The sequence below is a fragment of the Balearica regulorum genome, chromosome 2 (assembly GCF_011004875.1).
Source record: "Balearica regulorum gibbericeps isolate bBalReg1 chromosome 2, bBalReg1.pri, whole genome shotgun sequence".
NCBI classification, from domain to species: Eukaryota; Metazoa; Chordata; class Aves; order Gruiformes; family Gruidae; genus Balearica; species Balearica regulorum.
The window spans coordinates 63,968,595-64,112,773 of NC_046185.1; the positions used below are offsets into that span (position 1 = coordinate 63,968,595).

Consider the following 144,179-nt stretch of genomic DNA (forward strand, 5'->3'; position numbering starts at 1 on the left):
AGCCCCACCCGCAGTTTTTCCATTAACTTAGCTAATCTAAATCTCCTGGGAATCAGATTCATACAGGTTTACCTAAACTGAAAAGCTCAACTCATGACCAGATTTCTCACCTGGGTTTCTTCCTTAGTGTAACATGGCAGATAGCAAGCATAACCTTGTGTATTAATAGTCAGACTCAGTCATGCCCATCTGTCAAGTAGCACCAACCAAAAAATTTCAAGCTTTAGCTTCTTACATTTAACCACTTGCTTAAGCACCAGCTAATGCATTTTTCTGTAGTTACCTACCATATGTTATGAGCTTTTTAGTTCACTAGTTAATTATCCCTACGTTAAACACACACTGGTGTTAGGTTATCAGCCCTTATTACAAGTTCATTTAATGGTACATTTGGACTATTCTAAGGTTCATGCAATATTGCCTCACACAATGCCACAAATATAGTTATTACCTTTAGTAATACTTTACTGGACTTTAGCCATCCTGTTCATCTGCCTTCTAGTAATCTCATTTGCATAGTCATAACAACTAAACATAATACTTTGTTAGACCTGGATAACTTTGCTTTATGTTAAGCACTGCAAGCTTGACTTCAGTCAGATCCCCATATTGTTTGAAAGTATGCAATGAAGAGGAATCACGCATTCATCACAGTTTGTGAGCAGAGCAGAGTAACCACACCTTACGGCAGAGCAGCCCCCGATGTCAGTCTGTTAAACTACAAGGCATTTTGGAGTTTCTGAACTGTATACAGTATAACTGACTTCTACTGTGCAGGCCAAAGGGATTTTTAGAAAACTTTGAAGAGCAGTTGAGATTGCCTGAAGTGATTTCATATGCATTAGTTTCAGCACAGTTATAAATTTGTCTGCCTTCTTTCGTCTCTCGATGGATGCTTGTCAAGACTAACAAGCCCGCAGTTTTACACATAGTCGAAAGCTATGGAAGTACGTGTTGGTGGCTCCCTATTTCAAGTATGAGAAATGGTCATGGTGCTTGATACAGCGCAATGAAGTAACTTTGATAAACTTTTATTTTTACCTACAGTTATTGACAGCATTAATGTCCATCTGGAAAGATGTCTTTAAATAATGAAAGCAACTGACTCCTGTTGTTCTTTGTGTTATTTTCTTGAAAGCAGTAGAGTCAATAACACCTTCTGACTTATGCTTATGACTCTTCCCAATTCTCAGCGTTACACTTGATAAAACTTTTGTTTCAGAAGAAATTTTCAAACCAACCTAATTGATTTATAACCCAGTAAAAAAAGAAAAGAAAAAAAAAAGAAGAAAATACCTGAGGCCCTCGTTTCATTGCAGCCTGCCACAGTGCTGACTGATAGCATTACATACCATGTTTACCCGCCAGCACTTATGTCCAGTTGCTATAAGCATGTGTCATACTACGGCAGTTGCTGAAAACCACCTCTGCAAGAGTTTTGTCATGAATGCAAGATGGAGTGTGTTTGTCAGAGCACATCAGAAATACTGCAAGCTATGTAAGTTTATAATATAATAATAAGATTACTAGCCTTAAGCCCATACTATTTCTTGATAAAAATGTAATCATTCTTCACCTTTTACAAAGCAAGGCTATATAAAAATACACAGTTTAAACTAGAAAATGTAATACTATTTTTTGCCCTTCCTTTATGAGTTTCTACCATATCAAGCTGCCTGAAAGCCATTGTAAACCTCCATGTCAGCAACAGAACTGACAGGCTAGGGTTTTTTCCTGTAAACCTGCATCCCAACTTTGCTTTATTATTAATCCAGCTGTGGCTTGTTTTCAGTGGGCTTCACTGCTGGAGAAAGGAGTACTTCCTAAAGCAAGATGTAAACCCCATTTTTTTATATAGTAAATAGTATAGTTACAGCAAAGATAGGTCAGCCATTAGATTTACTTTTGTCTTGTTTTAGAGCCTTTTTGCACTGAAAAAACTGTCAGGACTAGAAACTTTCTGGGAAGGAAAAGATGCTGACCTCACATAATGATGTTTTTTCAACAGTGCAGGTACATGAAATTCTATGTCAGGCTTGTGGTAAAACAGCAAGAATTGGCCAGTGGCGTTAATGTGTATGTTTGGCTTCAGCTTGAGAAAACAGACTAAGAATGTGGTATTTGCAACCAGATTTATTTACAGGTTTTTTTCAGTACCCAGGACTTCCTCCCGTAGACAGAAATATGATTTCGAGGGTTGTGTGAAAGAACCGCATTTGGAAATCAGATGTCTGGTTGTTTGGTCCCTTTGAGACATCAGAACAGAAATTTTTTAAGTTGTCTGTAAAGCTGTCAGTACCATAGTTCTTGCACTAAGTGCCCGTGTCATACTTTGGCAGTTGTGTCAGGCCTCAATATCGTGCTCCCTGGCTCAGAATAAATGCTACAATTACAGGTGTCAGAAGAAGTCTTAGCAAAGTCAGCGTAATGATTCTGTCTGGCCCTTTGGCAACCATTCCAGACCTGTATGAGAAAAACGGAGACAGACCAAAACTGGCAATAAGGGAGAGACACGAGTATAATTTAAAAGACACAGATGGATGTGGAGTTGTCCACAGTGCCGCTGACCTTCACAATTTCTCCGTGATGCTATGACTGTCTCAAAGCAAAGTACAAACCTCTGGTTTATGCATTGCATTTCAAGAAACTGGAGAATCCAGAGAAGCAAGTCAGGGGATTACTTTCAAGCTTATTTTTGGTTAGGGTAGCATCAATATGACAGAGTTATAAATAAAATGTTTCTCATCCTGTGCTTACACGGAGTGCGCCGTTGTCATTTTCACAACTTGTCTTTCTCCTGCGGAGTTGCAAGAAAGCAGGTGGGTGAGCACACCTGCTGAAAGCAGCAGGATACACAGCCGTAGTGGCACCCTCCACGTACTTCATAGCAAACAAAACATCTCACAGGCTGGAAAGAAGCTGCAGCGGAGGAGTATATCGTATGTAAATCATCTTTGTATATCATCCTGCTTCGTAAATAGCAGAATAGGTAGGATAATATTTTGCTTCTAAAACGTGGAAAAATAAATTTCCATTATAAATGTAAAATTATAATTACCTCTAGGAACTGCTAATTGCTCTTTCCTAACTAAAGCTTAACCCGCTTTCATTTTGTTGGAGTCCAAGGAACATAGCAAGTCATCCATCTCCCCATCCAGTGGGAAGGGGTACAGAGCACTTTCAGGGTGCTTTCAGTCATCTGCTTTCAGAAGCTGCATTACACACTCTGTTATGATTAGGTCTAAAAGATATTCACAGACTAGGGGAGCTGTAACACTTGCAGCCCTACATCCGACAATTTCCTTTCGTCTTGGCCACCTCCCTCAACTTCATCACCCCCACAGAGAAAAGGGAGAAAGAACTTGGTATCTGTTATTACCTTCTGACATTCACGTATTTATTAACATGTATGTATAATCAAATTTATAACCTGGTCTAGTGGAGGGTGTCCCTGCCCATGGCAGGGGGGTTGGAATTAGATGATCTCTGAGGTCCCTTCCAACCCAAACCATTCTGTGATTCTATGATAGAGGCTGTGTCCCTGGATGAATTGTGTAACAGGTGTTCTAGCATGCAGTGCTGTTTACTCTCCCATTTGCAAAAGGCCACATAAATGGGATTTTTAGCTCTAGAAATGTTCTCCTGTCAGGAGAACATTTGGTATTCCTTTAAAGCTATTGTTTCTGTATAACTAAAGCACCCCATAAGTAATGTACTTCATCAGGCTTTCTAGTCCTGTTACCAAAACGCTAGCTAAATGCAACAGTGAGAAAGATGGGCATACGCACACAAAATGTTCAGGAAGCCAAATGGTAGTGAGATCTTCACTGGTGTCTTTTTAAGAAAACTATCCAGCCTTGAATATTGTTACCTTCAAAACATACTGAAAAATGCAGTATTCCATTTAAACTTCTCTCCTTCCCATCTTGTCTGTCTAGAAGTAGTATTTATCAGTGGCCTCAGTCCATAAAGTGCTCCTCATGATTTATTTTTTTACTGCCTGCATCACCTCGCTATCTAAACAGATATACAAGGGTATTTTTCTTTATATTTCTGGAATGGGGGTACAAAACTCTAAAGGAAGCCACTTTTCCTGCTTCGTGAAAAAGCTGACAATACACCTGAAAAAATGAAGGCAAAGTAAAAGAAATAGTAGAAGAAATCCACCTTTAGATACATTACCATTCTTATGGCCAAATGACAAATACAAAGTTCAAATGCTTTCAAGTCTCAGTGGAGGAAAGCTTTTGGGAATCCTTTTTCTAGTAAAATCTCTTCAGTGAAGAAAAAAAAGAGGAACTTCATAGCTTGATTTGTCATCCTCCTCCTAGCTAGATACATATCACCAGTGAGACTATTTAAGCCTCATGAGATTTCAAGAGTATTAAAGTTTTATATCTATGTAGTCTGGCTGCCAAAAAAAAAAAAAAAAAAGTTAGACTCTTGCTAACATGGAAGTCTTGTAAGAACTAGTTACTTCTTTCCATATTCCTTGTGAGGCTGAAGTTCTGTTGGTCCCTATGGACCAAGCTGGGATCCATGTTTAAAAAAATTATTTTCTCAAATCCTGTTTAAAGCAAGCAAACCTGTTGTAATTTTGCAGACTGTTAGCCTAGATTGTTCCTTAAAACGCTGTCCCAGCCTCACCGGATCATTGTGCTACCAGTAAGCCACGCAGAGTTCCTTCTGCGTGGCAAGCAGCTCAGAGGGCTCCGTCCTTTCCCTGGATGATGCTCAGCTGGGGAGAAAGCAAAGTAACTGAAAGGTTCAGTTTTACTTTTTGGTAAATATAAGCAATAAACATTTCAGTGTTTCCTTTTTAAAGCTGCTTTCTCTTTTTCTCTGGGAAAGCACAAAATTCTAGCGTCTGCCAGTAACTTCCGGATGTGAAACTGTCATTTTATTGTTACTAAAGCTGTGGGGGAAAAAAAGAAGTCAGAGCCAAAGCAATGACATTTTCATGGAAATTAAACACATTTTCCAGAGTTAAGTTTTGAGCATTGCAGAATTAATAAATATATATATGCTCAAACTCTGATTCTTTAGAAAATGAAAATATGTCAGTCATCAGAGAAACACTGTTTTGCCAGAAACATTGTATGGCAGACTACTCAAAATCTATTTGAAGCAGGTGTGCAACTGGTCTTAACTTTACCATCTCTGCCCTCTTTTTGGTGGATGCCAAAACTTGTGTATATAGTTTAGGCAGCCAAGGTCCTTAGAGTTGGTTTGTGGGAATAATAATGTTACTCTGTCATGTACATGACCTCTATTTGAGTCTAGGTCCTGTGTATTCTTGGTGGGTCATCACAAATTAATTTTGTGAAAACTTTAAAATACAAAAAAATGACTACTCTTTTACTAAGCTTCAGTAAACAGAAGGTCATTGCAAAGAAAATAGGATTTTAGAGTGGGAAAGAAAAATGTTGCTGTGCATGACTGATTGAGTTTAAAAATGACCTTGATGATACATAAATAATTCCAGCATGGAAATCAAGTTTCAACAACTGATTTAGGCAATGGAGTCATGATCTGGGGAATGGCTGCAAATAAATGCATGTCTGATACAAGAAACTTCAACAAACTCACTTAACAAGCAGAGAAGACAGGAATGTGAATAAGACAATTATTGTATCACATGCCCACTGTAGAAATAAAAAGACAAAGAAGATGTGCTGGGTTTTTTCACAATTAATTTCAGTTCACTTTGTTCTCAGTCTCATCTCACTATCACAAGGGGTGCCATCCATCCTAATACTCATGGGATTATTCCAATGTGTAAATTATCAGCAACCTAACCTGTTAAAGATTAGGTCCAAAAAACATTGGGGGCACATTTTGAGTCAAAGCCCACTTTTAGGATTCATTACAGCCTGTAAGCTGATGGAAACACAGAAGGAAAGCACAAAGATTTAAAAAAAAAAAAAAAAAAAAAAGAAAAGAAAAGAAAAAAAGAAAAAGAAAAAAGATTAAAGGATAAAGGATAAAAAGTTTCAAAGATCAAGCTTAAAGACAACAGTAAAAGCTCATAACTGACCTCTGTATATGGGGTTGTGAAGTCTGCTTGCAGCTCTAGAATACAGTTAGCATTGGAAAAATGGAGGAATTTTTTTCCCCTCTTTTTTTTGGGAGGGAAAAAAAAAAAAGGCCTAGTCCCTAGAGAGATGTTCACTTGCTCAGAACAGAGAATAATAAAACTCCAGTGCACAAAGTCCTTAGGTAGCTGGGAATATATATCATTATGATATAGTATACCAAGGATTATGAAACAATGATTCCAAGCCATACTGTAAATAATTGAACAGCAGAAGTATTTGATAGTTTTTCTTTGTAAGTTCTCAGGGGTTTTTTTATTCTGTATGTGTTACGTAAAATAATTACAGGAATTATAGAAGAATGTGAATTAATACCATCCTGTATTCAAATTCAGTATATTTAGATTTTCTTCATAATGATTTATAGTTAAAAGTAGAAAATGTAGCAAAAATACATTGCAAGTAAAAGGAAAGTTAAGGAAAAAAAAATAAAAGCTTGTTTGGAAGTCTTGTAGTTGTCGTAGGAAGAATAAATTTGATTCCTTTCATCTCATACAAGTCATCAAGGAACATTTGTAACTTGACATAAATAAGCACAAGTACCCCTTTCAGTAAAGGAATTCAGTTTGGAAAGCCCCTGTTTGCTGTGGATCAGAGAAAAGTTTATATCCTCTCAGTGTTCAGTATCAAACTACTGCATTTCATTTTAAATATCCACATTAAAAATAATATCGGTTATGGAAAAAACGTAGTAAGTAAGCTTATAATTATCTGCATAAAGGAGATGACACGGTACGTCTAAAAGACAGTACCAGGGATTTTAAACGAATGGAAAACGTCAGGTCTAGTTGTCATATATGGCAAGTACAAATATTGACCCATCTATATAAAAGTTTGTTGTATAGACTTTGGCACAGGCTTTTGCCTGAGGTGTCGGTGTGGGGAGAGCACATGGGCCCTGTCCCTCTGGCTGGGGTGGGATGCCCTCACCTTCTCCGTCCCGGAGCCATGCCGTGGCAGGTTAGCCTTGGCCAGCACCCAGACTCCCACACCGCTGCTCCCCTGCAGCGAGATGGAGGTGCAAACAGGCAACAGCAGGAACAAGTCTTGTGGTTTGAGATGAACACAGGGAGATCACTTGCCAAGTAGAGTCGCAGGCAAAACAGACTTCAAAATTAACTCCGTTTATTGCCAGTTATTGCCATTGTGGCCCGTGTTGCCGCACGGGACGGCAGCGTGGGCATCCTGCCACCGCGGTGGAGCACCCAGGGAGGCCGGTGGCAGTGGCGTCTCTACTTTCAGATCACGTATGCACGTCTGCCTCTGCATCTTAAAACCTCCCGCTACTGTGGTGGGAAACCTTTCCAGGATAATCATGTTTATCCAACCCCCATTTAATTACAATTCCCCTTTATCTGAATCACAATTATGTTTTCTAGCATGAATTGCCTTCTTGTATTACTTGCCACAATTAACTCTATTAACCTTCATTTATCCAAGCACATTTTCACTTTTTATAGGAAGGGGGTTGGTTCGCAATTTCAATCCTAATTTTTTTTTTTTTCACTAAAAACATAACAATCTCAGCCATAACAATGTCTTATTACAGCTCTTTTAAACACATACTAAATACGTGGCTGAGATCTGATTTGCTTCATTAGTGCTACAGCATCCATAGACAAGCTGGAAGAGAATTGCTGTTTTGTATGCTCCCTGGGATCATGCATTACCCTGTGTTTAATAACATAAAGCCAAATCCCAATGGCATAGCACAGATTTTCAGAAAGCCACTAGTTGCTATTTGGCATGATACCTGGCAAGGTCCAGGCATCCTCTCCTCCTCCGTGTGGCTGCAAAGCCACCATATTCAGGTGTGTAACACTGGTAAGGATGAAAGTGGTGGAGAAAAATAGCTGAGATGATACCTCAAGATTTAAAACAGAAAGCAGCTTTCTGTCAAGCATCTTGGGCATAAAAGTCTCATGATAAATCATGACTATTTTCCCTGAAAACATCCGTGAAAGATGTCCTACTTTACTAATTTTTTTTTTTTGTATTCTTCCCACTTCTTTTCCCTGAATTTCTCTTTTAACACTTTTTTTGGGAATCTTGCCAGCCTCTACATATATTTCTCTTTTCCTTCAAAATATTATGCCTAACTTCCATGTCTGCATTTCTCTTCTTTACCTATATTTAATTTAGCAGAATGAAAGCTGAGGAAGAAATATTACACTTCCAGTTTCCAAGGTTTCTAGAACTGGTGGCTTTTCTCCTGTGGTGCTCCAACTTTTCCATCATGCTGACTCACTTGAAAGATAGTATGAAGTCAATGTTTACAGCCTGTAATTCAGCATCATCTGGATAATAAATAATCTTATAGCTACCAAATATTTTACCATATCTTAAGGTAAATAAAGTGAAATGATTTCAGGGAAATAATTTTAATTTCACTGAGTGTCTGATTTCTACATGAAACAATGACAGTCTAAAATTCAATGTATTGCCTTTGAAAATCTGGAGGTATATCAATATACCATATGATACATGATGGTTTATATCCAAAATAAAAGTCAAGGAATTCATCCCTGCCCCATCAAAAATTGAACAATTAATCCCAAAGAACAATGTCATCCGAACCAGCCCTTTGCCACATTCTGCAACTATTTGCACTTTCGTAGAATCATATAGAACCGTAGAATGGTTTGGGTTGGAAGGGACCTCAAAGATCATCTAGTTCCAACCCCCCTGCTGCCATGGGCAGGGACACCCTCCACTAGACCAGGCTGCCCAAAGCCCCATCCAGCCTGGCCTTGAACACTTCCAGGGAGGGGGCAGCCACAGCTTCTCTGGGCAACCTGTTCCAGTGCCTCACCACCCTCACAGTAAAGAATTTCTTCCTTATATCTAATATAAATCTACCTTCCTTCAGCTTAAACCCATTACCCCTTGTCCTATCACTACAAGCCCTTGTAAACAGTCCCTCTCCAGCTTTTCTGTAGGCCCCTTCAGGTACTGGAAGGCTGCTATAAGGTCTCCCTGGAGCCTTCTCTTCTCCAGGCTGAACAACCCCAACTCTCTCAGCCTGTCCTCATAGGAGAGGTGCTCCAGCCCTCTGATCATCTTTGTGGCCCTCCTCTGGACTCACTCCAACAGGTCCATGTCCTTCTTATGTTGGGGGCCCCGGAGCTGGACACAGTACTCCAGGTGGGGTCTCACAACAGCAGAGCAGAGGGAGAGAATCACCTCCTTTGACCTGCTGGTCACGCTTCTTTTGATGCAGCCCAGGACACGGTTGGCTTTCTGGGCTGCAAGCGCACACTGCTGGCTCATGTTGAGCTTCTCATCAATCAACACCCCAATGTCCTTCTCCTCAGGGCTACTCTCAGTCCATTCTCTGCCCAGTCTGTAGCTATGCTTGGGATTGCCTGGACCCACGTGCAGGACCTTGCACTTGGCCTTCTTGAACTTCATGCAGTTCACATGGCCCACCTCTCCAGCCTGTCAAGGTCCCTCTGGATGGCATCCCTTCCCTCCAGCATGTCGACCACACCACACAGCTTGGTGTCATTGGAAAACTCGCTGAGGGTGCACTCAATCCCACTGCCCATGTAACTGACAAAGCTGTTAAACAGTGATGGTCCCAATACTGACCCCTGAGGAACACCACTCATCAATGTTCTCCACTTGGATATCGAGCTGTTGACTACAACTCTTTGAGTGTGACCATCCAGCCAATTCCTTATCCACTGAGTGCTCCATCCATCAAATACATGTCTCTCCAATTTAGAGACAAAGAGGTCATGGGGGACAATGATGTCAAATGCTTTGCACGAGTCCAGGTAGATGACATCATTTGCTCTTCCCTTATCCACCAACGCTGTAACCCCATCACAGAAGGCCACGAAATGTGGCATATGCCTCTACATAAATACATATATATGCATATACATATAAACATATATAAATATATAAGGTAGAGCATATATGTTATATAATGTACATTATGTATAAGTAATAGAAACACCTACCTACCTACATATACATATATATGTATATATGTTCTTGATCTCATCTTGGTAAGCTTTTCATGTAATATCAAAGTAAACCAGGTTCTGAGGCCATTCAAAGCCAGAAACCTACCACTACTGACCAAGTCATGTCAAAGAGCAGGTTTCCATTGATGTTTCTGAGATCACTGTGGTCTGTATAAGCCACATGGAACTCACGAATGGGTGAATTCTGGATGGTTGGTCAGATAGAACCCTTCATTTTTGACCTGATGTCCAGCACCCCATCCAAACCTGCAACCACTGACAGCTACAATAGCTCCAGACTTCAGTTGGTGGCAAATACTTTAAGGGAATTAAAAAGAAGTCAGATAAGGACTACAAGTATGTGAGTTGTGGGAAGATTAGAGGCAGTCTACTCTAATCTTTTCACCTGCACTGAATGAATCATAATGGCAGTTTCTCCTTGATAATGCCTCACTCCATCCTGCGTTGTACTGGTAAAAATACTGCTGCATTTGCTAGCAGTTGCCAGCCTTTGGGATGGAATACCAAAATGAAAGTTTATGGATTTGTTTTTTATGTTTTTTTAAAAAAACATGCTTTTTTTCATGTTGGAAATATTAATTCTAAACCAACTACCAATGTCACAGTCAGCCCCATTTACTCACAGGCTAGCCATCGTGCTGTACCGCCCACATGAGGGATGTGACACAGTGACTTTTTTTTCATGGAGGACTGGCCTTGTGCTAAGTGAAGTGTTCCTACATGATATCTCTGAAATAATTATCAACCACAACATAAATATCAACACATACATGCACAAGATCCAAGAAAAACTAATACTCCAAAAAATTAAACCAGATTAATGTCAAGAAAATGAGTATGTATTCCACAGAGTGAAGTCTAGTGAGCAACCTTGTTGTGTCAGAGCATTAATTACTTTTGCTGTATGCCCATTCTGATGTGGTTACATTGCTGTACCTTGCGACAGAGTTCAACCAGCACATACATATCCATGTTGAGGTCATTGTGATGACTTATAAAGGGCTTTGCTGCTGTGCCCACTAGTGTCATATCTGTGGGAGTCTCCACCTTTCAAATGGCAGGCATTTCATGGCTTTCTAAAACTATATTATATTCACTCTTGGAGCCCCAGGGAAGGTTCCTGTCTCTAATTCAAGAATCATTCATCTCTTCCCTGGAAATAAGAAATGGATTGCTGGAAGCCACCTGCAGGCCCATCCTTCAGACCTCTGCGTACCACGCACGTTCCTCAAGCCATGCTTTCTGCAGCAACTCCGTGCAGACCTCACTGCGATTTTAAAGACAAGAAATAATGTGGATATTTTTGGAACTGCCTATACATCACTGCCGCAATGTACAGAGTTACATGAGGCTTTCACACTGAAATAATTTACTTAGTAGAAATAAGGACTTGTCAGTAACGATACAGATATTTTCTGCATCATGTAAACCAGTAATGAGCACAGGACTGGGACTCAGGAAATACTAATCCTAAACTAAATTCTGTCACTCATCCCTTCTGTGGGCCTAGAGTGAGTATTTTTGTCTTTCTCTCTGCTATAATAATCACCTGTCCCAAATGAGTGTTGTGAGAATCATGTAACGAAGTAAAGCCACAGAAAGCCTGGGCAGGTAGGCAGGACTCTCAGAACAAAGCAATGACTTTGAGAAACCCAGAGGGACGGGTTTTCAGAAGCTCTTGACCACATCTCTTAAACACATGTCAAGTCCGGTACTCTAAAGCATTTTTCCAGGAAGAAGATCTGATCACTTCTGTCTACTAAAGTGATGAGTAAAGAAATTATTACATATTATGTCATGACATTAAAAAAAAATTATGATATCAACCTTTATCTCAGGCCATACCTCAAGAAATCCATGATTATACAGGAAGTTTCACAGGAAAATGATAATATTAATGCTGATAATGAAAGGCTAAAGTGTCCAGTAGCCTAAGCCTGGTATTCCTGGACATCCCATGTCCCTGCACTACATTTAATCTCTGCTTTTAGTGAAAAGCTCTTTGGACTTGAAAAAGAATGTGACAAGAAGCAGAACCTCACTTTTAAGTTCAGATTAAAAAACAGAGCAAACCAAAGATTTTTATGCATAACAGAACAGAACCCATCACTTCAGGACAGTATCAACTTCTTTATGCATCTAAAGAATAAAATACATTTCTCTGAGCTGGATGCAGCTTTTTTCTGATGCGAACAGGAGCCATCACACCACGTGCCGTGAGTGGGAGCACACACGTCGCTCCACGATATAATAGGCTGCATGACTAATAGCAATTAAAAGTCATTGAACTGCCACCCACTGTAAATTACAATGCTGTAATTTCCACAATGTGATTGGAAGATCATCTTAAGCCTAACCGTCACACGGTACTGCGGAGTTTTCTTTTTGCCTCTTTATAGCTTAACCCCTCAGAAAGTTTTCTTTCACTAACCCCATGGGTCTGGCTGGGGAGGAGCAGGCAGGCTGGAGCACAGCTCCTCATCTCCAGGTGCAGGGACAGGGTACAGAGCCTGTGAGCGTGAGTCCCCTGGGAGCACAACTGCCCGAGGTGAGAAAGAAGGAGGAAAAGCAGATCTGGAAACAAGATCCAGCTGAACACGGGTATGTTATCTTACATTGCAAGTGGTCTAACAGGTGGTCTGGTCGAGATTTTGCTCCCTCAGCTGACTTTTAGTGGATATTGTGAAACACATGCAAAGAGAAATTTGCAGGTTTGTGTCTTGGATGTGCATCTCATAGACCTTGATCTACAGCTGCTTCGGCCCCAGAAGGATTACACAGATCATCCCTGTTGAGGAACTGCTGCCAGCAGTCTGTGTGCCCAAACTAGCCAGCTGTGCTGGTTCTGGCTGGGATAGAGTTATTTTTCTTCATAGTAGTTAGTACAGGGCTATGTTTTGGATTTGTGCTGAAAACAGTGTTGATGACACAGGGATGTTTTCGTCAGTGCTGAGCAGTGCTGACACAGAGCCAAGGGCTTTGCTGCTTCTCACACCACCCCACCAGCAAGGAGGCTGGGGGGGGCACAAGAAATTGGGAGGGGACACAGACAGGACAGCTGACCCCAACTGACCAAAGGGATATTCCATACCATATGATGTCACGCTCAGCGTGTAAAGCTGGGAGAAGAAGGAGGAAAGGGAGGACATTTGAAGTGATGGTGTTTGTCTTCCCAAGTCACCATTACATGTGATGGAGCCCTGCTTTCCTGGAGATGGCTGAACTCCTGCCTGCCCATGGGAAGTGGGGAATGAATTCCTTGCTTTGCTTTGCTTCTGCGCGTGGCTTTTGCTAAACTGTCTTTATCTCAGCCCACGAGTTTTCACGCTTTACTCTTCTGATTCTCTCCTCCATCCCACCATGGGGAGAGTGAGAGAGTGGCTGTGTGCAGCTGACCTGCCGGCTGGGGTTAAACCATGACATCAGCACATTGCAGTGAACAGCCAGGGAACAATCCGCAAACCCAAGTGTGTTGGAAATGAGCAAATTATTTGTATTAGTGAACAAATATATGAGTACAACAAAGCAATAATCTGTCTGCCTGTAGTTCACAAGCAAAAAGGAAGGCAATAATTGCTGAATGTCTCTTCGCTGTAAATAGCAGGTCCAGCCGCATCATACTCGGCTTTCACTGAACATTTGCTTAAAAGTTGGTGGAAGTAAGTGGGAACACTTACTTCAAATATCTTTTTAGTCAACACTTGCAAATTTTACATTATTTCATGTCCGTGCACATTAATTAAGATTTCTAGGACATTTCATAATAGATTCTCACCAGCCATGGAAAAAAAACCATAAAGATGAGAGCAGATCTTCATTCTTGTATGACAAAGTAACAGATGCTGCAGAGAGGATTGAGCTTTCCTAACACTGAACTGGAAACTTTATTAGGAGATGATAAATAATATTACCCTAAGCCCATTTACCTCCCCTTTCGACTACCAACAGCATTCCTTCTACATTCTTTCTGGATTCCAAGAAACAGTAATTACCATCGGTAAGTCCCTCTTTATCTGCAAAGAATGCACACTCCCTCAGCTTTTGCCATAATTTGTAGTTTAGCACCACCTTCCTAGACGCCAAAGAATGACAGCTTTGCACTGCCAGATATTTTGCCTTAAAGCCTTTGTACAAAAGCCAAAAAAAAAAAAAAGTACAAAGAAGGGTGGTTATTTCCTGATATGTTTTACTTAATAGAAGTTTTTAGTAATGAGATGGAGTTCCCCATCATCAGCAATTTTTAGACCTCAGCAGTTTTTAGAAACTATCACACAGGCTGGTGCTCCCTGTAGCCCTTCAGTTACAGCAGCTCTATCCACAGCTGTGGATCTCTGCTGTCACGGTTTCAGGGCCCATGGCTTACTGTTCCAAGTCATGAAAACTGAAGTTTCTAATGCAAACTGTAGTTTATGCTGAATAGAGCGTATTTTCATATTATAAAGGAGATTGTGAGTGCTTGATCTGAGCACTGTACATTCGCTCACCATTCTAGGCAATAAATTTCAACATATTTTCTGCACTTCATCATAAACAACTGTTAAGGAAAAAGTTTCAATGATTCCTTGAAAATGAAACAGAATTAACAAATGTATTTTATTGGCAACTTCATGGTCCACAATATAAATATTTTATTCCATAATCCAAGGAGATGATAAGAAAAAAATAAAGGTGGCAGACGTAAGGGTAACTGACCTGCATTAGCATCCAAGATAAGCCTATACGTTAAAGAAAATTCAAGTGAAGCATCTAGATTTTTTTTTTTTTTTTAATGCATCCTTTGGTTTTCCCCTTCCGCATGTCCCCCAGCATGCCCTCACTTGCATGGGGCATGTCCAGGATCAGCTAACCAAGAATAAGCTTAATCACAAAATTACCTTACAGTCACCCTCTGCAAAACCTCCTTCTAGGCTGAGCTCTTTATCTTGTGACCCAGAAGCTACATATACCCCCCATGACATGACCTGTTTTACAGAAGTGTCACATGTTGATACTTCAAAAAAGCAAGAGGTCTGTATACTTTTGCTTGGCTTGGTGCTTCCCATCAGCACTCTAATCAGAGACTCACAGGAGGTGCTCCCCAAGATGTGGTCACAAAGTTCTGGGTGACGTGGCTGTGGCAGTCCTGCCTGTGTTTCTCAGGACAGCCCGGTGGCTAAGCCACTCACTGCCATGTTGGATACTGAAGCTGCATCCCCTCTTAAGCCTTTGCTTCCTTCTCCGGTTGTAAAAATATTCTCCACCTAGAAAACACTTTTAATATGGAGGAAACCTCTTAGGAATTCTATGTCTTAGTTTCTTTGCCTATGCAATTACTCAAGAGTAATCAGACTGTGAATATAAAGCAACCTCTCATTTTTGTCCTTTGGGAGAAGAAAAAAAATTGCATATTAAGCAACCATCACACTTTCCCTTCTAAGTCTCTACCCTTCTATCACATAATAATTATATTCTATCACATAATTAATTTCCCAAAATCAGAATGCCAGTGGCAACTGACAGTGGTTTTAGTTATGGCAGTGAGCTGAGGAATGGACACACATTTACATCTGCTGACTCTGGGCAACAACACAGAGAAAAGACGATAAATGAGAAGAGAGGAGCTGTAGGTGTCAGCCTTTGAAATCTTTCCCAATCTCCACAAGTGAATCAGGTATGGTTTCTGGATGCAGCCTCAAGAAAATGCATGTGAATGAGTCTTCTGAAGTGGATTAGTTTAATTTCTTTACACTTTTGTGTGGATATTCTCATTCAGAATTAAAAAAACCTAAAGTGGTCTTAATTTCATTTACTTGATTTCCAAGGAGAACTAAAGCAGATCAAATTAAGGACACTAATTCTGGCTAACAGTGTACACATAATCTTGCGTAATGCGGTTTAATTCTTACCTTTTCAATTCACATCTTTAGTTTGTTTAGACTGCACTTCTAGCGTGGCCCTGCGAAGGCAAACACCAAATGCATTACTGTTTGAAGAATGTCCTGATAGCTTGCAATGGTAAACATATGTATTATTTTCTTGTCCCAATTAATGGAACATATAAATATTTGCGTAGACATTGCTACTCAATAGAGGCAACTGCATAAACAGATCTGCAGACTCACATGGCACATACTTTTGATGCTTCTGTTAAAATTTTAATATGACTTTAATTGCACCTGGAGTTCGCATAGAAAATTTATAATATCAGAGAGTTCTTTCAACTGCATATAATATTTACACTTGCAGAAATTGCTGTTTTTCACACAGGCAAGCCCAGCGTAAACAGATTAACTCCTACTTAGCAGGAAAACTATTTTTAGATGTCTGTACTTCCCTTGGCTCTCCAGACCTTCTCAAACACCAATTGTTATCTCTAAAACCCCTTTCGGATTCCTCAGTATCAGATCCAGACCAGCCACCGTGTGGGACAGGTGGCTCAGTCAGGAAAGCCTTGGGGGGGACTCAAGCATCATGGCATTTTCCAGTCATAATATTTATACCCCCTGTTCATTAAATTGATTTTGGCAGGTTCTGACTTCTCTTTGTGAAACCTTAGCACTGTAGATGAGCCAGCAGGTATCTCAGGGGTGTTAACACCGAATGGCAAGCCCTTCGCAGCTCTGGCCCATCAAAAGCTGTGGTCCTGGAAAGCGCAGCCCTCTGAGCAGGCGCTGCCCTGGGCTGGTGCTAGTTCTCCAGCTTCCTCTCCATCACCCCCAGCATTGCTGGCAGTGGCAGGGGCCATGGCCTGCCTGTCCGCCCAAAGGGGAAAGCAGCACCCGGGGACTTTTGGGCCTTGTGAAATTGGGGGCTGGAGAAGGGTCTGTGGGATGCCCATGAGCGGGAGTTATGGCATCAGTCATTTTGATTTCACGTTTTTCTTCAGTGTAATCCGTCTTCCCTCATGAACGACTAATAATTAAATCAAACTATTTTGAGCAGTAAGATAGTTCTACCTTGAACGTTCTGGCCCAATGAAGACATTTGTTTGCCAAGTGGTTTTCCATCTTTCAGGTAAGTGAACTTTGCAATTAGTCCCCTGAGCATGGTATTTGCATGAAAATCGTGCCACTAAGGATGCTCTCTTTTTCTTCCAGCTGCTGCACTTCATATTTGACAGCATTGCTGTGCTGTTAAAAATTTCAACTGAATGAACAGCATACAGAGAGAACAGAAGGCACACAGTATTAGCAATTATTGTTTGATGAATACAAAGCAATGGCGCCAACTATATAAGCTAGAAAAGTTCTGTTACAGTTGTTTAACAACTTGGAATTAAATTTTGCACAACGAGCATCTGTTATCAGCCCATTTCCCCCCCACACTCCTTCACCAAAAGCTTCAGTCAAGATAGTTTGCCCGTTTCTGGCTGAACAAAAAACCATCTCCGTTTCTCCACTGTCTGATGCAAAATACCAAGATCCTCTTCTGGCAGCTCCAGCAACCTTTGATTTGAAGTGGGGATTTTGGATTTGCCTGCTGACAACTTCTGCTGCAGAAATGTGGCCTTTTATTCCATGAAAATCCAGGCAAACTTTGCCAATACCACCACAGAGCCTTTCCCCAGCACTTTTCTCCCGTTATTGCAGCAGCCCTGGCAGATGTCCCTGGCAGGGCCTGCACTGGCAGATCTGGTTTAATTAGCACGTCCCACGTCACCCTGGGGATGGGTGGCTCCTTCAGCCACCGTGTCTCGGTTACATGCAGTCATGTCCATAAGCCCTTCGTTTTTTCCTGTCACCATAGAAAAGGTGATAAGCAGAGGCTGGAGCAGAGGTCTATAGCAATGGAAGAGAATGTTTTTCCAAAGGCATTTAGCAACAGCTCTTATCGAATGTTTGCAAACTCCTGTGGCCTGCTAGCAATTGAAAAATGTGAAAAAATTACAAAATTGTCTTCGGTCACTTGTATAAACTGTTTAACTTGCACAAATTGTGCTCTGCAGGTACACTGGGGGAGAGGGTTGCCAGCAGATATCAGTGAGGACCCACCAAGACCATCATCTCTTCCCTTGATACACTTGCCTCAGGAGAGGATTTATTTCCATGGCCTAATGACTGAAACTCCTTAGTTTTAAGCCCAGCTCAGACTCATTAAATCCACTGTGATGCCTTTAACAAGTCTCTTTTTCCACTTCAGAGCTCCCAATGTGGTAACCGGATTAATCGGTGTTTACGCAGAGCTTTCTGATGGAAAGACTTGGTAAAACGTGTTCTGTAGATTTAGAACTGTTAGGAAAACAGATTCAAAAAATTGAAAGGCGCAGTTATTTAAGAATGCTCATTCAGCAAAATACTGAAGAGCGTGTTTAAAATTAAGGATTTGGGTTACAAACTCCACTAATTTCAAGCTAAACTTTTTTAATTTCTTATACAAAATGAGCAGTTTTCCATGTTGGCATGCATGCCAGATTTCAACAATGTTTTATTTAAAGGTGTAAGCAAATTAAATTTTTGTCAGACATCTGTAAATCTTACTGAAAATGTATCTGAGGTATTTTACATAATCTGTAAATGTATATTAGGAAATTTTAAATGTTGGGAGGCAGATGCCTCTTCTACATCCCCAAAGAAAAATTGAGAATAAAAGTGTCTTTAACTGTTTAGAACAGATGGTAGAGCAATAAAAGTGCTGAACAGCTATAAAGCAAGCATCAGAAAATGACATCCATCAGAGAAGAGCCGGTCGCAGTGAGATGCACAAGTACAGATACTAGAGAGAAGTTACTTAAGAGTAAAGAATGACACTTTTTATCCCACATGTTATATTCTGTCAGCCTCTATATCTTTTTGGTCGTCCTGATGCCAGTCTGCGATTGAGCGATGAACCAAAAATACAAATAATTGCTTTAGTGCAAACAGGTCCAGCCATATCCAGCATTTATCCCTGATGAGCAGCAGCGGTTTTATGCTGTTTGTATTACTGATTTCTTCACCTACCAGTGCTGAAAACAGTGCACATTTTTCACTGTAAATTTGAAATATGCTATCGTACAGCCTGAGGAACTGTCTTTCCCACCTTTCTCTGTCTTCTGCTCCAACTTGCCCACCTCCATGCAGAACTGGAAGGAGCCAGGTTTCCCTGCCTGTGTAGTCAATGGCAATATTCCGCACCTGATGTACTCACATGTGTATTCATTAAGGATTTCAGGGATAGAACTGTCTCTGTCTCTGCTACTACCTGAACTTCTGTGGCTTACAGCAACTCATTTTCAAACTTCTGTAAATAATATTTTAGTAGTTACTAAAATTATTAATCATTACATTATTATTTTTTTTACAGTTATCTCTAGCACTCCAGAGCTTAGTGAAGAACTGTAAAACATAACACTTCTAAACTTTTCTGTTATGTCTCTTCTAGTCTGGAAGACCATTAATTAATTAAGTAAGTAGCCTGTTCGAAAAGGTAAATGGTTTCAGGATCTCTCATTACCTGCTATCTTCATACTTTGAAAGTGTCAGCAGAATTCTTAGGTTCAATCTCATCTATTCCAAATATCCATATGTCTCTGTAGGACATTCTTACTTGCTGGTCTTGATGTGTCTTTGGGTTCCTCTTGATTCACATAAGAACTCTTCTTGTCTTCAGCTGTTTGACTGAAAACTTCATAAAAGAAGAATCTCTATAAGGAATAAATGTTATGTTTCACAGGACAGTTATAGATTTTGCAAGTCCAGAATTTAAGACTTTGAAGAAAATAATACTTTTTTAAGAAAACAGAGTTTTATCAACCCTAACACAATTTTGTTTATGTAGTGATTGTTTTAATTTGTCACAAATAAACTGTGATGCTAACACTACCTATTCACAAATTTCTTATCCTTTTATTTTCCTTATTTAGAGTCTTAGGCTTTGAATTAAATTTGAATATGCTCTGATTTTCATCACAGTCACAGAGCCTACAAACCTGTAAACTGAAAATCTTGGATAAATCACTTGACTCCAGAAACAGAAGATTCAGGCACATCTCTTCAAAAAAAGAGTAGCACTTCAACTCTAGTAGCACTGCAGGTAAAAGTCTATAAATAAAAGAGGAAAAAAGTTCATTTTTATTACCCAAGATTAATCAAATTCAAGGAGTAGACAAGAAAATAAAGTAGGAAAAGTAGATTAGATACTTTAAGTCCTTCTTTTTGATATAAGAACTCTTGGTAAACAGGATGAGGATTATTTATAACTGAACGTATAATTTAATTGTTTCATCTTAATTGTTTTGTTTCCAATGAGAGTGCTTAATCACATGTGTTGGCCATGGAATGGGTGTCTTTGAGGCTGCACAGAGCAATGAAAATCATATGGCAACTCCTAAGGAAGTGGAGCTAGACTTCTCGTTTCTTGTAGAAATACAGAAAATATCTAAGTTCATTTCTTCTCCAGAAAAGAAAAAATCTCTTCCCTTTGGTGGTTTGTTTAGAATTTATAACATGCAGAATAAGGCTTGAAGTTTATTGACAGCAGGGGGGTTCACATCAACTGACTCTACACAGTGATGCCTGCTGCCTCAGATCTGCTGATGCTCCATTTGCTTTGGGATTCATCACCACATAAAAATCAGACCTGTGAATTATGTCTTTGCTTTGAAACTGTTTTTTGGTTATCATCTAATGCTTTACACTACATCGAAGTTTTGCAATGATGACAGACATTTTATCCTGAATGAAAAATAGATGAAAGGTAGCTGGAAATGCAGTTTCTTTGTTTTTTTCTGAACAAGACCAATATTTTTTCTCTTTTCATAACCTAACTTGTTCAGCTGATGTTTACAAAAAGCAGGTATAGGATTTCATAGTGCTTTTGTGTACATCATGCATCACTTTTTACATAGCTACAGTTACATACTATAAAATGGGAAAACAGCTTCCAAACAAGGCTGATGAGTTTACAAACTTTTTCTGATGACCAGCAGACTTGGCTAAACTATTTTTCTTTCCATACTGTATGTCAACAAACTATGACTCATACCAAATTCACATGGCCCCTAAGAGGATAATATTAACTCTAGCTAAAGCCAAATAACTCAAAGTTTTTGTGTGTGAACAGGAAACAGATTCAGCACAAATCTTTTGTTATAACTGAGATTAACATAGCGACAAAGGGGACGTAGCAGGCAAAGGAAGGAGCTGTTTAATTGAATATGCCTAACAGTTTCTGAGAAGTGAAGAAATGTCTTTCAGAGTCCATGGGTAGTACCTTAGAGTCAGTAAGTCAATGGAAAAACTCCTACTGACTTGGCTGAACTACCTCTGACTGGATGGATATTTAATTGCACACTTGCCCGGAATTCATCCTGGCAGGTCAGCCTGCAGGAACCAATCCTGAATAACACAGGAAGGAAGAATTTGAAAGAGCTACATTGGCAAAACTGCAACCATACTAATCACAATGTGTTGCATAATACAATAACCGTCAAGAACATACACATGAAAATATAGTAACTATTTAGAGATAATAACTTTTAATCCTTCTCAGATATGCCCCCATTAAAGACTAACTAGTCTATTAGTTCAAAACATTTACCTTTTTTCTAGCGTAGATGCAAAATGTTTTAGCGTATCATGGCAAAATTCAAGAGAAAGTGCACGTTAGTTTACATGACCGTATAGCCAATATGCAACCTATGCAATATTTCTTAAGACAATTCTTAGCCAGTTAGGAGAAAATGTTAAGACTATTAAATGAAATTGCAGTAGCTTTTAGCACTTGTACAGTCCTCTGTAAGTTTCCTGAAATGCAGTCATGCATTTTTCAACCAGCCAGCCCCTCTTCTGTACACCCAAAAGGGGTTAAAAAGAACGCAAGGCACACGTGCTGAAGGCGTATACCTCCAGGAGCATTGTGGCAGCATGTAAAATTAAGGATATGTCTTCACTGTACAGCACAATATTGGGGAGACATCTGCTACAGCTGAGACAGCTGAAGCAGCATGGATGCGTTAGCATCATGCCATGCCAATGTTGCATCATAGCATGGCTCAGGCCATATAGCATACTCTCTCAGCCCAGTACAAACACTTTGTACTGTATAGACAAAACCTCAGATAAAATCAAAATGGACTTCAGTTTAAAAAGTCATCAGCACCCACAGAAACTACTGTCAATAGTTTTCCCCCAGCTTTGCCCAAAAGCCTGTGCAGATGCTGTGTGGGATCTGCTACTTTTGCACAGGGCAAGAAGGACACCAGGCAATGCTGTCTGAATCCACAGACCACACGACCTGCACACCTGTGATTTAAATCCCCCCCCAGCTATGGCTCACCTCTGTTTCATCGAAGACTTTTGCTGCAATCTGCTGTTACATTGCCTTTGACCTTAATTCTTAGACCCCATTTGCTAAACTCATCATTACAGGTTAAGTACTCATAGGACACCACAAGGTCAGTGCAACCAAACTATGTCAGAACAAGGGATGCAAAACCACATGACATGTCTTCACGCCCGCCCGGATGCGTAGCCCCACAACACAATCTGGGAACACATGGGTCCTTCCCGTGCACACGTTAGGTTATCATACACTGCTCAGGGCCCCAGGGAAGGTAACAGTGATGCCCTCACCCCTACGCCCTCGCTGACGCTTCCCCTCTGCTTTGCATGCACCAGCCATGGCCCCTCTCAAGTCTGATTAAGGCAATTACTCAGTCGCTTCTGAGCAGTTGTTCTCAGTGTGTATTTAACTTCACAGGCTGCCAAAATTTTAAAATCCAAAGACCGTTTGCTGTAGTTGCACAATGGAGTGGTTTTTGCAGAAAGCCAGTGCACACACACCCACCATTTCAGGTTCAACTGTATCCCAAAATTGCGAACTGTGCTTTTGGACCTGAGAAATCATGGAAAAGACAGATTACCCTTATGAAAGTAATCTGAAGCTAACACATCCCACACCCAGAGCCAGCACTGCCAATATCCAAACAAATGGTAAATGGAAATAAATTAAATGGAAACTAAGTCAAAAATATGTTCTAACTAAAATATCTGCAGCATGTTTATCAACAACAGCTAGGGACTTTCCAGAAATGTGAAACAGGATCATCTTTTCCCTGAAGAAACTACTAAACAAGGGCAGATAAATGTTAGGGGATTCTTATACCTAAGACACACTAGAAGGTCACCAGAAGTTATTTAATTACAATTTAAAGAAAAATTAATTTTCATATACAGTGGGAAGCAATTCTTTTTCATCCAAAGTTACTCTTACAAAATTTTACATCACATAGCATAGTTTTGAATAAATGGCTGAAGAGTCCTTTCACATGAAAACAATTGCCCTTTGGGATCACAGGATAATTCCGGCTGAATGGGAGCTCAGGGCACCTCGGTCCAACCTCTTGCTCACAGTGTGGCCAGCTCTGAGCTCAGACTGGGTTGCTCAGGGCTTTGTCCACCTCATCCACTTCTTACCACAATGGATTTTTTTTCCCCCTCTAAGTAAGGGAAAGGGAAAAACATGTGAAGAAGCTGTACTGATTCAAACCAAGGACCCACCTAGGCCAGGATCTCATCTCCAGTGGTGCTCCACCAGCGGGGCCATCAAGGGCTGCCTTCATTCCTGTCCTTCACGCTTGGCCCCAGGCAGCCTCACCTGATGCCCCAGAGCATGTTGGTCCCTCTCTAACCTAGTCGTACCAACCATGATTTTATACCCCTGAGAAGCTACAACAACAGAATTTCCTCCTTTCCTTTCCTGGACTGTTCCATTTCTTCTTGTGTTTAATTAACAAATGTACGCTGATGAGTCCATAGACCAACAGTACCCAGTGTCTGAGCTTTCAAATACGACAGGAAGGACATATTCAAACATGATCGGATTAAGAGTAGCCAAATCACTGCCTAACAGAAAATAACACAGGTCTAGCAAAATGCAGGTTCTTGTATGACCTTCTGGAAGAGAAGTTTGCACAAAAGGAACACATTAAATAATATTTTTTCCCTGAAAAAATAGAATTCTAGGAATGAATAAACATTCATACTACAGAAACTTTTCATGGTTTTATACTAAACTGGGTCTTACAGAAAAATCTAAACTGCCATATTGAATAGGAAAAGGGGTCATTTTAGCTTAAAGAGGCTACTAATTTAAAATTTATCACCGGCATAGCAAAGGCCCCTAGCAATGTTGTAAAATAAGTATTTTTGAAGGCCACAAGAGAGGTCCATCCAGAAAGCCGAAGGGAACCAAAACACCTTCACTAGGACATAGAGACATCTCAGAACCCATCTTGTGCAAATGTGAACAAGCTCACTTTGTTTGCTTTACCTTCATGGAGGATATCAACTTCTGATCCAGTAAAAAATGCTTACAAAAATGCTTTTTATTTATGAAAATTAAGTCCCAGTTGTTAGGGTAACTCATTCCGGCTGCAAAATCCATGTATTTGTATTGCCATTACCTCAAATATTTTTCAGCTGCAGGTAAAGACTTTTTTAACCTGGGTTTAAGAGAAAACACTCTCTCAAATTCACCATTAACTCATATTGTTCATCAGCTTATAGATGTGCCACTTGTGAGACTGAACTGCTGCCATATCTACTGCCATATTCCAAACAAGTTTGATAGCATTTATCTATCATCTCGGCCGTGTCCCTTGGAGGTGATGGGTTGCCCTGGTTCACACCTACCTCCCACCAAGGCCCAGGGTAGCAGTTTTCTACTTGCAAATAACGGAAGAGAATAAATCCCAAAGAAAAAGAATTGCTGCCCTGTTTTTATATGTGATTGATTTGGTAGTTCAGAGCACAGAAACATGTTATTCCTTTGTATGCTACTAGCAGAAAATTAATAGCTCCTTTCTTTTGCTAAAAGGGCAACAGCCATAGCTGCTTGGCTAGTGGTGTCTGTCCCGTTTCTCAGATAATTTATCAGGAATGAGTTCAGATGAGGAGCATTTTGGATCCTATTCTTTAGTTGAATAAATCATGAATCATTCTTTGGGACATTTCAGCCCTGTTGTGTTTTACACTCTTCTCCAAAACACATGCACACATGCAGTGACATGCCACTCATCTCTGGGAGCTGCTTATTTTTAGAGTTTTGTATGCCTTCACTTATAGTACTATGACACGTGAATATCCACTGAAATGCATTTAACAGCTTTCTTCTCCTTGTATTTATCTGAAGATTATTTGGTCTGTTCTTGTTGCCTGACATGGGAGTAATCGACACAGTAAGCAAAGCTGCTTTGGCATCTTGCCGCTAAAATGTAAAGCTGTAAAGCATTTAAAAGTTTGAGTTTCCTGATTTAAGGAATGCTACTGCATGCCTTAGGTCAAAATGGTTGTAAGAAAACAATTATTGCCTGAAAGAAACCAAAATCATACAGTATTGTGTAGAAGTACTTGAAGAAAGGTATACAAACAAAACAGGTATTTTGGATACAGTTCAGCAAAACAATTAATTTGATCAAAACCTACTCAAGTATAACCTCTGATACAGGTTTTTAATGAAGGGTTATATAAATCTGAGCTTGTTTTGAATGGATAGGTTTTAAGGAAGTATGGGAACAAGACTGGGTACCTGAACTGTCTCTCAAATAGGTTTTAAATCTGCTGACTTTACAAGGTCGAACAGTTCCTACATAGTCAGCCCTGCAAAGCCTGCCAGAGAGCTGCCAATTTATTTTTTTTTCCTTCATCTTCATTAATGAAGGTCTTGCAGGAGAGAAAGTTTTCATGTTCCAGCCGCACCAACTGTATCCCACTCATCATTAAGCTATTTAAACTACGCTGAAAACTTTGAAGTGGCTTGAGAGATTTTGACTGGCTTCCTGATTGCTATATAACATCAGTTTTGGTCCTGACTGCACTTGCAGAAGAGAAATAATTTGTTCTGAGCTCTTAGCTTATGGGTCTTGCCTACATTAGGGATTTTTTACAGAAAAATGCCCAGTTATTGCAAGTAAAGCCAAGAAGATACACACTTAATATGCTGCTGAAAAAAATGTGAGGTGCCCTGAATTTTTGTATGGTAATATATCCAAAATTAACATTTGAAGATGTGATCTCATCAAAGGGAATGAAAAAGATCTAATTACAGATGGGTCTTTTTACATCAGTATTGCGATGTTAACAACTCTAAAAGACAGAAATAATTTATTTTAATTTCTAAAATATGCATAATAGACTTCATATACAGCCTAGATGCAAATTTACTAACACAGAAGACACCATTCTTGTTGTCATGTGCAAAAGAATAATTGCTTTTTAAGTATAATGAAAATCCTCAGAGTGACTAGTTTAAATATTTAATGATTTTCAGGTCTTGCTAAAGTGATGCTGATTATTTTTCAGATTCTGTACCCTTCCAGCTTTGGGAGATGTTTTTGCTGTGAGTGTTATCTGTTCGCATAAATATTTTATGACCACCGAGACTGAAATTTAAAATTATCAAGGTGGTGGATTTTTTTCTAATTCTAATGACCACAGCACACAGGATGAGCACGGTGTCTGGCAACTATCATGTCCCTCCTTCTCCCACCTCCCCTTCCTGGGTTTGCAGAAAATACTGCTTTTCAAAATTCATAAAAAAATTGATGAAAGCTCTTTAAATATTTGTTATCCTTGTCTTTCTGCACATGCTGAGTATGCTGTGGATAAAAGTACATTAAATAATAGGAGTATAATGGTGGTGAGAGAGGTAAGGGCTGTGGGAGAGGGAGATCACCGAAGGAGCAAGCTGGAAGGAAGAAATGAGATGATGTATCATGGCTGCAGGTAGACAGCTGGTCCCTGGCCCACACTGGCACTATCTCTCTGCAGGACATAGAGAAATTTCTGGAGTGACAGATGACAGCGAGAGAAACTACCAAAAGTTAGGAGGAGCACCGGGAGGGATGGCTGGATTTCAGAGGGCTCTAAGGGGAAGGTGTGGGAGCAAGGGCCAAACATGACAGCTGAAGGTTGCATGGGGGACTTTTGGGTGCATTGTGCCTCGCAAAGCCGACAAGGCCTGGGGATCCACTTCAGCCATGCCCTCCAGGGCTGAGGGCATCACAAATAGCAAAATTGAGGTGAGGTGCAGCAAAACTGGGAGCAGTGAGGAAAAAGTGATTAGGGACAGGTTGTTTATCTGGGTGGAGATAGGGACAGGTGGAGAAAGGAATGTAAAAGGGCAGCTAAAAAGATGATCAAGAAAGGAAAAAGGAAAGGATAGGAAAAAGGAAGGTAAGGTATCACAAACATTGTGATCTGGGCAGCCTGGAGGTACTTGCAGAGCAGCTCAGCGCTTGGTCACAGACTCTCAGGACTGTTCAGGCTAGAAGGGAGCTCAGGAGGTCTCAGCCCAACCTCCTGCTCACAGCTTTGAGGTCAGACCTGGTTGCTGAGGGCTTTGTCCAGTTGGGTCTTGAAAACCTCCGATGATTGCCGAAACCACGATGCTTAAACCACATCAGTTGTCTTGCCCACACCAGGTCTCAGCCCTGCTGCCACAGCCTGGAGGCTGGAGACTGTGGGCGCTTTCCCCCCAATCAGCAGGTGGTTCCAGGGGACACATCAAACACGGACCTCCGTTGCCAAAGCTGCACGTCATGGCAATGCAGCCCTCCCAGACTGTGTTTGGTGGGTCCTGGATGATTGTCAAAAGCTCACTATCCCTTCAGTCCCACCTCGCCCCTTCTCTCAGGTCATCTAATGGACACAGACACAGGGCAGGGTTTAGCCAGTGATGAGTGACTGTACAAGTCAGGGGTCAACCAAAAATTTGTTCACAGCTAACCCCGCTTTAGCATTTTGCATCAAGTCTTTCTGACAGAACTAAGGATAACATACAAGAAAGTGGTTTTAATCGGGATACGATCCATTTATGCTAATCAGGCTGCCTATCCAGTGTTTTAACATTTAGTAACTTGTGACTAATTCTTAACTCATTAAAAATTTTGGTACCTAATCATTTAATCACTCAGTTCTCTGCACTCATCAAATTAACCAGGACTAGAGAGGCCCCATTTCCTTACATTTCATTTTTGATTGACTCTTTACATGAATCACTCTAGCCAACACCTCTTCCTCAGGCATCGGACATTAAGATTTAACCACAGGAAACATTGTTCACGTAGCTATAAGGTAGCAGAAGACCACAGGTCAGCAAGTCTAGGTCCTGCTTCAAGGCCATGGAAAATTACACCTAAAAATAAACTAAGCTAACAATCTTTGGCTGTGGCAGCTCCACAACCACCCATGCAGCCTCTTCCATTGCTTCCTTTCCTTGGTATGTTATTGTAGCACTGCTGGACCTGCAATCCACAAATGTCCTCCGATCTTCCCTGTGCAGTGATGGTACTCAGTGACTACCACCCAACTGTACCACCTTTCTTTTATCACCATGATAAAAGTGATCCCTACCCCAAGTTTCTCTAAATTTTTAAATTCTGACCTCGTTCCCCTGTGTTCACACCTTCTTGTGTCCGAGGATATCCGCAGAAGAGACACCTTGAGCAAGGTGTAAATTACCTGCTCTCTAATCAGATATGAACCACTAGTGAAGGTGTGGCTGGGTACTCTCCACGTCAGCCTCCCACGGGCACTCTGTGTCCACACAGACTCTGCTCCTATACTGCTGTCCTTCAGGGCACGCATTAACGGCTCTTCCTTCGTAGATGGCTCGCTATTTTTACAAGTAGTGTCAAACTCCAAGTCTCCAAAACATTTCTCCTACTGCCAAATTTATTTGTCAATAGCCAATAATTTCAAAATTATTCAGGGGAAATAATACACACTTTTGATTACAAAAGTAGTAGTTCTTTAGAAAATAATAAGAGAAGAAAATGGGTTAATGTATTTTACTCTTACATTAGGTAAATAATTTCTTCATTGGCTGAGCAAAATTAGATGAATCCACACCTGAATCTAACATTTCCAGCCCTGAAGCACCTATTTCTGCTATAATTTTAAAATCTTGATATAGGATGACAACTCTTAAAATACTGACATCTCAGGGCTGGAGAAGAGACATTTTCTAAACTCTAAGAAGAGAACTGATGAAAGAGTTACCTGTTCCACCAGAAAATACATTATGATACTCACCTTGCCTTAAGATGTAGTGGGTTTTTTATCCAGAATAACAAACTTGGTGTGAAGGTGCATTTAGTGCAAAACTTACTTTCTAATTTGAAAAAGTTGCATTTGTTTGCTTTGGGTTTCGTTGGTTGGTTTTTTATGGTAAAGAGTCCTCTTATTAACACTTTGACTTCATAGTATTCCAGATCCAATAAACTTCTGATTCTCTTTTCTTCCCCTCTCAAAGTGGCAGTTTGAAAGGAAGGGAGAAATAACTACTCTTACTGTGCCAGTATGTCAGATATGTAGAATAATCTGTAGTTGACATATTTCATCACTAGAGGGAAATCCATTACAGCGCTCTTCTCAGTAATGCTGGTAGGCACACTGTTCTCCAGAGCTGCAAAATGTGCAACAGGCTTGAGTCTGGATGCAAAAGTTGCAGCAACTGAGTATGACACAGGCAAGACTGTTTTCCCCTTTCTCAGAAGGGTGTCCAGGGGAATTGCCCCTAGTCTCATCACATCACACCATAAAAAAAGAAGGAAGAGGCTGGAGCACAACTGTCCCCAGGAAAGAGAAAACCCCAAACTGAGCCAACCGTAGCAGTCCAATTGTCCTGCAGCAGTGTCTCCAAGCCAAAACCAGGACAGAAATCCATCACCCCTATGAGAGCACAGGAAAGGAGACAATGAAGCCTATTTGCACCACCAGCACTCAAACCACAGATGTTTAGAAGAAACAGCAGCATTTTGAGACACTTGTAAAAAACACTTCCAGCTGCTCTTTCCCTAGCTAGTCTCCATCTTACACCAGAGCTCATGTTGCTGTTGACCATCAAACAAAGTACTGAAGACATCTTGTTCTGTCCAGTTTTAAAAGCCTGGCACCAAAAAGCTGATTTGGAAATTAATGGTCATAAACGAAAAGCATGGCAAGCAGAGAGCTGGGTTACTGCAAAGGCAAATTTATTGCACTCTGCCTCGTAGCCTCGATGTCCCCTTACATATTCCTGTACCTGATCCCTGTCTGCTACACACACTGCAAGCTTTGAGAACAAGACCACGTAGGGCACGTACATCCCCATGAGACCCTCAGCCTGGGGCAGCCGCTCGCTCCAGCTCCTGCCGCACACCCCGGTGCAGGAGCAGCACTCACCTTTGCCCGGCTGAAGGGGAGAGTCCCCTCTAGCACCTGCCCCGGGCGCTGCTCCAGCCCTCCCACCGCTGAGGATGGTCTGCATCACTAAAAGAAAGAAAGAAATGAATGAGAAATGCTAAGGAGGAAGCAAACCCAATTTTCAGTATTGGCTCTTAGTGATTTTATAGTACATTTTATTTTTGACCTCATTTAGTAGGAGTCAAAGCAAGTGAAAGAGAGAATAGAAGAAGATTGCATGAACCACTGCCATTTTGCATGACGGTTTGTCCATTTCTAGTTTAAATTTTTCATTTCAAGATAATAAATTGAACTTGTCTCCAAGAAAGACCATTTCATGCTGGTTTTACAGTGCCCTTCTGTGGCAAAGCAGTACTGAAATCAGTATCGCATGTGTAGCTGGCATTAACTATGCTCCTTTTAATCAAAATCTCATTTTTAATGAAACGTAGTTGTCACAATTCAATTCTTACTACTTTTATTTTCCTTTTTAAATAGTGCTCTGCTCCTTACCATTCAAATATTGCATCTAAATATCAGGACATTCTAAACCCTGAACTTCATGCTATGAATGAAAGAATAAAGAGATTTCTGAGCGATTTCTTGATAGACGGATCCTCACTTTGCTGTCTATGTTTTCTGTTTTTTTTGTTTTTCTCTCCACTGCAGTGCTATACACTAGTAACTACTTTGCTGCTCTGGTATCTTATGCACAGATGCTGAAAGTTGGAATAAATCTTTGGACTGACACAGAGTAACACTGACTTACAGTGGCAACATCCTAAGCTCTGATCAGCCTCCTATATAATCTCCCAACTATATTGTTCCTTTAACCCGCTGCAAAGTGATTTTCATCTTCTTACACAACTTTCTTTGAATGCAGCTGAGCATTAGATTACAAGATTTTCAGGCTTCACAGATGAATGCCTGCACGTAAGAATCATCAAACCCTGGGAGATCAGACTGAAGAAATACTTACTGTAACTCGAGTTTTGAACAGCTGTCAAAATCCATTTAACTTTCCAAGTTTCTTATTCTGTTCCAAAAACTGGAGTAGCTCTATGTTTGCATATTGAACAGCTGAAAAACCAAGACACAGTAATACATGATGTGTCCTAGAAGGCTTTTTTCTCCTAACAGTATTTTCTACTCCTATGAACATATATTTTACCACACATGTTATGGACATTTAAAAAAGACTTACATGGGATTTAAGTGCTATTCCTTTATAATAGCAACTGGCAGAGAAAATAAGAAGATGAAGGAGAGGAGGAATAGAGGGAGGAAAAGAAAAAACTAGGGAAATTGCCAACGGGTTATCAGTGAAGGCTGACCAAGACATGCTGGTGGGGACACCAACAACCTGCCTCCACTCTGTCTTAGGCCACCACCTCCATCCAGTTGCTGCAGGTCACTTTTTGCTGTGCAGACAGGCAGAACTTCTAGATTTGCCTGTTTTGGAGCTAGAAATGCCAAAATACCCAGGATTCAAGCCTGTTTCTAGATATTTTTTTCCTCCAAGAAACAAATCCATTGGGAAAAAGAAATTTAACTTGCAGAAATCCATAAATATTAGGCCCTTACACGAGTTGGTAGTCCTATAGCTGATTTTCCGTACTTACATGGTTTAGAATAGCAAGATGAACTACAATCATTTTCTTCACTCACTGATTCAGTCAGAATGCCTCATGACAAACTTCATACTGATGTTTTCAGGGAAAATTACATCCTTAGGCTGGGGCCAAGGAGTAACTGTCTCTCGGCACACATATATACACACATACAGAGAAACTCACAGAAAAAACTCAGAAGGAGCCTCCTGATCTCATCCAGCCCAATCCCTGCTCAAAGCAGGGCCAACCTTGAAGTTAGATTCAATGTTAAAATCAGATCGGATTGCTCAGGGTCATGTCTAGTCAAGTTCTGACTATCTCCAAGGATGGAGATGTGTGCTCTTTCCATAATAAACAAGTGGCTTAGATCCAGAGCACAGGCAGCTCAAGGACTTAACCTTTCGGAGTTTATCTGCAAAATAAATTAAGAACACTAATGGAATGGATCACATGAAAGCAAAGACACTTCATCCCATTCACTAGACTCAGATCTGGGCTTGGATTACAATCTACTGTTCTGTGATTAATTTCGCTTTTCCATTTCCAGTGGTTTACTCTCACCCTAATAGCAGAAAAATCATGGGTATTTTTTCCCTTAGGGGAAAAAAAATAATTACATTATATACACGTATGCAATTTAAGGGTTAAAATTAAAATTGTATTAATATGATTCCTTTTATGTTATCTCACACACAGACTCTGAAAAACTTCCTTTACTGATTAATAGACTTCTGGCAATCAAACAGTCCAAAGTTTTACTGGCAGAACTGAACTCTTTTGCTCTTTATTGACGATCAGCCTTTTCAAAGAGCTGTAAAAGTAATTAGTTAGGCTTTTTAATAAATTACCCAGGGAAAAAAATTTCCTTTTCACCAGCTCAGAGTTGTCAGTAAGCAAAATAATAAAATCAATTGGCAAGAAAAAAAGGTTCATTTCAAGATAAGTTTCAAAATGTCATGGCATTTGTTGTGTTCCACATTTATTTCGAAAGGCTATGCAAAATGCTGATATTTTGCATTATAAAATGTAATTGCTTAAAAACATGAAATGTTTTGGAAAACTTTAGCACAGACAATGTTTTAAATACACAAAATATTGAATAGCAACATGATTTTTTTCAGCTAGGTAGGACAGGTGAAATACAGGACCAGACTAGAAAACAAGGGCTGCTGTAGCTTAAGCCAAAGTAATTTCAAATATTCTTGACCCCACTGAAGGTCTCTTTTCATCGCTAAAGGTTGGTGAGCCCATCCCTGTCTCCATTCTTTATCCATCACTGTCATGACCACTGCAAGCCTCTCTCTTATGAAGATGGGCTTGTACTAATACGCTGATTTGTAAATTGGGATATACACCAGCTGCCACTGTCACAGAGCTGCAACCTCCAGCAGAATGGGGCTAAATCCACCACTACGTGTCTGTCAGAGCTCTTAGGCTCAGCAGCACACTCATTAAAGCATTTGTTCTTAAAGGAAGAACAGACTCCAGAGTCCTTCTCCCTTTACCTGCCCCTTGTCTCTTAGAAAAGTTTAGCACCACCTGTGTAGCATGCTGACCCTCAGCCTGTCCATGTTCTCAGAGGATACCAAAGCCATTACCCTCAGATCAAGCCCTCAGGGACTTTAAGCAGAAGGACACCTATTTTATGGTTCATGTGATCAAGGTATCAGTTTGCTCAGCCTGGTTAATGCTGGGACATCTCTGGATGCACACACAAATGCTGCTGTAGTCATGGGTAAAACTTAAGTCAGACAGAGAGGTTTTTCTCTGGATATTGAGAGACTCCAGGGTTAAGCAATGTCCAAGCATGATTTTCAGGACCTTTATCTTGGACAGGGCAATACTTTCACCTGGCTTCTAGCACCATCAGCAACAGCACATCAACAGTAGGAAATAAAACAGGACCAGGGCACAGGTCCCCACCGCACAGATCTACCCCAGGCAGCCCTACACAGCAGGAGGGTTGTGGATGGACATGCAGAGCAGCAGGCAGACTACCCTCAGAGGATGAGTGCATCCAAGGTGGTTGGTCACTGCTTGCTGATGTAGCACCATTGCTCCACGGAGCAGCAGGCAAGTGAGAGAGCATCATGCAGAGGTGACCACAGACCGGGAAAGTCACTTGCTGTAACCCCAGCTGACTTCCCTCTGCTAGCCTGGGCCTCTGGTAAACTGGGATTGCCATAGGCTCCTCTTGTCCTCACTTCCAGGCAGAGTATGCAGCACATCAACCTGTCAGTAGGTTGAAAAGCATAATCCTAAATCCATCCTTTAACAAGGCCTCCTTTCTCATTGCCTGAGCAAAGGCAGCCCTTACTGTGAGCCTAACCCAAGCCCTAGTGCAGCCAGTGCCATACTGTCCCCAAGTTGTTTGCGTGACATTTCCCTGTTGGGGCATGAGAAGGCTGTCACAACCCGCCAGGACACTTGTCCTGTCCTCAGTCTCCAGCCTCCAAAAGCTAAAACCTAGCTACAGCATCAGCCGTAATCTTACCCCATCGGCTGTAAGACAGAACACGGCAAGAAGTCCCAAACCTGATCCCTCGGGGCTTCTTCTAACTGGGGCCTTATTCTTGTTCAGTGAACTGGAGCACACCTCTTACACCCCACCCCTGCCCCTCCAAATCGAACTATGCTGATTTCCAAATCAGCTCCCTGTCTGTCCCAGCCCTTATTCCCATCAAATGTTCCATCCTTGCAGCCCAAAAGCAAAAAGCTGCAGTTCCCTCCAAAACAAAATGTTACCTCTTCACATCAACTTCCAACAAACCAAATGCATCTAAACCATAGCCCTAATTCTTTACACATGCAGAAGAAGGCAAACCTGATCTAGCTGTCTTCCTCAACACTCAAGATACTGTGAGACTCCAGACTTACAACCCAAAAATAAATAACCAATAGCTTAATATAGAAATTAGAAAATTATGTCTTAAGTATTTATTTTATTTCCCTAACTCCTCACTTCTTCAACTGAACCATGTAATTAACTCTAACCACATATTATCCGAGGGAACTCCTATCAGCTCAAGAGGAAAATCAATCTAGGACATGTTCAACAAAACTGGGCATTTTTTCTGAGTGCAAGACTTTTACCTCTATATTTAGACCACTGAAAAAACCTACTCCTGCAAAGCTAAATAAAACTGTACCTATTACTAGGAAAAAAGGTATTTTGCAAGCCCAAAATGCACAAATGCTAACCTGAGCCCTGGACAACAGGCCTTTTGTAGGTAGAGACTTAAAAAAATGCCCTCAGACCATGCCAGCACACACCCATAGCTTGGTGTAGCTGCCCTTTACTTTACCAACCTGCTCCACTGGAGAAAAGGGCATCCCTTCTAGAAGAGACTCAGAGGAGCAGCCCCATGAGTTAGCCTGAACTCACGGTAGCCCAAGATAGCCATTTTTTTTAAAGCAACCAACTTGTGTCAACAGCACTCTATCAAACCTCGTTTCAGAACATCTGGAGTCCAAAACATATAGCAATAAATTCAAAGCTTCCTTGGCCCTCAACCCAGAGCCCTAACATAAAAATTATTTCTACCTGCATCCCCCCACCCCAATATCATGAAATACCAAACTAAACTTCAAAATAAGTCTTATTTTTTTCTAAATGCCTCCAAACATAAACACCTTCCAAAACATTCCCCACTTAGAAATCAGGCTGATCAAGGAATGAGACTGGCGATAAAATTACCAAAACAATAGTCAAGACTGTGGTATGTTCATTACGAAATAAATGAATGCTCCCCTCCCACCCAACAGGACTAAAAATTAGTTTCAGCAAAAACTGGGCCACCAAACCCATAAAGGAATCCACGCTTCTTTGCAAAGTTGACGTGGCAAGGGGATCCCAGCACAGCATATGACCCATGTTGAACTTAGGCCAAAACAGAGAGAAAAGAACCTCCTCTGGTATTGCCAAACCGAAATTCGCCTTGCTACCTCTGGCCGAGATCAGCATTTTTCCAAACACTTCCAGCCCTCTCCATCTCTCTTTGAGGCCACATGAGGTGGTGGCTCCTGGTGCAGGAGAGCCAAAGGCATTGGGGCTCGTCCATGGACCCCAGGCCAAGGCGAAGGTCTGGCTTCAGGCAGGGTCCCCACCACCATGGGAAGCCACTGCCCCAGCGCCAAGGACAGAGTGAAGGGCAAGGGTACAGTGCCATAACCGAAGGGGATTGAGAATGCACCAGGGGTTGACCAGCAAGCTGATGCCTACAAAGGTCTCTGGACAAGCCTGAACTTGCTTTCTTGCGAGGATTCCCACACCAGCACCCTGTCCCATAGGGGTACAGTCGTGCTGGGTCACGGGCTCATCCTGAGAATGTGGAGGCCTGGGGTGAGTTTCGAGGCCATGTGCATGTGGGGCCAAGGGCTCAAGGTGAAGTTTCAGACCCTGTGAAGACCAGTGCAGGAAGGTGGCTGAGCTGGCAGGGGCTCACTGGACTGAACTGTAGGCGACTCTCCATGTTTGGCACCATGACATTTCAGCACTTGAGGCTACACAGGATGCCTAGACCAGGATAAGGTTTGGGATAACTTTTCAGGACAGCATGAGTACGCAGGTTTAAAAAATGGGTTGTCCAGGACACACTGTGGGTTGCAGCATCGTGAAGACAGCACAGATGTTGCTGGGAACATGGCACAGGCTTTGCTTTGACTTTGCAGAGCCTTGGTATGGGGGTTTATCAGACTGGCTTTGCCTGAATTTGTCTAGACCTGCCCAGAGCTTTCCTTTTATTTGGTTTGATTTATTGCTGTAACAGCCATTTTTCTAATAACCGGGTAGCTATGCCTAACTTGCTCTGCTTACACAGGTAACACGCAACTGTTCTGTGTAGCGTGAAATATTTATGACCTTAGCAGAATGATGTAATGCAGGCCTGCTGTGAGAGAGGAGGCCCTGAAGATAAGCTTGCAAGAGGTGCTGTAGGGGAGTATGGGCACAGGATGATGGAGACGGGGCATGGGATAATGCTGAGGGCTGCAGGGCTATAACCCACACACCAGTGATCAGCTAGAGAAGTACAGGCCTGGGAGTTGAACGAATCCCATCTTAGGAGTAAAAAAAAATAACAAAAAGAATAAAGAAATAGAACCATAGACTGATGAAGAAAGACCAAAGTACAAAAGGCTTTAGGAAACATGAATATGACCTTAAGTAGATCCTAGAGAAGGAAGAAGAAACCACCACCGCCATACTCCTCCCAGGAAAGGACTTGGGATGTCCTGTTGCCTCGCCATACCTGTTTCCCTGAAGGTATTGCCCCAGAGGAGCAGTGGAAGGGTGAGCAGGACACCAGTGGGAAAGGGTAGAGCCTAGACAGTGCATGCATAACAGTTTTGACTGTATTATTACTGAGGTTTTCCATAAATAATAATATTCCTAATGTTTCCCCTCCTTCTTCCTGTTTTGAAAATCAAACAAACAAATCTATCTGCATAAGAACAATAATTTTATTAGACTGCTATGGCTTCAGTTATACTAAGACTAAATTCTCAGCATCCCTTGCCCTCCCCCCATAAAAAGATTTTGAATGTCACAAGGCTTGTACAAGCACAGATGTATTTAGGTGAAGGCTAAGACACTGGCTAAGGCTGGAGTCTAGAGTTTGGTTTAAGGTCAGGTTCATAGCTCAGGTTTGAAGGGCTCTTCCAGAAAGCACAGAGCTTGGGCTCCAAAAGGTCTGTCAGGTGTGACTGAGCTAAAACAATGTCACTCACTAAAATCCCTTCACATCTGCAGCTACATTTTTGCAGGCATCCCTAACTCTAACAAAAGCATCAATCCTTGTTGAGCGACCCTGAGCGAAGGCAGATTTCCATGACCCATGCAGGCATCACCTGACAGTTTAACCTGACACCACCTTTTTTAACCTATCAGTTGCCTTGGCGTATCCCAAATTCCAGCTGCATTCAGGTTGTGGGCAAGGATAACGGCTCGGGCTTGCATACACCCATGAGTAGGACTAGCAGTAGAAGTAGGGGTAGGGGTAGGCTGGATGTGAGAGGATACCACCAGCACTCCTGCAGCTTCCCGCCTCCGCTGCTGATGCTGCCCGAATTTGGGGGCCTGAAGCTTGGCAAAGGGTCATGCTGTGCCAACAGGAGGTGAAAAGGAGAGAGGCTGCCCAGGGAGAACCCAAATCTGTTCACTGTCCCTTGGGCTTCATGCTATCTAGTGTCTCTGGACTTGGCTTAGGTCTCGGGGAATTCGTTACTCTAAACATTTTTCCTTCCAGTTTGGATACTGGACCATGACAATGGCTCTTAGGCAACAGAAATAGTTAATTAAGCAGCGGACTTCTGAATGGAGTTGTCCTGCAACAGGGTTAATTTAACTCTTTTGCCTTGGACTCTGTCCCGGGACTGTTGCCTCCACACAGTCCAGAAGGACACAGTCAAAGTTCAAGTAAACAAAAGATAATTGGTCTGCTTGGGCAACTGGGAAGAAGAGGAAAGATAAATTAAACTGCCTGGATAACCATAAAAAGATTGATTGTTGTTGCTAGTGCAGGGCAATGATAGAGAGAGGGTAAGAGGTTTATCCAAGTTTTGCATGGACAAAGATAGAAAAAACATTAAGAACAAAGCCTTTCCCACTCATATTTATATGAAAATTATTTTCTACACATAGACACTGAGTTAAAAAATACTGAATGAGTAGGAAGGAAAAGTTTTTTATCATTTCTCCTCTTTTTTAAAAGAAATCAAAACCAAATGTAGAACTTGCTTACTTCAAAAAAAATAATGACCTTATATTCTGTTTGTAAACTTCATATTTACAAATCATTTACTGAGACTAAAAAATATCTTGACCTATCATTACACCGAAAAAAAATAGATCTTAAGGGGTCTTTTCCATTTTCTTTCATCTTTGGACATTTTAGTAAATGGTGATTTTTACAGAAGAAAAGACAACACTACTCTCATTCAAGATGTCAGCTTCATTATGTCTCTCCAGTTAAGCCCGCAGCCTGACATAACTATATTCCTCAGCACTATAGAAAACCTTTTTGACGGTTAATCGACTTAACGAGATTGTTGCAAGGATCCCAGGATAAGCTGTTCCCTTAACGCAACTTTATGATGCCTGGCTTCTAAGGCCACTGAATTTCTTTTCATTAACATGCACTTGCGTGACGCAGCTGATCCTGGCACACCTTCAAAAGAAACTCCTCAACAACTTCTCACAACCACCCCCCCAAGAAATGTTTGCTCTGAGAGCTTAGCAGTCTTCAGAGGTGCCTGTGAAAGGAGTCCTGCAAATAAAGCCACACTAACAGAAAAGAAAAAATTATGGAAACAAAATAGGCAGCCCTAAAACATCACCTTTATGACCCAACTCTTCTACAGCCAGACATTTGTTTAAAAACCCTGAGCTGCAGCTAATTAAATCCTTGGCCACAGAGGGAGTCTGCAAGTGCCTTCAGCCAGCAAGCCAGCACTGGCAAGCTGTGAGAAAACACACACAAATACAAAACCTCCTCTTCTGTGGTGGGTGTGCAGCATTTCTTCCTCCTCTGAACCTTAAAAAAAAATAAAAAATCCACTAAGGACGAAGGAATCATCCAAAAACTTCCCTGGGCACAGACCAAACCCCTCCACGACTCCAAGCCCTGTTATTTCAGCAAGGACGGTGGGAATTAGCCTGAACTTAGTCAAGCAGCATTTAGCCCAACATGGGGTTTTTTGTAAAGGTACTGAGTTTTCTTCTCCCTCTGCCTAACTTTCAATTAAAGGCATAATAAAACTGGGGGAGTGGGACTGAGCGGGTGATTTGTAGCGATCCCCCAGCTGCCCCTGCCTGTGATAAGTTCTGCATCACCCATGCTGGGGAGGGAAAAGCTTTGAAGGAAGAAAACACAGCAGCGGCACTTAGAAAAGCTAGGTAAGTCCATATGGTACATATTTCTGTAATTTTATCTTGACAAGGAAAAAAAATTAATAGATCACCTCAACCTCTTAGAAAACCTTTTGTTCCTCACTGGTTGTGTTGTCTGGCAACAGAGCAGCTCTGTGTTTGGGCTGAGACCTTTGTCTCAGCTGTATTTTGGCACAGCTACAAAATCCAGACACTGGTTTTGCCCCACAAAAGGCAGCATTAAGGACTCAAGAGAGAAGGTGAAGAGAGCTATTCATTCTTAGGTAAAAATTTGAACAGAAGTATTCAAAAAGGAAAGGATTTTTCAGTGCTCAGTTCTTACAGATGAGCAGACGAGCCTGAGAATTGATCGTTTTGGGTTTTTTTTTATGAGAGCTTTCCCTTTTTTCAGTTGTTAACATATATCTACATATAAGCAGTTAGATAAACAATTATGAAGATATCTAGGACCTTTCAGCAGCACAGAACAATATTCTAACTAGGTTTTGGCATTAAGCAACCTTAAGATTTACCTTAGCTCAGTAAATCTGTTTACTTTGTACTCACGTTTCTAATAAATACTGTGCCTCTGAGAAGCACAGCTACCTCAGCACTAGGTTGCAAGAGGCTTGGAGTATACATGGAACAAGGAGGTGAAGCTGGCCTTGCTTTACCAGCACCAGGCCTCTGGTGAATACAGCCTCACTGGCACAAAGCATCTTTAAACCAAGGCAACAGTGCCCATTTTAGCTGGATCAACATGGTCAATGCAACATAGCATTGCCAAAATGCTCTGGAGTAAGGATACCCTCCGACATCTGAGGATGCTTCGGCAGCCAGAGTGCAGTGGCGTAGTGGAGCATAGGAGCTGCAACATGTGAGGAGCAGGGCAGGGAGGCTGTTACCACCCAAAGATAACTCTAGAAATCCTTTGCTTTTGACAATTGGGACCAGTGAAGTGTTGCAGGACATTCAGCACGTAGCATAAGAAAGTAACTCTTATTGAGAAGAGTTTCCTGGAGTTTTCAAACCCATGTACTCTGTCTTTGATGCTCACTGCCTGGAGCAAACCATACTTTCATTTTACCAATTAAAACTTGTTAAACTTGCACTTACCTTCCTTATTCTTTTCTACTGTCAACAATGTAAAGAGCCCTAATGAGTCCTATACACTGTTTCTACTTTACTATGATATTTCTAATTTCTGAACTGCTTGGTGATGTGGTAACTCATGGTATCATTAGAAACTGGAGGGACTTTGGGATGCCAACTTCAGTATTTGGAGTACTACAGTTAAAAAAATCACCACAATGTAATATGTTGGTGAACCTCTCATTTGTCTTTTGGAGAGGAAATCAAATCAAGCTCTGACCTTGTGAAGCCATTGTACATACCCTATGAAATGTTTATTACTAGGGTAGAGATATGAAATGCCTGCACTCTGGCTTGGGCACGTTAAATTGTAATAATAAGACTCAAACTAATGAAATGGAGAAATCAGGAGAAGGATGATAACCAGGGTATACAGTATCTCCTTCACCAATGTCTTAGCCACTTAAACAAAAGCCACTAAAACTTATTTTGATACTACTTTCTATTTATATTGTTTCTAATGCAACACATTGATAAAGCTTATTTTGTTATACTCGTAGGAGACAAAATCTGTCCTATGCTGGGCAGCTGCTTGAATTAATTTGTTGTCTACACATGGCTGATTTGTGCAACAAGATGCTAAAAAATATGTATGCCTAAGCAAACATGTTTCTGGAAGAAGGCTATCCTTATCCCAGAGCATTTTGGCAGCACTTTGTTGCATAGACTGGGTCGATCCCTCTAAAATGGACACTGTTGCCTCAGTTTAAAGTTTATTGAAAGTTTTAAATAAAAAAAGAAAGGATTTTTATGATAGAGCAATCTAATTTTTGTGGAAATCCTCTTTTCTTCATGACACTCCTGGTCACTGATCTCCAAAGGTAACATCACAATCAGGATATGATCAATAAATCTTAGAACTCATAACACTTATATGATGCTTTAAAAACCTGGAAGTCCTTTTTTATTGTGTTTAAAAACCCAAGTATTAAGGTAAATTTAGCCACCTTCTAGTAGCATTGTATGAGTGAATTCAAAATGAGATTATTAAGGGAAGGTTTACCCAAAAGACAGAATAACTAGAGTGCCATATGCCAGAAGAAACAGCATGCTGAGCGACATACGTACTCCCCTTGCTTACTTTTAAATAACACTCCATAGCACAGCACACAACCGCATTTCATTGCAATGTTCACATCCGGTGTCTCATTTTGTGCTCAGTTTCAAGACAAAGTTTGTAGTCTTAATTCATTCCATACTTCAGATTTTTAGTTATTCTGGTAGTTTACGTAGTAAACAAAAAATCTAACTCTGATGTGTATAAATTTGTATTTATAAGGGAATTTAGACTCATCCACTTGCCTGCAAGCCCTGTTACTGATATCCTTTTCAGCAGCGTTACTGGAACTACTAAGCACTCCAAACAAGATCAGAGTCTATTTGTACTAGGTATTTTACACATGAGACTGAAGTCCCTGCACTGATGGTTTTAAAATATGTGGATTTTTAAAGTACAAAAGGAATGTAGTTTGGTGATTTGTTATTAAGGTGCCCACATGGAAGTGCGTGACAAGTTTGGAGCTGTGTTCTCGTACTTCATGCAAACCAGAAGCCAGGCCCAACAGAAACCAGTAAGGTCACGCCTGCGGGAACGATGCAGACACATCCAAGCTCGCTTTAAACTAGGCCAGAGTTCGCCGAGGCTGCAAAACTTTGTCCAAGAACCAGGGTAAATATCCAAGCAGTTCATCAGTTCCAGTAGAAAAAACAATGCTGGATTCTTAGTGGCAAATAGAAAGTGGGACTCTCTGTGGCCTAGCAGTTAGGGCACAGAGCTCAGAAAGAAAATCCCCCATAATAGTCCTTGTTTCACAGGCTATTTCTGTGTTCTCCAGTGACTGTTCCTGCTCTTACTTACCTGCTGACACTTATTTGCAGACACCACCTTACTGTACGAAAAAGCATAATTTGTTGTGAAGAGTCTGATGATGTGTGTCATATGTGATCCAAGACACCATCCTGGATCAAGACTCTCATGGGACCCTGAAGCAGGAAGGTCTTGTTTGTGCAGACTCATCCATTTTACTAGATGTCAAGCTTCTCAAGCACGTGATCACATATCCTGCAGCAAAGGCACAATAAATTATCTTGCATGCAACTAAGACTAAGAGCAGCCCACCACCAGGAGCTGCCTGGGAGTAGCTAGCTAGCTTTAAATCTACACATCCTAGCTTGTATTCTAGTAACTTGTTCGTCCATATCCTCAGGTCTGAAGATCTCCTCACCATGACAGCAAAGTATATAATAACCTGTATTACTGAAATGTCTTTGTTACTCCAACAGAGTCAAAAAGTAGTTCTACAGAATCACGTAAAAGTAGAACAAGGTTTTCTCATTCTAATCCCAGAAACTGTGACTGCTCAAATACCAGCCTCCCTTTATTATTCATAAATTGCTTGTCCTCCTCAGACTGACGCAGAGAATGTTACCCACTGCAGCACTGCTCTGAAAATGGATCCGAATAAATAGAAGTTGGGAATCCATTCAGTTTACAAATGAAAGGATATATTTGCTTGTTTCCAGTTACCAGCCCACCACCCTGCGGGCTTCTGAGCAGGCTAAGCTCTTCTTTCATGTCCACCCTCCACACCTACGTAGACAACAGACCCATCATGCTCTTACGGATATCCCTGCAAGCCATGTTAAGACCGGATGAGCGACACTAAAAGCATCAACTGTCTTCAGAAATCTGCGACAACTGAATGTGACAGGAGAATGATCTTTCCTTATTTTCAGGAAGTCATTCAGGAAAGCACTCCCCTTGCATGGCTTACCTTTTTCTTTCTAACCAGCGTCCTCCTAGACCTTGAACCATTTTCCAGAACACATTCTATTTAAAGCGACATTTTCCCACAGCTGACAGGTAAAACCCTTGTAATTTCAAACAATACAAGGACACATTTATCCAGGACCTAAGTAGGTGGAACTCCAGAGATAGTGAGGAGTGGTCTCACCGTGCAACAGGATCAGTCAATCGGCTTTATCTATAGACCAGGGTATATCGAAAAAGGCAAAATTTCTGTGGTAAAAGTTCTGTGGAACTGGGTACAGTTCCTGGACTCTGGGAGTCTGCATGAGTTCTGTGGTGTTCTGTCCGGAGATACCAAAAAAAACCTGCCCTAAGGTTTTTCCTGTGCGTAACTCTTCTTGTCTGGCAGCACTGCTTTCTTCTCAGTGAACAGACCTGACGGCTCTTCGCAGTATGTGGTCTGCCTGAGTGCAGTAAAATGTGAGACATAGGCACAGAAATTATACTATACAGGGTAAAAGTCAAAATCTATTCCTTGCACGTGAAACTGCAGTGCAATCGAGTCCATTCTGAGCTTTGTTTCAGCAGCTATCAATATATAGCAGTAATTGAATTGTTATATCCCCAATTTTAGAAAGCTGACAAAGAAAATGTCAAGGATTGTTTTATGCACACTCTTACATGTAAGAAGATTAGGAACAAGTCTAACTAGTTTTCAGAAAGAACAGAAAATCCAGCATTAATCATCTACTGAGATCCAGTGTTCCAACATCCCTCATTAATTCATGTGCTTGTCTGCCCACCTACTTATAAACTCAAATATTTCGTCACATAACGAATTAATCATAAGAAGAAATGTAACGTAGTACAAAAAGAAAGTAGAATTCAAATATATGATCCATTAGTTACTCTCTTCACCTCAAATCTGGTCAGGCATTAGACCTAAGGAACATGAGTTTCCTCCCACTCCTTGTTCCTTCTATGCCATTTCTGAAATCCTTTCCTATACTTATCAGAAAACGCTGTAATACTATTAATGTTCTATATGTTTTGTATGACACTTTAATGCAGCTCATTTATTCCAAGTCTCAGCTAATAATCTTCATTGCCAGCCCTACACAAAATACAGTAAGTTTTGCTCAAAATGGCCAAGAATTCGTAAGCGTACATTTACCCGCAGTAGTCAAACCTTGAGAAAATACAAACAATAGCACCTTCCCATTTTTCATCTCTGAAGAAAATTTGCAATCAGCTACAATTTGCCTAGCTTTTAGCCCCTTGCCAGCTTCTCTATAGCATTCTGCAACATCCTGACTGCAGCACAGCATTCGGAAATAGAGAAAGGCATTAGACCAGTGTGCCGAAGCAAGGGAGCCAGAGAAAGAGCCAGTGTACTATTTTTCCTCATCCTAGCAGATGGAGCAAGTGAACAAGTTGTGCTGGCTTTACTCTACAGACACCAAGAGGAAGCCAAGGCCGTCTCCATTTAAGGGAGCTCTTTGCCACTATGCATTCTTGTAAAACACAGAGAATAGGCAAATGAAGGCCAAAATAATTTAAGGCAGTATAAACATTGTGACATTGTACAAGTAGACAACATAAGACAACATCTGATTTAGTGTCGACCACCAAAACCAGCCTCTCCAAACAAAAGTTAGTATTAAAGTTAATTACCAGACAATTAGAGCAAGTACCTTCAGATCAGATCTGAGAACAAAGGATTTTGTTCAGAGAAGCAAGCAGGCTATTCTTTTCTTTTTGCTGTCACACTGTAAAAACATTGATTACCCTTAATTCACTTGACTAGTTTTTCAATAGTATAGTCATTCATTCCTCACCACACCCAAGTATTTTTTCTCTTCCTCTCATTCACGATCAAAAGCTAACACCACAAAGTCCTGTATGGCACCCTATGGAAAGCAGCTCTAACCTTATGGCACTAAAAAGGAAAATTGTAAGCCTTATCAATTTCTTAGTTTATGACTATCAGTTTACATTTAAAAACATGGCACTGAGGAACAACTTAAACCAGCACTGGTGGAAGGGAGTATGATCAGACAGGGAGCAAGCTATGCACATCTACATCAGTGTTCAAGACCAGGTTGGATGGGGCTTTGGGCAACCTGGTCTAGTGGAGGGTGTCCCTGCCCATGGCAGGGGGGTTGGAACTAGTTGATCTTTGAGGTCCCTTCCAACCCAAACCATTCTATGACACATTAGCATTTTAACTTGTATCAGTTTTTGAAGCATCGGCCTACTCATCTCCACTCACTGCAGTTTTGGTTCACATTGTGGAAATTCCCTGCACATGCCAAATCAACTGCTTTTAGATGGGACTGAGCTGGCACAGGTACTCCAGAGGGTTGCATAAATTAATATCTAGTTCATAGGACCCAAACAGAGCTATATCATACTAAAACTCCTGAAACATACACAGCATGAGAAGGAAAAAAAGGCCTTGCATAGCAAATGTTTTGCCTTATGGATCTGCTTTGACTGCACTACCATGTCAGCTTACATAGACACAATCATCCCTGTCTGAAATTCTTGTAAGAAAAGATATGAAAGGTTAAAGCTTTCTGAAGTTGCCGGGTTTGTGTTCTGGGGTTTTTTTGCCTCACCTAGACATGTGAGCTTAAGTGTTAATTGAAAACACTAATAGAGAGTTCAGTACTTGAAACTTGATTTATGAGTCTAAATACCAACTCAGAGTTAATATATCCTTTTTAAAGGTTATCAGTAAAACAAGTCGATAAAGCCTGAATTTTAAACTCTGCTTCACCACATTCAGAGAAAAAGCTAGGGCAAAACCAAGACAAAATAAGTTAGTGCTAGACACAATACCAAACACTGTCATTTACAATGCAGGATAAAATTTCCAAGGTAAAGAAGTTGATGGGATCTACTGAAAGTACACACATATCTGTAAACCAAGCTGGACAGAACACATGAATACAAGTGTAGAATATAAACACTTTCACAGCTGAAGCTATGTGAGAGATCCTCATTTGCTGGAACAATAATTCCTTATTGTGGGAATTTTTTTATTATTTTTATAAAGCCTATATTTACCTTGTACTGTCTTTCAATTTGATTTGACTTGACACAGGACCTACACTGCATGCACCTTCCCTAGTGCTGCCAAGAGGCAGCCCTTGGAATAGTGTTTCAAGTCCTGATGAATGTCAGGGAGGCAAAGCTTGCAGGGCCAAACCACTGCTAAGTCACTAGTTGGTGTTGACAGCACAGATAAACATTTTCATCATCATGACAACTGCTCTATAACACACCTTCCCACTTTTCACATGTAACTTTGCTGCAGAAGGAACATACTTGACTTTCAGCATGCACCAAGCAAGTATATCTCAGTGTCCCAATATGGAAGAGCATCCCTTCCAAGGCCTTCAAAAAGGTTCAAAATGAATGTATTTCAGCCAGCAAGAGTACACAATTAAACTTTTATTCATGATCATTTACATATGACTAAAGATGTTTACTACAAAATGCAAACTTTGTTATCTTGTATTTAGCAGTGAAAATAGTCATCTTTGTAGTAAAGCACCAAGGAGCACATCACAGAACAGTCAGAAACAGATTCCATGGATCAGTTTTTCCCCCTCACAATGCACATGACAAAGTTGAAGATTTTATAAACATCTAGAAGTTCCAGAACAAATTCTAGAGTCACCTGAGTGCTTGACAGGAACAGTATTATTTAGTAGCAGTTATTTTTTTCTGCCTTTTTTGCATAGAAGAACTATTTTTCACAAAACTGAGACAGGCATAATTGGGCCAAACATTGAATTTCTTATTTCACCTGAATTTTTCAATGGAAGCTAAACAGAACAGTGTGCTAGTAGGAGTATCTACAACAACTGTAAGAGCAAACATCAAAAAGAAAGGGAAAAAAATCAGCTCATTATAGACAGATTGGTAGGGCCCAACAGCTTATAGGCATCTATACCTACTACTCCACTCAGGTTTTTCCATAACATTTCATTAGCATTTCATTTAAACATACTACATGAAGACAACATGATTTTTTAAGTTAAGTTGTGTACATGGACAAATACATGTACACAGTTTTGGTAGTCATTTAAAGCTGTAAAATTTATATGTAAATAGAGTCCTATGGACTCCATTACAGATTAAAAAGAAATAATCAGAATCAGTGTTACATACAAAACAATATTCTAACACAGAAACCAATACAGTTATCAAATAATTCATTAGAGAATAAAATTGTTATACAAAAAGAGAAATGCTGCCTTTTTATCACTTCAGAACAGCAAAGAAGGCAACATTAAGAAAAGTGCGCAGCAGAAAAGAATTGTTCAGTTTTCTGAAAAAGTTGAATTCTTCAGACATCAGGCTTTTGTCCAGAAACACATTGGGTTAGGATTGCTTATATTCTCTCCCAGATCAGTCTCTTCTTGCATAAGTTCTCAGTAAGGCGCTTACTCTGACATGTAGGAACGATACAACAGGGCCACAATAATTGCTGCTATTGCCGGGATCACCCAGTTGGACCATGAACTAGAATGAAGTTTTTGAAACAGCAGTTTAGGAAGTGACAACTAGCAAGTTTAAAAAGAAGAGTCACTGCTTAAAGAAATCCTTCCTCCCAACTCCAACAAATACTTCAAAGTTAGGGCAACGGAACATCTGGTCTGGCCAGTAATACTCCAGCCAAGTAAAAAAGCTTGTACTGTTAAGGCTTTGTACTAGAGCTTACAAGAAATTTGTTTACTACAGAAGAGTACAACTCCAGACATGTTTAAAGTCACACCGCGCTGCCCAGAATATCATTAATTCAAAAGCCATTTAAGTAGTAGCAGCATCACATGACACTTTCAAGCACCCAAGCTCTCCACTCAGAGAGGCATGGAAAAGTCCTCTGAGGTTTCAGCAACAGGCAATTGTCAGTGGGATATAACTTCATAAAGTTTGATTTAGTGGTGTTCCAAAGTGTGTTTTCCCCCTCCCAAGTCTAACAGATTTTCCTTCTTACAGGTACAATCCTTCTATTTCCCTTAGATGCAACAGTTGTAGCAAATTTTAAAAGTGATGCATCCATGTCAGTAAAAAAAGTCATCAATAGCACCAAGTGTCTTCTATTCACCTGAGAGCCTCCAGAAACAAAGGCTCGTGCAACATAAACCATTTGGTAGATACCAATACATTATCAATATAAGGAAAAAATCTAGCTAGTAAGCTAACATGCTGGTAAAGATGCCAACTTGCACTTTACATAGAAAAGACATTTTCACGCACCATCCTCTGACATCTAAGCTTCCAGCAGCTAGAAGCTACTCAACTTTCTAAGTTTCAGAAACATAATCACAAGGAACTTCAAGTTAGACATCAGGGGTCATACTATACCTGGAATTAGACTGGACAGTGGTAATAAGAGTTTCCTGGAAAGCAAAGCATAAGAAGATAATTACATCAGAGACACCCCTCTACATCTTAACCAGCCCCTTGATTTCTCAAAACTCATTAAGCAGGACTAATTTAAAAACAACTCAGTGCATTGCATTTGGAAAGCATTTTCTTAGAATTTCTATAACATACTGTTGTATTAGAAGCTAGCTAACAGCAGTTTCTGTGATTGGCACTGCATCAAAAGTTATTAAAAAATAATCACCAGGATTTTTACTGCAAGTTTTCCATGAAGCCAACTTCAGCCTCAGGTTACATTTGAAAAGTTTTAGTTGCCTAAAAGGAAGATCCCTTACTTGCCTAAAATCTAGTTGAAAAGATTGAATTAATACATAAATATTTCTTATATAGATCCTACATGAAGAAAGCTACTAATTTACATCCACAAAGCTTAAACTCAGTTTTTTAGTGTGGCACTCCAGATGGCAAAAGAATCAAAGTTATAATTGTTTCTGATATTTAATTTGGACTTCTTATTCAGTTTCCACAGAAAAAGAAGCACTACAAGATAAAATCCCAGTTGGGTATATATGCACAATTTATATGAAGACTTATGATTTGAATACTAATTGCACATGGCCCTATGTGCATTTAAAAGATCCAAGCATTAAAACTGCACTTAAATTTAGTGGTACAAGATCCATCACTGAAAAATGAATTGCCTCAGTATCAGAACATTTGCAATTCCTGACATGCTCTCATAGGTTCAAAGAGGCTACTTTTTCAAGTTCCCAAATCATCATCGGTTTACATGTGACAAATACCATGTTTAAAAGAGCAAGACTCAGGTGATTACACCTATATTGGTTTTGTGAACGCCTCCATGAAAAATTAATCCCAAAGCCAGACAGCGTGGCACAGCTTGTTGCCCACACTATCAAGGCTAACACCACCTACAACAGACTTGCCACATCCAGTGCTGCGGGATTGATCCCCACACACCAAGACAGTAAGAAGAATATGGCCCAGCTCATCAAAACCTGTTTTTAAACTGTGTAACACTGGATATGTGCACTGAGGGTACTTTAAATACAGTGCAAGGATGAGAAGGACACTTGAAAGCACAAGGCCTTCTGACAGCTCCTATAGAGCCAGGGCACAGGGGCTAACCTGTCACATCATGCACCCAGAGTGCAATGCAAAGTGAAACTGCCTTATCAGCTCTGCCCACATGTCCTGCTGGAGGAAAGTGCTCCAGCTTCCTTCTGGAATGATGGCATGCACACATGTGCCATAGATAACTATGAACAGCACTAAAACAAGGGAATAAGCCAAACAGGAGTGTAGTAAAAAGTCATTTGGATACATCTCTGCTCCCAACTGAGCACCAAACTAATATTCTAAGTAAGTACTTCACGTTAGTAAGTTTCTGTGAGCTTAATAAAGGGATTGTATACTACAACTTGCACTGGGCAGTCTGTTTCTCAGTTGCATTTATGGTTGCTGCTCTTACAGCTTGTGTAAATTGCCCTGAATTTCAAAAGAGATCTGAATAGCAGCTGTTATTCTTTGTGGGAAGAAGTTCTGAATTCCAGTCACTACTTCATTTTTTATTTTTATTGGTATACTAGTTCCAGTCCTTGATTAATAATAAAATTAATAATTGCTACAGCAAACATTTTAGTGTATATATATTTATTACTTCAACTTATTAATGTTATTGGAAGATGTGATTGTTTCTTAAAAGTAATCTCTCAAACAGCAAGCATAGGACCCTAATCCTACTACACTTCATTTAAAAATAATCTTCAACTATTTCCTAAGTGCACTGCTGTACTGTTAAGCCAGCTCAGAGCAAACATCCTCTACACACAAAGGAGCAGCAACTGTACAAATTAATCCCTGATGCACTTGCTCCTTTAAGGGACATCTGAATTTTATGAGTTTGATAGTTGAGGGCCAACACAACTTTATTCTATTAAAGACTAAAAAAATTAGAAAATAGGTGTAATACTGCACTGATAGGACACTCAGCAAGATCTGCTGAAAGAGTCAGGAAACAGTATTTTTACCTTGAAAAAGGTTCACAACTGCAAATTAACTGATCTATAATACAGCAATCAAATGCCTCTACATTATCTATCTGCTAGTGTGATGCTTAATATATTGGTAACAATTTCCCCCGCACCCCCCAAACATTTACTAATTTAATCCATTCTGTCTATAAACTGAGTACTAGAAAGCCATTGATTCTAGACTCACCTTTTTGCTATAGTGTAATGTCATTGCACTTAGTAACATCTTGGTTCAAAACCACACAAAATAAAGAAAAGAACAGCTAACAGGAAGAATAAGTTGAACCCAGATCAATAGGTTTAAGAGACCTGAAACACTACACTTAAATCAAGCTGAATTATTATTGCCTTTGGCGGTCTACCATTTACAGAGAGACACCAGCCCTAATACCTAGAAGAAACAATGTGGCATTTCAAGAAACATACTTACTGTTGGTTTCTGAAGCTTGCTTCTATCATCCTGCAAGAAAACAAGCAAAAAAACCCAACATTAGACAAAAACCCAAAGCATTCAAATAACATTTATCACTAAAATCACTTTGCAATTTTAGTCTGTTAATGTGTACCTAGGAAACAGACTTGCAAAAGAGCAGATGTCAGTGTATGATTTTGAGCTACCATAAACAAGATCACTTCCTTAAGTAATATTCCCAGTACACAATACAGAAGTGAAACCCGAGTCTCCAACATATGTTACTGTATTTTGTGCCCATGCTCTTGCATTTCCTTTGTCTCTAAACAGTACACATAACCTTAGCTTATACACTGATTACATATTATTAGTTTACTTCTACCTAGTCTACTTGTATTTTCAGGCAGTCACCTAACTGGTTTTGGTCCAATGTTCAGTACAAAGGTCCCAAATTCTATGGATCTTTCATCAACTCATCAAGCCTTAATTGAAATAGTCACATTCATTACAAAAAAGCCCAACAGTATATAATCTTGACCACATTGTATTTGTACATTAAACTATCAAGTGGTTTGTTTCATATCAAATGAAAACAGGCACTTATCAAACAAGGAAAAACTGGACTGGCAGCCGGGTTAAGAACAACTTTACTGGCATCAGCTGCCATCTGAAATAGATGACAAGCCTGAAAGGCTACAAGTGTACATCACAGCTGAATTATTTTGTATTAGAAGAGGCTAGACTATTAATATGTGTCAAGAGAGGACCTAAGACAGATACAAGATCAGGAATCTTACTGTTAAATATGCTACTCAAGACAGTGATATCTACCTGGAATGCAAGGCAAAACATACACAAAACAGATATAAGAGGAAAACAGAAGACACAGGGATGGGCAGTGAAGCAGATGGGCACACTAGCAAGTCTCTAACAAGTGGTCTTCAACTATTAAGATGCAGGACAACTTAAGGCATATCTGAAGGAAGGCAAGACAGCAGCTCTGTAGCTAGTAATAAATCCTCCAAAGCTTGAGGCAGCAGCAAGATGCTTGTTAAAAGTACAGAAATGGCAAGGACAGATTAGAAAAGAGGAAGTCACAGATGATCAAGTGGGAACTGATCATGAACAACCCCGACAACTACAAGTAGGGAACACTGATACAGCACAAAATAGGGGGACCCAGGGAAGGGGAAGACAGAGCAAACTAGAAGATGCTTAGAGCAGCCATTTTCTAAACCTACATATGAAGAGCCAGGATTGTACTTTTAGGACCAGACGGAAGCCTAGTGTATATATTTACAATGATGAAAGAATGAAAGCAGCTGTTAGTAATCACTCTACATATAGACATAAAAAGGTCTAGAGATTCTGACATAGCACCTTCAGGGCTATAAAGTCTCATAATAAAGCTCACATGGTACAACAGAAATTGCATGATTCCATATTCGGTTTATTCAATGTAAAATATTTCAAAGCAGCAAAATTTTAGATGTGACCATCTTTATGCTACACTAATCAAATCCCTTCACATACAGGGAACCTATCTCCTCCAGTCCTCATCCATCCAACAAACAGCTGGAGGGCTGGCATCCAAACTAGTAGCTCTACTTCATTTTGAAGAAAATTACCAGATAAATAACTAGATACAAAAACACTATTAGTAAACTGCAAGTACTGGTACTCTCACATACTCACCGGATGAAGTTCCCCAACAATAAAGGTTTCTGACAGTGTCCTTGCATCTGTGGAATGGCCAACATCTTCAAAGTTCTCAGTAGCATCTCCCCCAGCTTGCTCCCTGAGGACCTCTTCACCACCTGGGTGCTGCAATTTTTAACAAGTTTGAATTTGTACTGAAAATCATTCCACATTGTAGAAATTCTTTATTTCTACATTTCTAAAAATAAAAATTGTCATTGCAAAATCAGCTGTTTGACTTGGAGCTAACATAAACCTCTCTGAATAACTAGAGAGCTTTATGTATTCTCTGAAGCCAAAACCAAGGAAGCTAAATCTCTACTCCATCAGCAACAGAGCAGTAAGAGGAGTTACCCCTACCAACTAGCATTTAGAACATTAAGGGAAACAGTCAGTCTTAACAGCCCAAACTATTATCTAAGTTATATACCATGTTCTCAATTCTGCAGGATATGTGTATTTTTATCCAAACAAGGCTTTATACAGCAAAAGGATAAAAGCCAAAACATGTAAGTTGCAGCAAGAACATTCCAGGTAGATAGAAAAAGAGATGTTCACAAGAGCAATCAAGTACTGAAACAAGTTGGCAAGGGAGCACACAGAATCTCCAACCTTTGTGGTTGCCTAGACAAGACGCTAAGGAACCTGACCTTCAAGTTAATCCTAGTTTGAGCTGGTGGTTGGGCCAAAGAACCTTCAGGGCTCCTTTCCAAAATAAATTATTGTATGATTATCTAGTAAGCCAGCTACTTTGCTATTGTCTTCTACGAGCTTTCAGGTGTGCTTAAGCAATTCCAATTTGGTTTTAGCAGACTATGGAATCCCAGAACCATATTGCTGATAAAACCCTCAAGATGGTAGAAAAGTCATCTCACAGTGCGTCCTAATACCTCAATCCATCACCATGCCCTTAACCTAAATCCCTGTTCTCCATTGACTTTTATTCTTCCCCAGGATGCACTTTTGGGATCACATGCAGTTCCACATTTCCATCCATCAAATAATTCTGTATGTATATCACATACATACAGAATTACACATATCACATCATCTAGTTCAGTGAATTTTCTCAGCTTCAAGTGACTCATTTATATAACAGGTAAGCAACATGCAATAAAAATTCACCACTCAACCTTTAAGTAGGAAACTACTACATAAATACCAGGAATGATTGGGTAAGCAAGCTGAAAACACTTTATTACTACTGCCTTGGATTAAGGCAACCATGAAATAAGTTCTAATACTTTACCAGTGACAGAGGAAATAAGGCTTTGGGGCCTCAATTCTGTTTTTAATGCTCCTGACTACAGGATTTAAGATTATGAAAATAGGCTAAAGTTCTACTATTTAAGGTCATCTTACCTGGAGTATTGCTGAACAGAAAGGCTATACTTAGACAGCAGATGAAAGAAATGACATTAACATTTCCACTACTCTAGGCAATTCAGGTTAGCATTTACTTCAAATCCACCATGTTAACCTCCTATCAATCCTTCTCTTCCAACAAAAACAAGACTTGTTCATACAGCTCAGGAAGACACTATGACTACCAGTTTTCAGCAGTACCAGAACTCCAAAACTTGAACCTTTGCATTAAAGGCAGGCATTTATTTTAATAGATCAAGAAAGTTGGTTTTTAAAAAACCCCAAAACAATCTGACACTTTTTAAAGAGCCAAGATACCACAGCTAAAAGGGTAAGGGATCCGTAGCATGACTAAGCAAAAGCAAGATTAAGCAATTGATGTAGAGATTAGGCAGAGCAGTTGAGCCAAAAAAGGTTAAGAGAGTGCATGCAGAGTAAAGATTATGCAAGTAGACGTGCAAACCAAAATCCTGCCCTTGAATGCATTCTGATAAGTATTCAGGGAAAGGACTGAACAAAAGTTGAGGGATCATGTTCAGTACCTTGAAATGTATAATACATTTAAGAAGCTGGACTAGGGTCTAACAGGGTCTCCCAGATATTGCCACAACTAAGTCTTCAAAGAATTCCTTCAGCAACATGGGGGTTGATTTTTTTTTTAATACCATGCTAAAGAATTGCATTCCCCAAAATAGAAAAATAGATGTGGCATCTTCAGCAGAAGAGGCAGAACTCCTTGAAAACATGCTTACCAAACAAGACATCAACAAGTAGCAAAAGGCACCAAAGTTAAACTACCTATGAAGCACTAGTAGCTTGAGTAGCATGCTATATCATTATGCATTGCAATGAATCTAAACCCTACTGTACAAATAAATAAAACACTAGTTACTCCAGCAAGTTGTCAAGATCACATGGTTTATACTAGTTCCCCCCAAAAAAATCCACCAGCCAAACCAGTGGATAACTACGAGTATAACTGCATCTACATTAAAACTATTTCAGAGTACTTTAAGAAACTACCTGCAGGTTGCTGACTCCAGAATGTTCATATACTAATTTGTTCCCAAATCTCCTCCTTGTGCCACTACAAAGCAATCAGGTCACTATATCGGCAGCTTCACTGAGGCACTCCAGCTTTTCTCTGTAGAATTAGGTTTTGGTCTAATTACTAATTGATCCCCCTGTCTACAAAGCCACAATATTCATATCAACACAGTGACTGCAACCACCCCTCTCAGTGGCTATCACACATCAAGTGAAGTGGACAAACACCCTGACCTCTGCCACCACTAGTTCCCAACTTAAGCCACCTAGCAGATGATGTTACTACTAACCTCCTAGATATGCATAAAAGCACTTTGAAACTAAATACTTTTCTTTTAGATGACACCTCTTCCTAAAGATGCAAACCCCCTGCAAACAACTAGCATGTAATACAAGCAATTAATGAAAAGACTTCACCTCCCCTAATGAAAGGGAGCAACTGTAGTGTCTCAAAGGGTAAGAAGTAACTTTTGATAGAAAAGCTGAGCATTTTCCATGGCTCAATGAATCTCCCAAACTTTTTACAGGGCCTTTGTTGACATTTCTGCATAGGTAACAAAGCTTGCTACCAGAATTTCTACTTTAATGAAGAGCCTCTGGATAGACCCTGGAACTGGTAAAGCCCACAAGACTATACAGATAATGACTCCCAAACTGAAATCCTGCTGATGCAACTAAAGTGTTTTTGCAAGTAAAATCATGGTTCAAGGGAAGTGAAAAATTTTTATTTTGCTGATAAATCAAGCTAGTCAAGCTCATTCCTAGGACATTGCCAATATAACAACACAGACATCTATTTTACATGTGTAACACAAGTCTGTACAAAGCCAGCACAGACCAATTCCTAACTGCAGTACATTAGAAAGTTTTAGGTAAAGCAAATAAGCAGTTAAATTCATTGCTCTCATCTGGGTCAGAAGTCTGCAATTACTTCATCCTGAACATCTATCACCTCTTCTCCCCCCTCACTACAATCATGCAACTTCCTCAGTATCATAGTTCAAGACTTTATTAAAGTATAACTACCCTAATTCACAATTCCTGCCCCCTCCCCCTTCCCATACTGGCAGAATCACATCTAGGGTCCAATTTAACCTTTGGGAGATTAACAAAGCTCTCCACTAGTGGCAGTCTTATAAATTCAAGCTTTGCTTTCTGCACTACAGGGAATGACAAGCAGAAAGGAGCAACAACAGAGCCAGAAACAACCAGAGAACCTTAGCTTTATTGTGCAAGACAAACACTTGTGTGTTTTAAGGGCACTTTCATGTACTCTGAAGAGTCCTCTACGTTATTTCCTTAATTTAAGTTACAGAACAGAAATTCTGTGCTCATGTAAAATTTTAGGAGCCTACAAGAGTAGATCTCTTTACGAGAGTACATTTTTGAAAACCATCATTAGGGTTTCAGATGAACTGCGAAAGAAATGCCCAGTAGCTGGGTGCCCATTTCCCCACTTACAAAACAATTACAGCTTGCAGCATCTTGCATAAAAGAGTGCTAAGAAGTGCTATGTTCCAAAGCATTTTCAAATCTTCCTGCAAGCCTCGGAGCTTAAGCAAGTGATAACACTGGTTTTAATCCATAGTCTGCATGGTTCTGCAATAAAAATCCACATAGTGCACTGATAGGCTTCAAAATGTGCTGGTATCAGCACCTTTTGTTGTAAGTCATTTATTCCTTTAAACATGGAAGGTATTACGCTACTCCTCCAAAATATCATCATACTGGACGAATGTAACTTATCACCACACAGTGGAGAGAACATTTTTCATTCTGACAGAGTAAAAAAAAAAATGTTTTTCTGCCCAAAACACATTCTGTGGGAGCCATCCATTCTGTTTAGAAACAGGGCTATGAAGGCACAACTTCACACCTTCTGAAAACCCCATTTTCATTGGCCATTAATCTTTTCACTAAATTATGAGATCACCAACAACTGGAGTAACCTAAACAAAGTCTGTATTAGATGAATATTAAATACATACTATTTGTCTCAGAGAAGTTCCTATTCTCATTAGCTTCTCTGCCTAGCTTAAGGAATCCAACCAAGTTCCCACAAAAGCCATAGGGAAGACTCTCACCACAATGGGAAGTAGATCAAGACCCTGATCCTTTCATTCTTATAGGCACAGCTACTCTAGTTTAGCTTATTAGATTCATGACAAAGCCTGACTAGTGGGATTGCTTTATTAAACTATGGAGAAATACTATCAAGCATTACCAACACACTTAACCTGCTAATTGACATTTAATATTACTCACTTATGTAACTATTTGTAATACAGAAATTGCCATAAGAACATGCTGTGAGTACAATGCTGAAATACACATGTATTTCTAGTAGCTATCTTCCCTGAAATGATGTGGGACCTGAAACTATGAAAAGGTTTCCCAAATTATCTGTAATACAGGTCTGACAGCCTTTGAATAAAAAAAAGATAATACACAAGTTTCTGGTCTCAAGAATAGTCTTTCATGCCAAGAGCTTTCAGATACTGTACTCCAAAAGCTGAGGTCTCTGGATTTCTTCTCCTAGAGGATATATTTTCATAATCAAAGAAAATTCAAAGATATATATTCAAGTGATAAAGTTTTCCCAAGATCTGCCATTTAAAAAATATTATAAAAAAAGCAGTTGCTGGAATATTCATCTTCAGTAACCCCTAGGATAAGGTGTTTAAGTACACAATCCTCTCCTCCTTGAGCACTTCATCTGTATCTCAAATGATCTTTTTCAAGCCTTGTCCTTAGAAAACCAAGCTAATATGGTCACACTACGCAATGCCTCCACTCCTTTTCAGCCTCACCACCCCCACTCCACTAATCTCAGTCAAGCGTTCAGAGGCTGATGGTTCCCAGAAACCAAACAAGTTTCACTAAACATCTACAAGTTTGTTGAGAAGACAATAGCTGGACAGAGGAAATATAGTCTTTAAGTACTGTAATGTAGTGAAAAGCAGCAGTGTATTTTCACTTACTAGGCATGAGAGCATCCAGGGTGTCTTTAACACTGAACCACTGTGAAGTTTTCAACTTAATAAGAAATTTCCATAAGTTAATGCAGTGGCTGGAAAGATTGCTTGTTGAACTAAGAAATGGGACTGGGGAAGTCAGCCTCTGTTCCCAGTTCTTCACTCCCTAGTAAACTGATACTTTTATTCCTTTACTACTTGGGAAGAGCAGGAGTGAGAGGATGTGCATCCTCTTAAGTACTATTGGACTTGTTTTAGTAGCATACATTTAATTCTTGAAATATCTTAAGCTTTTCTACTCCTGCAAGGAACTGCAAGAAGTATAACCGAGTTTGACCAATAATACTATTGAAACAGTTAACGTAATCCCCACATCACTGAACACACCAGCAAGAGACTAGCTCCAATGTCTCCTCATCTGTCACATGCAAATGCCTCAGGATGTCTGACAGTGTCAAAAGAATTAGCACATCGTTTAATAAATTAACCAGGTATCAAAAGCATTCGAAAAAGGTAAGTGTCACATTAAATATTTTAATCTAAGGGTTCCATCCCCCCCAAAAAAAAATCACCAACACAATGAACATGACCATATCCAAGAGCTTTCTTTAGGAGTGTAATTTCATTTACATACTTTGTTGAAAACAGTTATCCAATCTCATTCCCTTATTATCTCAGAATGAGCCAGAAATTTCAGCTCCAAGACCAGCCATATTACATTGAGAGCTGCTTAGTGTGAGGCTAAATTTTGACCCACGTGTACCAGAGTGAATCAGGCATCCCACAATCATCCAAGAAACAACTATTTAACTGCTTAAACTGAATTAACAATGTTGTCCTGAAGGCTGAAATGAAGACTTTCTTGAAGATTTACACAAGGTAGTGCCTCTTAATATTTAATAATTTCATCACAGGTACTGAAGGATGAGGCTGTCAGCTTGTTTGTGCAACTGCTTATACCCAAAAGGTCATTAGATACTGGAATTTTGTCAAGTGTGGGGGGTTTTTTGTGTTGTGTTAGGTGGGGTTGTTTGTGGGTTTTTTTATTGGGATGGGGTTTTCCCCCCACTCCCAATCTGGAAGCACTTATACAACTATGTATCAACCAAAACTGATCCAGTTTCCAAGAACAGCTACTTCCATTTCTCAGGGTACATGAAAGGCTGCATTCTCTTCCAGGGCTTCTATAATTAAATTGGCCTTGCCTGCATAACCAAACAAACATTTCCATAACTAAAGGATGAACCAGACCAGAGATAGAGCTAGATGAGAAAACAAACAAAAAAATAATCAAGAAAGAGTCAGTAGATCAGTTTCACAATCTGCTTTGCTGAGAAGCTGAACAATTTGTGCTGGCATACTGCTTAAGAATTAAATACTACTTGTGTCAACACTGCCTTTGAAAAATGGCTTGTCAGCTTATTTCAGAATGCTCAATTTATACTTTAAATTTTAAGTACTTACAACCACAGAAATCAAGATAAGGCTATAGAACTACAACATCACTACTAATCGGAACTGTATTCCCACAGAAATTAATGTAAATCTGTAATAACACGTCTCAATTGGATGCTAGATCTCTACAGATAATGGGGGTGAGGGCAGAAACTCAAACTATCACTGACAAATCCCAGCTACATTTAATACTGAAAAAAAATTGCTCAGGAGTGGCATTTCTCTACTTCCACAGAAAAACGCTTTAGTTCAACAGCTAGAATGCTTTTGTTTATTAACCATGAGTATCAATGATTACATCAATTGTTCACCATCACCAAGTGATCAAGAACATCAATCGTTAACTGGGGGAAAAAACCAACCAAACAACGACAAAACCCACGACGGAGCTCAGCGTGACCAGCGTGCTGTGCTGGCGGCACGGCGCTGCCTGCCCCGCCGAGCGCAGCCGGACAGCAGTAACAGCACAGAGTCTTTGGGCAACTTCGGCTTCTCCGCTGGCAGAAAGTTTAAAGGCAGCTGAAGGGAGAGAGCAGTTACTAGCAGAGGATTACACGTGAGTGGGGGCCGGCGTGCTGGGCACACTCGGGTTTCTCCTGCCCGCGAACAGCCCGGAGCCCGCCCCGCCGTTAGAGCGGGAGCCCCCAGGGCCGCCGACCCCGCTGCACACACACAGCCCCCCCCCCCCCGGGCGCCACGGCCAAGGCCCAGCCCCGCCGTACGGCTGTTTCCCGAGAGTACTATCGCGGTAGGCCGAGGGCAGCACCCCGCCGCGCCGCACCCGCGGCGGCCGCCTCCCGCCCGCGGTCCGGGAGAGGCCGACGAGAGCCCGCAAGGGGCAGCCCACGCCCCAGCACACGGAACCAGCCGGCAAGTCCGCACCGCCCCGCGGCCTCGGAGGGCGCTGGCACCCTCAGGTCCCGGCAGCGCGGTGCCGGGTTCCCCACCTCTCCTCCGCCCTCCCCGAGCACTCGCCTCATCCAGAAACTTGGTGACATCGTAGATGCGGTGGTGCAGGATGATCCAGGTGCTCTGGCTGTTGTTGTGCTTCTGCACCTCCTCCAGCCGGTAGTACCGGCCCCGCCACGACTCGCTCCCGGCCTCGCTGGAGCCCACCATGTCCCCGGGCGCAGCGCGACGCTGCCACAGCACCACGGGCCCCCGACAGGCTGGAGCCACGCGCACACGGTCAGTGGAGCCCGGCCGCAAGCTTATCACCGCCTGGCTCCGCCCTCCCCCTCCCTAACGGCTTCTGATTGGTGAAGCGAAGTGCCCTTCAAATAAGTCGCCAGGCCGCGGGGGAGGGACTTGCGGGGTGGGTCAGCGGCCTCGTGCCCCGCCCTCTCCCCCCCCCACCGCGGACCTCAGCGGCGCCCGGCACGTGACCCGCTGGCGGTCACGTGCCGCGCAGGGTGCTGATGCGGCGGGAGGGTCAGGGGCGAGCGGTGCCCGCGCCGCCCCCGCCGGCGTCCTGGCCGGTCCTGGCCGGGCTCCGCACCCGCAGTTTTCTTCCCTCACAGCGGGCGAAACGTGCTGCGGGGGGGGGGTTACCGCAGCGGTTATCTGCCGTGCGTGCCGGGCCGCGGAGCGACAGGCGCATCGTTTACTTTCACCCCCACGGCTTTCACCTTCCTTTCACCCCCGCGGCTGCCGCCGGTTTATCTCCGCAGGAGCGGCGGCAGGTGCGGGCGCGCACCTCCCGTGCCGGCAGGGAGCACCCTGCTCTCTCCTGCCCGGTTTTCCGGCAGGCCAGGGCAGGCCGGGGAAGCCACGCACCCGCCCCCACGCACCCGCCCCCACGCACCCCTCGCGCGCGGCGGGTGCTCGCGCCGAAGGCGGGAGGCTCGCGCCTGCCTCAGCGCCCCGCGGAGCCCGTGAGGAAGCCGGGCGGAGGCGGCCTGAGGCGCGTCCCTGCCGGAGGCGCCTCTTACAGCGCCTCAGAACCTCACGGCTGTCGCAGGACCGCCTCACCCTGCCCTGCGAGAGCTGGGCCGGGGACCGAGGCTTCTCTGTGCCACCCCCTCGCCCCGCCTGCCTTGCCGAGGGCTCAGCGGCCTCCCCTTCTCTCGGTGGCGGCCTTTCAAGCGCGCGCCGTCCGTGTTTTCCTTCAGTTTTGTGTAAGCTAAACCCCGGCTCCTTCGCCCTGGCCTCAGGTGCGTTTGATGGCTTTGTTTGTTTGTTGGGTCCCCCGTACCCATCACGGCAGCACCCAGCGTTGTGCTACCGGTGCTGGGTGACGCCTGTACGCTACTTGGGTGCCTCAACAGCAGTAGTCCCGTGTACGCACTCCAACGTGATTACAGGCTGGGTTTTTTTTTGTGGAGTTTGTTTACAGCATAACTTTAGTGATGTAAAATTTTACCCAGTGTGACCTGTCAAGGCACCTTTCCTCAAAGCTCTTTTGTATCCTATGCGCGTGCTGTTGGTTCAGGGCATCTTCATACTTCCTCACTGAATGCCACCATGATCTTCAGATCCCATCTCCATTACAGTCAACCGAACAGGAAGAGTAGCTACTGTCCCTCACAGCTTGGTGGTGGTCTCAGCTTTAAAAAGGAGGCTCTTCATTCCATCTTCCAGGTCGTTACTGAAAACAACAAATACCACCGCCAAGCTCTGTGATTTACCTGCCTGTTTTGACTGAAAACCAGTGATAGCCATTCTCCGACTGATGTCCTGTTCAGCTTAGCAGGAGCTCTGTGGTGGTTTCAAGTTCACGTGTTGTGATTATCAACATCTAAAGATGTAATTTCTCCCACACACTTTAAGTTCTCCTACTTGTACAGAAGGCAGTTGGGTTTATTTCCTATGATTTATAACTATCTTAACTGGTAGTTTGATGTTAACTGGTACTTCTCTATTTATCCTCTCCCCTGAAGGGAGAAGCCATTTGTAAGCACTCTGTCCCATTAGCTTTTAAGATGACTGGGAAGATTTGACTTATGCTGAATACAACGAGTGGTTCCCACAGGGGGATTGGCCTCAAACAGCAGGGAGATCCCTGGAGCGTTGCAGTATGCGCTTTACAACATCTTTGCCACAAAAATCCCTATTGGCTATTTAGGATTCTTTTAAACATTATGTAATCTGAGGACCCAGCCTTTCTTTTCTGTATTTGCAAATGGACAAGATTTTTTTTCTCATTTGTTTAAAACGGTCCTTTCCCTTAAGCTGTAGCTTTTGGAATTCTATGATGAAGTGATAGTCTTGGCTGGCATTTTAAAAAAATCTACTTTTCATGATTGCTAGAAAAAACTTGAAATGTGTTTTCTTTTAATGGTAAGAAATAAGGAAACATGTTATTATCTTTTAAATGACAGTTATAAAACATTTTCCTTGTGATTTTTCTAGGATATGACTGAGGTTAATCTTTTTAATGTGTTACACACTAAGCAAGGTGAAGCAAAATCAGAACAGCAAAGTTATTTTTGGCATTGTTCCACAAAAAATGTTTCCAGTTCATCATTTTTTGATCACAATTTGCAAAATTGCTTTTCAGGTGAATAGCTGGTGACTTCATAAAATTTGGAAACAAAAATCTTTGTTGCTATCTTCACTGCACTGGTAAGACCATTTCCCAAAAGGATTTTAGGGTTTGGAGGGGGAAGAACTATTAAACCAACTTTTTTTGGTGTGCAGTGTTTGTTTCTGGCTTTTTATAACAAGCAGACTTTCTACCTGCCTGTTTTTTCTTTGAAACACTTTGATTGAGAAAGGTGCTATAGTTAAAAGGTGTATTTTCTTTAAATAATGAAATGTTAGATGTTCTCTTCTGTCATAAATATTCTAGGTCCTTTACACTGTGCCTAGCCTGTGCTGCAGTACATAGGAGTGCACAACAGGCATCCAACAGGCCAGGTAACAGCCATAACTTCATATTATTCCCACTCACATGAGATTTGTTAGTATTGCACCAAAGGATCACATTCTCCATCTGAAATTTGGGTTCTTTTGGTTCTTATTTTTGGTGCTTTTTAGGAAGTTTCAAAAATGATGGAGTTGTAGCACATCTGCTCAGTGATATGTCAGTGAACATACGAGTACTTTGTATTCTAACCTCATGTGAAATACCAGCTCATGTGCACTTCAAGATAATGATTGTGGCCTGAGCCCAAAACTGCCTCATACTCTTGAACACAAAATATAGTCAATAATTTCTATTGTAAGGCAAAGCTTAGGGTGTGAGAGACAGCTTTGATAGCACGACTGTAGGTCTAATCACATTGCACTCTAAATACCGGCTGTGTTTTCTTCATCTTTTGATACCTATGTAGGAGTGTAACTATTAAAATTACCACCAAGACAAAATGCTGTCGTTCATACATTTCTCCTTTGAGACCAAGAATGGGAGAACAAATTGTCTGTGTTCAGTATTAAACATAGAGCTGAATGCAGTTCTGGATTAGTACAGCTTTCAGTCCGGTGTAAGACTGTACACAGTTCTGCATAGGTTAGAATACAGTGTTCACCTGTCACTTGAGAAGAGAGATGGATTTAAGCAGGGAGCACACAAGTTCTCTGTACCACTGGGAAGGGAGCCTGGTGTGGGGAAAAGGAAATGATTTCCAGTGTGTCTTCATGTTTCTGTGATTTTCATTTTCTCCAACAGGCCGGCCACGGTCTGTGCATGACTTAGTGAGGAGATCGCTGTTCAGCTCCTGGGAATTAAACTTTCTTGCCAGACAGGAGGGGATCAACATCTCAGAGGGATTCCTCAGGTCTTGGATCCCAGATAGATTCCAGCCCTAACACACACTGAGAAGAAGGGGGAAAGGATGCTTTTGTCCTTGTCTTTATTCTGAATATTTTGACTCTTGTAAATATTTTTTTTCAAGTATAATGCATTATGTATAGCAAAAGTATATTTGACTGTCTGTTTTAGTGGACCAAATTATGTGATATTATTATGTTATATTGCCTACCTAATCTTAATCAGAAGATAATGGATTATACCTGATACCATATACTTCTAAAGTTCTGTAAACAAATATCTGCCTTATAATAATGAACTAAAAATTTTCTTTTAAGACCCAAGTGCCACTTTGGGACAATCAACAATATAACATGAATAACACCAGGCACCAGTCTCTGTTCTTTGTCAGTCTGCCAGAGCTACAAAAACTCTGTGCCTCTACAGTAACGCTGAGTTCTCAGATACCGGAAACTGAGACAAGGAGTACACAGATAAAGTTTTGCAGGTAAAGAACTTTTAGGGTTATTATTTTTAGAAGCTGTTGGTGGTTGTTATTCAAAGATTTTATTAGCAGCACTAGAATTAATTGTAGTAAAGTCAGCAAAATTCTTATATCAGCAGAAAACAGCATAAAATTGTTCAAAATAGTGGGTATTTTTGGTGGGGGACTTGCTGGCTATTGGGGAAACAAAACACATTTCTATTATGTTTTAAGTGTCATCAACTAAAACTAACAAGGCCACCTACTTCAAATTAATAAATAGTTAAAATTAATCTGTGTTCACTTGCAAAGTTGGAATGCTTTATGTCAGTTGAGACTGAGTGAAAAGAATACTGGGAAAGCATATGTATGGTCCCTAGTGTTCACCAAGCATTTTGTCATTCCCTTTAATAGGAAAGGGGAGAAATGAGAAATTCTGCCAAAAGGATCACTTTTGGAGACTTATGTTCATGTGCGAAAGGCCTGCAGTCTTTGTCTTAGGCCACTGTGGGTGGGTTAAGAGCAAGTAACTTGGACTAGTCCAATAAATTATACTGAACCACTGGAAGCCGATTAGAGGTGGAATGTATTATGTTTGCAGAAAGTGAGGAAAAGAAATTTAAGCTGAGAAAATCAAGTATGGAAAATTATTTTTTAATTTTTTTCTAACTTTTTTTTAATAGACAGTTATTATTCCTGCATCAAGATATCCTTTCTGCACCTGTTATTGGAACACTAAATCAAATTTCAGTTGTAATGGCGGTCAGTATCACTGTGTAAATAAGTATATGTAGTTACGTACTGTTGTGGATGAGCAGAATGCACCTCACTCAAAAGAGAGGCAGCAATATGTTTTATTGAGGTAAAATAATAACTTGACAGACTTCAATAAGTTTGATGGAATTGAACAAAGTTTTAACAGTGGTTTGACAAGGTTCAGTAAGTTGATGGCAAGGTTCACCTTATTAATTACTGCATGGAAGAAACATACGAAAGGAAATTGAATTAGAATGACTCATACAGAGACTGGAAATGTGAAGAGTTGAAGAGGACCCTCCCGTTGAGTCATGAGGTTCAGAGTGGACCCCCTTGCTTTCTAAACTCCTTTTTTGGAGCCTAGGTGTGGCTAGATCCAATCTTAGTCTCAGACTTGGTCAACAATTCATGTCTAATGGAATTATCCATACAATGTTTATAGTATCTGAGTAGCTACATGGATCAGTAATGCTTCATAGTATTAATTCAGCATCCTATCAGTCACTTACTGAGGATCTGTCACAGGGAAGGGATCTTTCCACCTTGAGCAGGGAAGGATCTCTTAGTCTCGGGTAAGGAATTGCTAACCTTGAGAGACATCCCTGCTCAAGGGGAGAGTCATCTGGCATGCAGGCCAGCTGCCATTCAGGGAGAGCTCAAATTGGGCCCATCCTGATTTTAATATTTATAGAGTGAGGTAGTTGGCTGCTAGTCTGTAGTATAGACAGGACAGATGGCTTCGGTTTAGCTCTGACATCTTGTTCTGTACTTTGGTTACCTTGTATTTTTGGGTTTTGAAACTACCTTTCAAAATATTTTTCAAGACACCTTCATTCCCTTGTACATGAGCCAGGGGCTTTCCAGCTCACAAGTTCACCCCAAGGACATGAGGCCTGTTGCTTCTTGGTCATCCTGAACCAAAGTATGGCTAGGAGTCAAGTGTATCCGTCACGCATGCATGTTTCTCTAAGAAGTGGTTTTTCTGAGGATCAAGGATAAGTAAAATTATGTCATTTAAAGCAAACTTTTATTTTTGTGTATTAGTAATGTAGATGACAGCTTATGTCTTCTACTCTTTTGATGAAATAGCCTTTTCAGACGGTGAACCTTTTGTGGAACAGAATGGAGTCAATTGGTAAGATGCCACCCAATTCACAATGAGAGCAGCAGGGGCAGAGTTCTGTGATTTTGTTCTGGGCAGTCTTTTGCTTGCTTGTTAATGTATCTTTAGCTGGAAATGAGATTACACTGTAACAAATGCCTGAACTAATTTTAGTTATAATTCTCCTTTAAAATACAGGATATGGTGTTTGCTTTAACTATTCCTTAGCATGTTTTTCTTAGGCAAAGTCACTGATGGGCCAGAACTTAATTTATGATTTGCTAAAACACCTCTTAATTTCCAACACTTGAATTATTTTTTTATTTATTTTTAGATACCATTTTACAAATCAGGAATATGTCAAACCTACATAGAGAAACAAGGAGCTACCGTAAGTGCTGAAAGATGTCACAGTTCTTAAGATTGCTACTCTTGTCCACAACTGCTGTTGCCAGAGATGAGTATTTTTCATAGGGCATGCAATTTGCACTACAGAAGCCAAGTTTCATGGTAAAAATGTCTGTCCTGTAGACAAAACGTCTCTTATGAATCTAGGTATAGTAAGTATACTTTGTCAGAGTCAAAAGTTTTAAGAAGTTCCTGAGCGATTTCACTAGGTTTCTCTGCTGCAGTGGGACCCTGATCTTGCTCAGGGTTGTTGGGGTTTGACCTCAAGGCAACGACAGACCTGCCCTTCGGGCCAAAGACCTGCAGCTCCCCTGCTGTTGTCACCCTCTCTGCGTGTGCCCTATAGGTTCCATAGGTGGGGGTGTTCTGAGAGCTGAACTGTCTCCCTATTCACATTTTGGGTTTATCTAGCCTATATAGGGCAGTCTCAAACAAAACAAATACGTAGAGAAGAAATGCAACCCATTAGCTTAACAGCTGATACACTTTTAGACATTATGCATATGCTTTACTATCTTCTAGTATGCAGTGTCTGTGGGGTTTATGAATGTATGTGTGGACCCACAAAAATTGCTGAGTCAAAAGACTGATTGTAATCAAAGCCAGTAGCTCTCATGATTCATTTGCCCAGCCAGATGGGTGTATTTTCTTTGTTCCAAGAGGTGTAAATGCATATCTAGATTAGTAAGACTTATACTGTTCAAATATGCTTACCTTACAAAACTGCTTTGTGTTGCTGTGTGTAACTGACCTGTCATCATTAGATTTTCCAACACCAGCAGATTACTAGTACGAAGTATATTTAATAACCATGAGCTGCAAGCAGATCCTTGCAGGATCTCATTAGAAACATCCTCTTGGAGGTGTATTAGTTAACTCTTTTTAACCCATTGTAATTAGGTTATTTTTCTTGACTAATGCTAACTGTCAACAGAAAGCTATGCAGGACAGACAAACGGTCAGGCAAGTAGTACTAACAAAGCTACATTTATCTGTTGTTCTTGTGATTGCAAGAAAATGTCTCTGGTCTTGAGTTTGACAGCAGAGTTAATATATGTAAATTTTGGATGCTGTGCCTATTGTCCAGAAAGTGGTGAGTATCTAGGAAAGTGCTCCATATAGTTCAATTCACCTTTTCCCTGAGTACATTATCAGCCCTGTGAAAAACATAAATGAATTGTAGTGCACCTTACTTTGATGACACATGAAATCTAAATGCCTACATCAAATAGAATGCTAACTTCCTCTTGTAGCTAAGTAGGTGAAAAGTAAAGATGTGTAACATATACTAGGATTTGGCTCCAAGATGCAGTAGCAGTATCTTTGATTAAATTTTGACTGAAACCTTTAAAAATACCTGTTTAATTATTAATAATGTATTTTTCTTTTCTCACTTATGTTATTAGCTGGAAGCACCACAAACAGTTAGTCCAGCCATTCTCCAAACCTGTCTCTCCTACACACTTACAGCCAGACTTGCACCCAGATGGAACAAGGCTGGTCATCTCTTGGTGCAAGGTATTTGACTCACCTGGGTCAGGGATCAAGCATTTAGTTTTCAGTTCTTTATTGTTGCATTTATTTTCCGTAATTTAATTGCCATCATTATTTCATTCATTATATTAAATTATTTCCTTCCTTTATCCTACATTTTTTTCTTTGATTGCATTTTTATTGTTCCTTTATCCAAGTTCAGTTATTCAAGTTTACAATCTCAATGGACATACTCACTTTTTCATCTTCCTCCTCATCTTTGTAAGAGATCAGATATTTCAACTGAACGCAACATACCAGATTAATAATTTCCAGACCAAATATTGTTGGACAGTAAATGTCATCTAAAAATTGGGCCTGTTTTTCAGATTCATGCTTTCTCTTGTGAAGCAAAGCAATTGTACAGATCATTCCAAATATACCTTGAGAAAAGCGTATATGTTATTCTCTTATTTCCAGCCACAATATTAACAGTATCTTGGGATTAGTATCTTCAAAGTATATAGCTCAATTTATTCAGGAATAGCAGCTGGAAGTAGAGGGCTAATCTGGTTTCAGTGAAAGACACTGACTAACAGCAATGTGACCCTGGTACATGCAGCTTGTCTAATCATGTATGTTGCTAAAGCTGGGCAAAACTGATGATAGAGGGTAAAATATGTAGTAATACTATACTGATTTGCTTTTGAACTTGAGAAATTTATTAACTGTTAGTCAATTAAAAATAGTTCTATGTAAAAATTCCTTACTGGGAGGAAAAAAAAAAGGTATAAATTGCTGTCCACTAATATACTTTCATATATCTTTCTTTTTTATATAAGATGATAATGAATCAGTGAAAAGTTAATTAATAGATGGGATTTTCTCTCCTTAGAAAGGACAAAGCTTTCAGCATTCATGACACACACAAACAAAACTGTGTGATTTCTCCTGTTTTTTTTTTTTTTCATAAAGACATTAGGCATATGGTTTAGAAAATAATGTCTGTCTCTTTTATTTATTAAGGAAAAGATTTTTTGTCTCATTCAGGAAGGCAAAATGCTGTTGGTAAGTACAATATTCTGTTATGGTAAACTTGTGAGAACAAGGTATAGTTAGTGATGTGCTTTCATATTGCCATGATCTTGGTATTGCCAACACAGTGCCTTTTCATTTTTCAATCTGAAAGAACCTCAGTCAAAACACACTTGATGGCAGATCATGCTCTGTATGTAATAGTTGCCAGCTCAACTACACCTTTGAAAAATTACCCACAAGAAAGGTAATTTTTCTACTATTAATCTACAGCTACAGAATGAAATTTACCATTTAAAAGTTATGATTATCACAATTAAATGCACTTGCCTCGAATTGTGAGTCTTGCAAGTGATGTGAAAGTTCCATAATAATAGATAGGAAATGAGCTAAAGTGACTGTCCTGTATGTATGTCATGGTTTAACCCCATACGCAGCTGCTTGCTCACCCTTCCCTCCTCAAGGGGCTGAGGAGGAGAATGGAAAAAAACTTCATGGGCTGAGATAAAGACAGTTTAATAGGATAACAAAGGACGTTATATGGTAGGGAATATCCCTTTGGCCAGTCTGGTTCAGCTGTCCTGGCTGTGCTCTCCCAGCTTCTTGTGCACCTGGCAGGGTGTGGGAAGTTGTACAACTACAACTTCAGCATGCATCACCTCCTCTTCTGGCAACATTCTGAATTCTTTGCCTTCTGGTCAGTCCGTGATCATTTCCAAAATTCCTGGGTGACTGGGGTTTCCTATTCAAGTCTGCTGTGTGATCAGCGTGACCCACTTACTCCATGTAGCATCAGTTGCCTGATATGTAGAGGGGGCCTTCATTTTGCACATCCAGCCCAGCAGCAGCAGTCAGGGTGCCAGGAGGAGCTGTGCTTCAGTACCAACCACTTCCAAAGCATCTTAAACCCCTTCACATGCTGCCAATATCTCATTTTCAGTTAGAGTATAGCAGGCCTCGGATCCTCTGTACCCCTAACTCCAGAACCCCTTGAGTCTCCCCTGGTGCTTTCTGCCAGAGACACCAGGTAGGGCCATTCTCCCCGGCTGCAGTGTAGAGCACATTTCTTACATCTGGTCCCGCCTGGACTGGCCAAAGGGCTACTGCACAAACTATTTCCTTTTTAGTTTGTTCAAAGGTTTGTCATTGCTTATGGCCCCATTTGAAATTGTTCTTCTGGGTCACTTGATAAAGAGGGCTTACAATCAGACTGTAATTCGGAATATGCATCCTCTAAAATCCCACAACACCTAAGAAAGCTTGTGTTTCCTTTTTGCTGGTTGGTGGAGACATAGCTATTATTTTGTTGACTTCATCCATTGGGATCTGATGGTATCCATCTTGCCATTTTATTCCTATAACTGGATCTGCTGTGCAGGTCCCTTGACCTTACTTTGTTTTGTGGTGAAACCAGCTTTCGGAAGGATTTGGATTATTTTCTTCTCTTTCTCAAAAACTTCTGCTGCTTTGTTGCCCCATATGATGATGTCATCAATTTATTGCAGATGTTCTGGAGCCTCACCCTGTTCCATTGCAGTCTGGATCAGTCCATGACAAATGGTGGGGCTGTGTTTCCACCCCTGGGGAAGTCAATTCCAGGTGTACTGGATGCCCCTCCAAGTGAAGGCAAACTGTGGCCTGCACTCTACCACCAAAGGGTCCATTGGACTTCATCTGGATCTATGGGTAATTGCCCATTGTCCCAGGCATAATAAACCATCTCCCACATGGCTAATTCCCTCAGGTATTGGATACCTCTCTCCATGGTGCTCCACTTGCCTGGGTGACATAGAACATCTTCACTGAAGGGATACATTTCCCTCATGCCTGACGAGTTGCCTCTGGAGGCTAAGGGCATGTGTCCCTTTCCCAATCACCTTGTCAATGCCCCCTTCCCTGGACAGGGATCCCAGCTGCTTGGCCTCCCCACCCTCTGATTCCAGGCTACTGGCCCCATTATCCCAGCATTGGAGTAGCCAGGTGACAAGTTGCTTGGCAACAACTAAACACATCAGTGTGTTATCAACATTATTCTCATACTAAATCCAAACCACAGCACTATACCAGCTACTAGAAAGAAAATTAACTCTGTATCTCAGCTGAAATCAGGACAGTGTACTATGTTTGCTGTTCACAAAAGTTAAGTCACGAAACATGCTGCTTAAATTAAACATGCTGCATCCAAAAATTAGAAAGTAATATTTTTATTGCAGTATAAAAGTTAAATATTACATTTGGGGATATTGGTGCCTAAATTTGCAATAGGGACATATGTTGAGGAACATAATACATTCAGTCCCTGTGCTACATCTTGCTCAGAGCTGGTGGACAACAAGTTCAGCGTGAGCCAGCAGTGTGCCCTTGTGGCCAAGAAGGCTAATGGTATCCTGGGGTGCATTAAGAAGAGTGTGGCCAGCAGGTCAAGAGAGGTTATGCTCCCCCTCTACGCTGCCCTGCTGAAGCCACATCTGGAGTTCTGTGTCCAGTTCTGGGCTCCCCAGCTCAAGACAGACAGGGAACTACTGGAGAGAGTCCAGCGGAGGGCTATGAGGATGATGAGGGGACTGAAGCATCTCTCGTATGAGGAAAGGCTGAGAGAGCTGGGTCTGTTTAGCCTGGAGAAGAGAAAACTGAGAGGGGATCTCATCAGTGCTTATAAATATCTAAAGGGCAGGTGACAAGAGGATGGAGCCAGACTCTTTTCAGTGGTGCCCAGCAACACGACAAGGTGTTAAGGGCACAAACTAGAACACAGGAAGTTCCACCTGAATATGAGAAAAAAATTCTTTCCTTTGAGGGTGACCGAGCACTGGAACAGGCTGCCCAGGGAGGTTGTGGAGTCTCCTTCTCTGGAGATATTCAAAACACGCCTGGATGCAATCCTGTGCAACCTGCTCTAGGTGAACCTGCTTTAGCAGAGGGGTTAGACAAGATGATCTCCAGAGGTCCCTTCCAACCCCTACCATTCTGTGATTCTGTGATGATTTTAATTTTTCACAGTTAAAATGCAATTATTTTTAATTTCCATGCTGAGGAAGTCTAGCCTTTTGATTTTCAAACACAGCATTTTGACTAATGATTACTTTAAATAAACATTTGGTTCTGTCTAACAGATGAACTGTAGTTCAAAACAGGGTTTTGTGCTTCATTTTTATTTTAGTTATAGACCTCAATGTATCAGAGAGACAGCTTTGCATCAGTGTGGAGGCTTACTCAATTCGGTTGCCACCCCCTGAGGTATAAAACAGTTACATTTTCTATGACTGTCTTTGTCTTATTAATCTTCATCTTCTTTTCTGTTAGGTGACTTGCAATTAGCATTAGAAGTGCTTATTTATGATTGCATTAAGACAGTAATCATATTCATTGACTATCCGTATCTAAGTGTATAACATCCATGTTATATCTATATTGATGCATTTTAGCAAGCATTGTAAAATTGAGATTCTAGACTAATTAAGAGACCTTTCAAAATGCTAATAGAATATAGTAGTGAAGTGTCTTTATGATTCTAGATTTCCTTCTAGCAGTGCTTTCTAGAAGGCATACACTGTCTCACTGTAATAAACAGTTTTGAGTAACATCTTAAAAGTGACGCTACAGGTAAGTTGTCAGCACTATGTCTGAAGTGCCTGTATATAATTATTCTGGAATCTGCTTCATTTTCTATGCATCTTCCAAAATACTGGAGCAGCCTAGACTGTGCTGCTCATAAGCATAATTAATAAATTGTTTATGAAATCATGATTGAGGTTGAAAAATTACCATCTTTTGTGACAGTCATGTCACCTTTGTTGAACATGTCCATACAGGGGCATATTTGTCAGGCTTGCTGGTTTCTTCCAAAATAAGTATTTCTGATCCAAACTCTTCTTTCTTAGAATAGAAGAATAGGATTTCTTCTATGACCTACGACAGCATAAACATTAAAGCTATCTATAGGAATCCATTTCCAGAATGACACAAAGCAATGATGGAAGCGATTATGATATGGCTTCTTTATCAGTTTGATCATTTCAATACTTTCATAAACAGAAATGGCCACATTTTCTTATCAGTGAATAAATGCAAACCCTGGTAGACCATAGAGAGAGAAAATGTTTCTCAAATCTTAGTGTTTCATTGGCCCCTACAGCCAAATATTTTCTCATTGTGAAAATGTGCACTGTTTTGACTTCTCACAGGGTGAAACTATATGTCCCATTAATTCTGTTGCTTGGATCTTTGCACTTGATTAGGCATATGCAGTTACTAGACTGTCAAACACGGGTTTCTGATTTCAACCTTAAAAAATGTGAATGGAAGTGAGACAGTTCTTAGTTGGAGAAACTCCTTCTGTACTCTGACTTATTAAAGCACTTCAAATAAAGTTTTAAACCTTGTACTTGCATAACTTTTGGAAGTGTAGGCTCTAACATAAAATAGTGTGCAATTTAATAATGGAAATATCTTCTGAAATAATCAGTGAGAGCCGATAAAAGAATAATAATATATAAGCTTCAGTGTATTGTGATACACAATTATTTTTGAAAATTTTAATTTTGTACTGCTGTAGAAATATTTGCAAATAACTTTTTTTTTCTGTTTTAAGCTGGGAGATTTTGATATTTTGCCAAACACCTTACAGCTGTTTGACAGCAATGAAAACACAGTTATTCACCAGCATTCCATATTAAGTAACTGGTGCTATGTTTTGCCAAGGTAGGAGTCTGTTTACATTTCAGCAGAAACAAACATTTCCTGGAATGTTTGCCATACAAACTGTGAATTTGTTACTAGTGATAAGAATACTTCTTTTTTACATTCAGGAATCTTTCTTTTTTTACTTTTATGGAAAACTCAATGTTATGGAAAATGAAAATCAGTGAATCATAAATGACACATTTAAATATTATTTCAATTTTTGTAATCTCTCTGCTACTTCTGTGATATGCAAAGGAATTAATTTTCTCAAATATAATTGTAGCAGAAAGTGTCAATTTAAAGAAAAAACTTATTTACCACAAACTATGTCTATTTTCACCCGTGAGTTTCATCATAAAAATATGAGAAGTAAGGATATATTTGCTTTTGTTCTACATTCACTGGTAGTATTACAGACAAGAGAAATTAGACTTGTGGGTGCCAAGTTCTTTTCCATAATTCAGGAAATACTGCTATTGTTCTGTCATGAACTTATGAGCTAAAGGTATTAGTCCTCAGAACATAAAAATAATCCATAAATACTTTCAATGCCAAAAATAAGATTTATTTTTTTTTCCCAAAAGTCCAGTATATTTTCAGCTGAGTTTTATGACACTCTGTCTAAGCATCCCTTCTTAACCTTTGCACAGCATGAAAATGGGTCAGATCATAAACATCAGCCACATAATTCCTCCAGAATCTCCTTTCCGTTCATATGAAGAATTTCAGATGCACTGGAAGAATCTGGTAAGAAACGATATACACTGCTTTCATTTTTCTCTCCTTTTTTTGTACCTATTGAGTTTGTATTTGTAATACATATCTGTGGGGTTTTGTTTGTTGTTGGTTTTTTTTTTTTAAAGTATGGATATATTCTTCCAGCGGATCTTGGAGAGACAAAAACATACTTCAGTGTTTACTTCAAACCAGTAGGAGAAAGATTCTTTACATATCCTTTCAGAATATTTGTGTTACATTTCCTCTACTACACTTCTAGCAAAGATCTAAATCTTCATTTTTGAATGCGCCACATTTTCTTCTTCCATAATTTCATAGAATGGTTTGGGTTGGAAGGGACCTTAAAGATCATCTAGTTCCAACCCCCCTGCTGCCATGGGCAGGGACACCCTCCACTAGACCAGGTTGCCCAAAGCCCCATCCAGCCTGGCCTTGAACACTTCCAGGGAGGGGGCATCCACAGCTTCTCTGGGCAACCTGTTCCAGTGCCTCACCACCCTCACAGTAAAGAATTTCTTTCTAACATCTAATCTAAATCGACCCTCCTTCAGCTTAAGGCCATTACCCCTGGTCCTGTCACTACACTCCCTGATAAACAGTCCCTCTCCATCTTTCCTGTAGGCCCCTTCAGGTACTGGTGAGCCGCAATTAGATCTCCTTGGAGCCTTCTCTTCTCCAGGCTGAACAACCCCAACTCTCTCAGCCTGTCCTCATAGGAGAGGTGCTCCAGCCCTCTGATCAGCTTCGTGGCCCTCCTCCCTTTCATAGAAGACAGTGGAGAATTGTTTCACTAGACAAATTGGAAAAAAATATTTAGTCTTGTCTCTTTGTCCTAGTACTGAATAATAGTAAGTCATATAGAATAGTTTGCTTCACAGTTTCTGTAAACATGAATGCCACTCTAAATGGTAATGTAAAAGGAAGAGTTAAATTCCTGTAAAAATGTGGCCAACAAAGATTTATTTTAAAGAGAATTTTCTTGCTAGGAAAGACTACACTAAGGATTACTTATATTGAGTAATCTTTGCTATAGTAGGCTAGTATGGTATAATAATTTTGAAGGCCTGTAACTTTATACTTCAGTCCCTTAAGAAAGTAAGTGCTTGTGTTCACCTTTTTGAAAAAGCTTTAGATATGTTCATGCTTTCTTCTGAATGAAGATAATTCATAATTACAGAAATGTAAAGAAACTTGTTATGTGTCCCTGAACACTTATTCAGGTACCCTTTAAGTTGCATTCGAAGTCAACCAGTGCAGTATTTCCCTAGAACAGATTCAGAAAGTGTGTTGAACTCTTTTCTTTCTGACATGAAGCGTGATCTTTCACATCTATGTGGGTTTCCAGTAAAGATGACAAGTAAAGCACTTTATGCTACACAGGAACTCTCCAGGGCTCCGGTGCATGTAAGGTTTTTGTATAAACATATTAATGGCATGTACTTTGTTCATGGTATGAAGTGGTCTTTATGATATTCAGAACATAGAGCATAAAATTATGCTTTTCACAACAAATTATCAATCATGTAACTTTTATTTAAATGTGTAATTAAATACTATATTGCTATTTGCCATTGTTATGTTGTTGTTCATATCACAAATACATTAAAAATTGAACTTAGTTAGTTGCTATCAATATTCGCAATTCTATAGACTCTATTTTACAGTGGGATATCCAGAACTTTATCACACCTCTTCCATAATAATAATACTACTACAACAGCAATAATAATAATAATAATAATAATTATTATTATTATTATTATGACTACAATTTATTTTTAAAAAAAACCAAACCAAGACAAATATAAAGTTCTGTGGACTTAGGCATTTAAAAACACTCAAGCTGTAAGATTTACTCCATGGCTGGTGATGGAAAGGATGCAAGCAATCAAAACTACTTTAATTTGAGGTTGTGACAAAGACTGAGACCCAAATTTCTTTGGTAGTAGTGTTTGAAAGAAGAAATGAAGTAATTAATTCTGAACAAAGAATAGTGACAGAAACTGTAGAGATTCTAAAATACTGTAATCCTCTTTCAGAACACAGTTCCTGTTTATGTCTCTTCAGTGATCAAAGCTAGAATGGCTCCTCTTTGTCATCAGCAGTTTTCATAGACATCCAAACTGTCTTTTGCTCAGAATACAGATGCCCTTAGAAGTCTTAAGAGACGAGGAGCTCTGTCAGTCAAAATCTCTGCAGACTCCCTCAGAAGGGGTAGGCATTACCCAGTTGGAAAGCACTAAAGCAAGATAATGACTGTAATTTAAGTCTTTCCTTCTGAGAAATATGATATTCCAGCATAGTTTATAAACAAAGAACTGAGGGGAGGAGAAAAAAAATATCTTAATTTATAGTGACAGCAAAATATTGTTTGAAAATACAGTTTATTCTTATTCAAAACAGGAAAATGTATGGTTGTATATTGTGATATATATTAGATAGATATTCTATAGTGATGCATTAGGTGGCACTATCAGTTTTTAAATCCAGTTCATTCGATTTAGCAACTATTGTTGTATTGCAGGAGATAAAATCTAAGCATATGAAATTGACTGGTGAGATGATGGTTTGTGGAGTATCTCTAATGGAGGCTCCTCCAAGAAAACAGAGTTTGCCTAGAATTTCTTCACCATGCAGTATGGAAAACAGCCACTGGATGGAGCATTTGATCAAAAAGCCAGAATCACACACTTTTTTGAGTATCTGTAAGGGTACAGAGAAGGTTAACATTGAAGCAACAGAGAAATCAATGAGTAATAGGCAAATACCAGGAGTACCAGAGTTACCAGTTGTGAAATCGTTGGGAATGCCTGTAAATTCAGCTTTTGAACTCCCACACAAAAAAGTCAGCAAAATTATACCAATTTTCAAAGGAAAGTTGATGCAAATGAATGGAAAGACTACAAATCAAATGGATGGGAAGAAAAGAGAAAATGCTGAAAGACGTTCACCAATAAAAATTATGGGTGTTTCATCTTCTATGCTGACTATGTGTAAGTCCAGAATGACTCAAGTTTACAAACCTGTTCAAAATACGCCAGTCAAATATCCTACTCATAGCAGCATACTTCAGGTAATGAACGCAAAAACATATGCAAAACATGGTATACCTGTATTTCAATGGGGAACAGAGTCTGGTGGACAGATAACTAATGCTGATTTTTCGAATAACTCAGCTTCAGGTGGGAATTCAAGTGAAGTCAATCACAAAAAGGCAAATTCTCCTTCATTTCTTAAGAATGTTGGGTCAGTGCTTCAGAAGTCAAACATCAATCTGGGTCTGAATACATATGCATCTCCTATTTCCAGTGCAAGAAGGGGAAAAAAGTTTGCAAGTCAAAATACCATGCAAGTTCTTGAGAAACACCATCAGTCAGAGAAAGTACATTTGCAGATTTGTAAATTAGACAATGAAATGACAAAATCCAGTTTATCACAGCAACAAACAAACAGATCAAATGAAGGAGCAGGGTTAAATATTCATGAATCTGTCTTAAATGATACAGCGTGCATCGCCAAAAATGAAGGAAATAAAGCAGCATGTCATTCTAAGGACTATATTGCTAAGAAAACCAGTCATCATTCCAAGTCTAACTTTGAACAGGTACAGTAAATAACAGGTCTCATTCTCACTGGTTCTCACAGATTCAGTATATTCTAAAACAGCTTTAAGCAATAAAGAGCATGACTTTTATCATGTTTTACCATCATTCTCAATATAGTTTTCTAAAATTTCTACCGTATAAGTTAATGTTTTCAGTCACTGCTGCTTTTTTTTCTGAAAGGGAAGATGATTTACTGTATTGTCTGAGATACGCACTTTTTTTATTTGGGACTTTTAAGGTGGTATAATTAGTTTTCCTTTCTTTAAGACAGTTTATCAGTTTATCAAAATTTGTGTGAGGTTAACATGGTGAAATTTTTGGTGTTCAGTCTATCTTCAGATTAAACCGTATTAATGAACAGCTCCTGGAAGGAATCTCAAACCTCATCAATTGTGTAATACTAACTGCAGTGTGTGTTTGCTGTTAGGCAAACATGGAAATTATGCAAAGACAAGTTTAATTACAATTTCACTAAAAGCACAAGTTGCAACAGGAAAAATTCCTACTGGACATAGGAAAAAAAAAAACTCTTCAGAGTGAGAGTGGTTAAGTACCGGAACAAGTTGAACAGACAGGTTGTAGAGTTGTTATCCTTTTAGAGTCTCCCAACTTGACTGGAAGAGGCCCAAAACAATGAGATCTAACTTTGAAGTTAGCTCTGTTTTGAGTAAAAGTTATGATTAGATGACCACTGGAGGTACTTTACAACCTAATTTTTGTATGATTCTGTCTGCATTTCAATAAAATAAATAGATGAGCTCATTTCAGTGCAGTTTTTATGAGGATGATATCCCAGATTGGGCACATGGATGAACTATGTTGTGCTTATCACTTTTTTCACCCATAAAATGTAATTTGGTAGGTTATTTCAACTTTGTGTTATGAGGACACCTTTTGAAAAAGTAGGTCATTTTAACAAGTAGAAAAATACTGTGGGGTTTTTTGCTAATGAAGGTATAAACTTCTATACTTTAAGACAATTACAGGAAAGGAGTATCTGACATGTGAAACACTGACCTCAAAACTGACTTCCTCAGTCAAGGAATGCAACACGGAAGCATCTGTAAAGAAAGGTTGTGCCAGAAAGCAACAGGTAAAAAACCCACACACGTACACCCCTTAATCCAGTCTACAATGATCTGAATGAAGAGTTAAAAAGGAATGTTTGGGGTTTTTTTTCATTTTAGCATGTTCTACTTAAAATGGGGAAACCAACGAATCTTATGAGACCGCTCTGGATAAAATTAACCTCAACCAGGATAAAATTAACCCCAACCATTGGTTATGTTACTGTTACTTCAAGCAGGCATTTAAAATGTTCTCTCCTGCAGAGATACTACTAAAATGAAAACATTTAATGGTGTTACTTAATATAAATATGTTTCTGAAGCAGGTTTTCTGATTCTGCAGAAAACAGTTTTGTCCTGCCCAATATAACTACTGGCGTTCTCAATGGCTCTCTAAGTGTCTGATCTTAAGTGCTTGAATTCAGCAATGTTCTGTAGAAATGAGTTCCAGAAGGCTATCTGTAGTTCATTCTGAGTTTTTAAAAGTTATATTATCTTAATTACTTAATACATTTATTATTATATTACTAGATGGGGTCAGCAGCAGCAATTAGATAAGGTCCTAATATGATTTTATATATATATATACACACACACACTTTTTCCTCTGGATGCTGCTCTATTGATAGTAGTGTGTACTTTTAAATTCCTCTTCAAAATATTTTTTCATGATTCTTAAATATTGCTTTTACCTACCATTGGGCTACACTTCTGTTTCTAAATATCAGTTCTTTAAAACTCAGTTGTCTCTTCCATCTCCACATTCTCTATGTTTTTACTATCCAGAAATTAGTCCTGTTAGAAGGAACAGGTCCCAAGTCTCCAATGCTCAGTACAATTGTATTTTCTTACACAGATATGCATGTATTCTTTCTGCTAATAGCCAACTGAAAATACTGTGCAGTAACTCTACAGAATAAACCAGGAGGAAACGTTACATGCACTTAACTCCCTTTTCACCCAGGGTCCCTTGCCTTTTGTGTTTCATTTCAAGCATGACCATTTGAGGTCTCATTACCCATGCTTGGTCTGAAGTGCCTTTGCCTAGTCACATGTTGCAATCCATAAACTTACCTTGTCAACATAGTCATTAACTGTTGACTAAGAACTTAAGAGAGTATGTATCCATATTTCAGATTCTTCCGCTTAATTTGCATTTGTTAACATTAAAGTTTACCTGTCGTCTTTTTGTTTTGTTATGCTTTTAAAGCCAAATACAAGACAATTCTGTAACTTTTAATGGTAATTAAAAGAGCACAGTCTGTGCTATCCGTGCAGTTCAGACAGGGCCAGCAGAACAGCCTCAGGGGCCTGCTTCAGGAACACGCTCGTACCAGAGAGCTCAGGCTGTAGCAGGGAGGAGAGGAGTTGGTGTGGGAAACGCCAGCCCAGCTGCTCTGAGCTGGCCCCATCCAACAGCAGCTGGGAAGGGCCCTTCCAAGGGCCACAACTGAGACACTAGTTACAGGCCCAGCCCTGCAATGCTGCAGCAGTAGAGTCAGTCTCACAAAGAAAAGAAAAATAGCAACTAAAAATAACTGTGGTTATAAGAATAACAGCCCCAGGGGTCTGAGTACTGAAAGGAGACTTCCATCATAATACAGATTAAGTGCTGAAGTCCTTTGCCTGCCACTTGGAATGATTCAGCCACACCAGGGCTTGTGAGTATGGAGCTAGCTCAACAGCTTGGGCAGACTGGACAAGCAGAGAGCTTGTAGCTGGTCTGGCAGCACTGCTGGGATGGGGAAGGGGCACTGTCCTGTCCTAGTGAGGGGTCACAAGTGCCCCACGCCATTCCGCTCACTCCAGACAGGGTACCATGTGCGTAGCATGGGTACCAGCCTGAGCCCTGCAAGCTGCTTTGGGGAAGTGGCAGGAGATGGTAAGTTCTCATCTGTCTCCCTGCCACACTGCCAGTGCAGACTGAGCTGGAGTCTCAGCAATAGGAGAGGGACTTGTCTATTAACTGGGGTAGGGACGGACTCTCCAGTGCTCATTAGTCTGATTCCTCCTCTCTCCAGATTAAAATACAATGGTGCTGACTCGGGATGGTGCTAAACACTTCCCTGAAGAGTAAGTCTTTGTCATTATCTCAAGTTTGGACGCCAAAAATGATCAGTTGGTTTTGGAAGTCTTGGCTGCCAGCATGTAAAAGGGTATTTTCAAAAAGCTCCATTTTTAGTTATTTACCCACTGTACATACAAAACATGCTTAAAACTATATTTACATTGGAAAATAAAAACTTATTAATTACTTCTCATATCATTTAACTAAACATTTCACTCAGAAACAACTTTTTAGTTGAGCTGATAGCTTAGTATTTCTGCTTTGTTTGCTTTACTCTTTTTTGCCTTTTTTAAATTTGTTTTTTGTTTTGTTTTGTTTTGTTACCAGAAAGAAGGTTATTTGAAGTTAAAGAAAGCCAAAAGAAGTAAGCCTTCTGTTTAGGATGTTCTGGAGTACTGAAAGAAAACTTTGGGTATGCCCATTACAAATTTTAAATATTTTTCTTTATTAAAATAATATCACATGTCTATAATAGTTTCTGTTCTCTTGGATCATGATAATGATATCAGATGTCTCCAAATAAATCACTTTACTAAACAAATGGCTTATAGAGGAAAATAATGAGGTAACAGAAGCTAAGATTCTTGGTTTTATAGGACACTAGCTTTGGGGTTTTTCTGTGAAACAAGCAACATTAAATATAAAGGCATCTTTTACTTAGTGGAACTTAGAATTTGGCTTAAATTTGTATTTTGATTGGCTTATTTTCTTTCAGACTAAAATAAACCTGTTTTTTGTGCTGCTGAGTTTCATTTGAATTTGAGCTGAAGTTAAAAACATAAACCATTAAAGTGACGTTATGAATATTATTTAATACCATTACATGAAATGGTAAAAAGCTTAATGCTTTTGTGGTCCTAAGATCTAATCCAAGGACAAAATTGTCTGTCGTACAAAATGAATAAATTTAGTTTTGTCACCAGATATTTCAACCCATGTTGTGGGTGGTTGTCAATAATAGTCTTGCAGGATAGAACAAGCTTTTCGTTTGAATATTCCTTTGAATATTAAGGATGCATATGGCATATGAGACCCACCAGATTTATTGACCTAATGCCTATCACAAATTATCAGTAGTAAAACATGCAGCAAGGAGTAGCCTATGCAGTTAACTGTTTCAGAGATAAATAAAAGTATATTTATTCAAAAGAAAATATTGATATAAGCAAGATGTTCACACAGATACAACAGCACAAAAATGTGTATTATACAAAACAAATAGAAAACCATAGCAATAAAGAAGCAAAATAGAAACTCTGCATCTTTTAATCTGACTTTTGGCTCCAACATAAGCGGTAACAAGTAGCCAAATGTGCATTTTATCTCAGAGATGCACTTTATGTCCTTCCTGTCTTTGCATGGATAAATTTCCTCCAGTGAACACATATATCAGTTGTCTGCATTCCCTAAAGAAAGTTCATTGTATGGGTGGAAGCTTTCCATACAGGACCTTGATATTCCAGTGTTCAGCATATCCAGTTCCTGGGTCTAGCATTTCTTCTCTCCTGTTTCAAGCCAGGCAGTTCAGGCATGGTCTTTCTTCAGTGGTGATCTGTTTTAGCGATTCAGTTCACTGAGGACTGATGAACAAAAATGGTGTCTCTGAGAATGGGCAGAACTTTTTTTACTTAAAAAAATCTGACCTTTTTTTCTTATTTATGAGTTAGATGCCACAGGATCAAGTTGATCATGGTAGGCGATGCTTAAACCCTGGAGAGGAAACAGTGCCTTCCATAAAGGGTTTAAAATATGCGTTCTAAGAATCCCATCGGTATGGGTTCTTCATTGGTGTTGATGACCTAAAAAAAAAACTAAGGCTAAAATAACTTCTGCTATTGGATCCGTGCCCACAATTTTGATTCTGAAAAGCTTTGCTCTGAATTTCTTCATTATGTGTTATTACTCATGCATTCAGAGTGCATGTTTTCATTTGAACACTTGAGAATTACTTGTAAGTTTTCAAATTTACTGTGTGGCAAGATTTATGGGTGAGGAGTTCTTAGAATGGAATTCAATGATGTAGTCAACAGGAAGGACTTGGATCTATAATTCATGACAATAAAAACATTTTTTTGCAATTATCTTGCAAAAAGGGTCAGTTTTTATGACTAAAATGTGCCAAGTTGCACAGACTCTTAACTTGTCCAGGAAATCACAGCATAATCCTAATTTTCCTCTTTGTTTTCCTGGTGAAAATAGAGGGTATGTTATGTTAATAAAATCAAGGACATGAAGCAACGTGGGAGAAGTATTTAACATTTGAAGAAGTTGTACATTTGGTCCTGAACTAAATCATTCTCATTAATTCTGTTTTTAATCATACGTAGACAATCCCCCACTCTCTGGGGAAGGACTCGGGTTTTTCTTTGGCATAAAAGGAGTAGTTAGATATTAAGCATGAGTTTGAGATATGCCCCCTGCCCTGCCCCTATATTTAGGGGTCAGGACTATGCTGCGTACATAGTTCTTTTTCAAGGCCATGCAGATTGGGGCAGTGGAACCTCTGAGGATGCTGAGGTGCCCAGCCCATGGGGTGGGGGCCAGGATATCTGGTGCTGAGTGAGCTCTGCAGAGTCTGTTGGGTATGTCTATTAGATTTCCATTGAATTTAATAGGAGTTTTGACATCTAACACATATGTATACGGCTAAATGTAGCTGTTCTAAAGCTGGAGCTCAAAACCATCTCAGGAGTCAGACTTGAATAGTTATTCAGGTAGACTTCTTATAGTTTTAATAAAGACCTGCATGATTAGAGTTTTCAAAACAGGTTTATAGAACCTTTTTAAGCTATTTTATATTTGCTATCAAATAGAAAAAAGTCTGAAGTTTATTATTCCATGCTTAGTCTTTTATTAATGAAAGTCAATCTATCATTTTTCAAGGTCAAAAACTACTGTGAAAGGGAAGTTTGGCTTCTAAGACTAATCAAAAGAGCAGAGCTTCTAAAGGACAGTATGCACTAGTACAGAAAAATATTTAAAAGAGGGATTTGCATCATTACAAACACTGGTGCTAGAACAGACATATTCAAAATAGCAGCGCTGAAATTCCCAAGCCTTTTGCACTGTTCTGCAGAACTCTTCCTGTTGCTCTGCTCCTGTGTTGGTCATATGATACTGAACTTTGGTTTTAGTCACCAAATTTCATTTAGCAAATGAGAAGCTACAAATTCATCGCATATAGTAATAATAGTATTATTTTACAAAAAAGTAATTGCTGCCATTACTGTAAGGATATTGTATGAACACAAGATGAAGGCAGGACATCTACACAACTGGAATTAAGTAAAAATTCTCAGCAGTTTCGTATATAAGGGCTGGAGATCTATTGGACTGTTTCTTCTACAAGGTGGATTGCCCAAGCCAACATGTAGGAATTTCATAGAATCCTAGAATCCTAGAATGGTTTGGGTTGGAAGGGACCTCAAAGATCTTCTAGATCCAACCTAGCTTGAACACTTCCAGGGAGGGGGCAGCCGCAGCTTCTCTGGGCAACCTGTTCCAGTGCCTCACCACCCTCATTTCTTTTCTAATTAGAAGGCTATGGTACAGAAATTCCAACAAAGCCATCTTTGAGATGATTTCTTGATGTGAAATATTAGGCTAAAGTAATACCTTTTAAGATATCATATAAATATAATAGCTTGAGCTGGCTTTATGAAGAAACAGTTTTTAACTTAAATTTGAAAATATTTGCATGGAAATTTTATGTAGTGAAAATATTTGGGTTTTCATTGAAAAAAGATTCTGAAAATATTTAGTCTTTCAATGGAAAAGCAACTTCTTTTATGATGGGGGAAAATTAATTTCCTAATCAAATCTAGTATCAGAAACAACCTTTGGACATTAGTAGGTTGTTGGTACCTAAATACTTGAGACATACTCCAAAACATAGATGCTATCATAACATTAGTGGTATTATCCTGTGCATTTTTCATTGTTGCGGGATTGTTCCAGGTTAGGGGTAATCTAATTTCCTGCATCGTTCAAAATGCTAAAGAAGAGTTTCCTAAGCTTCTGTCTGTTACTTTCTTGTAGACTTAAGAATGTGGTTTGGCTACCTGATCTTAGCTGGTTAAGAAGGTGTGAATAGACTCCTGAAATGGAGTTTCCTTCACCCAGCACCACAACTGACTGTCATGTTTTGAGGGATTTAGATTTAAAAACGCACACCTAAGAGGAAGGATAAAGCTGTGCATAGGACCATCGATTTCTCAAGGAGAGAATTCTTTCTTGTTCTGCATAAAAATGCGAACATTTAACTTAAAAGCCCTAAACTTTATAAACAGAATGCAAATACAAATGTGGAAATGCATCAACTTTTATTTGCAAATTAACCCTACAGTTCTGAGTTGTTTTTTGGTTTCTTTTGTGATCTAAACTTTTTCTATTCTTTCCTCCATTCAGGTTCCCAACAGTGTATTAACATACTTGAGGATCTCTGAGCTGTGTTTATTTCACATCATTGGTACCTGTTTCTGGATGAAAACCTCAGAGTTGAATACATACGGTCAAGTGAATCCACATATCAACAACTTCTCCAGACAGTTTAGGTTAATAAACCTCAAATGAATTAAAAAATTTAACTAACAGCTTAGAGTTTTTGAATCACATTGTCTGTCCTGGTACTTGCTTACACACTTAATCACTCTTCCAAGATATTTTGAAGTTTCAAGTCTGTCTTTCTATGATATATTTAATTCTTTGCTACAGTGTCTGGGTCTCTTTGTTTCATCAGCAAAGCATTCCTAAATAACTTCTTGTCAAGTCAAATGGTTAGGAAATAAACAGTACAGTTTTTCTTAGGGGAATAATCTGAAGGCTGGATTGAATTCCAGCTTCTTTAATTCTTGCTATAATTTTAAATGAATTTCCGTTTTCAGAAATGAAACTGCTATGTAAAAGATTTCTTTAAGTCTAATTGATAACACCATTCTTCAGTAATTCATGCATAATATGTATAGTTGCCCTTTGAGTAATTTTATCAGAATAAATGTATCTTCAATGATCTACTTGAAGGTGTAGTTACACATATATAAATATATATGATTGTTGCCCCGTAGTTGCTGGTTTTAAGTGAATATTATTGTATGACCTGGAAAATGAGAATCAAATGTCACAACACTAGCTCCTAAACTCAAATGATATACAACTGTAGTTTAACACTTGCTTTGGATATACATTTGCAAAAGCTTTTTCCTAAAGGAATTGGTACAATGGAACTTTATGCACTTTATGAAAACCTTTTTAGGTTTATATTGCCATAGTTGTATTTTTATTTACCTCATTTTTCAAAGTAGGCTTTTGCTCTACTACAATGACAACTTCTGTTTTGTTTTGTTGTGTTTTGTTTTTCCTCGAACAGTGACTGTAGACATCGCTCTAATTTCATGGTGCCAGTGTTTAAAAGAAGTGGGCACTTCAACAACATGTAATTTTCTCATACGTGATACAAAAATAAAAAACAACAGGTGTTACAAAAATTAGAGCAATATGCTCAGTGAGAAATCAAATCATTTACATTTTGTCTGGAAATTGGTGTACAAAGCTACTTTTTCAAATGCTGTGGATTAGTTATCCTTTCATAGATTTGACTATACGTAATTGATCTTTTTCTTGTTTTACAATATAAAAAGCCTGCAGAGCAGTTGCATTTCTCCTATGCTACAGAACTTAGTACTTCCTCTGGTCTGTTTCCTATTGTTGCTTTTTAAATGCTGCCGGTTGCCAACATTTGCCTGGTATTATAACAGAAGTCATTTCGCATTATTCTTGCATTTTAAAATGTTTACATCATTTCGTGTTATCTATTATAATACTCAAAATACTAAAAATGTAATTATTGCAGATCCAATTTCTTCCATTTAAAATAAACTATTGAATTATTCATTCATGCTGAAATGCCAAATACTTTCTAGTGTACGTCGTGGGAGGAGTACCTTGTTATTCTACCCCACCCACCCACTCCTTGTAAACACATAGTAAGGCGTTGATAGTGAGTGGAAAGATGCTGGGTGCAGGAGCATCGGTGGTGGAAATGCCGCTGATGGGGAGGAAGGATTAGTGCTGTGGCTGCCTTCAGAGGATTTGGTGATGCTGAAGGGACCGTTGCTGCCGCCTTACCCTTCGCTGTTTATACGGAGCAGTTGTGAGAGCCCGTATCAGTTTCTGCTTTTCATCGGTTGTTACTAACTGGGCAGAATACTCTCACTTCTGGCAGGCAGGCAAAGCTGTCAAAGCACAGGAGCCCTCGATGTCTAGGATCGCCTGGAGCCTCCACATGTGATGTCTGCAGTCTTGACGTCTCAGGACTGAAGGAACAGACCCCTCCACTTGCCCCAAAATATATAAATGTCCATCAGGAACAAGTGGAAATGTAAAAGGCTAAAACAATACCCAGGTGTGAGCGACTGGCAAGAGGTCGGCTGGCAGAAGGTATCACCTGCTGTTTGATGCCTGCTGGGGTTTGTAGTGTTTCATAGCTTTTTTCATCAGTTTTCAAATCATCTCGTTCTATGATTCAGGTTTCCATTTGCAAAAGCTTTCTTTGGCCACTGTACCAGAGGATTCAGAAAGTATTTGTTGAGTTGAAGTATTCGTAATGAGTTCACGTTATTTAGGAAATATGCACTTCCAGAGACTGATCATTTCTCAAATATTTTCATAAGTTGACAGTATTCTTTTCCTCCCTCATCTTCACAGATGTAAGCCGGAGGGACTTCTTACATACTTTAAATTGGCTCAAGCGCTCTGTCAAACCTGAACTTAGAAGTTTACAAAATATTTTATAGGTGCTTATAACCGTGGGGAAACTTGCTGGTTAGTTCTTTCGGTGCTGGTGTCATACCAGCTTGTGCTTAATAGTTGCTTAAAAATAGATTAAGACCTCTGAAAGTACTATGTCGCTATATGATGAAGTAACTTAGTAAATACAGCAACTTAAGGACTTTGGATACTTATTTGCCTCAACACACTCATCGTAGCTCCACGGAGAACCATGAACCGAAGAACTGTGGCATCTCTTGTACTAGTTGGGGAAAACAGTTCATCCCAGCCCTGAAGACGATACGGTGTCCTGTGTCTTTGCAAAACTGTGTAGTTCTGCTGGCCCACGACAGCACAGAGCAGTGGCTCAACCCCTCACCTAAAAATTTGCGGCCAGGATAAGCAAGTATGTTTTCCCTGGGATCTGCGCAGAACTGGATGCAACCTCTGAACAGCTTAATCCCCCCAGGGCAGCATTAGCATCTGGGACAAAGCAGTCTAATTTTGCTGGAAAATATGTGAAAATTGTTCCCAAAGAACTTACAATTCCACCAGGAACACACATAGCTTCTTGCAATGATTTTTTTATTGTTCAAAACAGTGACCACAGATTTCTTATTAAACCCAATGTGTAAAAGGGATTTAAGCTTTTTCCAGCAAGAGAAGTTCAAAAGCAGTGAAAGCTAATACTTTTGGGAACAGATACAGTTTTGTTCCAGTGTGAGAGCAGCCCAATATGTGTGCGTATATATATATGCATATATGTTAGAGCATGTGTGTGAATACACACGTACGTACCTACAGCTATGTTTCATTATAGGGGCTTAAAAAATACGCAGCGTATGTGTAATGTGCAAGATGTTGTTCTAGTAGAGACAGTTCAGATTGGGCAGCAGCGTTTGGTAGTTCCCTGTTGCCAGGTACCAGGGGGTGACGTGCGAGGGATAATTTTCATTTTGTCATCCTGATTCCCTTGTCCAGAACACAAAACTCCAGTTACATTGACAGGAACAGGCTGCCAAAGCTTAGCTGGTTTTATCTGTGCTGCTTCTATCGCTATACGAGCTTAATTAAATGCTATTAAACCGTCAACTACTACAGTTAGCCGAGTGCGCCGATAGTTGCAGCTTGCAGTGCGGCCGTGGTATGAAATTTTGGGTGATGCTGACTTAGTAGCAAAGGTAGAACTTTCACTCTTTTCCCCATGCCAGGACCCTCGCATCAGTCTGCGCACTGCAGCCGTGCCTGGGAGTCAAAAAGTGGTCACCTGGATAGATGATCCAAAGTTGAACCTTAACATAAATAAAGGTAAAGCACGTGATTATCTGCTTTTTGGCTTCTGCAGTCCAGTAAAATGCATTTCTCTTAATTATGCATGATATCGCAGCGCAGATTTTAGCAAGAATAAACATTCGTCTCACAAAGCAGCTGGCCACCTGTTTCGGTTCAACCAGTGAAGAGTACCAGGGAAATCAGCTAAGGCTGCTCAGTGCCAAAGCGCTTTCCAGAATAAAAATAAAAAGGTTTATTCCACTGGGTGGTGCTAGCAAAAGATACCTATGCCTGCACAGCCAAAATAGATGCAGATACCTATTTAACTTTTTATGTTACATTTTTGATTATATTATGCAGTAGAAATATTTTTATTGTAACCAGAGCTGCACGGCTCTGGGATATTTCAAAGCAGATGAGGTAGCTGAAAGCAAATTCAAGCTCTGCTGAAAAGGGGGGGGAAAGGGTGATAAGTCATAATTCAAAATGGTAATGTGTAGTTTTCAGTCTTCAAAAGAAAAAATTATCAACTTCATTTCTTTTTTCTGCCATTCATATTATGGAAAATAATACGGAAAAAAGAAAAGTGGACCCTCTGTAAAGCAGATCTCATTCTGCAGCTTACAGTGCATCTTTTAACATATGTGACCAGCACTGTAAGGAACTAAAATTTGTGTAAATGCAAACATTTGTTAACCAGGAAATTTCCTTTCTATTGCAAGAAAGACCTAAGTAAGACTCAGTTCCATAAGGTTTTATTTCCTGGGAGATCAGGTGCTTCGAAGGCTGACGAAAGCATTTCATTTCATTTCATTTCATTTCATTTCATTTCATTTCATTTCATTTCATTTCATATCAAATCTCACAGCTCCTTGAGGAATGCCCTCACTAAAATGCCACTCAGACAAAGTGAGCACTTTGCCCTGTTGGCCAAACTTGGGTTATTATTTTTCGGTCTTATAGTACTAATTGGATATTCTGCCTCTGCAGGTTTTTTTTTATTTAGAAAGAATAACAATAAAACCCGAATTCTGCACGCCGGTGAGAGTAAATGCATTCCAGTAATGGAAAACACATAGCTCCCAATACCTGGGCACCCGGCCAGCCCAGCTTGGTATTAAGCATACATCTTCATTAATTCTGATTTAGAGATGAATCAATTGATGTTAGCAGCGTGAGCTCAAGTAGTGTAAACCACCGTTCAGATGTATAGGAAAAAACATCAGGTTTGGGATTTCGCCCGTACTGGGAAGACTGGATGTGCGTATATCCATCGGCTACTGGCATGCGCGCATCTGCTGAAATCTGAGGCCCCAGCTGGGTGAGGGATGCTGAACTGTGCTCCCTCACGTCCTGTGCTCCCCCAGCAGAGCCAAATCTGCCGGCCTTTGGGTCAGAATGCCAATTTTACCTACTTTCCCAGGCTTTTTCTGGGCTGAAGGGAGCTGGCTGGGTGGGAGTGGGCAAGAAGTTGTGTTAAATCACAGAGGCACTCCTTTAGAAAGCTGGTTTGCAGGTTTGACATATGACTACAGAGATTAATTAATTTTAAATGAGTCCAAATTAAAAGGCTAAAAGGTACATACTCTCTGTATTGTTACTCAGTAAAAATAAGCCAGCAGGAATTTATCATAACAATTACGCTGGGAGTTTCAATACTCTGAGTGCTGTGTACATCTTTATGGAGGAAAGTTCTCATCCGCTGGGATCTTTTCAAATATTACTGGAAAGTTTAAAAGGTGCTATAGAAGAAGGGTTTTTTCTGCTTTGCAGCTTAAAATATTTGGGGTTTTTTCCAAACTTCAGTCAAAACCCCCCCTATTTTTATACTATCATATGGAATTTGTAACCCAAGATGGGGATCTAAAGCAGTTTTATTGGCAACTGGTAAGGAAAACACAGAGTGGAAGATCTCACAGAAAGTCTCTATAGATTAAGTAGAAAAATAAAGATACACAGAAGGAAAGCTTTTTGGTGAATGGAGCCCGTTCCCCTATACATCGAGGGCATACCCACCTAGCTGGAATCTCATCTGAACCTACTGAGTTGTGCATCAGTAATGAGATAACATTGAAAGTATGCATCATTAATTTTGAAGACAGCTACTGTTAGAAGAAAACTATCAGACTTTGTGAAGAGTGTAATAGACCTGTCAGGGCTACACTTTAACACCACAACATTTTTATTTTCATGGCTCCGAAGACTCAGTATCTGTTTAAGTTACAGCAACACTTATTTATTGCGCAGTTTCACACCGTACCCAGGGGAAATTTGATGCAAAGTTTAGCTCCTTCAAATCAACTGCACTTGCCTACTACTGCATAATCAGGGCAAGTATTTTCAGAATAATTTAGAATAATAACACAGCAGCCTTTTAACGTGTTCATTACAAAAAAGTTTAGCGTAGAATGCACCAAGTGGGGTTTTTATAGTTTTGTGAACGCAGGATAAAAATATTTATGCAGTAACTCACTCCTTCATTAAGATATAATATGTTTTATTATCACTTTTAGATGTAAAGTCACATAAGCTCAGAAGATCTGTAAAAATTTGGAAGTCGGATAGCATCACTGGATATGACATTTGCTGTTCTGACGAGCTTGTGCTCGACCAGACAGGAGAGACGCCTAGTTGGAGGCACAGGCTACGGATAGGAACAGAGAACTGGTAAGTATCAAAATGTATAGGTCACACGATTGCCATCAAGTTCTTTGTACACCTCATCATGTCTCCCTTTCTGATTATGGTGGTACTTCTATTAAAGCTAATTAATCAATCATATTGAAATCTGTGTCACTCCCCTCTCCCACAGGTTTATGCGTGCTCAGTCCGAAGGCGCAGCTCTCTGCCTGCATCCGAATGAGGGTCTTCCCACCTCCGCCTCATGAACTACAACGTGCTTGGAACTTCAGTGTGAATAATGCACTTCTGGGAATGCTCTGCAGAAAGTAATTAATGGGGCTGACTTTCATTCCTAGTGAGTCATGTTTGGGCCAGCAACAATTTTCATACAGTTTAACTCGTTCACTCTTGCTTAATAGGACAGATGTGATTAAATGCATTCGGCGAGTCAGAGCCAGGTGTCTTCTGAAAAGAGAATCTAACAAAAATTGAAATAAGCTTGCAAATAAGCTTGAAATAAGGTATGAATGAAACAATAAGTATTTCATTCATAGCCATACACCTTAGATTTCTTTTACCTTTTCCTTCTAACTTTTATTCTTGGGGGAAAAAAATATTTTGACTTAAAATAAGACTGTGAGCATAGGTATTCTGCTCATACACTTGCTCATGTCTTATTTATCCTTGTTCTTTCTGCATCAACTTCCACTGATTCTTGCTCGTGCTTACAATGTGTTGTCTCACAGAGCTACACACTCCCAGTTATGATGATGTTTTGCTGCTTTTCCTCCTGCTCTGTTCCCGAGTGGGTCACCCACAGACACAGTCCCTCAGGGTGTCTCTGTCCCCGGCCAGGAGTGCCAGCCCAGCCCAGCGGTGCCAGGAGCAGCTTTGCCTGCACGCAGGCGTCCCCGTGGTGGCGGGGCTCCCAGGCAGGACGATACGGCTGCAGCCCCAGTCGGACAGCAGGACCGTCTCTCCTGTCCCTCAGCCTCCCCCGTCATGCTCGAACATGGTTCCCTGTTCCCGCACAGCTGAACCACTGAACCCCCATCTCCCCCGTGAGAGCAGCACAAGAAGCGGGCGGCAGGGCGATGTGGCTTGTGTGTGCCATGCTCCCGTCCTCAGACTCAGCCCCTATGTCATTCTTGAGCAAGTCAGTGCTTCCCACAACCACTTTATACAACGTCAGAAAAGATCTTAACAGGAATGGTCTTTGTTTGAATGCAAAATGTTTGCTCTAAGGTGCTGATCCCACTCGGTACCCAAGCCCTGGCCAGCCGCCTGCCTCCCCTGATGCCCTGACACCCACCCCTCCATTTCCCCATCCAGGCTTGCAGTGTTTATCCAGGTTGGGTGATGGTGCTATGCGAGTCACATGGAGCTGCTTCCCTCCTAGGCCAGGCACCAGCTAATTCTGTCTGTGAGTACATGCCAGAAGTGTATTTCTGAGCAGCCTGGCGTGCCCCAGAAAGTCAGAGAGCACCAGCTTCTCCCACAGTCTTACCCCAGTCCGATGTTTTCATAGTTTCCCAGCCAGAAATCTCTGTCACTAGCCAATGTTTTCTTACCCCTGCCTTGGTTTCCACACTTGTATCAGCCCAAGCAAAAATCCAGGGAGGACCAAGAGGTTTGCAGTTGTCTACTCTTCCAAGACTTGCTTTGAAGGGACCTTTGAGAGAAGGACCTTGAGACTTGTCCTTTAGAGCAGTGGCTCTAAAGAGGGAATGCACTGCTGATTTCAGACAGATGATGGTCTTCCCCTGACTGCATCACCATCTTCTAGCTCCTACATCCTTTTATGCTCAATAATCAGTGATCACTGCCAAAAAGCATATTCCTCCAGTTGTGGATATGGATATCTGGAAAGTGATCCTATAGCATTCCAAGATGGGGTGACAGATATACCAGCAAAACCGCCCCGTCCCTGCCACAGCTTGTGGGGACACAGAAGCCGTCTAACAAAAAAGTTTGTGACGGCCGTGCCTACTGCTCAGCTTGGTTCCCATTAACCACTACCAGAACTACCCAATGAGTAGTAGGTGTATAGAGGTTACGAAGGCTAAGAAAACACAGGGAGGGTGGATCCATGACTGACAGTAATGAGTAGCCCTGCAGTTTCTCTGTTTTCAAGCTTTTATTCCTTCCCTGCTTGCCTTTTTAAAGGGGCCATCCTTCAAACTTACTCTTAGTGACACCCCCGATCACAAAATGCCCTTCAATTGGTTTCCTCAGCATGTGGTTTCTTTTACTTTTTTAGAAAAGCATTGTTTGTGTGTCTCCTGCCATGGCAAGTCTTATCACAGCCTTCACAGTGGCTTCCAGGACACCCCACACTGGGCTGAGATTTGACAGGGCATCGAGGCCACGAGTGTGCACTTCTTTGTAGCCCTGTTGCACAGGTCTGAGCAAAGCATGGGAATGAGGAACGCAAAGGCGTTTTTACCTGAGGTGATACCAAGGGACTTTGACCTTTGCAATGGAATAAAGCCTACATCTGTGCAGGTGCTCAGGGAAACCTGAGGGTGCAAATGCTGATTGCTCCGTTCAACGCCAGCTTCTGGGTGCCGGTGGCTAGCGCAGGGAGCTCAGGACTGGGTTTCCCCACCTCGTCCCTTTTTGTGTTAAGTGGCAGTGGTAAATAGAAATGTAAGCCAAGCAGAGCCATTTATGTGGGGCCAGAATGTTAGGGCCCTGGATGGGCATAATGTAAACAAGCTGGGAGAGAGCTGCAAGGGCTGGGGGCGGGGTAGACCCCATGCTCGGGGTCTGCCAGGATGCCCTAAAGGGCTGCGGTATGGAGACGGGAGTGCTGCAGCCTCGGCTGCGCTCAGGATTAACCTAATAAAGGGGTATAGAGGTGGCCTCAGAGATGAATCCTGTAGTTCTTGACTCTGTTAATTAAAAGTGATGGGAGTTTCCATATGTAAGATTTGGCCCAAAACTATTCTTAGTGCTTGGGGAGTACATTTTACTGCTTAGAGTTTGTGATTAAATGGGGAAGTGAGTTCTCATGCCCCTTCATCTCCCATTTATCAGCATGGCTGTGTTGAAACTAAAATAAATGACCTTAGAAAGGAGAACTTTATGTTACAAAAATACTCTTACACTATGCATGGGAAGCATGTGAATATTCCTGAAATGCGATCAAAACAAAACCCAGATGACTCAAAGAGATTGAAGTAACGTTATCTTTCCTTTATTCAACCCAAGCAGAATTTAAATTTGCTGCAGGCAGTCTCTAGAAATAGCACTTAATGCCATGCCAGAATATCCTGCAGAAAAGGTGCAGCACATTAACGTATGTGGATTGTCTTTGATTTCCTTTAGCTGCGTGAAAGGGCATAACCTGATAACTGCACTAATGGCAATTGTATAATCGAGTCATTCACAACGATTAGTTAAGTGCAGCGTTGTTTGTCCCTGGTGAAGAACCACAAGAAGTTAGACCATTGTCTCAATTATTTAAATAAATCTTGGCTAGTTTGTTTTGTAGGGGCCTTTGAAACTCGTATTAGAAAGATGACGGGAACTTCCTAGAGTAGAACTTTGCAGGTTTTGCGTTTGCTTTTTTTTGATATTTTTACTTTTCCTGCCCTTGCCCCGGGCTCTCTGCCTGATTTCACATCTCTGTGGGCTTCAAGGTTGGTGAATTTAGAAAACATTCTTGTGCTTGTCTCAGGTTTACCGTGTGTCCTTGTGGACCCGTCCCAGCGCAGTGACATTAAGCTGGGGGGTGACATTAACAGTTCTTGAATCTGAGGGGACTGTGTAGAAGAAATATTTCAGTCAAAGCAGTAAAGTATGTATTAGCATTAAGAGCAAAACTTCCATGTGTTTCAATAGATGCACACTCAGATTTTTTTCTTCTTTTCTCTGCTGCGTTTTCTGCATTTTTAAGTAATTCCTGTTTATTCAGGGCATCTGAGGCCTCAGTTTCTCTGTCCATCTTGATTTCGGAGTAGAGTTGGCAGAGAAAAAACAGCTTTCTAATGAAAATACAGCTATTGAATGTCAACACTGGGACTTTAAGGTTTTTCTCTATGAGTTTCATTACAGACAGGTGAAGCTTTGAGTTTTATTTTATTCTCTTGTAGTCAGCCAGACTGTCAGCTGGTATTTCTTTCGAGTTTCCAGTGCTGTTCTGGACAATTCCTTAGGCAGTGGTTTTCTCTAACTTCATAAACAGACACTTGAGATAGACAAGAATGCAGATGTTTGTCATACAAAGCCGAAGAACAAATACGTAGTTTTTTGAATTTTGCCAGTTCTCAATAATACCTGCCTAGAGAAATATTAAAATAAAACCATATGCTCATATAATGCTCAATGCCTTTTGAAATGCTATATAAAACACTAATTCACTGTAGGCTTTTTTATTTAAATTCACTTAATATATAAATACATAACATATATAAAAATATATATATATAAAAAATACATATTATATATAACAACCATTCTTGCAGAGCATTTCGCTGGAGCGGATGTCTCTTGCCAGCGCCTGACCCTGACTTACCCAAAGCTGTCTTACTTCATGAGAAAGACATTGTAAGAAGAGATGGCTGGAAGCCAGCATCAGACAGATTTAATTGAGAAACAAGTGAGAGTGATTAGCCATTGGAACAAACTACGAAGAGAAATGCAGGGCTTTCCATGTCTGGATGTCTTCAAATCAACAATCAAATCTCACATGGAAGAAATGAGTAATCAAACAAACATTTTTGGGTCCTCAACAAAGGGTAACTGTATGAAAGTCAATGGCCTGTGATCTACGGAAGATTACAATATTTCATGATTCCTTCTGGGCTTAAGTCTGAGTTCAGGGCAAATTAAAATACTGATAACACGAGTGTGACTTTCTGAACCCTGAATTCCCTTGCAGAGTTTTTCTCCAAGTCTGCCAAACTCCAAACATCCAACTATTGTGTGAGTATGGAAATAATTTTGAAAAAGCCCAGTTTTGAAAAGTTGCCAAGAAAATCGTGGGCCCACATGTCACAGGAGACATCTGTAGGTGAAAACTTCTCACATCAGGGAGAAGCTGTTTTTAACCTGATAGGCCATCAAGGAGCCTGAGAAAGAGATGGTTGCCCACCACTAGCACTTTTTGGTCCTGAAAACCCCTTGGTGACCCCAAGTGTCACACTGAGATAATTCCTTCACCTGGTCAGTTATTCTAGATCGACATCAAATGCAAATGCTGCCAGGATTTGATTGTCTTCATGCTTGATAGCAAGTCCAAGAACAGAAAAACATTGAGCAAACTGCCTTGTAAGTCATCACAAGTTCTCCCAAAACACATTTTCCATCTTAGCGTTGACTTATGTGATAAACCATTTTATCATTTGATAAAACCGAGCTGTCAGGGCGGGGTTAAGGTACAAGAACAGACTATTACATGGAAAACAAATCAATACAAGCACTTATTGCATTAGAAGTTTGTGGTGATAGAGTCTCCACAGTGGGACCAGCAGACAGACACCGCTCGGGACTGCCTGGGGTACGCCGCAGCGAGCGCGGGGAGCACGTGTAACCCACTGCCATTGCTCCTCCATGACAATAACAGTGACACAAGCATAGAGGTCATCATCAGTCAGTATTTAAAATACGCATATGAACTGTGGCACACCTTTGGTCCGTACATAACAAATGAATAGTATTTACAGGAAGAAGAATTCAGTAGCTTTTCACAGTAAATTGTTTGTGAGATATTAAAAGAACTGCAGCTCTTTCAACCCATTTTTATAATGTTTCTCTTGCAAAATAAGCAGACGTGTTTTAATTTCAGGCTAGCACTCTAATCAGTGGGGTGATTGGGGTTTTTTTCAGAATTAGAAAGAAAAATTGGTTCCTTTGCTGAGTGGATTCCTGTGATCTAAAGCCGCAGTGAGATATTTCCCCTGTTATCAGTATGCAGCTGCTTGCTTTAAATCGCTAACTTCTGAAACACTTTTTCACACACGCCTGACATAGAATATTTCATGTGGAAATAAATGATTTTGTGAAACCCTTTTAATTATTTTACTTCAGTGAAAAGATTAAAATTTAAAGTCTCTCTCGCTCCACATCCATGTTGTAACTTAAAAGAATATAAAAGAGATTAATCATTTTCACGCCAAATACAGAACAAAGTCTATTTTTTTCCTTTCCCCCACACAATCTGAAAGCCATCAAATTCCCCCGCCCACCTACTGTGTGTATGAGTCGAACGCTCTCAAGTACAAATTAAGGATCTGATCCAGCAATTGCTTCTGAACGTAGTCTTACAGAGCCGTGCTGGCTGCGGTGGGGAACCACAGGCTTCGTTCAAAGCCTGCAGAGCCCTTCCCTAGTACGCTGGGGATCAAGCATCTCAGAGACATAAAAAGGCTCTGAACCTGCAAATATGGCCCATATCTAATGCAACTGTAAAAAAAAAAATTTAAAAAATGTTACTGCCTTAATTTTAGAAAAATCGAACATCATTTAATGATAAAACATCCTGATGAGTTTTTGGAGGGGAGGATGTACCTCTTTTGAGGGGCCATTTGGGAATCAGGTTGGTGAGAAATTAGACTTCAAGATTTGGGTCTTTTTGAGTTCATATGGTCTTGTAGTGCCGTTTGCGCCCAGTGAACATGCTAAGCTTTCTGCCCTGCTCCCAGGGAAGCTGGTTGCTGGGAATAAATTAAGGAACAAGGGCTCAAATGTAACCTACTGGCCCCTGGGCTACAGCTGGTGAATACTGTGCCACACACTGCAGAGCCACGAAAACCTTGATTGCAGTTTGGTTTGCTGTAATTTGCACTTTGTATTTGTACCATGCATTTAAAATCAGGTGTGCATCAATGCATCAATTATCGAGAATGAGCAGCACAGTGTCGAGCTTTTTATAAAGACTTATTCAAGGCTAGCTGATTTTTAATGTGTGTGTTTAGCTGCAACCGAAATTACAGTAATTGAAATAAAATTACATACAAAATAGAATAGGAAGCTTTTACATAAGAATGGACCAAATGATACAACAAATGCCAAATTGATTTCTAATGCTGGTTCAAATAAAATATTTGTAAGAATTGCTTATGTTTTGATCTCAGTACTGAAAAATGTGAAGATTTTTTTTTATTAAAAAATACTTCAAAACTATTAAAATCTCTGTTAATGGAGGGCATGCCCATATTTATAAATACTACAAAGTGACACTAAAATTGGGACTTTGTCTTATGCAATATAGTGAGCATCATTCACAGCAATAGCACAATCCCAGATGTTGTGAGGAGTTCTGTATCTGAGAGTCCCCTTTTGCTCAAAGAAGTCCCTGGTTCCCAAATGGTGAGTCTCTTCTCTGAAAATCATCATCTGAGTTGGGGCTTCTACAATGCTTATTTTGCAAAAGGGTTCTGGAAACTGTGGGGTCATATGCTTTGAGGCAGCACACAAATTAGGGCTACTCTTAGCTATGAAAGTTATGGCATCTGCAGGACCACCCCTTGTGCTGAGCAGCCACAGAACAACAGATCCTGGACATCAAGCCTAGTAGGTAACTTGGTGAAAAAAATTATGCCACTCTAGTGCCATTTTTGTGTTCCTGTGGTATTTCTCAAAACAGATACTTTTTTTTTTTTTTTAAAAGATTTGCTTTGATTAATTGGTATTTCTCAAGCAGCTGGCTATGGAGGCTTAACACAAGAAATAATACTTAAGTACCCTCGAATCCAACCCTAAGAAGCACTGCACTTCTCTAGAGCAATTTAGCTCTAGAATCTTCTGTAAGATCTCAACTGTTGTCTGTTTTCCCTGGCTCTGCTCCATGCCTTTGAGTAATTGATCTCACCAGCTCACTCAGTGGCTTCAACTGTGAACAGATTTCCTGCAAAGTTTCAGGTTTTTCCTGTGCCCCTCAGGTATTCTGGGTTTCCTAATACAATTAGTTTGGATCCCTCAGCTGGGATTCAACTGATAGAAAAAAGGGGTTCCGTTTCCTGGAGTCTGTAGTTGATGTTTATTCACCTGATTCTCCGTTCGTGCCTGCTGCATATGTGTTTCCACACATTTCGTGACCTGCTTTCCTCTGAAATGCTGCCAAATGCCACCTCACCTTTATAGCCTGCAACGGAAAGTAAATGAACTTGCACCGAACTTGCTCTTGACCCCAGGGAGGCTGACCGCAGTGTCTGAGCTGACCTTTTCTACCTTACCTCCAGTCTCTGCAGCTGTACTGGAGGCACTGCTGCAACTCCTCTCCTCCCTTCTGAAAGGACTGAAGGAGAGAGGCGCAGCGATCTCTGCGGAGATCCCACCACCTGATTTATTTCTTTTTTCCCAGACCATGGAGATGGTTGGTGCTTTAGAGCCGCCAACCCCAGCACTACCTTGAGCTTCAGGGTGCTTTGCTGGGCAGGAAGGATGCCAGCCCAGGGTGATAAGGCAAGGCATCCACAGGGGCTGGAGGCTTCGGGCTGAAAATGCTGGCCCAAAGGTCAGGGTTTCGCTCATACCTTTCCTCCAAGCATCTTGTGTCCTTCAGCATGTCAGTTCAGGCCAGGCTTAAAAGATACTTGTGCCAAGGGATGCATATAAGTACTTAGCTGAAGTATCTACCTGCAATGTACCTAGCTCCCCATGACTGTTAATAATCCAAATAACAGTCTAGCTACTCCTTTTTCTCTCTAAAAATCATTACAAACAAGAACTGTTTGAGTTACGTGGAACGGTAGCAAAGCCTTGCTTTGTAAAGGTATTGTTCCAGGATAAATGCATTAATGTTTGTGAGGTTCTCAGCCTCTGTGTCCTGGGGGCTGTAACAGTGACAGAGGCAATTTAAGCATGGGAAAACACCAAAAACATGAAAAAAATCCAAATCAAAAGGTTACCTTAATGTAATTTGGAAGTAGGGTGTTTGTTGCATCTTTTAGAAGTTAGCTGTGAACTTGTTTATCAAGATAGAATCACAGAATGGTTTGGGTTGGAAGGGACCTTAAAGATCATCTAGTTCCAACCCCCCTGCTGCCATGGGCAGGGACACCCTCCACTAGACCAGGTTGCCCAAAGCCCCATCCAACCTGGCCTTGAACACTTCCAGGGAGGGGGCCTGCACAACCTCTCTGGGCAACCTGTTCCAGTGCCTCACCACTCTCACAGTGAAGAATTTCTTCCTTATATCTAATCTAAATCGACCCTCCTTCAGCTTGAACCCATTACCCCTTGTCCTATCACTCCATGCCCTTGCAAGCGGTCCCTCACCAGCTTTCCTGTAGGCCCCTTCAGGTACTGCAAGGCTGCTGTAAGGTCTCCCCAGAGCCGCCTTTTCTCCAGGCTGAACAACCCCAACTCTCTCAGCCTGTCCTCATAGGAGAGGTGCTCCAGCCCTCTGATCATCTTCATGGCCCTCCTCTGGACTCTCTCCAACAGCTCGATGTCTCTCCTGTACTGGGGCCCCCAGAGCTGGATGCAGTACTCCAGGTGGGGTCTCACCAGAGCGGAGTAGAGGGGCAGGATCACCTCCCTCGACCTGCTGGTCACGCTTCTAGATAGCCCAGCCTATAACTCAACTAACCCATTGCACAGCTATAGACTCAGTTGTGATGGTAAAGGGGGTCTGCCAGGTTGGCCCCTGGGGTGTAGGAAATATGGAGATGACCCTGTGCTTAGTAAGAACTGAGCATGTGAAAACTGCCCTAAGTCATAAGAATGAGGTTTTGAACCACTGACGCTTGATCAAAGCCTGAAATGTGTATTTTTTGTAGGCTATTTTGGTTTTGTTTATTAAGAAAGGCCAAACCCTCAAGAAGTTTGCTGTTAGATGTCACCTGCTTATTTCTCATTATTAAAAATAAATTTACTTCTCCACACTGGGGTAACAAGTAACAAATATGAGGTAGTGCATAACAGATGCATATGTCAGAGCACAACTTGACTGTGTAATTTCAGTTGCGACACTAGACAAGATGTTAGTCTGTCACTAGAAAACGATGCCAGATTGCAGCCAGTGAGGATCTGACTGCTAATTTTCCTCTCCCAATGGTCAAAATGGTATTTTGAAAAGAAGTTTTCTTTAATGAAAATTCCATTAACATTATTCTTTTTCACTACTGTTAACTGAGAAGGTTCCATTTACTTTATTAAAAAATCATTTTTCAAATAGACTTATTCAGACATTTTCTTGTTCTGAAGATGAGAAAAATGTCTGAAAAATGTGAGAGGAATAAAAATGTGCTGCCCTTTTTTTTTTTCCATAAGGAATATATTGCAAAAGATGCTTACGATCTCCACCAGAACTGTTTTTGTGAGAGCATTTGGGCTTTCCTGATAGCAGGACTGTTAGATAACTGTTTTGTCTGACTCAGAGCGGCTCTCTGACATATCCCATTTGATAACTGATGAGACTGCACAGCCAGGTTAAAATGTTCAGTGCCAGATCCTCAGACTGTGTAAAAAGCCCCGGCTCCATTAACTTCACTGGAAATGTGTCTATTTACACCAGCTGGCATAGTGTGAAATGCAGCTATTGTCCGTGGAGGGAAGAGGATATGAAATGTCGGAGAGGCAGCCACCGACAAATAGATTATATTTGACAACAAAAGAGGAGCAGAATGAAATCTCCATTACTTTTTTCAATGCTGCTATTAAATGCTCTTTCACTAGCTAATGCCACAAATCTTCTTTTTCCCCCTACAAGCAGCAGGCTTGCTATATTTATAATGTGCTAACGATTTCTGAGGACCCTTCTATGGAAAGTCTTAAGGTAACTCTCAGGTATTTGCAGGTTGCAACAAAATCAGACCAAAGATCCTCAGTATTCATCCCAGATGTTAAAAAGTCAAAATGTTGTTGACAATGATAACAAAACAGCTCGTAGCCAAATTGCTGGGAAGCCTGTGCACCTACTGAAGAGAGTTTGATAGGCTGCTTTGCTGTGGCCACACCATATTCTGGTCCAAGACAATAAAGCCCCGGGGCACACCACAGATGCAGCAATTCATGCCAGTGATTTCCAGCTGCTTACTTGGTGGGTGACAATATCCCTAATTCTCAGCAACAAGCCTTCTCTCTCTCCCTCTAAGTTCACTGATTCAGAGGAGCTGGGTTTGTTTTCTTTTTAGCGGATGCCATTCTCTGTTTCTTCTGCCACGCAGCAAAGAACACATTGCTGATTAGAAAATAAAGGGTTTTATTGCCTCCTCTCTGCAAATGCGGTAAGGTGTGACAAGGCATATGTTACCTTTACCCTTTCCGGATATCCTCTGGTTTTTGGCAGTCCAAGCTGCCCCCTCACTGCAATGGAAGTGGAAGGTGAGACAGGAGCACCCGTGGCTGCAGTTGGCTGGATGCCATTGCAGGTTCAAGCAGAGGAGGAATCCCAGCCTGAGCTTGTTCCTACCTAGAGACCCACAGGATGCATTCAGTCCTCTCCTTCACCTGATACAGGTTAGATTCATGAAGAATTACTATTTTTGCAGCATTGCAAGGGGTCAATTTCAAGGTCTCCAGCACTGTTTTATTAATGAAAACTAAAATGTTTGAAAACTCTGCTGATTAGGAGATCTTAACAGCCTTTGACTTAATCTTCAGATCTGTTGTAGGTCATGCATGGGAGAATATGGTTTCATACAATTATAAATTAATGAGAAGTATGTTATTGGTGACAATGAACTCTTTGTGGTTTATGGTTTACTGAAGAATATTTTTTAAAAGAAGACTTTATGCTCTCAGGGCAATTTATATTGGAACAAGAGTGTCTATAAACTGCAGGTGTCTCATTAAATTCTACTGGTGATTAGAAGAAGCAGCCATGCGCATAGAGGTTCATCAGGGGCTCCATGATTTGTGTTGCCATGCTTAGTTTTTCCCTAATAGCTACACACTACTTAGCATCGATGCTCTGCTGCTGTGAGCAGAACTCTGCAAAAACAGTCAGTTTCTATTCAGAAGCGAATGGCATCGAGCCAGCTGTTGATTTATAGGCTGACACATACCCCATTATAATGACCAGGATAACGTTTGCTGCTTACCCGTTACCTTTCTTCAAGAGTACATTAAAAATAATTTTCCACTTGATAAACAGAAGCACACAGGATGATATTTTTACTGGTTATTTTCATAGAGAGATCTGCAAAGGGTTGCTTTATACAATTGCACTGGAGATAGAGAGGGGTTGAGAAAGTTTGTCAGTATTCCCAGTTCTGGTTAAATGGTTTGGCCTGAAGGCAAGATGGATACATGCCCGTTTCTTCCCAGCATCAGCATGTGTTTGAAAACAGCAACTTGGCATAATGCTTAAAAAAAAAAAAACAAACCCAACAAAAAAAACTAAACACAAAACAACAACCCTTTTGTATGTGCCACATATACTACTACTTTGGGGAGAAAAAGCAATAATAATCAAGCTTCTAACAACAGTTATTCATTATTTAGAATCTTGATATGTCTTATTCATCTGAACAACTAAAAGGCATTTATTTTTGTATTTCTGCAGAATTTATTTTATAATTCTCTGCTAGTTACATGACAGCTACTTTTAAATATCTTTGTACCTCCAGTGCTTGGCTGGTCTCTCTTCATCCTTAATCTTGCAATTGAATTGTGCCTGCAATAAAGGAGGAGCAGTGGGGTTTTCTCAGTGCTGAGGTTCTGTTTGGGAGGAGGAATCTAAGTCACACCAAAGGGCACCAAAAGGGCTTGATTCCGATTTTTTTCTCCTGTTGAGGTCTTGCAGTGGACATAGATTGTACTGTTATCCACTCCTGCTCCTGGAGGTCTTTTACCGAGCAGGCCAGAGGGGTCCAAACATGAACGCAAATTCAGGCATTGCTTATGACTCTGTTCCTGTCCAGCACTTGGCACAATGAGGTCCTTATCCACTTAGCCTGATAGAAACAACAAAATTCTTAAACCATGATCATATTGTCCTAGATGCTCAGATGGAGATTAAGGCTTGGGATTCAAGAATTTTGCAGAGGATTCATCCTGTTGGCAATGCAATTCTGTAGTTCCTTGGCATTCATGAAACCCTTGTTCTCGCCATTCCTCAGCTTCCTCAGAGCCTGAGTTGGCTTTGGCTAGACCAGAGTGTGAAATCTGTGCTTCAGTTTAGAGTAGAAGATGCCTGCAAACAACTGGATGGGGCACTTGTTAGATAGAGACCAAATATATGGTTTTGACTCCTCCCCATAAAGAATATTCACAGTTACAAGAAACATTTGGGCATTTTGAGTAATAATAGTTAAGAAAGACCATTATGTTTCTCTGATTTTTAAACTGTGGTTGACATTTTCAAAAGGCTGCATGCTGGCAGCCTCTGAGACATGGAGGTCACCTGGTCCAACCCCCAGCTCAAGACAGGCCCACTTAGACCAGATTTCTCAGGGCTTTGTCCTGTGAAGCTTGAATGTCTCCAAGGATGGAGACTCCACAACCTCTCTGGGACCCTGTTCCAGTGCTTGACCCTCCTCGCAGTCTAAAACTTTTCCTTAATACTGAATTAGAACTTCCCATGTTCCAGCTTGTGCCTGTTGCCTCTCGTCCTGCCACCACGAGCTCGCAAGAAGAGTTTGGCTCTATCTTCTTCACACATTCCCATTAGCTGTAGAGAGTAGTCACTTCTCACTGCTAAATGTACCCAGTTCTACCAGCCTCTTTTCTTAATAATCTTCCCTATTCCTATGCAAGAGAGAGGCTGTATTTTTTTTTTTTTTGGTATCGCTTTCTTGTTCTAATGAAAAGACACCGTTTTCTTCTTCTTTTAATAGCACTTCACAGTACCAGAAGTGTCCACAGAGATACATTGAAGCATTACATTAAAGCCCATACCTATTGATTTGGCATTGCTCCAGCTCTGCTTGGCACTCCAGCATCACTGCAGCTTGAGAATACGCGCTCAGAGCAGCTAGTTTAAATATTTATAGCCATATAGTTGCACACTCCAGCTACCAGACTTTTATCCAAATGCCCTAGCAGGTGTGTGTGCCTGCACTGAAATCCCTGGTGCTTCCAGGGATGGCATCTGACCTGGCTGACAGCTCTGTGAACTCCTGGACTACAAATTAGACGCAGCCTTGCTGTGCTTTGCTGTCTATAATATGAAAGGATGGAGCCCAACAAATTCTTTCTCTTCCTTTACGCCTTCCAGAAAAGCTGCCTTATTTTGTAGTGATTATTCAGACAATTCTTATCTGTTTCCCATGTGGAAAAGCAGATAGTATTAAATTCAGCCCCGCAATCTTTTCGTAGTGGGCTATGTTATGAGACTAAGTCTTTCTCAGCAAAGTTTGTGTGAGGCTGTCAAAATCCTGGAGCTGTGGGAACAGTGTGAAATCAATAGGCAAGAAGCTTCCAATGGTGCCGCATTTGTTTTGTTTTCTTTCACCACCCTTCTTGACATGAACGCAGCATTCCTCTGAGGCACCAGTCTCGGCATGGGAAAGGCTCTTGCAGCCCATGTCGGAGAAGCAGGACGGCAAGTGTTGTACCAGGACTGGGAAGGGCCCCAGTTATGAGAGGGACTTTCCTGGAGGAGACACCTCAGCACTGGGAACGGTGCTGGAGACTCGTCCTCCAGCACCCTATGAAGATCCATTAGAGAAGTGGCTTTTATTTCCCAGTGAGCTTGCACTCAAGGACTGGGAGAGTGACCGCTCATCACTCATTGCTTAACGATTGGCGCTATTGGAAGAGAGGGGCCGAGCTACAGCCTTCAACCAGCAGGTTGACCTGGCCTATCTGCTCATTGGCCAGGTGCAGGAGAGAAGAAGAACTCATGCCCCCGAGCTCCCTGCCCTGCCCTGGAGCCAAGAGGAGATGGCTGAGGTGCGAGTGGAGCAACAGCCCCATCGCCAGCATGCCAGGGGCCATTGCTGAGCCAGCGTCTGTGGAGTGACAGACAATGCGGTCATAGAATCATAGAACCATAGAATGGTTTGGGTTGGAAGGGACCTTAAAGATCATCTAGTTCCAACCTCCCTGTCATGGGCAGGGACACCCTCCACTAGACCACGTTGCCCAAAGCCCCATCCAACCTGGCCTTCAACACTTCCAGGGAGGGGGCAGCCACAGCTTCTCTGGGCAACCTGTTCCAGTGCCTCACCACCCTCACAGTAAAGAATTTCTTTCTAACATCTAATCTAAATCGACCCTCCTTCAGCTTAAACCCATTACCCCTTGTCCTGTCACTACACTCCCTGATAAACAGTCCCTCTCCATCTTCCCTGTAGGCCCCTTCAGGTACTGGTGAGCCGCAATTAGATCTCCCCGGAGCTGCCTTTTCTCCAGGCTGAACAACCCCAACTCTCTCAGCCTGGCTTCATAGGAGAGGTGCTCCAGCCCTCTGATCAACTTCATGGCCCTCCTCTGAGGTCCTTGAGGAGCATCCCCGAATCACTTCTGAGATGGCACAGCCGTGCATCACCTTTTCCACAGAGATTTCAGCTAGGGAAAGAAATACTTCTGAGCTATAATGAAACTTCTGTATTCTCACATTTATAAAATGAGCTTATTCCTCATATTACTCCTACCTCTGCCCATTTAAAATGCAAGGAGTTCCTGCTCTCCTGCTGATGCGACTCAAGAGCACACACTGAAATGCCAGTGAGTTATGCTGGTGTAAATCCAACTTGAGCCTTAAAACATGCTAATCACATGTGAGTTCAGGTAAGTGCATATGCAAGGGAAAACAAACGCAAAAAGAATGAGGTGGGACTGAAGATCTCCATCCCTGCTATTTGATGTAGAGTCCATTTGCAGGCATTTCAGTAGTGCTTATCACTGCCCTGTCTGGCTCCTGGCTTCATTTCTTCACTTTTGAGATATCTCTACCGAAATGGCAATGGAAATTCAAGCAGTATACTTGCATTATCTAATGCCTCTTCAGCGATATTGCTTTGGCTAATGTAATACTGTTCATCTGATATTTTCTAAGAGTTGGAGACTAAAATGTGATCCAGCAAATTTAACTCTTTAATCACTTAAGAAAGCTCAGTTAAATCAATGGGTAAAAATGCAGAATTTGATTAAGCGTTCCATTAATTTTTCATTATTTCTCTGCACTGTGTGATGTTCATTCATCTTGCTAATTACTCTTGCATTTTCCCAATTTATGTAGAATATAATAAGAAAAATAAAAATGCCAGGCATTTGTGGAGTATTCACCAAGCATTTGTTACGTGAAGTTAGAGTTCAACAAACAGATGCTTGAGTATCTGTGTGCACACTCCAGAAACAATTGAGTATGGTGACTAAAAGAAAGACCATGGATATAAGTTTGTAAGGGTTATTTTTTGTTCCTCTATGCTCTGGTCCAGATACACAGTTTTGCCAAGAGTCAGTTACAGTCTTAATCCATGTGAAAGCATATCTGAACATAAGTTTGACGAAGCACTTACTTGTACGTATGTAATCTAGAATCAGATAGGAGAATACTGGTATCATTCCATTAAAAGCAAAATTCTGACCACTGGAGTAATTATGTGGATATTTATTTAGTTATTGTTAGACATTGAGTCCATTAATCAGGCCCTGGTTTCATGTAATAAATATTCAGCCACTGATAACTCTCTGCAAAATTAGAATGGTGCTTAGTAACCCTTGAACAAGAGAAAAAAAAAATAATATGGAAACCGTATTTTTCCAGATACTCACTTTCTTGGGATAATAGAAAAACTCCGTTTCCTAAGGACAAAGATACAACCTGAAATGTCTGACATCATAGAAATGGGAAAGAAGTAATTGGCATTCCTGTGAAATTTGGAGTAATAAACACGTTCTGCCTTTTTAATTTTCTTTGAATGGGAAAGGAGCAGAGGGCTTTAGATTATGCAGATACAGACAAATGTTAATTCATAAATGTAAATGGCGTATTGGTTAAAACATCTATTTTTTTCAGCTAATTACATTTAGCCAGAGAACCTCTCCTTTAGAAATAAAAATTAACCTCTGGGTTTTTTTTCAGGCAGCTTTGCATGTCGTACCTTTAAGAGAATGAACCCACCCTGAACTCGATGCAGTTTGGTCTTTTCCTGCTGTAGCATGAATCTTGGAGAGATTATAACCAATTTAAGCAGAGTGGGGGATTCTGTTTCTAACTAGCTACAAGCAAACCGCTAAGGAACCAGCAAGGGAAAATGAGAGGTATTCACAATAGTCTCCAGCTTGGATTACATGTATCTTGAAAGCACTAGCAGCAGATGCTTGTGGAAGTGATTATGCACTGGATCATATGCACATCCTTCTGGCTGCCGTCACCACTTAGGCACATTTGTAGTGTAGGAAAAAGCCCCTTCAGTTTACGGAAAAAAAGGAGCCCAAAGTATATTGCAGAAAGCACCAATAATCACGGAGTTTAGAGGGGCTCAGCAATCACTCTGCTGCTTCGGGGCCCAAGCCTGCAGGATCAAAATTTTAAACAAACCACAGGATTACGGATCATAGCCTTTCAGGGATTTCAACATTTTGCCATACTTTAATTTATACACATAATAACACTTTTATTGAGAAAAGCACTCTCTTCTCCTTTTTCGGCTAATTAGGGCAGTTTTCTGCATTTATATAAATAGTAGTTCTAAAAGCTTTCGCTAAGTTATTTTATTCCGTCTAGCCTTTAGGCTTCAGACATCATTATGCAGCTCCACAGTCGTGACAGATCCTCAGACAAATACAACAAATGGCTTTGGAGACGCCAGCACTAGATCCCCATGCTGCTGTTCTTTTTTATTTTAAAGAACTACAATAGAAGTCTTTGGGACTTTTTTTCCAATCAATTTATTGACGTTCTCTGATTTTTCAGTAAGGGGTCTCGTATTAGCTTTGGTTCTGAGTTCAGTTGTCCTGGATTTTCATTCTTCCAAGCAACTCATTCTTTTCCTCTCTACATGTAGCTGCCTTTTTCTGCTACTGAAAGCCTAGTAGCCTTCCTCCTGATTTCACCGAGGATCCAGGAAAGCGGCAGTGACTGAGGCTCCTGCGGAGTGACTCTGCTCATTGCTTGGACTCGCTGCAAGTCAGCCCCGACAGAGGGATTTCATCGTTCATCCGTACTAGGCTTCCAAGAGCGTCTGCCAAGATGGCTAATCTGATTGTATGCTTCCACTGATACTGGTTATGGGGTTTTTTACAGTTAGTTGTCCAGATGTGTAAACTGATATTACAACCACAAGGCTCTGATGTTACCGCCTGATACTCATTAACAGCTGCAATTTATCACTTTGCTGCCCATTACATACAACAATATGATCTGCTGAAAGACATGGTGTGTGGCTTCTTTAATTCTTTCTTCTTTTTTTTTTTTTTTTTTTTTTTACTACATAAAAATAAATAGGGCAGCTTGGGCCTACACTTTTTAATGAAGGGAAAAAAAAACAGTGAGGAGTCCCTAAGTCCGCAACTCCTTCAGGTTCATGATCCCATTTTTCACCTGCAGGAACGGTTTTGTTCAGTCAATATTTCTAATCAAAAGAAAACAAACTCTTCCCTCTCTTCTCCCCCAGTTCCAAATGTCTGTTGTTATCTCTAGTGCTGCCTCCAGCAATGTATCTGAATGCTCTAGGTGGAGGGGGGGGGGGGGGCGTGAATTCACACTAGGGAGTAATACTCTCTATATGAGAAACTGTGGCTATAGCAATGACCTGCTGTTCTCGGTTAGTCACCATTAAGTCAACCTCAAAACACAAGGGAGAGCACGTAAATCCTTTGGGACAAGGAGTTTTGCTCTGTTTCACATCACCCTAGTGCAGGACTATTGCTTGCAGATGTTTTTGCAGAGATACAATACCAATTGGAGAAAAATCTGCATTTAAGAAGTAGTTGTTCTGTGAAAATCTTGAGCAAAGGGTTGAATTTATCTTTCCTAGAGATTGTGAAGTAGACCTCCAACTGGACTCACCTCTTGTAAAATGTGGGAACAGACAGCGTATTTAGATTACTGCAGAGTTGAAGCACATGCTGCTAAGCGAGATGCAAAGAAGGAATAAACAATGACTTAATGCCGTTCCTGTTTCACAGAGAGCCATAAAAATGGGAAGAAATTTGCTGAGCAAGGCACTAATGCAGCAAGTGGTAGAAATGAATCAAGAGGTAGTGCCACTTTTATAGGGCGAGAAGGATTCAGGAACAGACTGACCGAGCAAAGAGATGGGGGCTGAGATCAATTGAACGGGAACAAACTTCTCAGATTAAGTGGCCATTCCCAGTGCAGCCAAATGCTATTAGTGAATCTATATAAGAGGAGTCATCTTTTACATGGAGGGGGTGAACAGCGTGAAGAATCGTATGCAGTCTATGATTTCGCAAAGCAGTGGTGAACTAGATAGCAAACAGGGATGCCAGTAGGCAGGTGCTTTGGAGAGACCTGAAAGTGAGAGAAGACAAGCAGAAACCATCGCAGCCCAAGTTACCAGCACAACCAGTACACAGAAATTAACTGGGAAGCAAAGGTGACTTCAAAAACTATACGTGGACCTCCTCTTTTCTGGATCTGACTGCTGCGGCTAGGTGAAAAAGTCTCTGCAAAAGATTTTGAGCCTTCATAAAATTTCTCATCTGAATCAGGATGAAAAGTAAACATCATAAAGTGCTGAAGGTACTAACAAGCTTCACTGCACAGACCAGACAAAACATTGGGTTTTGATTTGTGATTCATTTCGATCTTTGTCTTTCTGCTTTGCAAACCTTTTCAGTATGAATTAACTAAAATCGAGAAAATAACTTGCAAACTTTTCCAGATAGAAACTGTCAAAACTGAGTATGTGAGACATCAGCACACAGCAGGACTCCCATTCGGTCCCCGTCTGACCTGGCCGTGCCCTCTGAAGTGCGTGCCAGCTGGGCATGGCTTTGTGCAGGGCTATTTTTGGTGGGCAGCGCTGCCAAGGCAGTATGAAAAGGGCTTTGTGGGAAGGGAGCACCAGCCTGCGTGAGCCTGGTTCTCCTTGTCAAACACCTGTATAGATATTTCCACCAAAAAACATAAGTGTAAAATAAAACAGGCTCAAATAATTGCAGTTTGCACTTGCCTCCTTAAGGTAAATAGCAACTAAACCAGTGTCTTCATTTTCTTTTCTTTCTGTCCCAGGAAGATAAAGACATGGCTACTCTTTCATTCCTGTTTTGGTCATTCGTACCTGTGCTAAATAAATTGGAGTATTTTATTCACTTCACTGGTAGTATTTTTGTCTCCTGTTTCCCAGGTTTGAGTGACTTGACAAGGCACGCGGGGGGCAGTGAAGAATCGAGCCCTGTGTTCACACAGCCTGGCAGATTCTTCTCCTCTCTCCTCTCACCGGTGAAGGTGTACGGAAGCCGGCCGGAGCTGGCTGCGTCAGTGATAGGCGATCTACGCCCAGCCAAGTACAAATAACCTGTTTGTGTCGCCCTTGAGAGGTTTCTGAGGATTATTTGCTGTATCCTGAAAAGAAGAAGTGAAACCTAATGACCTGGGAAAGTGGGTGGTATGGGGGAAGGAGGTCCCTGCCAGGTGGAGGTGGCTGCAGCCAGACCCTGAGGGGGTTGGAGAAATCTGTCAAAGGCAGCTTCCCTTCCTAAATCCTGCCAAGGAGAAGGACCTTCTGAGCAGAGTGACATTCCACCCACGTATGGCTGCCACTGGGTTTCATTTCGCTATGTTTTTTTTTTTCCACCTGTTGTAAAACTGGAACATCACATCCAACAGAGATTTAACATGACTGAAATGCAAACCTGAAACTGGGAAGGAGCACCCTGCCACGGTGGAGCGTAACACTGCTGCAAAGCACCCAGTGCCTGGGTGATGCTTGCCTTTCCCTGATGGTACCCGTCCCAGGTTTGGGAAGGAGGAAAGAATTACTGGGACCCAGGAAACAGGAGAACGATAATGTGTTCCCCAGCAACGTTTGGGGTATATAGTGAGTCACCCCTGACCTAGCAAGGATCCCTAGCCTTGGGCAGGGAGGTCATGTGGGGAACACCGGAACCCTGCTCACACCACCAGGCTCTGTAGCATCATTTGCACAGCTGGGGACCTCTGTGCCTTCCCCCCGCGGGTTTGCACATATAAGGTAAAGGAGAGTTACCTATCCCCGTGTCTCAGAAGGAGGGGGTGTTGTGAGGGGGTGGTGAGAGCGCAAACATAAGCTGGTAATAACAGAATCACAGGACTCGGGAGATAAAAGGCTCCCTGAAGGCAGGATCATCGATGTAACTGCATGTACGTCATTCCTGACAGGCACTCGCTCTTGCCTGTAGTTAAAAATCACAACTTACGAAGACCGAAGTTTTCCCAAATGATCTGTGCCATATCTCCACTGTTCCTTACTATTAGAAAGCCTGTAATAAATGTCTAGCCTGAATTTTCCTTGCTTTCATTTAAGCTCATTGCTCATCATATCCATCAAGGAAATCTGGACAGGACTGTTCACTCCTATTCTCTTTTTATCAGCCTTTTTCTGTTTTTCAGAAGTGTTACTGTGCTTCTCTTCAGTCTGTTCTTCCTCAGACTAAATGCCAGTTTGTTCAATCTTACATCATAAATCATGTTTTCACAAGGTGGGCCATATTTTTTACTTCATTTTTCATATTTCTCCTTCATCTCTTTTTCCTCATCCTCTCTCTACCTCATACTTCATCTGTCCCCAACCCTTTACCATATTCTGATTCTATCCTTAATTATTTTCTCCTTTATCAATTTCACAATTTTGTAACAGGGCTTGTTCTGGAATTGGGATTTCTTCTTACTCTGCTTTGCCTTCTTACTTTTGCAAAGGATGATCTTAAAGCATTGAAATATTGTCTGCCTTCCTGGTTAGAAGAGAAGTGCAGACTGAGCACAGCTTTACCGGTCAGGAGCTCCCAAGCTGTAGTTCTGGCTTAGCAGCAGCTTGTCTTCAGCACAGCCCCAGGCAAGGCAGCCGACCTTGCCCTGCTAAGAGTTTCTCAAGGGCTTACGTGATTTTTAAAATTATGGTAGTTTATTGCAAGAAATATAGAAAAAAACCAAAAAAAACCACTAGCACTAGTATGAAAATTTGAGCTAGTTTTGGATAAGTGTCAAGGTCTCCCAAGCAGCTCACATTTTTCTGGTCACAGACAGTCTTTAACATCACTTTAAACAACCACTCCAGAAATGCAAAGTTTGTGTATAATTAGTGTTCACTTAGACTTCAGGGCTGTCATAAGGCTGAGGGGTATAAAGATGAAAAAGATTAGGTGCTGTTATGTTTCTCACGTCCACAAACCAGTATTGTCAGTCTTAATATTGCAGAGTCCTTCTGAGCTGAGGGCTGTCACAGGCTGTTGCTTTGTTTGTGGGGTTTTAACATCTTCATGCCAAAACCAGCTCATGGGTATATCGTCCAGTATTGGGCCTAAATACATGCAATGTCTTCTGCACCCATGTGTTAATATTCTCCAGCCATAGTTTCACACATTTGAAAGGCAAAAAGTTAATGATTTTAAGTTAATCTAGGGATCTTTATTTATGTAACTGACTGCAAGATAATTAATTCTTATGAAAAATTGGCTTTTGTTCATTAAAAAATACTGTGCAAGAAAACTCCAGGTCTGGATATTGTTCTGTTCAGTGCAAAGGACAGATTGTTGGCATTCCTGGGTACATCTGCTCTCTGGCAAAGGAGTGCTTCTTATCAAGTGCTCTGATGTTCAAGTGCTTGAGGGCTTGTTCACATGGGAAAATTCAGTGGCATTATTCATACCTCTCCACTGCAGAATATGAGCACCCACATGGGAACTCAACAAGGGTATAATTATTTTGCTCTAGAAAAGTCCTAAGTACCTTCATATAATTTCTCCCCAGAAAGTTAGCTATGGCACAGGTAATGCAACACACCAGAGAAAATGCATTTGGGGACATCAAAACGGACTGCTTTCTACAAAAGCAGCTCTTCACTCATGTGACAATACATTTCCCTATTTGCGGTTGTTCCTTCACACAGAACACTGTCCTTGCTTTAAAAAATCTCATTCTACAGAGAAATTGAAACAAACACCATGCACGTATATATCCGCACCCACCCACCCATTATTTTAATTATCGATATTAATTTTACTGCATTTACACTTTTCTTCTTCAAAGCACCGTCCGTACCCTCACTCTGACCGCAGCACTCGGACAGATGCTATCGGAGCAGTGACTCCTCTCGGTAAGCAAACGATGTGCTGAATGCTGATGGAGAGGGCTAGCGCTAGCTCGGAAAATAAGCAAGAACAGAATCCAGGTAATGTAAAACAATTTCACACTTCAAAGGATATTAACAGGACGTGCTGCACCTGCAGCCACGAATTTCATTAGCATAGGAGAAAACCAATCTCTGCACTGTAAATGTAACACAGTGGGTGGGAGGGATGGAAAAGAGAGAGAGAGAAAGAAAACACAGGCTGCCTGGCACACGGTGTCCCTTAGCAGCGGCTGGGATGTGGCCCTTGCAGTTCTGCCTTTTGTGTCTACTCTGCCCTTTGCAGTTCTCGCTGAGTGACCCGAAGCAGCTGGTACAGCTCCGAGAGAGATTTCAGAGTCCTCTGGTGCCCGGCAGCGTCCATGTGCCCCGGCTCGGCACAGTCCTGCACGGCCTTCTGCAGCTGCAGCTGCAGGGGGAAGGAAACCAACGGTCCTCTGAGATTTGGGGAAAACCAGCGACGGAATATTTTGTCACAGATTACCTGAGGAAAGGAAAAAGAGAAGATTATGGTCTTTCAGGGACTACAACTAATGCCCTGCTGCTTCTCTAGGACTGTAGCAAAATGTCATTGGAATCCAAAATGCCTCCAGCCACCCAAAGAGGAAAGTATAGAACAGCGACATCCGCAAACGCCACGCTCTAGCTGAGGCATCCCCTCTTCTTCTCAGCCTGCTCTTACACTTCTACATTGCAAGGGGAGAATCGCAGCCAAACCCCCCCGCTGCTTACACGTGGACAGCCACGACTTTCCCATTAGTGGGGACAGTAATGCTAATCCCCTGCCCCTACTTCCTCCCCTCTCACGTCTGAGGCATTGGGCTAACAGCTACGCAAAAACGTGGCAAATAAACGCTACCGAGTATTAGGGTCTGTTTGCATGCTTCAGGATGGGATTTCCGAATGGAACAGGGACTTCTGTAGTCACGTTTAAAAACCTGACTGACTTCATCTCACAGTCTTCTAGTACATACCATGCATTTTATAGTCAATGTGATTTTAAAAGAAATGGATGCATAAAGCAGCTGTGTCTACTCACTTGCAAGTTGTTATTGGCTCTCTGTGCTCCACATCTTCTGATTTTCAGATTGCATTTTGAAAAGCAATCAAAAAAATTACAGTCTTCATCTCCTGTGCAGTTCTGTTCGAGAATGTCCCTCATTTTGGGTTCAAAAAAGGCCATATCCACATCGATGGCCACCACCTGTGGATCAAAACATCATCAGATCATCAGAGCATCAGATCTGGCATGGCACAGCCTGCGGGACAGGGCTGAGCAAGCATTCTTTGCTGCTTGCCTTTGGAAATGTTGTGCCAAGACCATCTGCCAGTGGGGAACTGGGATCACAATGAAAGGGCTTAATTTCGCTTAACTGAGCTGCAGTAGTCTTATGAATACCACCTTTTAAACAAAACCAGCCAATGCTTACTACACCAGGAAAGGGAAAATTATTTGTGGACAATACGCGTCCTTGGGGCCAACTGGGTTCATTTGCCTTAAACCAGGATCGACTTAAAGATCGATCTACTTGTTGCAGCTTATGCAGATGGCATCTCCACCTTTTAATTATATGATGGTGCAAAATTATCCACAGGCCACACAGTATCATTTCAGATTCATCATTCAGACTAAACCCCTGACTTTATCGTTGTGGAGAGGAGCAGTGGGATGCACAGAAGTACCTGCACCTGCTACAGCTCCTGCAAACCTGCCATTGCATTCAGTGGGTTTGCATCTCTTCAGCTGTAGAAAGAGATCCCTGAGGTTGTTGAAAGTTGGGTCTGGCTTCGCCCAGTCCTGTTTGCAATGGTTTGACTCCTTTATTTTGCATGGTTCTTGTCCTGCTTGTCCAGAAATATGGCTCATAACAGAGTCCAGCCAGCAGTTGGTGTCAGCAGAAAAAGCAAGGACTGAAGGGATCAATCAGTTTTCTTGCCTCGACGCAAGGCTCGCAAAATAGTGAATACGCAGCTCAGAGGTCTGCAGAGCTGTGCCTGTGCTAGGTTTGAAACCATTCTTGGAGTCAAGGGCTGTAGTCTCAGTTTCTGCCAGTGTCGTTCCACCCATGAATACTTCACTTGAAAAAATCACAGCAACAAACAGGGAAAGAAAGGAAGCCAGTAATGGGACGGCAGCTGCTTAACATGAGACAAACTCTGGGTGACCACAGTGACTGCAGCCTGCCTTCAGCGCCATGGATGCAGCAACCAGCGGACGTTCAGAGCTGCGCTTAATACTTGACAGTCAGGGTCAGAGACTCTCCCTTGCAGCAGCTGACACACATTTTCATGGAGGGAAACAGCCAAGACCCAGGCAAAGCAGAGTTACTTGGTGTCCTAGTTTCGGCTGGGGCTCAAACGATAGTCTCATTTTTTAAGATTTGACCTCCCAAATAACAGGGGAAGCTGAACTGCGTGGCTGGAGCGGCAGCTGGATCAACCCCAGGAACTAAAGATGTCTGGTCTGGTGGGAGGCCAAATAAACCTTCCACAGGCAAAAGAAAGAGCAAGGTCTAATCTTCATTTTATTCTACTTCTTTTTCCCCAGGGAAAATCGTAAAGAGATGAGGCACAGCTTAAAAACTCAAGTATTTTAAAACTTCTTGGAGAGCTTGATAATGGTGATGTAGCCTAAGGAATTTCACACGTTTGGACAGGCAATTTTTTTTTTTTTCTTTTCTCCTTTAACTTCCTTAAACTTTCTGCAGTTTTGCTGTTCACTTCTTTGGAGAAGAGACAGTAAAAGCGGTGCAGGGTTTCCCCAGTCCTAGCTAGGGTCACTGCAGCAGCTCCCTGGTGGGGTCTCTGCCAGCGCTGAGCACCTTTGACAATCTGATCGATTGCTCTGCTAGGAAAAACAGCCCTGGTTCCCAAACGTGCGGCTGCCAAAGGGTTCAGTGGTTTCACTGAAGTTTATCTGTTACAAAAATGTGTGGGCATCCAGCCAGATCCTGTGAAGATAGATCTGGGTGACACTCTACCTATAAACAGCTGCATTTTGGTGGGGTTTGTTATGATTGTAATTGATGATGAAAGTACCTAAGGAAACACAGGAAGGACCCAACTTGTCTCGTGACCTGATTTAAAGTCATGTTTAAGGTGCTGTAATCTCTCTAGTTCTCTCTGCGGTGCTGGTAAAATAGGAAGCTCTCCCGGAGCGCTTGTGTATTTACCCAGACCTCCTTCCAACTCTGCCCCTTATGTAGTTCCATGGCAGCTTAAAATTCCCCTGGACGATCTACCAGGCAGTGATCTGTCCCCTCCATGCTGCAGGAACAGCACGTGACGGCCGGAGCGAGGGCTGGAGGCTTATCCCCACCATTTGAAAATAATCCTCAAAGCAAAACTATTCCACTCCAGGCACATGTCTTTGGGCATTAGCAGTCTCCTTACTGGGATGAGAAATAGTGGTACTATTATGAGTGTACAAAGCACAAGAAACAAATGAAAAAATCGCTTAGAACGAACATGAGGGACAAAAAAAGAGGCTGCCTTGCTGTGTCCCTGTTCTGGAACTGGTTGATAAAAACACCTGGAGTTTCTGCTTTTCTCCTTCCTTCTTCACCGATCAGAAGCTAGCTCCGCTCCCCAACCCCCTGCAGCTTCCTGACTGTGTGTATCTCCTGTCTCCCAGCCCAGTGGGGCCATAGCAGATGATACCAACAGGCTGTAACTGGGAGAGCCATGTGTGAACGGCAACTCACTTTTTTTTTTTTTTAAATGAATTCTTCTACAAAATACTAAATCAGAGTACTTTGCTATACCAGAAGGTGACTGCTGTCTCCTTAGACCCCAGAAGTCATGGGAGGATCCTGGAGAAGCAAGCCTCACCAAGAGGACTCGTAAAGGAAGACACATCCAACAATCTTTCTCTTTTCCTAAATGAAATCTCTTTTCCTGTAAGTAGGCTGTAAAGCAGATGCTCTGGTGTGCGCTCAGCCACACGCAGTCACAGCCCTGTGTAAGTGAAAAAGATGGGCAAAGCCTGCCTTGAGGAATCCTGCCGTACCTCACTTTGCCTAAATACTGGTAGGCTTGTGTTAGTTTCTTGCTGTAGCTCCTCACCCATTCCCTGTTCAGCTGCTGTATTGCACCTGAATAAACAATGGCAGGGAAGGGAAGGGTGAAGGGGAAGCCCTCTAATTGCTCTTAATGGTTATACCGTTAGGCAATGTTTGCCTAGTTCTCTGAAGATGCGAAGGTTATATTAACACTCAGTGAATACTGAGAATAGCATTCAAGTCCCCGAAAATCCTTTATGTTCCCTCAGAGTGCAGAAACTCCCTTGGTGTTGCTGCAAATTGTGAGCCTGGTCCAAGCACGCACTTACTGCACAGTGCCTCCAGTACGTACGCACAATTCCCACCAAAACCAGTGGCTTCCGTCCACAGAATGAATGCAAGATACATTCAGCAATGTGGTGCTGAGCTGCATCACTACTTAGAAATCGTGCATAGCTATTCAGGTCTCAGTTACAGCTGAACAAAAAAAATCAAATGGTAACAGTACCAGGGAGTCTCATGTCACTGTCCTTGGATCGTTTCCAGAGCAGAGAAGCTGAACACTAAAGCACAAAGATGTACGTGTTTGGATGTGGGGAGTTCCCCTTGTGCCAGGTCAGAGAATTCAGCCTTAGCTTTCAAATTCAAACAAGTTTTTTCTTTCAGCATCACTACCAAAAGTAGTTGCCATGACTCAAATTACAGCTTTCTTTACAGCTTTTGAGATCTCCTTGCCTTTCAGGAGGTATCCCTCACCACACCCAAAAGACCCTCTTGGTGCCAGTGCCTTTGAGGAGGTGAAACAAATCAGAACTGAGCAAAGAGTTCTCCAAACAAGCAGCAGGATCTAGCTCTCTGAAACATGGCTGCACACATTACAGAGATGAAAAGCAGTAGAGAAGCTCCCCTGTCACTTGTAAATGCATTGGTTTTGCAAAAACTTGGCCAAAAGCTGTACAAGGAGGGAAGTATCATTTCAACACAGCCATTTTCAGACTAGAATTTGACCTCAAATTGCTGCAACACCATCCCAAAGACCCAACTTACCGTGAGATCGTGCCTGATAGCAAAGTTTTCTGGTTTGATGTCACACAGGTGAAGCCGGTGAGAGAAATCATTATCAAAATGCTGCACCATGTCCAGAAAGCTGAGTGCAATGTCAATGATGGCTCTCACCCTGCCTCTGTGGCCAGAAAGGGAGGGACCAACCACATTTTCCAAGGGAAAAAGAGTTTTGTGCCAGGCATGTCCGGCTGTGAGATACTCCACAGCATAAAAGTGTCCACAAGAGCCAATAATTCGTAGTACGTGTTTGCTGAGGTCCTGCAGCAAACTGAAGTAGATATATTCTTCCTGCTGGAGCAAGGACCACATGCTGGCCACCTGTGCTTTCCAACGTGGTCCTTTCTTCCTTGTCCACAGGGGCCTCATGGTGTTGTTAGACAGTTCTAGCCCCAGGACATTTTTGACCTCCAAGGCTACCATCAGCAGAAGCTCTGTTTCGGGAATATCCTGTGTTTCCACCTCCTCTAGCATGCTGAGATGCTGGTAGCTGGAGAAGATTTCCTTTTTGGATTTCAGGATGATGGGCTGGCCTCTCCAGTCAGCCTGGATGACCTTCTTACCTCTGTCATAGTAAAGGCAGTGTTTGTACACCAGCTTCCGTGCCACACACAGGTCCTCACAGAGGTCGCCAGTCAGGGCTCCGCTGCTGTAGTCAAGACACTGGAGTGAAAGAGCAGAATATTGAATGCAGGACCATACACCCATGGTCCACGTAGAAGAAAGGCAAAGAATCAGCAACAGTCCTAAGCTCAAGAGGCTTGCAGCAGTCATGGTACCACAACCTACAACCGCTGGGTTATTCAATTGTTTTTCAGAAGCCTCTAGGGACCTTTTACTAGGGGGTAGTCTTGCTTCAAACAGGGATTCCTGGGATGGTAAAGGACAGGCTTTTGGGGGGCAGGGAAATGGACTATATGACCTGTTACTCTTAAGTTCTTGCCACATATGAATTCAGTAAGACAAGCTTTGAACACACTTGGCTGCACTATGTGAGATTCTGGGCTGTAACACTTTAAGGCACAGGAGAGAACTTCCAGCGTTATGCAGGACTGCTCTGGAAGGTTCAGGGCAGCATAACTTAGACATCCTCACTTAAACTACAGGAAAATCCCTAGGTGGCTGAATTGCTGGGACCTTCCACAACCCTGCGTGTTTCAGCCTGGCACTCAACATGCCCTGAATGAAGCTGTAAGAACCTCCTTCTGCCCTACCAGGAAACACACAGGTTGTGCTCAATGCCTCTCGGACCAAGAACTTTCAGAGTTTTTAAATATGTAAATGCTGTAGGACAAAATGACTTTTTGAGGTTTTATATGTAACTATCAGGACTGACATTTTAATATGAATTGCTTAAATACTTTTTTTTTTTTTAAATGGAAAAAATTCAGCCCATGGAAACATGGGAACTGCTGCTTGATAGTTAAGTGGTCACTGCAAATTCATACAAGAAATACAAGGATTCCCTCACCAGTTCTTCCCTCAACCCATAATTGTTTCCATACCATCATTTCCAAAAGTGTAGGCAGTCAATATATTCCTGTGGGCATTCAGAAGTGCAGCTGCAGGGACTGCTTTGGGCGAATCAGTAGAGGGGATGCTCAGAGGTCTCTGGTGAAAGGGGAATAGACTGTAGTGGTGTAGAAAGCCAAACATCTGGGAGGCAGCTCGACAGTGTCAGCCTTCTTCATTGCTTTCTGGCATTTGAACCTTCATTTATACAAGCTGGCAGCTCCCCCTGCATGTGGAGTAATTGCAACAGCTCCCTGACCCCCACTTCATTTGTGACTTGCTGTTGCATACACAAGAAACACGATCATAAAATTCAAGAGATGTATTTTCTTAGGACAGTCTCTGAGGTGTGCACCAGAGGAACACATTCTGATGCCGGGCAACGTTCAGAGTCCAACCTTAAACAACACACTGGGGAATGGGTGCAGGATTAAGTCCAAAATCCTGGAATGGTGATAAATTGACTAAAACAGCCCACTGATGTCAGTTCAGACAGGCATAAAATTTATTTATACTCTTATGTTCTCCCAGCCCAAATGAGAACATTCAATGCCAGCAGCCAGGTAGGCAAATTCTGGCATGAACATCCTGACCCCGAGTCCAGGGCAATGTACATGTGTGAAACACACACGTCTGCATCCACATCCACGTCAGGATGGTCAAGCAGACTCAGTGGGCTGTCCGCAGACTTCAGAGCACACAGATCAATGATCTTCCTTTTGGAAATCTACTTCTATTAATGTAACACAAATTTATTTTCCCTTTTTAAGTAGGAAATGTAATTTTCTTAAAGGAAGTAGTTTAGCAGTTCTCACCATGCGGAACTCTAACAGATCTTAGCAAGAAGATTACAAACAGAAGGAATTTGGGGGGGGGGGGCGTTTCTTTGGAGCATAAGTATAATCACATTTAAAATCATTGCTCTCCTATTGAGAAGACCACAACCTAACTCTGCTTTTGCTACAGTAAGAGAATATAGGACTTACTCCTGCAATTGGGTCCACATGGGTGAACACTTGCCCCTGTGGACAACTTTACTGTGGTCCATCAAGTTCGCTCTTAGATGGTCCATATGCATGGACCTCTTGCATCTTGAAAGAACACATACCCAGAAGACCTGCAGTCAAACATGTGAACATGCAGCTTATTTTCTTGTGTTGCCATTACGTCATTCTTAATGGCATCAATGAGAAAAAGTAGTTGTGGAAAAAACAGTCTCACATTTCCCAGACACAGGAGATGGGTCATTTTTGAATGTGGCTGCAGTTTAGGACTTGTCCGCTGTTCCAGTTGAACCCCGAAATCTCTGATTATTAACCTAGTATCTCACAAACAGTCTCTGAATCGGATTCTTCTAACACTGAATTTGCACAGTGTTTTGCAAACCGGGATCTGTGAAAGAGGACGTGACCAAGGAGTTCCTGGTCTCACAATGATGAAACACAGATCAGCCTTCCAGAAGTAATATTATCTGCTGGTCACCAATGCAAGCAAAAATTTCAAAAAGGCTTCCTCAAATAAGCAATCAAGAAGTTTGTACAATTTTCAAGATCTCTCTCTCTCTCTACTCACAGAACGTAGTGAGTTGTGAGTTGCTCAACAGCTTTAAAAATCTCCTCAGTTTCCTGTTCATTATAACCTGGACAGTCAACAGAGACCAACTGCACCTTCACATCCTCACTACCCGCCCCCCCCATTATTCCAACTTTTAGTGTTTTATGTTTTGCCTCAAGCATAGTACACTAAGTAAGCTTAGCCCCCCAGCTCTCCCACTATAATCCTTATTTTTTCAGCCCCCGGATGATTTTTGTGTTTTTATTCCCTCCCTGTTTCTTCTCTCCATTTTCTCCTCCGCCATCCTTAGAAGCACAGACATCAGACGGAACGCTGTTGTCCAGTGCCACAAAGAAAGCCAACAGCCCTTCCCTAATTCTCCTTTTTGAAGATATTCAGAGACTATCATCTCAGCTTTTTAGACACAGTCTACACTGGTAGTTCATGTTGAAGCAATTATTTGACCCCGATGTTCTTTCCAAAGTCATACAGTTTTACAAGATAGTCTTCCATCCTATTGGCATAGCTTGTACTCTTGTGCTCCCCAGTGTACTAACTTGCATTTTACTGTATTAAAACACATTTTGGTAGACTGAAAACATTTAACCAGCTGATTCAGATTATCCTGCAATGAAAAGATGGTCTGTTTATTATTTACCAACCCAGGAACCTTTGTACTGACTGCAAACTTTACTGTACAAGATTTCATGTCACCGTGATGGCTGCTGATAAAAAGAAGAATCAATTCCGCAAAGAAATCTTCCAGAAATGGTCCTCCACACTGCCATCCCTGTCTTAATGACTGCATTTTGAGATCTGTCAATGAGATAGATAGTTTTAAATCTACCTAATGAGCACCCTTTGAATGCCACTAAGTGCCAGATTTTTTAAACTAAAATATGAAAGTGATGCTAAGCCAAAAGCCTTCTAGAATAACAGCTATACTACACAAAAATGCAAGCACAAGCATGGTTTGGACTTGCTCACCTGTTTCTGTTTAAAATTGGCTACATAAATTTTAATATCCTTACTACACTTATCAAGATAAGTTTAAAAAGTTGGATTTAAATTCATGTAAATGTTTAACATAAACCCCACTAAGGATTTATAGAAATTGAAATAACTTACTGTACCACCATCACTTTGTGTAGACCAAGCCTGAGACTGAGTCCTGCCTTGTTAACAAGTACTTCCCCTATGTAAATGTGATCCTGAGCAAGGGTTTGGGAGGCATCAAAATTTATTAATTTCTCCAGAGAAAACAGAAATTGATCACTACGATTTAGTGTGTTCAGCGTAAATGAAGATGAGACCAGTGTTAGGAAAGAGTAAGTGGTTTTTTGGAGAGTTAAAGCTGGTCTCTGCAAAATGCCCGGTGCTACTTCAGGCTTCCCAGTGCTGTACACACCTACACAGATGTACATTTTACTCAGAAGGAAATAAACCTTCAGAAATATCGCTTGCAAGGGTATACAACCATGCAATTTTCACCCACTTACTTAAAATAGCTCATCTTATTTCATACGGAAAGTATGACAGAAGAATATTTTTTCTTGGAAGTCAAATTTTGCTTAATAAAGGGCATGAGACTTGAGCTATCAGATTATTTGTTTCATAGATCAATTGCACTTTCCATAACTGCAGAACTCATGCTATGCTCGGATGCATAAAGACTTACTTCAGGGCTGATGAAGGTGAGCTCATTTTCTAATTGTTCCACTGGAAGGACGATGCCTTTCTAATGTCATCTGGGAAAACTGGCACTTACAAACTTTAACGATACTATTGGAGCCTGACCTAAGGAAAGAGATGAGGATTCACCTGTGGAAACAATGAGCACAGCAATCTCAGCTACTCTTCCTCTGGAAGGAGGATCTGAAACTGAACTATCACACAGAGATAGCGACAACTTTCCAAGCTTGTGCCAGCAACCCAATCCCTGCCTGGGCTTTTGAAGTCATGCCTAATGCTCTCCAAACTGAAGAGCAGCAACAAGTCTCTGTCCATCTGTTTCCTGGCAAGGGCGATGGCAAGGGCCTGGACCTCCCTGAGCTTGGCGGCTCCTTGCACCTCCATACCTTTGGGCTCTTCCCAGCCACGTAAGGAGCAGGCAGGATTTATTCCTTCAGCTGCGATCCTGAGCTCAGCTGTACTTCAAGCTGACTGCTGGGGTAAAGGAACTGGATCTCGCTGCCACTAAAAACACGCTGTCAGGACCACTGCCTATAGTTTCTCTTCCTTGATTATACAGAATTTAGGGAAAATCTATGATCAGTTTTTGCTGGCAGTAATAGATTATTTAAATACCTTAATCAAGAAACAAAATTAAACTCAAAGCATTAACCCACGCTGTTCCTCTTGTCGAAGTGTTTCCTACACGATTCTAAGCTGTTTCTTTTATTTTTAGTTTTTAAGGGAGATTTTAATGAATATTCACAAATCCTTTCTTGAATTTTTAATAACTGCATCTTAAATGCCAGCCCCCGCCGGACGTAAAGGAGGCGTTACAACCTGCGTAGCGTTTCTGAAAGACGACTTTTGTACAATCACCTTTTCGGCTAAATAAATAAAAAAAACAAAACCGGAGGAAGGTTTCCCCCGCTTCGGAGCGGGCGGGATGCCGAGCTGCCCTTTGCAAAGCGCTTGGGAAGCGCACCCGTACCCGCACCCCACGCCGGAGCCGGCCCGCTGCCTGCACCTGCCCTCGCCCCGGGAAGGGAGGGAGGCAGCCGCCTGCCCGCCGGGGCAGCCCCGGGGCCGCCGGCAGCCGCCCGCCCGGTCGCACCGGGGACGGGCCGGTGATGCGGCACCTCCGGCGGGACGGAGCCGGGCAGGAGCGCCCCGGCGGCGCGGCCGAAAGCGGGTGCTCGGCTCCTCGCAGCCCTGAGGGACTCCCGGCGCCTTGTCAGGCCGGGCAGCCCCCGGGGGATGCCCCGCGTCCCGCCGGGGCACGTACCAGCCTCGCCAGGATCCGGTGGCTTTTCTCGTCCGTGCAGCGCTCGGAGAAGACGCTCCTGTGGAGGAGGAACAGCAAGGCGCTCACCACCACCCAGCAGGCAGCCCAGAGGAGGAGGAGCAGGAGCACCAGGGTGCATCGCCGCCAGATTTTGAGCCGCAGCCTCTTTAAGCCCGGGATGCCCCTCATCGTCGCGCCCGGGCTGGGTTCGGGCGGCCGCTTCAGCCGCTGCGGCCCCGAGCGAGCGGCGGTGGCGGCGGTGGGCGCCGCGCTCCCCCCCTCGCACGCTTGTCCCGCTCCCCGCCGGCGCCCATCGCCAAACGCCCCCCGCCCCGCCGCTGCCGCCCCCCCGCCGCCGCCGCTCCGGGCCCCGGGGCGTGGGGACTTCCCCCCCACACACACACCCCCCGCCCCGTCCGCCGCCGGGCTGCCCGCCGCCGCCGCGGCCCCGGCCCCGCTCCCGCCCCCGCCGCCGCCCCCTCCTCGGGCCGGTGCTGCCCTTACGGAGCCCGGAGCGCCCCTTTTGAATTTAAGCCACGTAGTTCCGCCGGCTTTTGTCTGCTCTCCCTTGTGCCAAGCGGCCCCTGCCCCTGCAGTCACTTGGCGGCTTCTGCCCGCGCCCCCCTTCCTTCCCCCTCCGAGTTTCTCACCCGAGAATAAAAGGGGTTTTGAAGGGTGATGGAGGCTGCTGTGGGAACCCTTCCCCACCCAGGCGGCTGCCCGACGCTTTGAAAGCAGCAGCCTGGAGATGGACGGCTCCTTCTGGTGAAAGCTTCGCCTCCCGTCTAATGGGGGGGGGGGGGGGTGTGTGTTTATTCTGGAGTAACTTCTCCGGTTTTTGCCCGCCCGGGGCTGAAAGAGGAAGAGGACGAAGCGATTCAGGTGCCCATTCACTAACGCACCCCCTAGCCCTCCCCCATGGTGGGTCACCCCTTGATTTTCCAGCAGCTTCCACAGCCTCCCCTGCCCGCTCCCTGCCCCGGGGCTGCGCTGCCCACCGCAGGCATCACCCGGCCGGGGGGATGCGGGCTGGCCCCTGCCCGGCACCCCCGTGTCTGGGCTCCCCAGGCAGGTAGCGGAGCGGCCCCATTGAATTACATTGCCGAACCAGGGCAGGGTGTACTGGGTGCAAGGGTGCTGGGGACGATAGATTGTCTCCCTGCCTTCTGGCAGAGAGAGCATCTTTCTATGTCCCTCTCTGAGGAGGATCAGCTCCATGTGACAGCCTCTAATATACTTGACTTTATTAATGTTTCTAAGGGGTCAAAGACCCAGATGTTTGTTTCTGTGCAGCAAGCAAGATCCTGGCATCCTTTCCTCAGTCCAGATGCAGATGTTCACTGTCTCTGTTTAGACCACCGCATTCACTTTTTTCTCTCTTGGCTCCCACTTGATAACATCTCACCATCACAGTTTTTAATGGGAAAATGCACATTGTAAAGTACAGCCCAACGTAATAAGGATATCTGATTCAGGTTTACTGTCAGATATGATGAAAAAGGACCAGATTCATTTTCTTTCCCTTGTATGGATGGTTACCTCAGGCTACTTGCAATTCCGTAGCAGGAAGATGAATTGCAGTCAATGAAACCACTCGAAGGGTAAATTATTTACCCAAATGAGTAAGAATAGCAGCATCTGGCCCGTGGATGGAGAACTGCAGAATAATTCAATAGAGATGTATTTTAATGTGCATCTTGTGTAAGTTGCTCTGGTGCACATTTCGTTAGTAAATTAATTTAATGGGATAAGGGGAAAGTTCACTGTTGGAGAGTTGGGTTCAGGGATATATGTTCTGCACCATCATGTCCAACTTCATGAAAAATTAGTCGTTAAAAAGAAAGATGTGTCTATTGACATGATGGAATTTTACCTCTCAGAACAGCAAGGGGATGAGCACAGGTGCAGCAAACTTGCTGCTATCCACACCTTTTGCATGGTCAGTACAGTTCTCCCATACATGGCAGAGCAGGGTTTGAAATACAGCTTCTATGTAGATGGCAGACTGTGGCAGGAAAAAAAAAAAAAGGAAAGATAAACATTGCTGAAAATATTACAGCTTTCTAGAGACTGGCAGTGGGGACAGGGGTTCAAGAAAAGCAAAACTACTTCCAACTCCAAAGAGTCTCAGAGGCAGAACTGTTATCACTAACCACATCTTCTATTATTAGTGTGTTTTGCTTGGTCTCTCCATCATCTCATTTCTTCACCTGCAGAGGCTGTCTATGGCCATCGTTTTTATATTTGTCCTTTTTGCCCCTGGTCTTTTTACTGAGAGGAAGCTTCCTTTGGAGGCACTGGCAATACAGTCTGTTTCTTGGGGATGTAGCAAGCAAGAAAGACTGACTGGGCAACTAGGAACTGAAAACTTTTAATCCTATTTCTTAGTCTGATACAGTCTTTCAGAACCTCTCCGACCAGTTTTGGGTGCTCATCTGGAAATTCCGAGGACAGTAAGTGGGGAAGGGCAAGAGGGACAGCTGCTTAGCCGTTCCTCTGTAAGGAGTACCTGCTAGGCTTGAACGCAGCCAACCATCACCCGCTGCTGCTGCCACCTCGGAGGAAAAACTGCAGATCTGCCATACTGATGTCTGCAATAGTCCCACGTTGGAGGGAGATGTGTCCCACATGGAAAAGGGATGCAGATGGTGGGGGGAACTCAGGCATCAGAATATCTCCCTACTTCTTGGTCCTAAGCTGTCTGGGTAATAGTTTAGGTGCTATCAAAACTATATGTATTTTACACTTCATTTTTTTAACTGTGGATCTTAACTTCTCTGTCAGCATTCCCCAAAGGATATTACATATAATTTCACATCCCCAAGATTCTGTATGAGTATCATTTGCGTTTTAACTATAGTTCTGAAAACAAATATTAATTACTCCTGACTTTAAGCTAGTAACAAAGTATGGAGGCTTCAGTTCTGGTTAGATGTCGTAGCTGAGCTGCTCTAATTGCTACTGGAAGAAACAAGCGTGTTCCCTCCTCCTCTTCCACCATCCCCTCCCTGGTTTCCTCTTGGTCTTGCCTGCCTAGTCCAGTCCCTTTCCCCAGTGAAAGACATATGTCTCGCTGCCCAATGAGTTTTCTCAACTCACTAACAGGGCAGAGAACTGTAAAGCTGTGTGTTCTTTGCTGAGATCATTTTCAGACAGGTTAGGAAGTCCTGAGGAGGCCACCAGGCTCAGCTGTATCGCGTGTCTTCGCATTAAGGGTGCAATGTGATACAAGGGATAAGGTGACCAAAATGGAAACGGTTGCTGAAAGGGCCAGTCCTGTCCCCATTTTCACCCCAGCCATGTGCTTCCACTTCTTCCTCGGCAGTTGGATTGGGGTAGTTAGCCCAGCAGGCAGCACCTCTAGGTTTCTGAGTGCACTCAGAAGGTACCAGCTAAAATTCACTGGAGTCTGGGATGCGTAAGGAACCCGCATCCTTCCCTTTGGTTTGGGAACAGCTGCTACACATCATAGCAAGTGCAATTCTACCTTTACCATACAGGTGTCTGCTGCTTTGAAATGATGGAATAAGAAGAAATTGACTAAGAAAAAACCAGTATTTTAATATAGTTTTAATAAAGTTTTTAATAGTTTTAATAACAAATAAAAGTACAAGGTGAAAGAAATCTGATGAAGCAAATGCAAGTTGCATGACATTCACACTAGACTGTTCACCGGTTTCGTTTTATGGTAAATCCCCCAGGAGGCATTTGCAGGGAATAAAGCTCTGTCTTCCCAAAAATTTTGATACAGCATTCAGACAGGGGAAAGGGTTTGTATCTAGTTGTTCAGTCTCTGAACTTTCAAGTATCCCACTGACTTTAGTGAGAATGAAAAGTTGGACAATTCTGGTAAATATACGTGTGTGTGTACACATACCCTCGTGTATGTACCTGTATACATGCACACATATAAAGAGACATCTTCAGAACAGATCAAGAATTGACCCAGAAAGCTTGGATTCAGTAAAAGGCCAAAGCCTGGGTGCTTTAGGATCAGGGTGTTTAGCCTTTAATGAGTCTGCTGCTAGCTGCAAAATTCAAAGCTAGTTTTAGATTTCCCTAAACTTCAAGGTTCTTCAGACTAGCAGAGTTAATTCTAGTCCATCCTCCGTAAAATATGTATCTAAGTGTCTCTCTGTCCCATAGCAATTTTCCCTTGGAAAAAAACTCTGCATTTCCCTTGGAAAAAAACTCAGAGAAACTTTGCTTCCTGTATATATTAAAACATGACTATTTCATCTTGCATTCCTGTATTCCTAAAGGAAGCTATATTCATATTCTCATTTTAACTGAGAATTAAGCTTGAGGGAAATTAATTAGTAGAAGTTAAATTAAAGCAAGTGACATCAAGGGCAGTAAAAATAATCCTGGACTAACTGTATTGGTTCCTACCCAATTTAATTGCCACAACGTTTGAATTACTGTTTAGAGCACGATGACAACACCAAGTTGGTCTCCTCTTCATCACCACATGGGGCACATCACAAAATTGCGCATCACTGGTGACGGTTCAGAAGTGGAATAACCACAGGCTTCAACATCCAGGAGCGAGGAGATGCCTTGGCAGAGCCAGGTGGAGGAGCCTGGCATGGTGTCTGCCTCTGCTGTCTACCTACGTGTGGGCTCAGGAGCTTCTCAAGCCAGGACCGTGAGGAGCTGCTGAGCCCACAGGTTTCTCATTGCCTCCAGACACAAGCTGCATTGCACAGGCTCAAGTTGTATTAGGCTGTTATTCCTTATTTTCCTAATTACTTAATTCTTTATGAGAGTTTAAAATAAAAAAATAAATCAGTCATTAAGAACTGCCTTGGCACTCAAGTTAATGAAATGTAAAACTGGTTCATTAGGAATTATTGTTCTGTTTGATTGATTTCATCACCTTCTGTCATTAGCACTCTGTTGTCTATGGAAATAGGGGACGTTTCTGTTAATCTGTCACAGGGCACAAATGAATCTCCTATTCTCCTGCTAGAGGCTCAGGAAACTTTCAAGTGCTGCTTGAATCTACCTTGAAAATATATTTTAACATATAAATATTTCTTTCTGATTTCCTGTGGCGAAGTTGAGTTACTGAAAAACATCACAAGGTTTGACATACGTTTGAACATGTCCTTTAGGCAGTGAAATTCCCCCGCAGAGTACTGAGTCCACCAGAGGAATCCAAATGTATTTTCTCATTTATGCCATTAATCAAAAAGAATATGTTGCTAACTACTCACAGAAGTTTTACTGCATCAGCGTGCAGCGAGTTTATTGGGTCACATTGCAAACTGGAAGCAGAAAAATGGCACAATATAAAATACAGAGTATAGCTTTGAGGACAAGGGAAAAGCCTAGAGTAATTCACTGATTTAAACAAGGGAAAGTGTTTAGACAGAAAAAGCTTTCCCGTGTATATATAGAATAAAGAATTTGTAATATATTTTGTCCTGTTTGCTTTTTACTTTCAGCAGATATTTCTTAGGCATAGTTGCCCATGAAAGCCAAAGATACTTATTTTCTTCTTCCCTTTTTCCACTTTCTAGATTCCACACCACAAATTTTAATTGTCCTGCTCTTCTCATATATCCCCTTCCAATTAATCTCTTTGTTAACCTCATGCCAACTTTTCCCTCTCATGTGGAAACAGTGTCATCTGGAGAAGCCAGTGAGATACCTTGGTAACAACTGCAGCAGATTGTGGTTTACTTGTAATTCTTTGGGTTAGATGGAATAATCAAGATGTAAAATATTTTGGATTTTTTGTCCACATATCAAAAATGATGCCCGACACAGCATCGCCTGTTGCTTCTCTACTACATCCTTTGTCTATTTGTGCTGCCAGTCACCGACACAAAAAAATAGCTCAATTAGCTGTAAGATGAAGCTTAATCAGTTTGTAAAGTGGAATTTTAATTGGAATTGCCTTTGCCTGAGATTGGAGTGAAGGGATTGGAGTCAGTGACTTGAGAACAATTTTTCTACCCTAAGAAGATGCTCTCCAACTGAATCTGCTGCTGTGTGGCGTGTTGTGTGTCTGTCCACAGCATGTGAAAAGAAGAAATGTCTGTCCACAGCACGTGAAAGGGAGAACAAAGAAGGGAAAATGCTGCAATCCTTTTCCAGTCTTTCTATATGCAGTTTCTATTCTTTGCACCAAGTTCAGGCCAAGTGATCTCATTATACCAATACTGAATCTGGCTCTTTGTAGCCTCCCTTTATGAGAGTCTGAAGCTATTCCAGAAATATTTTGAAGTTGCACTAAGGTTATGTAGAAAGAAAAAAACCCACACCATCTAATAAGCTAATTCCCTGTGGCCTCTTGCATTTTGCTGATATTTAGAGGAGTGATCTAAAGTCATTTTAACAGGCAGGTTATTTTACACAATACACATCTAGCATTCACAGGGTTGTGATCATTTAAACATGTGGTAGCTCAAAAGAGTAAGAGTTAAGCGACATCTTTACTAGTTCAATGACTAGATTATATATTCCAGTGCGTTGATTAAGAAGAAGTTTCTAAGGCCTGGATACTGTCAGAAAAGTTACCACATTGTCATATAGATTAAAATCAGTCCAGCTCTATGGCTGCAGACTCTCTAGAATTAGTTTATATTAGAAATTTGCACCAGGTTGATTTTAAATTTGTTTCACTGGCAAGTGATCTAGGGTAGCACAGGCCCACCCACCTGCATCTTGTTATGCCACAGTGTTTAAAATGCAGCCCAGGTGTTTGCAGAGGTCTGCATGCTCTCTGGTACTAGAAGAGAAATGGAAAATGGAAAGCGAGTGACTGATTCTTGAAGATGGAAAAAAAACATCTCCATTGTAGGCACAAGTGACCACCAAGTGGATACTTCCGATATTGCATATGAAAGGTTTTGTAAACTACAAAGAGACCTTCCAGAGAGAATCTGTGCTGCTTTTCTCCATTTGCATAAGCAAATTTGAATTTATAGCATTTTTCTGATTGTTTTGCTTTGTTCTTTTGGCTCAAAGGCTGTGCTACTCTATGTTTAACAATCAAATTAAATGTAGCCTCATGTATGATAGATCATAGCTCATTTACAAGTGGGTATGTCCATTTCTTGATTTCTCTTCTAAAATCCAAATCTGAAATAGAGAAAAAAAAAAAAAAAGGATTTAGCAAGATCCTGGATGACTTTCAGTATCAGTTCTGTACAACTTAATTACTTTCAGTTATTTCCTTGAAGCTGTTCTTTGCAGTTTCTTTGTGAGTGCTGAATGGCTGGGCATGGAGCAAACTGCAAAACGATCCATTAGTGAAATTCAATTTTCTATCAGTCTTTGCAAGTAATTAGCTTTTCTTTAGGTAATGTATTGTTAGTTTGCAGGTATCCAGTGTTGCATGGCATTTGTTTAGGGAAGAGCAGACAATTTAGTTTGCTGTACTGCTTAAAGAAAATAGCTCATAATTATACCAAGGTCAAACATGCATTAGCGCGAGTGACTCCCCTGTGTTACTCCTGAGCAAGAAACCTGTGTGTAGGATCCTGCCCAGCTGCCTGAGCAGCGGCAGTGCCGCTGCTCTGTGATGTTCCTCCTGTTACATAGAAGCATCCTCCAGGAACCTGAGTGGTTCTGGTGGCCAGGCCTATTTCTGAGGGGGGTCATCGCTACACAGGCTTCAATACCCAATGTAATAAACAAGGAGTGCCACAGCGCTGCTCTCCTTCGAGCAGAGCTGTCTGTGGCTGAGAAGCCTCAGAAGAGGATTTCCATAGCTTCTTCCGCAGGCACGGTCTTTGTACCCTATCTGGAATGCACTGCCTCACACAAGAAGAACAGTCAGAGAGGAGAACGTGCTTCTCATCAAAGCCAAGCTGGTGTGTATGGTTTACTCGGTAGATGGGGCTTTCAGGACACATAACATTCCTCTCTGTCTCTTCCTATGCTATTTTAAAAGTTGGCATTGAGTAAGCTCTTCCTACCAGGCCATGGCTTTTTTTTTAAGTGAGCTGTCTTTTGATGAGGAACCAAGTTGACTGAGAAATACTTCATAAGGCAATAACATGTCTTTTGAACAAACTTAATTTGTTATGGGCCGGAACCAATGGTCACTGCAGTTAGTGGGGGTCATCCCATAGTTTTCAGTTGTCTTTGGTAGTATAAGTATCTTTCAGGTTTAAGGATGTGTGATTACAAAAATCTCCACTTAAGTTAGCTACCCAGTTGTCCCTATCTACACTTGTGCAATGGATAATCAAAATTTTGTCTTTTTTTCTCGAAAGTAGAACTTCAAAAAAGCTTGAAAAATGCCTTTGTGTAACAAAGCTTTTGCTCCAGAACTTCTTATAATTAAATTGGCATTCCTTTTCCTCTTTTTTTCTGAAGTGACATGTTGTCATCATTTTCCTGCCTTTTGTTTTCTGTCATTTTTCTTCCCTACTTACATTTTTCAGTTCTCTCCTTATTCTTCAAGGATTTACCCTTTCTATTCTTCTTAGCCCTTAATTATCCACTACCAACAGCACCTGTCAGTCATCTCTCTCCTCAGAGTACTTTGTGTATTGGAGAAGGAAGTCCCCCTTCCACATCCTTACCAAGAGGCTTCTTCTGAAAAGAGGAGAGGCCTTAATTCTGACCCAATATCAGTGGAATTACTTTTGATTTACACCTAAGGTGCATGAAAGGAGGAATACACAGAAATGCCATTACTAGACAATATTTAATATTCCTTGCTTTCACGACTCCCTGTTTCCTGCATATGACTAAATTGTGCTTTCAGCCCATGCTGTACAGACGCACACACGTATGTTCTTACCAAACAAGCTCATAGCAAGCCTCCGAAAATGAAAAACAGGCATTGCATTATTCTGGATGCGATCCTCAATCTGGGAAGAGGGGAGATCCACCAAAGGATGGGGAAAGGAACCATGGTGAAACCACAACAGACACTGAAGAGCAGTCCTGCAGAGCTGCAACCCTGGAGGAAAATTCCAGCTGGGGAAGCACTTAAGCTCCATTTCCTTGAGGAGAGCATGTAGCGCTGGCCAAGTCTCTTTAATATTTCTCTTTCACTTTGGCAAATCAACAACTTACAAAAGACCGAAATAAAGTCTCGCAACACTCCAGAATATATTCAAGGAGAAATTGAAAATGACATCTACTAACGCACACGGCATGTTCCATGTGCTTTCAGCGTGGATAAAATGGGCATGGTGTTGGGATGAAATACAGGGTAGTTGAGATTAAGTTGCAAAAGGGTGAAGGTTTTTGGCATTTGTGCTCTGCGGTCATTCCAAAGAAAAGTGCTGGACTGAAGCAATCTCCAAGGGCTGTGGTTCTCATTTGCAGTCAGGCCGCATCTAGCCAGGCTGTTGACCCTTTGCTTGCCTGTCTACTACACTTGCTTGTTACATGACATACATCCCACCGTTCCCATTCGAGCCATTGCCTTGTAATATTAATGCAGAGTATCAGGGCAAGCGGGCAGAAGGAGAGTGTGCTTCAGTGCCTCTTAGGCAGAGGAACAGACATTGACCAAAGGGACGTAGGTGCATTTTTTACTCCTTTTAGAGCACTGGCACAGCTGGCCTAACACTTCAGCAAACAAGGAATCAATCGGCATGCCCATTCAATGACTTTCCAAGATATGTTGGGTCCGCTGTTTGTGAGCCAGTCCTCCAAGGTGCTGAGGAAGAGCAATTTACTAACAGGCTCTCCCACCACTCTTTCATCTGCGCCTCAAAATCAGAAGAGGAAATAGTACCTGTCCTCTCTGAGCCTAAGATCCCCAAAATAGAAAGACTGCCTGTTCCTGGGCAACATTAGGGCAGTGCAATGTGGAGTGTGCTGCCAAAAGCACATTAATATTTGGTCAATCTGCACATTAAATTTAGGAGAGTTTCTTTCTGCCTGGCTCTCTGCCACTGTCTCTCTAATTAGAGACAGTCTCTCCAGCTCTCTAGACTGGTTAGCCAGTCTTCAGGTTTATTTTAGGTTCCTAACAGCTACATTTCCAACATGCTGCTACTGCATCCTGACAAGAGGACACAGAAAACAAAGATTGCAATGTAGTGTACAGACTCGGCAAAATAGCACTTACAGGTAGGGGCAAAGCACCTTGGATAAAGCCAGGAAACAAGGAGTGAAGAGTTATCCAGCAGCGCACAGCAAGACACTCGTATTCTACTTTGTGCTCTCACAGTTTGCAGATAAATATAGTGCCTAAGATGAGAGACTTCAAGATCTATGGTGTCCGGAATAGGCTTCGTTAAGCAGCTAGTGACTACTGAAGGCTTAGAGTAATCAAGTTTTGGTACTTTGTGAAGACACTGGAGGATTTGAAGTTGTAACAAGCTTTCGAGTGTGGTTTTTAACAGGAAAGTCACCACCTTACTGATATAGGGGCTCCCAAAGTTGCAGAAAGGTTTGATGCATCAACCACTGAGCCAGGAAGCTGGGGGCAGGAAGAGGTTTGTAGGAATCAATGAGAAAGGAGAAGTACCCCATTTGGTACTGGTGCCCCATTGTGCAAGGATGGAAGTAGGATCATAGGACCAGGACTCCAGACTTAGATTCAGTTCTTGTTTCCATTGCAGCATTCCTCTGGGTCCACATCTCTGACCACAGCAGCAAAAGCTGAATGCATAGTCTAATGTAGGGACACGGCACATTCCAACAGGATTCTGACCAGGGACTTGGGCACGCAGGCACCTCACATAAACATCAACACTTGCTACACAGATTAAGTGTAATCTGGTCTGTACTTTGATTAATTACCTGTCAAAAAAGAAAACAGTATTTCTTTTGTTGGAAGAAGTTTGTGAGGATCAAAATAACTAATTACTATATAGCACACATGCACATGTACATTAGGAAGGCCACCGGCATACCCAAATATTCAGCACTCTACAATTACATTCGTCACAAAAGCAGCCCTGCATTTTTGGAGGCCAGAGCAAGGTTACTTTTGGAGCCATAGTGCTGACTGGAAAAGCAGGACAGTAAATGATACTTTGATTTGTTTTAGTTTAATGTTATTCCTCGAAATGAGTTTGGTCTCTGAGGCCACATTCTTCCTACTGCTTGGTTTTGAAAAGCCACAGGTAATAGGTAAGGCTGGCATTGCTGGAATGTCAATGGCAAGGCAATTTCCAGAGGTAAGCAGCTCTGTTCATCTTTAGTCAACAAAGTCAAACCTGGCAGAAGTGGATGTAATTCCATCATTGGATTTGGCCCATAAATTTTATCTCCTTCTGCTGGGTCCAACACAAATAGTAGCCTGTTCTGTTCCCAGGGAAGATTTCATACTTGGACAAAAATAGATGTTGTGATCAGAAGGCAGAGAGAGAAGTCACCCAGAAAGCATAGTCATCTTTTCACTGATGAGCAGCTAGCAGAGCAAGAACCAAGCTTAGTTATACAGGCCTCCATCCTGCAACAAGGTTCTCCATGGAAAAGTAAACTGCTTCCACATGCCTTATTTCAGAACTGTGGCCATCATGAGTGGAGAATCTGTCTAAAATAATGGGGAAGAAAAGTGAAGCCTTAATGCAAAGAATGATGTTCTGGAACAAACCCATCATTAAAATTGAGAGAGGAAAAATCTGTCAAAGGAAAATTACCATCCTGTAAACTCCTGGGAAGAGTTTTATCTGAAGTCTGGTAACATTAGGAGTTTTTCTTGAAGCTCCTAAATGCCAGAACTGTGTTTCACATCTCCTCCTCTATGCCTCAGACATCTTCTAGTGCTAATGGTTGCAAAAACAGTTAGAAAAGGTGAAATGATCCAGTGTCACTGACTTCAGATGGCATCTAGACAGAGATTGAAAGATAGAAAAATATGACCCAAAGAGACCTCAAGAGCTCATTTAATCCACTCCCACATCCAAGACAGGCTTAATTAAACCTATCTTATGCTGATGGCTTCTTGTCTAATTTGGAGGTGAGCGGTACCTTGACAGGCTTGAGAGGTGGGCTTGCACGAACCTCATGAAGTTCAACAAGGCCAAGTGCAAGGTCCTGCACATGGGTCGGGACAATCCTAAGCACAACTACAGGCTAGCTGAAGAATGGATTGAGAACAGCCCTGAAGAGAAGGGGGTGGTGGTGGACAAGAAGCTCAACATGAGCCAGCAATGTGCACTTGTAGCCCAGAAAGCCAACCATATCCTGGGCTGCATCAAAAAACAGTGTGACCAGCAGGTCGAGGGAGGTGATTCTGCCCCTCTACTCCGCTCTTGTGAGACCCCACCTGGAGTACTGCGTCCAGCTCTGGGGGCCCCAGTACAAGAAGGACATGGACCTGTTGGAGCGAGTCCAGAGGAGGGCCATGGAGATGATCAGAGGGCTGGAGCACCTCTCCTATGAGGACAGGCTGAGAGAGTTGGGGTTGTTCAGCCTGGAGAAAAGAAGGCTCCAGGGAGACCTTACAACAGCCTTCCAGTACCTGAAGGAGCCTACAGGAAAGATGGAGAGGGACTGTTTACAAGGGTATGGAGTGACAGGACAAGGAGCCTTAAGCTTAAGCCTAAGCTTCAGCCTTAAGCTGAAGGATGGTAGATTTAGATTACATATAAGGAAGAAATTCTTTACTCTGAGGGTGGTGAGGCACTGGAACAGGTTGCCCAGAGGGGTTGTGGCTGCCCCCTCCCTGGAAGTGTTCAAAGCCAGGTTGGATGGGGCTTTGGGCAACCTGGTCTAGTGGAGGGTGTCCCTGTCCATGGCAGAGGAGTGGAACTAGATGGTCTTTGAGGTCCCTTCCAACCCAAACCATTCTGTGATTCTATGACTCTGTGATTCTATGACTCTATGATTCTGTGATTCTGTGATTCTGTGATTCCATGATTGTGCTAAAGACTTTTACAATACTTCCAATGTTGGAAAGCCCACATTTTCCCCAGGCAATCTATTTCCATGTCTGGTGGATTGACCTCGATGAGCATCTAAGTCTCCACCCAGTTGCTCCAGAAAGATGGGGGAGAGAATTAGAAGTGCAAAAGTGAGAAAAAACTTGTGGGTCAAGATAAAGACAGTTTAATTAGGGAAAAAGAACCCAAAACCCCACAACTACAACAACAACAAAAACCACAAACCAAAACAAAACCAAGTGACACAAAGGCAATCACTCACTACCTCAGACGAGCAAACTGATGTCCAGCCAGTCTCATAGCAATGGCTACTTTGGAAAAAACTCCCTTCCAGTTCTATTGCTGAGTATGATGTCATATGGTATGGGATGTCCCTTTGGTCAGCGGAGGTCAGCTGTCCTGGCTGTGTCCGCTTCCAGCCTCTTGCCCACCCCCAGCCTACTGGGGGTGGCAGAGTGAGAAACAGAGAAGTCCTTGACACTGTGCAAGCACTACTCATCGTTAGTTAAAACACTGGTGTGTTATCAACACTGTTTTGGTCACCTGCCTAAAAACCAACATTGCACGGTCTGCTATGAAGAACATTAACTCCATCCCAAGCAGACCCAGTAGACAATGCTTTGTTATTCTTATTGTTAGAAAATGTTTCTGGATTCCCAGTTTCAACTTTTTTTGGTGTGCTGTAAACCTGTTCTTCTTGTTCTGTTCACTATGGAGAAAAGATCCCTTTTGCTTGCTGCAACAGCTCTTTAAACATTTCAAATGAATTACCTTTAAATTTCAAAACATTTAATTTAGTCTCATGCTTTCACTTGGGATTCTCTCTTTACTCCAAGTTTTCCTTCAAGTATCAGTGTAAACAAGCCAAAAAAACAAAATAAATGTTCACTGATACCTCTTCTAAGCCTTCTAAGACTCTTTGGGCAAGCCTGGTCAGACTGTAGATTCTTGGAATAACAGATTAGTTTTGGTTGGAAAGGATTTTTGGAGATCAGCCAGTCCAGCACCCTGTTGAATGTTCTATCCCTGCCTCCTGGATGGACCTTAGACCTATGTTTGTAGATAGGCTGTGTTTTGTTGACCCCACTGTCAGAGCACTGACAGGGCCTGGAGGAATTCCTTAAACATCAATTGCAACTTGCCTATGCTAGTGTTTTAAATTTACTGTCACTAGTCCAAAAACTACTGTGTGCAGGAAAGCAAATAAAACCAACAAAGCTGCATTGTTCTGCAGGTCCTTATACACAATCTGTCCTTTCAATCTAGCAGTTCACCTAATGTACTGTGAGCACCCAGTGTTTAGAAATTTGGGGTAAGCAACCATAAGCAGAACCATACAAAATAAAGAGGAAAGGGGGAAGACAGAGCAGGAAACAGCAAGATAAATTAAAGAGGCTGAAACCAACTAATTTACAGCCTTTCACATTTTTTTCATTTTTTCGCCTCAAAAGTGCAGTAAAGTAACTGTTGTGTATTTATATTATTCAGCAGAAAGGACAAGGGAATTGAGCAATGTGAAATTTTTAAATGCCATACACCCGCATATAGGGACACAACCGCCACTTGCAATTCATTTCAAAAGAAATGAGAGTGCGATTTTGTACATTTACTGTTGCACCCATAGAAGCTTTCTATCCCACTTCACGGTTTCGCATGGAATTTTTCAGCGAGGACAGCCACAGCTATTAAGGCAATGGTATCTCTGCTGGCCTCCCACAGCCCACAGGTCTCAGTCTGCAGCCATCCCGCAAAGCTGGTTCGCACAGTTGTGCTTCCTCAGCGCAGTGCTTAGGTTTCAGGTCCCTCATCTGCTCAGCTGCTATTGCTTCAGCTGCCTCAGACATGCTACACCCCTGTGATTCAAAAGCAATGGCACAAATATCTACAAATGATTTATTTAGGACAAAACTATATCAAAGAGATATATATAAATTAAAAAAAAAAAAAAAAAGAAATAGAGCAGCTTAGATGTTTAGATAGCTTTGCCTGGACCAGAGAAGGCCCAGAATCCTTATTTTTTTCTTTATAAAACACCTTGTTTTGCCACCCTCTGTCCTTAAACCAGTCCTGGAAAATGTGTCTTTTCCTACTCTTCCTTTCTCTGTTCCCAAAGAATATGTTTGTATGCACATATTCTTTTCACCTCCAAATTACCAGTCTTGTAAAGCAAAACTTAAAGATAATTTACAAGGCCCTCAAAGCTGATAATTGGGCCTGTTATCATTCAAAAATGTTTTTGTTGTTTTCACTTGGGTAACCACTACTGTGTGGTTTCCATGTTTGCTCTTCACATAATCCTTTGTGGATTTTAGATCAATACATGCTTCGAGAAAACTCTGATAATGCAGTACACAATATTTTCACTCTTTGCTTCCCTATTTTTTTTCAGCTTGTGTCCTTGATTTGTATTTTTGTTCGTGGGGTTTGTTTTCGATGTGGGAAAAAAGTACCAAAAATTACTACTGTGTAGGAACATGGGAACAGAAAGTGGTCATCAGGAATCATCCCATGTCATGTCACATAATACCGGTCACAAATGCAACCAACTGCTTTTTAGAAGCAGTTTCTTATTATTTTTTTTTACCTTTTTCTTTCCTTTTGCTCCTGTGCAAGGTTTTCCCTAATGTAAGTGTGGATAGAAACTTTATTCCCGTTTCTAAGCTACATTTGTCCATGTGGTGTTGATGTGGCCATCTGCTCTTCCACCAACACGGAGCAGCGCCAGGTGTCCTGGTGCCAGGGGCTCCCTGGGGTGCCCCTGTGGGGGTCTGTCAGGGCAGGGCCTGGCAGCCAGGGCCCGTTCCACCCCCCCAGGCAGGAGCAGGCAGCCGGGGGGGACCGGGGAAGCCCCAGCCCCGGGCACCGGGCACCTCCCTGGGCAAGGGCTGAAGCCTGCAAATCCCCAGCTCGACATGGCCCATGGCCAGGCCAGGCCGGGCTGTGATGGGTGGGAGCTGTAGCTGCATCTTGGTGGGACCAAGCGCTGGCAGCCTAGACGAAAGCAGCTCCCACAGGCCGGGGAACCTCTCCCCGCTGTCACCAGTGGGGCAGGGCAGCCAGACCTGCAGGGGAGGGGATGCCCTCAGGCCCTTACAGCCACTATCCATAACTATTTTCCTACCCGTTGTGTGTTAACCCCAGCATCAATCGTGTTTGCAACCAAGCCATTCCTCAGTCTTTTCTGTAGGTTACTGAAGCCCAATTCGTATGCTCAGAGACTCTTCATTTCTCTGACCATTCGAGCAGCCCCCAGAGACCGGCTGTTGTGGTTTTTAGTTCTTGCTGAGCGGCCAGGGACTTTTCAGCTTCTCATACCGGCCTGCCAACGAGGAGGCAGGGAGTGCCCAAGAGGCTGGGAGGGGACACGGCCAGGACAGCTGACCCAAACTGGCCAAAGGGATATTCCATACCATATGACGTCATGATCAGTATATAACTGGGGAGTGGGCTGAGAGGCAGTTCGGCTTGAGAACTAGCTGAGTATTGGCTTTAGTTGATGAGCAATTGTACTGTGCATCACTTGTTTTGTATATTCGATTATTATTGTTGTTGTTGTTATTATCAACATCATCTTCCTTTTCTGTCCTATAAAACTGTCTTTATCTCAATCCACAAGTTTTACTTTTTTTTCCATTTTTGATTCTCTCCCCCATCCCACTGAGAAGGGGCAGTGAGCGAACAGCCGCGTGGTGGTTTTAGCTGCATGCCGGGTTAAACCATGACAGCTGTACGTATCAGAGCTATTCAACTGCTCGTGAACAGGAGCAGCTTCAGCAGTTCCCGTTTTACAAGGACTTGCTTCGGTTAGGTCAGGCGCAGGGCAATGGCAAGCCTTACCTGAACTTTTCTCCTTCTCCATGTGGAATGACTCTGTGCCCTCTCCGCCACTGTTCGGAGCTAAGGGAACTCTCCGCTGGGTGATCTTACTTCACTTTTGCACCTTACTGTTCCTATTACACTTTCCTTATCTAACCTATCTAAACCGCATCGAAATCTATCTAATCTATCTAAACCGCGAAGGTAGGAAGGTCGTAAGGACACTCCCATCTTTGGGTTGAATAACCCAGTTGTCCAGACAGGCTCTGGCCAACATCTCCCAAATTCCTCCCACATTATATTCGCCCATATTACATTCGCCCTTATATCTCCCATATTATTAATTCTCGTATTTCTCTCGTATTACTTATGCCCTCGCTCATCACGTTTCACGGGCGAGTGGGAAGTTCCTTAGCACTGCACTACCTCCAGACGATGCCCCACGCAGGACCCCCGCGGGGTCCCCGGGCCGCCACAGCGGCCCGGAGCGGTGCCCCCCTGCCCGGCAGGGAGACGAGCCCCACCCCGGGGCCGCGCGAGGCCGCCGGGCCGCCCTC

The 144,179-nt window shown here is 41.6% G+C and overlaps 3 protein-coding genes and 1 long non-coding RNA gene across 4 annotated transcripts; 1 reads left to right on the forward strand and 3 right to left on the reverse strand.

The window, feature by feature from the left end:
* Window positions 1-3,575: 3,575 nt before the first annotated feature.
* Window positions 3,576-31,296, reverse strand: LOC142600413 (uncharacterized). The gene is made up of 6 exons (XR_012833884.1): window positions 31,193-31,296; window positions 30,214-30,300; window positions 19,502-19,672; window positions 17,026-17,215; window positions 15,976-16,025; window positions 3,576-4,738 (listed from the first exon to the last, which is right to left on the reverse strand). It is a non-coding gene; the product is annotated as an uncharacterized LOC142600413 (long non-coding RNA).
* Window positions 31,297-47,033: 15,737 nt separating this feature from the next.
* CYB5A (cytochrome b5 type A) lies at window positions 47,034-61,252 on the reverse strand. Its single transcript, XM_075744539.1, has 5 exons — window positions 60,979-61,252; window positions 53,159-53,287; window positions 51,482-51,511; window positions 48,977-49,011; window positions 47,034-48,130 (listed from the first exon to the last, which is right to left on the reverse strand). Exons 1-5 carry the CDS (start codon window positions 61,120-61,122, stop codon window positions 48,052-48,054), a joined length of 417 nt encoding a protein of 138 aa, XP_075600654.1. The 5' UTR covers window positions 61,123-61,252; the 3' UTR covers window positions 47,034-48,051.
* Window positions 61,253-61,966: 714 nt separating this feature from the next.
* On the forward strand, window positions 61,967-88,001 carry C2H18orf63 (chromosome 2 C18orf63 homolog). Its single transcript, XM_075744540.1, has 15 exons — window positions 61,967-63,567; window positions 64,613-65,201; window positions 65,861-65,939; window positions 67,370-67,426; window positions 68,850-68,961; window positions 69,943-69,984; window positions 73,112-73,188; window positions 74,543-74,652; window positions 75,285-75,381; window positions 75,498-75,604; window positions 76,593-76,770; window positions 77,897-78,976; window positions 79,954-80,070; window positions 82,440-82,524; window positions 86,520-88,001. The coding sequence occupies exons 2-14, from the start codon at window positions 65,068-65,070 to the stop codon at window positions 82,491-82,493; spliced, it is 2,244 nt and encodes a 747-aa protein (XP_075600655.1). The 5' UTR covers window positions 61,967-63,567; window positions 64,613-65,067; the 3' UTR covers window positions 82,494-82,524; window positions 86,520-88,001.
* A 27,777-nt stretch (window positions 88,002-115,778) lies between these two features.
* DIPK1C (divergent protein kinase domain 1C) lies at window positions 115,779-127,269 on the reverse strand. Its single transcript, XM_075747108.1, has 4 exons — window positions 126,992-127,269; window positions 120,955-121,632; window positions 116,946-117,110; window positions 115,779-116,390 (listed from the first exon to the last, which is right to left on the reverse strand). Exons 1-4 carry the CDS (start codon window positions 127,178-127,180, stop codon window positions 116,175-116,177), a joined length of 1,248 nt encoding a protein of 415 aa, XP_075603223.1. The 5' UTR covers window positions 127,181-127,269; the 3' UTR covers window positions 115,779-116,174.
* Window positions 127,270-144,179: the final 16,910 nt, after the last annotated feature.

What these genes read in the sequence shown, in the direction of transcription:
- C2H18orf63 (XM_075744540.1), top strand. Translation starts at nt 65,068, where the DNA reads ATGAATAACACCAGGCACCAGTCTCTGTTCTTTGTCAGTCTGCCAGAG. An exon ending in AGGAAGGCAAAATGCTGTTG is followed by an intron (nt 69,985 to 73,111) that starts GTAAGTACAATA and finishes TTTTTATTTTAG; the next exon opens with TTATAGACCTCAATGTATCA. An exon ending in TGGTGCTATGTTTTGCCAAG is followed by an intron (nt 74,653 to 75,284) that starts GTAGGAGTCTGT and finishes ACCTTTGCACAG; the next exon opens with CATGAAAATGGGTCAGATCA.
- CYB5A (XM_075744539.1), bottom strand. Translation starts at nt 61,122, where the DNA reads ATGGTGGGCTCCAGCGAGGCCGGGAGCGAGTCGTGGCGGGGCCGGTAC. An exon ending in TCACCAAGTTTCTGGATGAG is followed by an intron (nt 53,288 to 60,978) that starts GCGAGTGCTCGG and finishes TAAAAATTGCAG; the next exon opens with CACCCAGGTGGTGAAGAGGT. An exon ending in ACTGTCCAGTCTAATTCCAG is followed by an intron (nt 48,131 to 48,976) that starts GTATAGTATGAC and finishes ACTTCATTCTAG; the next exon opens with TTCATGGTCCAACTGGGTGA.
- DIPK1C (XM_075747108.1), bottom strand. Translation starts at nt 127,180, where the DNA reads ATGAGGGGCATCCCGGGCTTAAAGAGGCTGCGGCTCAAAATCTGGCGG. An exon ending in ACCGGATCCTGGCGAGGCTG is followed by an intron (nt 121,633 to 126,991) that starts GTACGTGCCCCG and finishes CTTTCACTCCAG; the next exon opens with TGTCTTGACTACAGCAGCGG. An exon ending in CTATCAGGCACGATCTCACG is followed by an intron (nt 117,111 to 120,954) that starts GTAAGTTGGGTC and finishes TTTGATCCACAG; the next exon opens with GTGGTGGCCATCGATGTGGA.